The sequence below is a fragment of the Osmerus eperlanus genome, chromosome 19 (assembly GCF_963692335.1).
Source record: "Osmerus eperlanus chromosome 19, fOsmEpe2.1, whole genome shotgun sequence".
Classification (NCBI taxonomy): domain Eukaryota; kingdom Metazoa; phylum Chordata; class Actinopteri; order Osmeriformes; family Osmeridae; genus Osmerus; species Osmerus eperlanus.
The window spans coordinates 5,355,752-5,497,204 of NC_085036.1; the positions used below are offsets into that span (position 1 = coordinate 5,355,752).

Consider the following 141,453-nt stretch of genomic DNA (forward strand, 5'->3'; position numbering starts at 1 on the left):
GTTAGGGGACACAAAACGCCAAGATCATACTACAACATCAATTGGCACATTTTTTGTTGATGTACATGACTACACCACACAGTGTTACAGGCTATGCACCGGCTGAACTTTTTCTAAAGAGACATTTGAGGACAAGATTCAGCCTGCTGAAACATAATGAAGTGGAATAATATCACACTGCTGTAATTATGAAAGATAGAGAATGAGTATGGATTATATTATTGAAGTATGCCTTTTAATCACCTTTGTAATTTTATACTTTTATATGTTACACTACTGGAAAAGCCTGATTTACATTTACATTTAGTCATTTAGCAGACACTCTTATCCAGAGCGACTTACAGTAAATACAGGGACATTCCCCCGAGGCAAGCAGGGTGAAGTGCCTTGCCCAAGGACACAACGTCAGTTGGCATGACCAGGAATCGAACTGGCAACCTTCGGATTACTAGCCCGATTCCCTCACCGCTCAGCCACCTGACTCCCTCCCTGATGCAAAGCCACTTTGATTGTTTAGTATTTCCCCTAAGATATAGAAGGAAAATTAAGCCCCAAAAGTGTTATTTTTGATGATTGGAGCTGGGTGTGAAAGAAGGCTACAAGATTAGGTTCCCACCATAGTAAACAACAAGACGCCCAGTGTGTCTGGCCATCAAGGTCAGAGCAAGTCTAAAAAAATAGGGGATTTCTCTTTGCACCTGTAACTTGAAGCCTCTAGAGAGAGAGACCAATAGAGTGTAAAATGAATTATGCATTTGTGACAAACAATATTGTACCAATAGCAAATATACAGAACTGATAAGGTTTTGATATAAAAGGTAATGTCCGGAGAATATTTCTCAGTCTGATTCTGCAGAATTTGGCTCACGTTTGAAAGGAATCCCTCTGTTTGTATTGGATTCTGATTAAACACGTTGCATCAAACACTGGAAGTTCTTGTGCTGTTTTCAAACTTAGAAAAATTAACCCAAGGACTTAGTACTTTGATTTTCTTCATCAATAACCTGGCCGGATTGGTTGAAGACAAACAGAAGTAACAGAAACAAAATCATGACAAGTTTTCTACCAAGCTCCGACGTCTGGCAGTGGGGGTAGACACAGTCCATGTCTACGGGGAGTCAGATGGCTGAGCGGTGAGGGAGTCGGGCTAGTAATCTGAAGGTTGCCAGTTTGATTCCCGGCCGTGTCAATTGACGTTGTGTCCTTAGGCAAGGCACTTCACCCTACTTGCTTCGGGGGGAATGTCCCTGTACTTACTGTAAGTCGCTCTGGATAAGAGCGTCTGCTAAATGACTAAATGTAAATGTACAATTTCCGTGACGGAAAGGAAAAGTGGAAAAAGGCAAAAGTCATGAAGCGACTGGGGCCAGTTACTTACCTGATATTTGAGAGAGAACGGGAACTTTTTCGACCACATTCTTCATTCAAGTGAAGAGTTTGAGGGTTCTACAGAGGAGAGCAGCCAGGAAACAACACCAGAGTTCACTATGCCACCTGAACGTAGTTTTAAGGATGGATACAAAGAAGCCAACGATTCCATTACAGGAATAACACATGCTCCGAAGACACCAGCAAAAGAGCCATTAACGATTCCTATGCCCAGTCCGGGTAATGGTGGAATACCTGTTACACCGGGGGTTACAGAAACAACAGCCGAACTTCCAGAATCGGCGGTACGTCTGTACCCTCAAAGGATACGAGTACCACCACAACATTTTGACATGTAGTTTGGACACAAGTCAGCAAGGTTAAGGTAGTCTAAGCCTTCCTTGTTTAGTTAGTACTGAAAATTAAAGAAGAAAAAAATAAGAAATATACTATTGACATAAATATAATGTAAAAGAGTTCCAGAGGAAGAAAAATAAAAGATATTGAGTTTTCTTTATTGTTGATATTGTTAGGCTTTATGTTATTAAAAGTAACTAAAGTAATTGTTGAGAACAGTTAAATTATTTGGGGGTTTTGTAGAGAACAAAACATGTAAAAGGGGAGGAGTGTAGTATCTTGGTATTAGCTGTGTTATAGAATAGAATATCTTTATTTGTCATTGCACAAGTACAACGAAATTGAAGTAGCAGCTCTGTCTCAGACTTCAATGCAGTTGAAGAGTATAAAACAAAAACAATAAAAAAATATAGACTGAACTATACAGATTTACACTATAAATACTCAGCTTAAGTAAAAACAAGTAAAAACACAAGACGTATTACACAACAGAGAGACAAATACAGGTCCGTTTTTTGCATTGTTAAGTGCTATAATAGCTCTGGGATAGAAGCTGTTTCTCAGCCTCTGTTTTTGCTTTGATGGTTCTAAAGCGCCTCCCTGAGGTCAACAGTTCAAATAAGTGGTGACCAGGGTGAGTTGAGTCTCTGAGGATGCTGTGGGCTTTCCTGAGGCAGCGTATTTTATAGATGGGTATAGTGGGTGGGCGTGCAGTCATGGGTATAGATGGTGTAGAGTAGGGGGCTCAACACGCAGCCGTGTGGGGAGCCGGCACTGATGCTGAGAGCTGAGGAGAGATGTTATGTGAGTTCAGCATAGGCGCCATCTACTGTTAGGATGAGGTAATACCAGAAGCGGAAGTGGGCTGGTTAGCTGTTTGTTCTACCTGAAAGGTACCTTGGAAAAAGCCAGTAAAGCAATTAAAATTAAACACATTTAAAACACATTCATTGGACATACATCCTAAAATACCATTACATCGACACAGTGCTGAGATATTACTATGGGGATGACATCCTAAAAACAATTAACTCAGCGGAGGAAGCTGTGTCATTGTACAATGATTTTAAACCCACATGTGGAAAGGGAGGGTTTTGACTCACAAAATGGGTAAGCAATGGCAGGGCAGTGCTGTCTGTCATCCCCTAAGAGGGAAGAGCCAAGGAGATCTGGATACGGGCGTCTGCTAAATGACTAAATGTTATGTAGAATGAACCTAACCTATATACTTAAACGTCACCTTAAGTTCTTCCCTTCTACAGTAGTGATATTTTCAAACATTTAGCCCACTTATATTGCATTAATTCATTAAGAACCCTTTGAAACAAGCTGAACCCCCTTTGAAACAAGCTATTCTAAGTAACAATGTTGTCACCGGCAGTATTATTAGCCAGATGGAATCGCGATTGAAACAGTACCATCTGCTAACTGAAAATATGCCCCCAAAAAACGTAAATAAGCTTGACATTTATATTTAGTCATTTAGCAGAAGCTCTTATCCAGAGCGACTTACAGTAAGTACAGGGACATTCACCCGAGGCAAGTAGGGTGAAGTGCCTTGCAGGACACAACGTCAGTTGGCATGACCGGGAATCGAACTGGCAACCTTCGGATTACTAGCCAGATTCCCTCACCACTCAGCCACCTGATTCCCACCTGATTTAGGGGGAAATGGCTAATTCAAAAGAAGTTTGCTGGAAGCGATCATTGTCAGTAACAATGCCAAATACGACCATTTGATCTTAGACTAGAGCCCTGCACGGTGGAGAAGATGACCTCGGCAAATTGTGCTATGAGCAAGCTAGCCTAGCTGCTGTTGGTAGCCAAACTTAAGGGGATTGTTTGAATGCGCCGGAAATGAAAAACGTTTCTTTTTACATCAAGTTTAGGCTGTGGCATTGAAGACAGCGACACACCACACAAGCTTGAGTTTAAATACATTATTTAATGTGAAATTAGTTACTGTACATGCAAGTCTTGAATTACTTAAATGTATGATGCTGCCAGTACTGTGCGCACAGTCTTACTACATCTATGCACATCGTATTTATGCGTCGGCGACAAAAGGCACTTTTCGCCACAAAAACTTAATTTCAACTTAAACCGTGCAACGGAACGTAAATAAAAATACAAGCAACGCAATCGCAAACAACACAAACCTTTTGACACTGGCGTTGCCTATGTAGCGCAAATATTGAGGGATCCTTATGGGTGGGAAAAGAACAAAAATAATAATAATGTAATACATGTAATCGTAACATTGTGATGTCTCTCTTTTGGAGTATCGCTGCCAACAGAAAGTGGGTGGACCACGACTTGCCTAGCATCGCACACGCCTATTGCCAAGCCCCCGGCTCCTCCAATGGGTGACCAGAGTTCCGGAATTGCTTCTCCAATGGACAATTGACGCCAATGAAGGACAAGCCCCTTAAAAGGGGCATGTGGGCATTTGTACTGGGAAGAGCTGGGCGAACAGCGTGACGAATAATTTGGACTGGTGAAGTTGCGATCCTTGTTCTTATTTGTATTTTTTAACTTTTGTATTATTGTTGGTTTTAACCGTGGATGTACGATCGGTGTCCTAAGCAGTGTTGTACCTAAAGCTAGCTATACGTAGACCTCTTAATTGCCGTGAAACCTCTCACTGCCGTTTGAAGTGCGTGTGCCTGTGTTGTGTGCGCTTGCTCACCTAGTGTATCGTGCTAACACTGATGTGTGTAATTGCAGTGCTTATTTCACCGTGGTGTATGTGAACTGGTTTATGGAGCGTATGCTGTATTGGGGTACCAGACCTACGATCTGCTGTTGTTTTAGCTGTACATAATAAATTCATGGTACTTAATATTGTAAAGTCTACCGGTTGTCACTGAAGCCCCATTCCAGATCCCTAGTTTAGAGCTTAAGAAGTGAACCATTACAATAATATATATGTGAGAGAACAATTGTTGTGCTCGCCGAAGGCGTGAGCACACCCAATAATCAAAGCACAATTGTCGGAGAAATTAAGAATGTAACATGATATACGGTAAAATACTGGTGCTTGGCATTCCTTGTCAGTAGAGAGTAGGGCTGAACGATTAACTGCATTTGCAATTAATATCGCAATGGGACAGAACGCGATTTTGTAATCGCAAAGGCTGCGATTTTACTTTGGTCACGTGACACGCGAGAGTAACGCAGTTTGCAGACGAAGGATCAACTTTACACGCTACACTGTACCTTGACCTGTACGATCATGGCCTCAGGCTCGACAGAACCTGAGACTACAGTCACTTTGCCAATTTTGCCTTTAAAAAAAAGATGCTGCGCAGTGTCAAGTATTGTGCAAAACCTGCCTGGCTAACGTTTCTACCTCATGGGGCAACACCACCAACCTAATTCGGCCCTAAAAAAATACCACAAGCCATGTACGATGCATAGCTAAAATTCTGAACACCAGTGTGTCAAATAAGCCAAATAACACCCGACAGGATCACTGATCGAAATGTTTCAAAGCCTAACTCAATGTAGCCAACTACAAAATTACTCAAGCAGTAAGCGTTCATCACAAAATATATGATACCCCTCGGTGATAAACATACAGTAGGATCACTATGGCTGACGGTGCCATACTGTTTCTGTTAGGTTAGCCTACTGACTGGATAAGAAATGTTCAGACAGTTTTCTTTTAAGATATAACCTTTAGATGCGTGAGTTGTAAATATTTCCGATAGTCTCCACAGCGCAAGTTATTTTTCCGAAACGCTAGCTAGCTTTAGTTAAGAAAGTGCAACTAAAGTTTACGTTTCTAGTTTAGCTTTGATTTACCAAAATATTTTCGATGAGGTAGGCTACAGGCGGTATGTTCTCCTCAGTTTTTCTGAACTTTGTGTTTTTATGTTGCTTACTGGAGATCAGTAGGCTAGTATAAATCAATATTAATAATACATCATAATAATCGCATATTGAATCGCAATTGCAAATTAATCGTGATTATCTTATTTTCCGAAATCGTTCAGCCCTAGTAGAGAGCTCTCTCCCCATATGACCTATAGATAACACTAGGCTGACGTAAACAAACTGACCTATGCATACTAGAGGTGCAATAAATGTGTTAATCTTATCTGTGTTGAGTGAATCATTTGGTCAAGCCTAGGGACAGAGAAGTTTCCAAGTCCACTCGCACTCTCTGGGATCGATCATATTGACAGTTGATATGCAGGGGAGGGGACTTCTCACCAATAAATAGTCTTACCTGAAGACTGGGGAGCTAGACAAACTTTGTAGCACAATGGCGTGTGATGTTTTGTCTCCTTGCGGCCGCAAGCAATAAAGCTTTCTTAACTTGTTCATGAACTGACTATGCAATGCTTGATAGATTAATATTTCTGACAACAATGCCATCCTGTCCAAGGATATCTGTGTGGCAGAGCTTATCCTCAAAGAGATCCACCAAAATGTGGGTCACAGCGATGGCAACCTTATGTTATCCAAGTAGCGACTCAAGTAATGGGTAAATGGTGCCAAAGCAGCGATTACATTTATTCATTTAGCAGACGCTTTTATCCAAAGCGACTTCCAAGAGAGAGCTTTACAAAGTGCATAGGTCACTGATCATAACAACAAGATAGCCACAAAAACATTGCGAGTAGCCAAAACATGAAGCACACATTGTGAACAACCAAAGTAAGTGCCAAAGGGAAGAACCATAAGAGCATGTAGTTAAACAAGTTAACAACATGAACCGCTATAAGTGCAAGTGTACCTGTGGAAAAAACAAGCAACAATAATAAAAACAATATATAGGGCTTGGATTGCAGGATTCTTCTAATATGCCTCTTCCCAGTGGGACGTGCCCAGAACACCTCACCAGGGAGGCGTCCAGGTGGCATCCTTATCAGATGCCCGAGCCACCTCAACTGGCCCCTCTCGACGCGGAGGAGCAGCGGTTCTACTCTGAGCCCCTTCCGGATGACCGAGCTTCTCACCCTATCTCTAAGGGAGAGCCCGGACACCCTGCGGAGAAAACTCATTTCGGCCGCTTGTATTCGCGATCTCGTTCTTTCAGTCACTACCCACAGTTCGTGACCATAGGTGAGGGTAGGAACGTAGATCGACTGGTAAATACAGAGCTTTGCCTTTCGACTCAGCTCCTTCTTCACCACGACGGACCGATGCAGAGCCCGCATCACTGCGGACGCCGCACCGATCCGCCTGTCGATCTCATGCTCCATCCTTCCCTCACTCGTGAACAAGACCCCGAGATACTTGAACTCCTCCGCTTGGGACAAGATCTCCTCCCCGACCCGGAGATTGCACTCCACCCTTTTCCGGTCGATAACCATAGCCTCAGATTTGGAGGTGCTGATTCCCATCCCAGCCGCTTCGCATTCGGTTGCGAACCGCTCCAGTGAGAGCTGAAAGTCACGGACCGATGAAGCCAACAGGACCACATCATCTGCAAAAAGCAGCGACCCGATCCTGAGGTCACCAAACCGGACCCCCTCAACGCCCTGGCTGCGCCTAGAATTCTGTCCATATAAGTTATGAACAGAATCGGTGACAAAGGGCAGCCCTGGCGGAGTCCAACCCTCACCGGGAATAAGTTCGACTAACTACCGGCAATGCGGACCAAACTCTGGCACCGGTCGTACAGGGACCGAACAGCCCCGATCAGGGAGTCCGGTACCCCGTACTCCCGGAGCACCCCCCGCATGAGCCCCCGAGGGACACGGTCGAACGCCTTTTCCAAATCCACAAAACATGTGTAGACTGGTTGGGCGAACTCCCATGCACCCTCCAGAACCCTGCCGAGGGTGTAGAGCTGGTCCACAGTTCCACGGCCAGGACGAAAACTACATTGCTCCTCCTGAATCCGAGGTTCGACAATCCGACGGACCCTCCTCTCCAGAACCCCTGAATAAACTTTCCCAGGGAGCCTGAGGAGTGTGATCCCCCTAAAGTTGGAGCACACCCTCCGATCCCCCTTTTTAAAGAGGGGAACCACCACCCCGGTCTGCCAGTCCAGAGGCACTGTCCCCGATGTCCACGCGATGTTGCAGAGTCGTGTCAACCAAGACAACCCTACAACATCCAGAGCCTTAAGGAACTCCGGGCGGACCTCATCCACCCCAGGGGCCCTGCCACCGCGGAGCTTTTCAACCACCTCGGCGACCTCAGCCCCAGAGATAGAAGTGCCCCCCCCAATGTCCCCAGACTCTGCCTCCATGTTGGAATGTGTGTTGGTGGGATTAAGGAGGTCTTCAAAGTATTCCTTCCACCAATCCAGGACGTCCCCCATCGAGGTCAGCAGCGCACCATCCCCACCATATAAAGCGTTGACAGTGCACTGCTTCCCCCTCCTGAGTCGCCGGATGGTGGTCCAGAACCTTTTCGAAGCCGTTCGGAAGTCATTCTCCATGGCCTCGCCGAACTCCTCCCACGCCCGGGTTTTTGCCTCCGCGGCCGCCAAAGCCGCATTCCGCTTGGCCTGCCGGTACACATCAGCTGCCTCTGGAGTCCTACCAGCCAACAAAGTCCGATAGGCCTCCTTCTTCAGCTTGACGGCTTCCCTCACCTCCGGCGTCCACCACCAGGTCCAAGGGTTACCGCCGCGACATGCACCGACCGCCTTGCGTCCGCAGCTCCGGTCAGCCGCCTCAACAATGGAGGCCCGGAACATGGCCCATTCAGACTCAATGTCCCCGGCCTCCCCCGAGACATGATCGAAGCTCTCCCGGAGGTGGGAGTTGAAGCTCCTTCTGACAGGGGATTCTGCCAGCCGTTCCCAGCAGACCCTCACATTACGTTTGGGCCTGCCAGGCCTGACCGGCGTCTTCCCCCACCATCGTAGCCAACTCACCACCAGATGGTGATCAGTTGACAGGTCCGCCCCTCTCCTCACCCGAGTGTCCAAGACATTCGGCCTCAGATCCGGCGACACGACTACAAAGTCTATCATCAAACTGAGACCTCGGGTGTCCTGGTGCCAAGTGCACATATGGACACCCTTATGCTTGAACATGGTGTTCGTTATGGACAAGCCGTGTCTAGCACAGAAGTCCAACAACAAAACACCGCTCGGGTTCAGATCGGGGGGGGCGTTCCTCCCAATCACGCCCCTCCAGGTCTCACTGTCATTGCCCACATGAGCATTGAAGTCCCCCAGGAGGACGAGGGCATCTCCGGGAGGAGCGCTTTCCAGCACCCCTCCCAGAGACTCCAAAAAGGGTGGGTACTCTGCGCTGCCGTTTGGTGCGTAAGCACAAACAACAGTGAGGACCCGTCCCCCCACCCGAAGGCGGAGGGAGGCTACCCTCTCGTCCACCGGGGTGAACCCCAACGTACAGGCGCCAAACCGAGGGGAAACAAATATTCCCACCCCAGCTCGACGCCTCTCACCGAGGGCAACTCCAGAGTGGAAGAGAGTCCAGCCCCTCTCAAGGAGACCGGTTCCTGAGCCGATGCTGTGCGTTGAGGCGAGGCCGATTATATCTAGCCGGAACTTCTCTACCTCGCGCACCAGCTCCGGCTCCTTTCCCGCCAGCGAGGTGAAGTTCCACGTCCCTAGAGCTAGCTTCTGCAGCCGAGGATCGGACCGCCAAGGCCCCCGCCTTCGGCCGCCGCCCGTCTCACACTGCACCCGACCTCCATGACCCCTCCTGCGGATGGTGAGCCCACTGGAAGGGGGTCCCACGTTGTCTCTTCGGGCTGTGCCCGACCGGGCCCCATGGGAAAAGGCCCGGCCATTAGGCCGGGCGGACGGAGCTGCAGTGTGAACGCACCGTTATGCGTTCAGTCTTGACTTTCCACCCTATGGTTTATCAGAAATGGTTAACTATCTTGAATGGGAAGGACGTGGATGGAATGAAAAAGGTCACTAACAGAAAGGTGATTAACAATACAAGTTCCAACTATTATGTGTTATCAAACATGTTGTGTAAACATTCAAGTAAAGTAAACCGCTAGCTTTTTAAAAGCTTCAGCCCAAAAATGTTTAATTACAGTTAAATCATGGTGGAATCTATTGTTAAACCTATTGATAGTGAATGCTTCTCATTCAGATTTTTTTAATTGTCATTTACATAATGGAAACGTTAAAAGGGAGGGCAAGTTTGTGCTCACAAACCTCTCTGGGGCAAAGTCGGAGTAATGCAAGGAGTTTGCCAAGTGATGACATTTCCTCCAAACAAAAGCCAAAACACATGTCCTTTCATTTAGTCAAAGACAGTGAATTACTTGTACCCTATTTCAAGAGAGATCTCTCCGAAAACTTTCCTTCTAGATGGATTTCACCCTCACATAAAGGACGTCCAGAACTTGTTTTGTAGGGAGGAGGGATCACAAGTTTTATTATTGACCAAGATCCAATAAAAAACAAATTATAGAACTGTCTTGTCTGTGGTCCAATCAATGTCCATAGTTCCAAAGTCAAACCCATTGACCCTTGTTCATGGCATTGACAAGATGAATCAGTCTGAACAATAAGGCCAAAAACACACTGTTAACACCCATACTGTTTTCATGTTACATAGATTTTCCCTAAAGTAATTTCCTCATCTCTTTACCATTTCTAACCAATATCAGTAGTTTCCTTTTATGCTTGCATGTTACTCCAAAGAATAATTTCATCAAAATGTTTAAAAAGCCATGTCCCAGCAGCACACACACACACACAGATAGACTAGATGTTTTCGAGTTTGTGTTAAAGCTATGAAAACTGTGACTTTGCCCTCCATGGTGGTCTTGCTGCATGGCATGTGATGCTCTCAAACTGATAAGATCCATGTCTAAGTGGGCATAACTGGGCATATAGACAGACGAAGCTGTGAAAAATGAATGACTGACAAGCGCTGGAGCCTTGGAGATGGAGATGGTTATCTGGCAGTCCTGAATCGCTGTACTATATGCCATGCTCAGATCTTAACCAACACTTTTGTTGGCGCAATTCTCTCTGATTTAGCAAAGACCATAAAACGAAGGAGTTCAGCCTCTTGCCTCCAGTCCATCCAAGGAAGGAAGAGAAGACTCAAACTGAAACAGAGGGTTCTTAAGTAGGGCTCCTGAACATTTGACAACTATTAGCTTGATATGCAGAACAGCACTTGATGAAATAGGAGGCTTGGAGTTCTGAAAAAATACTTTCCTAGACAGCACTTACCTTACAGCGTCAGACTTAATCAAACCTGATCTTTGCTTTCTTGGAGTGCAACTGGTATGATTTCAGTTTGCTATTAACTTTGAGTTGAGTGAGTGATGTGATTGGTCCTTGCAAATTGTTGCTCAGAAAGAAGAACTGTCTGATTTCTATGATTATAACAGCAGAATTTCTGTCTTCTTATATACCTTCATTAAGTGCTTTGAGAGAGAGGATAAGGAATAAAATTAAGAAATTATAAATATTTCATGTATGTACTCTGTGACAGTAATGTCAATTTAAACATAATTTTTTCAGTTGACATGCTAGTTAACTAGCTCTGTTTTGTGTGACCTTAATACAAGAGTTTTGTTAAAACTAGTAATTTACAGAGACCTATCAAATTCCATATTCACAGAACTGGTCCTGTCAATGCTTTGCCTGGGTTTCACCGGGTCTAACCCCTCACATATGCCGCTAACCATATGGATGATAAGATGCTCTGGGGAGGATAGGATGCTTTGGGAATGATATGATGCTCTAATCCTGTAAAAGCCTGTGTGCGGCCTCAGCCCCCTTTACTCTCCCTGTGTGGGGCTCCAGGAGTACCAGTCAAAGTTGAGAGATCAGAGTGAACAGGTGGTGGCTCGTAGCCCCACTGATTATAGAGACCGGAGATGTGCTGACGGAAGACGTACCGACACAAAGCCTGAAAAGTAGCCAGACAATCCCGGGGCCCATGGACCCTCGGTCCGGGGCTTTGCATCGGCCAGGGAGAAAGAGACAGCTCAGTCAGCGAGCCAGGGCCACTCCGCAGGAGCGATGAAAAGATAATTCCCCCAGCACGGACCTCATGCGGCGTCAAACCGTTTATGAGCGGTGACAGAGGCATATCGGGCCGAAAGGATATGAGTGGGAAACTTCAAAACCTGCTCATATTTCTGTGGCCATGAAAGGATTTGTATAACACATTCAGATGTGATGGACTTTCCCATGTTCGTTCGGACAGCCCTTTTTTGTTGACGTGTTCAAATAATGAATCTCTTATGTGCGGTACCCTTTCCCCCCCCTGGTCCAAGTCGTGTTTCTAGTTGTTGTGTAGGAATGCTGTACAGACCATTCCATCACATGCGGCAGTCCCAAGCATATGGAGAACCGCTGACTCGCCGACTTCCAGGGACCAGGGTGAGTAGCGGTTGTGCTAGCATTAGCACCACAGATTTTTTTTATCTCAAGGATTTCACTTGTTTTTAGCTTTGGAAACTAAACTGGCACTTACCAGGGCACCTCATCCACTCTGAATGTTCTTGATCCTCCTCAATGGCAACCCTTGTCTGGTAATTATAAGATGCAAGTATTTTGATATCAGAAATGGATAGAAAATGTGTATTATGCAGAACGATGAGATACAAAACATACATGCTTTTAAAGTATGTAATGGTGACAGTTCGCACTACAATGTACAGTACCGAATACACACTACTTGAGGCCAAGTGAGACTAGTGCACTAAATCGCATGCAAAATAAAGAAAATCTTACTGTATGTATGATAATACTGTAGATAAGGTACCTTACATTGATGTCATTTCTTAGGTACCTTAGACAGTCTATGTTAGTTGATAATGATGTCCTTCGATTTACTTCTCAATTCTCTAAAATATTAATGTACATTCATAAGAAAAACACTTATGCATTTCTTTTTTCCACCAGGTGCTGAAATGGAACAAATATGTTTAATCATTTTGCTTATAAGTAAGGTACTGTCAGTAGGATCACAATTCAATGGATACAACTGTGACCCAAACTTCCACAGTCGCTTCCCTGGTGAGAAAACCAAAGACATCTTTTAGTATCAATTATAAGACATTTACAGACACAGGCTGGAAATAGATTACACAAACTTTTCCCTTTAGCTTGAACTGTAAGTAGTAGGTGTTGAACCCCAGCCTTAATGCATGGTGAGCAGTATCATCTGCTCTTTAGAAACTGGCTTGGTGCAGTCATCTATTGTAGTTTCCAGCAGTACAGAGTACTGTGGCTGCAAAAGCTCTAAAGTATTGGTCAACGATTTGTTAGAAAATATCTGTGATGCTTATTCAGTGGCTACTCCCTTTGCAGAACAATGTGAATATAACAGGATAATTCATGCACTTGTGGTGTGTGTTCTCTGTGACAGCGGAAAGGGACATTAGTGTGTACTGTGGAGTACAGACGATCACCCTCAAGATCAACTTTTGCCCCGTTCTCTTCTCTGGCTACATTGACACTGATTTGGCCCTCAACGGTCGCCATGGAGATGCCCACTGCCGTGGTTTTATCAACAACAATACCTTCCCCACTGTGGTCCTTTTCAGCATCAGCTTAGCCACGTTGGAGACCTGTGGGAATGCCCTTGTGGTAAGAGGACTACATTACAACTCATTTTTTCAGAATAAATAATACAGCTTTCATCAAAACTCAAAGGCATCCTTGAAATGTACTTTTCAATCCATAGGTGCACCTAAATTATATTTGAAAAAACCTGATATGCTTGGTGGGTGTCTGAACCTTTTAGGAAATGAGGTATCTGTTACAATAATAACCACAAAGAAGACTTGGTTTATCCTTGAAAAGAAAACCTAATGAAGAAAAAGGTTCAAGCATCTGAACAGTTCTCACTGTCAAGATTATATCTGTATCCTCAGAAAGTTAATTGTTTCTTCCAGGAAAGAGACTTTTAAATAGAGAGATTGGAGAGGATCCTTTGCTATGGTGGCTTTCTTTTCCTGCTTTGTTGATGGACAAGTCAGGCTGTAGGGGGGTTCCTGGACAGCTGATGTTTCTGTGATAAGGGGGGATCAAATTGGGGATTAGCAATATGCAGGTGCATTAGCTTAATAGTATGGGTGATGTTATCACCTGTAGTCTGCTAAAGGGAACTTAACTGTGATGATGGTGGGTACACTGGAAGGTGGCAAGTACTTATCATTGATTCACTTTGCAGGTTTCCACGGCTCAGGGACCTAATGCTTATGGGAACCTGTCACTGGTCCAGATTGGCAATATATCAGGGTACATCGATACGCCAGATCCTCCGACCATCATTAGCTACCTGCCAGGACTGCTATACAAGTTCAGTTGCAGCTACCCTCTGGAGTACCTGGTCAACAACACTCAGCTGGCTTCGTAAGTTGTTTGGGATGACTGGCATTCACGATAAATTTGATCAATGTTCTGTCAGGAATGTTGACGAAGTTAGCATGATAATCCATATACTCCATGTTTTTCACTTATTTGATACACTAAACATTCTTTTTGCAGTATAGTTATGTCTAGGCATACATTTATGTGGTTAGCTTCAGGGTTAAGTGTGACACTTGTGGGCATAGGGTTAAACTTGCTCCAACTAAAGCAGAAAAACAAAAAGGGGTGTGAGAATAGTAGGTGTTTTTAATGATAAACTGATCTGGATAATATCATGATCCGATAATGGCATGTTTCGATATTCCAGCCAGCACACACACACACAGACTTTTGTCCTCCAAGTTACTCCAATGCCATGAAATGTTTGGTCAATGTTAAAGGAAAATGCAAATATTGTTTCCCTTTCCAAATTGAGACAGAAACTAAATGAGTGAATATTTTAACAACTAATGTTGTGATGAAGATGACAGATGATTTCAACTACACTATAAGGAATACAAAAACAACAAAAACAGAATCAAAAGGTATTGAGAGAAGCATTCAGATCAAATGAATATGCAAAGGTTTTTTCAAAATGACGACTTGTCCTCCATCAATAAATCGAAGAATAAAACAGTACATTGAACATTTAAGAAAAAAAGAAAGAATGCAAAATGTTATTTTAATGTTTGATATAAACTAGGTCATAAACTATGTTTAGCTACTTTCATTACCTTGTTCATTGAAGGTCAGCAGCTGCAATCTCAGTGAAAGACAGCAATGGTACATTTGTCAGCACACTGAGCCTACTGCTGTACAATGTGAGTATGTTTACATCGACAATGGTCACAAAATGTGTTCAGTCATGTATTTCCATTGATTGTTTGTATACGTTTTTCTGTTTTTGGGTTGTTCTTGATCGTTCCAGGCTATTGACTCTACAAAACCTGCTTAGCAATGTTATCTTTTTACCATAAAAGCATACCATACAACAACATACCATCCCAGTATACCATATAACATAAAGATCTTACTGTACTATAAAAGCTTAGAGAGCATTATAGGAAAGATGACACACGGATATACATTAAAAGATAGATACTGAACACCTACTCTACAGTTGTGCATACACACAGGGATGCCATTGTTGTAACTGTTACTTGCAATTAAGTAATCAAGGAACCTTTGAGCCCAGATTACAAATGTTAATTCATAAACTGAAATGAAATGCACACAATCCACATATATATGACTACAGAAGCTATGAAATGGCTCACTTATTTTTTCTTTTATTATAAAGGACTCAACGTACATTCAACAGCTGTCCATCCCCATGGCAGGACTGACACTGAAGACACGTGTATTTGCAGCTGTGAAAGCCACCAACCTGGACAGGAGGTATAGTACTGAGAAAGCCTACCACACTGGAACAAAACAATGACCACATCAGACCACAATGAAAACAGCTGTGCTTAAATTTTTGCAGTTTTACAGACAGTTTGGTCTTGTTTGTTGTATGGGTAACGTCTAGTCATCCCGCTATTTAATGTGTTAATTATTTTACAATGATTTTACTATGTTTGCAGATATGCTGCAGATTGCAAATAAATATAAAGTAATGTACTGTATGTGAAATAAATGTAATACACCTAAATAGGTCAGCATAGATCAAGCTTAACAAAGCTACAGGAATATTAACGACGCCCCACCTGAGTCTAATATTTATTAGTGAGTAAAACAACACTCACCAGGACAGTAAGATGACACATCCAGTCCACTGCATGGGAATCATGGTCACCAGTGGCCTACATTAAGTCTACAGTTAGCCATGTAGCCAAACTATACCCTAAATAATTATGATGTTTAGATTAATAGAAAACAATGACACAATGACTTACAGTTATTGACAATTAATGAATATTTAGTGTATTGTAGTATCGTATTAGTCTCTTTACCTAAGACGCACCCTTGTGTATCTGACCCCTGATACATTGTAGGCACCATAACAACCAATGAAAATGGTACACAGCAAGCAGTAGCATACAGCAGTGCTGTCTGTGTTTAAAATGTGACATTAAAATACACATTGTTCATGCTGTTGTCCTTAAAATATGTTGTTTCCTGATCATAAACTATGTTCTTTCTTACTTCCTGACAAAAATAGATGGAATGTTCTTATGGACTACTGTTACACCACTCCTTCTGGAAATCCAAATGATGACCTTCGCTATGACCTTTTCTTTAGGTTATTCTGCACTTCAAAGAATTTATTTAAAAAAAGATTGCATCTTATTTTTTGTAGTTCGTTATCAAATGATCTTTCTCTTCTGTCTGAGACAGTTGTGAAAAAGACCCCCAGACCACTGTTTTTGAGAACGGAAAGAGTCAAATGGGCAGGTTCGCCTTTGAAGTATTCCGCTTCGTCAAGCACAAGAACCAGAAAATGTCCACTGTCTTCTTGCACTGTGTCACAAAGCTGTGTCGAGCTGACGACTGCCCTATGCTCATGCCGGTGAGTTATAGGAGACAAAGAGTAACTGCAGTTGGTCAAAAAGGCGATTGTTATAATCTGCCGTCAAGCCAAAAAACGACAGTAGGCCTAAATAACTAATGGGGTCTAGTGATGGATCTCAATGATTTATCTACACTTTATATCATATTTTAACCAACTTTACAGATCTGTGGAAGCAGAAAGAAGAGAGATGTCTCTGAGATCACCGAATCAACCTCTGCTTCTGGAAACGCTGTCATTACTGCTGGACCTATCATCACCCGGAGTGGTACTGCTCACAGTTCTCCTACCCCTCCCCCATCTAAGTTTTCTCTTTTCCCTTTTGTCTAAATGATCAGAATGCAGTGATCATTTTTGCAACCCTAGTACCACCTGTTGTCTCACAATGTTCCCATTAGAAAGAAGGTAGAATGTTACCTGGTGACACATATGCTGTTGCAAAGCCTTAGGACTTCCTGTTGACTCACGCATAGCAACTGTCCAGTATATCCTTTCAAACAACCTTGTTATGTTTTGCAGATGAAACTCCAACCAACAATTCACAACTTGGTAAGCCACCGATTCCCCTACCCCTATCTATCAAGAGTTTAAAATTCAAGTGCAGGTACTCACTGTACCCTGACCCTAACCAGTTGCATGTCAGGAAATATGCAATTGACATTCTCTTTACAGTGTCTTATTAGCTTGAACTGCAATCCATTGTCCTTATTCAGCTGTGAAAATCAGAAGAGTATCTCTGTCAAGATGAAAGTTGATTTGTGGATAATATTGTATTCAGAACTGGTGCTACTGATAGACAACAGGCCCAAAACGGTTGCAAATGTATCACATTTGTGGCTTTGTGTTGTTGTTGATTATAGCCAAGCTAAACAGCCCGGTCTTTCGGATGAACACAGTGACCAGCGCACTCATTTCAGGCATCATCATCCTAGGAGTAATGAGCCTCTGCTTCTTCATCTTCTCCCTCACCCTCCTCAAAGGCAAGAGAGCCCCGTCCACCGTCATGTCTGGTGTCCGAAACCCTGCCTTCAACTGACAACCTGATCTATGCTGCCTAGCAAAAACTCCAAATTCATGAGTTTATGAGTGAAAGTGCCTGTATTGTAGTTTACTCTGTTACTACACTTAACAACACTATCATTAGTGTAAGCATAATTGTAAGAGGGTGAATATTTCAGGATGTCCTTTGTTTTTATTGTGATTTTGTTTCAACCTCATTACAGACAGATTATTTGTTTTAGCTGGTGTTAAGTTATAATGAGGATTTGGCCCACACACAGTCCTGTAGCTGGGTCAGATGCAACTTTAATTCAATACCTCAGCTACTTTTTTCTGTTGCAAAATGCAGGATTAATTACAAGAAATACATGTAGTGTATACTGTCTTACTCCCATTTCTTATTGAATGGATGAAATATAAGTGGTGTCCCTCCCAAAGAAACATGACAAAAGAGCTCTTGAAATTGATGGACCTTCATACAATGTTCAATACTATAATTGGCTTAGATAAAGCAACCCATAAAAGACTGGGGTTATATTTCATCAATTTCGGAATAGTTAGAGACCAGTTAACATATGGGTTGTATTAGAATAAAAGCTAACTTAAAACATGATAGTTTGATTCTAGTTTAAATTAAATTAAATTAATAATTTATGAATGTTTACTAGGCATAGTATGGTGTTTAATAAATTCATAGATAATTTAATATGCTTCCTAAAAACTCTAATCTAACAAAATAGTAGTAATGTATGCACTGTGGGATTGTTAATCAAATTGTATATTTACCCCACCATGGTATCATTCTGTCTATGTACACCATATACAATGTCAGAATAATATGTTCTGCCTCCACCTCATGTAATAATGTGTCATTTAAGGGTAAAATGTTTTTATGTACTATTCTTCCATTCCATGTGTGCAGTGTGCATTTAGCAAATATTGCACATTCCCTTAATTGAAGTGTGCACAGTGCTGTATTTCTAAATAAACACTAAATCAATTTATGTTCTTTTTAAACTTCCCTGTAGGATTCTAGTGCATTTTTGTGTAGGTGCCAGTTTTCATTCCAATTTGAGGTGTACGGCTATGTTATATTTACATGCCTTATGGTACACTGTAGGATTGGGGTTAGGATTAGAAAATAGGAAAACATTAAATGAACAGTCATATTGGCATTTACAAAGGAAAACCAGACGTTCTTCTACAACTTTCCAGTTCCCCAACTTACTTAGAAGTAAGAATGGCTTTGTAATTCAGAACTGCATTAAGGTGATGCTGACATAAAACATGATCATTCTTTTTCAAGATAATTAAATGGTATAATAATGCCTTCAAGAGTGGTCACCATTAATGAGGAATTGTTATAGAATATTAGAACTTAAAATGTCACAAGTATTGGCAGGCAAAATATATTTTTGAGTTGAAGCAATCTATTTTAAATACAAGTACGGTAAACAGGTGTAACCTAAGGTGATCATTTGGTAATACCGAAGTGGATTTGTGGACTGGGGAAAACACAACCCTGCTAATTATCTGAAGCAAATCATCTTTCCAAAATGCCTTGTTATCTAGACAGCTGTCATAGGAGTGAATCATGAGGGAGCGTTGCCAATATCATTCTGAGATCTGATCCTCTAGTTCCAAGATGATAAGGAACCTGCTTCGGCTTATGAAAGAAAGTGTATGTGCTTTTGCTCTCAACACGTGCCTGACAAAGCACTTGAGTGTAGAAAAGCTATAGTTTATGTAGGAAGATAATTCAGTCACTCTGTTTGTGAGGACTTGACACAGCTCACGTCACCTGCGGGTTGGAACTGAGAAAAGAATCAAAACACATAAGGCAATTAGTGTACAAATTACATCAGATCTCCCTAATCACAATCCCTAATCAAAATCTGGTGCTATTTCTGTTTCATTTACATGGCCTTTATTATTTTATTACATCCTAGGGCTAGCATCATTTGAGTCCGCTGACGCCTCTGACTGTAACATCTCAAACTGGACACAGTCATTTCCATCCCTGCCTTCAAAAAAACATTTCACTCATCCTCACCGATTTCTGTAAATGCTCTCTCACCTGTTAACCCCTCCCCTTATTATTTGTTGTCCTATTCATCCCCATGGTCTGTCTGTATGATCTGCTGCCAACTGTCTAGTTTAGTCCTACTGTTGCACCAATGTTGCCTTGTCTGTTTCTCACCTGCCTGTATCCTCTGTTCATTCCTGCCAGTCAGTCTATGTCTTGATTGTGGTTGTTGTCTGGTGTAAATAGTCTGTGTCTTGCTTTGTGTTCTTGTGCTTTTACATTTTTTTATCCTCTCTGATTCCCTATGTACAAATGCCCTGCTTGTTTTTCTTCTGTATGTTGTACTGCTGTGGTCGTGTGCCGTTATGCTTTTAACCAGATTTTATTCCATAGCCCCCTTCCCCTCTCCCTCAAAAAGCTTTTGCTTTTTGCCAGTCCATCTTTGAAAATAAGAATTTGTTCTTAAATGATTCTGCCTGGTTAAATAAAGGTTAAATAATAAAAAATGATTATTGATAGCACCTTTATAAAGCATAGACAAATTTACAAAGTGCAAGAAAAGGTATTGTTGATATGTACAGAAGCTCACCTTTATTTCCCATGTTTTGTTAAGTGAGGGATAGATAAAGGTTTTTTAAATTATGTTGTGAAAATATATCTCCAAACATTTGAGGGTGGAATAGAGTCTTCCTGTCATGTTTTTGAAGAAGGTGTGGGGATTTTTGCAATTAGTCTATTCACAAATTTAGGTTTTAAAACAATAATGCTGAGTGTGAAACAGAGGCACACAATTGTTCTGGTATTTTTGTCTGAAAGGTCACAGATGTCAGTGTGTCCATCAAGCCGCAATGTCTTATAAAGAAAAAAAAGAACTACACCTTAATAATGAGTGCGCTCAACAAGTGAATCCTCTGGGTCACGCATGCTCTCATTGGATCATCTTTAGATCATAATAAAGCCCATGTGGTTGGGACTGAAACGCTCCCAAAAGCCACCAAAGTATAGTGCATGTTCCCCAGAGATTCCACACATACTTCATTTATTCTCATATGTGCACACCAAGCGAATACATGTTTTCTGAGGGAATTACAAAGGCACCAGGACGTTGTTTCGATTCCCTCTCCAAAGACTTATGATGCGTTGGGTTTCATACCAAAAGATCATTCTGATCTTTGGCACCAGGGGCGTCGTTAGACCCTTTTTACTGGGGAACGTGCCCCAGTATACATCTGCTGTGCCCCAGTAAAATCTAAAGTTTAAGTTTTAACAATTTACTTTGTTAGTCATTAGTGCATTCATTTAGATTGATAATCCCAGAAAAAATAAACGCAGTATCCCAATCAACGCTTGTAAAATCAAAGCAGTTTAACCGAAAACACAAACCGATGCCCGCAGAATTCCATGTTGCGCTCTTCTGAGCTTGACAAATAGCCACTGCAGCATGCACACAGAAGTCCAGGTGTCGGACTCGGCACACAAGTCAGAATTGAGGTAGGCTAAGAAAACATGACAAAACTAAAGAAAGTTTCTGAATGATAGGCCTACCGATCATCTTATTTTGATTAAAACATAAAAACAATATTACATGAAGCTCACAAAACGTATTTGCGCTCAAATGAATGCAGAAAAATGTTTGCGCGCTCGCATTAACTATTGATGTCCCTGCCAAAGCTTACATCAAACTTGCGTCCCTGAACTCTTGTATATTGGGTTAAGCAAGTGGAGTTTCTATAGCCTAGTAGTGCATTATGCGCAGCAAGCTTGAAAGCAAAAAAAGGGATATGAATAGGGGCCTGTGCCCCAGTAGAGTTTTATGTCTAAAAACGCCTCTGTTTGGCACCCCCAACACAATGCAATTGTTCCAATATCGTCAACCAAAGGGAGACACCCCAAACTTCAATGACCTACTTTCTGTCCAATCCCAAGCAGGAGGTCTGTGTATAAAAAGCATTTCAGCAAATAACTGAAAGACCAAAGACAAAAAAAAGTGGGATTGCCAAGGTGGGTACCTGTCTGAGAAGCACAGATTTTCAAACAAACATCTTCAGGATGCACACTCAAACTTCACTGAAGTATTTTTTATTTTGCTTGACCCTTTCACACTATTTGCATTTTGTAGACTGTAAATCTACACCAAAATGCAGGATCTTGGCTTTTTCGTCCTGGCCTGCTTGGTGGCCAGAAGCTGCCAATTGGATTGTGGATCGACCTCAAGACGCCCAGGTATTTACAGCAAATCATTTTGCTTGCCTGCATGCATTTTGGGAGAAATCTAATGTTTCATGCGATGCTGAAATGTTCTGGTGGTTTTGATGGTTCATAAATGCACCAGATGTAATTTTAGTCATAATTTAAATGATTGGAGATTCATGTGAATAGCTTGATGGAAGCTAAACTTACATATTGTGTGTTGTTAAGTATACTACATTTCTTGTACGGTTTCTACACTTCATCATGCCATGTAGAATTTCTCGACACAAACGTGACATGATGCACAACTTGGCTTAGGTTTAGTTAACTGAACTTTCAAATCTGGTAACCCCCCTTTGCACTTGTAGCCTACACTGACATCTCAGTGGAATGCGGGACAGATTATATGGGCCTGTCCATCCTCATCTGCCCTGCTATCTACAACGAGTCTCTGCTCATCCTCAACAACATGTTCAACAACCCAGCTTGCAAAGGAACCATCAGCACAAATGTGACTCCACCTGTCGTGAAGTACAGATTTCCCCTTAACATGACAAACGCTTGTGGTAGTGTCTTCATGGTAAGTGGACAATAAAACACACATTCTATGCATGTTCTGTGCTTGAACAACATTCTGCAGCTCTTTAGTAAATACTAGTGCTGTCAAACGATTAAAATATTTAATCGCGATTAATCTCGCTATTAATCGCACATTTTAATCTATTCTAAATGTCCCTTGATTTCTTTTTGTCCCATATTTCTCATTTGAATGCTCTTATCAACATGGGAAAGTGGATCGGTTTGCTTAGTGCAAATGTTTTTTTAAATTGATAACAATAGGTGCGTTCGACATGAACTGACTTCATGCAGCGCTGCAGCCGGCTGACTTGAAACTGTGAATTCTGGTTAGACTTTTTGTCCGACTTGAGACGGCGCCGAGGCTCGGTCACTGTGACGTAGCCATCAAAGTACCGTGAGATCGATTCGAGAACTGCCGGCTGTGTAGCCGAGCGCATTTTCTCGTGCTAATGACAACACAGCTATTTCATGATTGGCCAGACTCACACACGACAACTTTGACGCGTGTTTTGTAATTATTCTGACACCTTCAGTTTCGCCAATGCTCAAATTCGGACCAAACTTTTTAATTGAATTACAAATGTGTTAAAGAAAGGGTTTTAGTCCGCCTCTTCACTAACGGAAAGACTAAGTTTAATTATAAATAAAGTAAAGTAAGCAAACAGCGCTTGATCGGCCATGACTGACGTCAACGCAGCAAACCACGAGAAGCTGGAATGTCCGACTTCACAGAGCCATTTTCAACTCCTCCCCGACTGCAAGCGGCTACTCTCGCCGGTCGTTTCATGCAGCCGCAGTCCATGTCGAATGCACCTATTGCAATCGCCTGGCTTTGACGAGGGGGCGGAGACTTTACATCAGCTGTGTGCTTGGCCATCAAGTGGTATTTCAGACTGGACGTGCTGCGATGATAGCTAAGTTCACAACGACAAAACACACAGATCACATTAGTCTTGTCAATGGAACCATTTTGTACGGTGGCCCTGAAGTGCAAATCACACCCACTAACATGAGTGCATCCCCCAAATGAAAACACTCCCCCCAAATACGAGTCAACTCCCCCCAAATAGGATGACTTGCTCACCTCCCCCCAATACAAGGACACGCTCCCCCAAATGGGAAACGACATTACATTAACTCAAAAACACATTACATTAACTCAAAACGGAAAGGGTTGGTACTACACTTCGTTGCTGAATGGATGCAGTCAGTGGCACCTTAATGCACGGGCTTACCTGGGCTTAAGCCCGGGGCCTCGACCAATCAGGGGCCTCTTAATAATAATACAAAATAATAATGATGATAAACGTCCGTATTCGCGGTGTCTTTATGCTCTACAGTGGCATCTGGTGGTTGATGTGGTGGTGGAGGGAGGCCCCCACCCCTCCCCCTTATCTAAACAAAATGTAACAAAAAGGGTACAATTTCTGGGGAAATTGTAGGGTGTGCTTGCTTGCGTCGGTTGCAGATGATGTCCATTTAATATGAAACAAGCTGAACCCCCTTTGAGACAAGCTATTCTAACATCGTTGTCACCGGCAGTATTTTTCAGATGGAATCGCGATTCAAACAGTACCATCTGCTAACTGAAAATATGCCCCCAAACGCGACTTTTTGGTCTCCTGCGTGGAGAAGCTGAATTGTGCTACGAGCAAGCTAGCCTACAGTAGCTGCTGTTGCTAGCCAAACTACACTGAGGGGATTGTTTGAATGCGCCGGAAATTAAAAACGTTTCTTTTGACATAAAGTTTAGGCTGTGGCATTGAAGACAGCGACGCACCACACAAGCTTGAGTTTAAATACATTATTTAATGTGACATTACTTACTGTACATGCAAGTCTTGAATTGCTTAAATGTATAATGCTGCTAGTACACCATGGCACGATACGATACTTGCTGTGCAACAGCAATGCACGTTGTATCCATGCGTCGTTGCTGACGTGTGCTGACGTTGTGACGTAGCTAGCACTGAGTTCCCTTCGTTGACACAAGGCACTTTTTGCCACAAAAACTTTCAGCCTAAACCGTGCAACGGAACATAAATAAAAATACAAGCAACTCAATCGCTACCAAGACGAAACTTGTCGGTGTCAAAAGTCGTTGTGTTTTGTCTATTTGCATGTGTTTTCTTAATTTGCAGCGAGTTTGCACATTCGGCCACCGTAGTTTAGGGTGTAAAAGAGTTTAGTGAACTAAATCTCAACAAAGTATAAGATTTTAGTTTGGATCTAATCTGTAACTAAATAAAATCGTAACCCTAACTAAACTACACAGGTGAAATTCTAAGGCTCATCTGTTGTCAAAATTATTTCAATGAGACTTGTGATCATTTGGTACTGCATTATGAGGGGGTAATAGTTTGTCTTTGAAAAGGGAAAACCGTGATACATACTAAAGCATTAAACAATTCATGGAATAATCTGTTTAATGTATCAAAACATAAACTTCATGAAAGACATGACTAGTCACTTTAGGATCTAGATCTGCCATTCCAGATATATTTTGGGGGGATTATCACCCCTTCAGATGAATCATGACATGATGCTTTAGGAGATATGTGTTATACTGCCAAAATCCAGTATTTTGAGTGTACTGATTTGACCCCAATATCAGGCCCTCTCTTTTAAATTTAACAATGTGTACAAAATCAGCTACTGAAAGTTGTTTTATATCTCACTGTTCTCTGTTACTGCTTCCCTTTTCTCAACCCTCAGGTCAGCATCCTCCATTGCTGTGAAAGACAACAATGGAAGTTTCATCAGTACTTTGAACAGGGCTCTCTATGCAGTAAGTCAGTTGTTGTGACTCATGCATCTCTGGTTAATTGGTAGATCTGGGTTGGACAAATAAAATAAATGCGTTTATCAAATCATGTTGATGACAGTGGTTCCATGCTTAGCTGGTTTTCAGACATTTTAGCTGGCACATTTGGACCAGTTATGTCATTTCTCTTCTCTCCTCAGGATTCTAACTATACCTCCCCACTGGTCATTCCCCCTCTGGGCATTGAGCTTACAACTAAGGTCTACGTTCAGGTCCAGGCCATTAACCTGACCGCACAGTAAGACTCTTTTACTATACTTACTATCCAACCGTTTGATTGATAGAATTTTAGCATTTGAAATAGTAATAGACTACTTTACTGCCTATTGCCTCTAATCTCATAAATTATAATCAAGCCTTTCTTTCCCAACAGGTACTATGTGCTCCTTGACAGATGCTATGCCTCCACATCTCCTCATCCTACCAACTCAACTTACTTAAACCTGTTTATCTCGTAGGTCCTCCTCACTCCTTGTGAAACGTTCATTCGGAAAAAAAAGAGCGCAAAAATAATTGTTTAAACTAACTGCTATATAAATTCATTTGAGATAGAAAGTGGTTTAGGCAAGATACAACAGCAAATCTGTATTGAGATTATATCCAGCCAGTTTGAGTAGATGACACAATTCTTAAGAAGTGTCTGTCACTTTGTCTGAAACTGACATTAGTCATTTGGCTATTTTCAAATTCCACAAGGGTATTAAGATAGACGCAGAACTAAGCAAGTGTTATTGAGATTATTAGCATTATTTGAACATTTACCATGGAAAGTGTGAATATATTCCATCATCCGACTGGCTACAGGGTTGTGCATACATTTCTTATTCCTGCACACTTTCAAAGAACAGTAACTGTGGATTCTGGTATATGTCACATAGTTCATGTAGGATCTGAAAACCTCTATAAAGGTTCACTGTCTGTAACTGTACCCAGGTAGGTGTCCAGACCTGTGTTCAAAAGGTCCATTCACTTTCATCTAGCTGACAAGCTTTGTTTCAGTTCGTCTCAAGACAATAGGATGGAATTTCCTTTTCAGTCAAGCTGAAAAGCTCCATCAAAATTCAAAGGGTGGCGCTGTCGACGGGTCGCTCAGTTTCTGGTGGGTAGAGAGTGGATGGGTGGCTGTTGAAGGAGTGGAAGGAGGTATGAGAGTAAAGTGGGAGAAAGGCTTTGAACCTGCCAGCAGGAGTGCACCACTGCCAAAAAGTGGCCGGCCTCACACTTAACTCAGAGAGGGAGAGAGGGAGAAAGAAACAGAGACAGATAGAGAGAAAGAAATATATGTAGAGCTGAGCTATAACAACGTTTCTGGGGGATTTTTTAAGATTAAAGTAACTCTAAAGTTAACTGTATAATTACTGGTTATATCTCTAGTGAAAATTATAACAATAGAAAAATATACACTGCATGATACATGATAAAGATCTAGGAATCAAACATGAAACATACAGAACAACCCAAGTAATAAGCAGGTGTTTCATCTGTGGTACTTGATTTATTAATCCAAACTAGTCTTTTAGTAACCCAAAATTAACAGTAGCAGAATCATAGAACATATATAGATAACATTTGTCAACTTTGTTTTGGTGTTCGGATTCAGATTCTTCACAGGCTGGGTCAACTTGTTAGCACGTAGAGCAAAGTGAAGCATTTTCTTTTAACCGTTGGGCTGTCTCAGACCCCCCACATTGCGAAGGTTAAAAGAAAATTATTTTTATTTGTTTTTGTATTGGGTAAAATTGGGTAAACACAATGATGGTTCGTTATGAACCTTTGGGTCATGTGACCCGAAGGCAGCACGAGGGTTAAACGGATAAATCATGTGGATGGGAGTTAGATAAACAACCAGTAGAGGGCAGTCCAATTATTCCATTCAGAGAACATCCAGGGCTAGGTCAATACTATTGTGGCATTTCCCAAACATTTACAAATAGGCCTACTGGTATTTAAAAACAGATGTTTGTTTTCACCAGTTAAACCAAGCATTAAACCATGTCTTACCAAAGCCTTGTCATGCAAGATTTTGAGTTTTGACTTTCAAAAGAAGTGTTTTAATCTACAACAAAAAAAAGAATACAAAAAGAATCATGTTGATAAGTACCAGCTGAATTTGCGTCAATGGTCTGTATTCATAAGATTCAATCGTGTGTGACCGCCATTGACCCTGCATTCCCTATCCATTGATGTTTCACCTCTGCTGAATGCCACTGAGTAGCATTCCATCTTGAGCCCGGACAGCGTAAGTGTAGCCCCTCTGCGAAAGTTATCTTCTATCTTCTTTTTCTCCCCTGTCTGAGGCAGAGATCTCTGACCTCATTCTCTCTCATCGCCCCACCTCCTGTCCCCTTGATCCTATCCCCTCCCCTCTCTTTCAAACCATCTCCGCCTCCATCATAACTTTTCTTCTCCATGTCCTAAACTCCTCTCTTACCTCTGGCACCTTCCCCTCTGCCTTCAAACAGGCTAGAGTTACCCCTCTACTCAAAAAACCCTCCCTTAACCCTGCCGTCCTCCAGAACTACAGACCGGTATCACTGTTACCCTTCCTTTCAAAAACAATTGAACGTGCTGTATCTAACCAACTGTCTAACTTTCTCTCTCAGAACAACCTGCTTGACCCCAACCAATCGGGCTTCAAGACTGGCCACTCCACAGAGACTGCCCTCCTTTCAGTCACCACTGCCCTCCAGTCTGCCAGAGCAGCTTCCAGGTCATCCGTCATCATTCTGCTGGACCTTTCTGCAGCGTTTGATACGGTTAACCACCAGATCCTGCTCGCCAGACTTTCTGAGATGGGCATCACTGGCACTGCACTCCAGTGGATCTCATCCTACCTGTCGGGAAGATCCTACCAGGTTTCCTGGGGAGGCAAACTGTCAGGCCCTCACCAGCTCTCCACTGGTGTCCCACAGGGCTCCGTCCTTGGACCCCTCCTCTTCTCTCTATACACCACCTCACTTGGACCAATCATCACCTCCCATGGCTTCTCCTACCACTGCTACACTGACGACACGCAGCTGTACCTGTCGTTCCCCCCGACCGATCCGGGGATCTCAGCTAGGATTGAGGCCTGCCTCACAGACATCTCCGCCTGGATGACCGAGCACCACCTCCAGCTGAACCTCGCCAAAACAGAACTTCTCATCATCCTGGCTAAACCCTCCATCTCCCACGATCTCTCAATCACCCTGGGATCTGCGACGGTGACCCCTTCATCCTCTGCCAGGAACCTTGGGGTTACCATGGACGACGAGCTCTCCCTCACGGCCCACATTGCTGCGGTCTCCCGGTCGTGTAGATTCACCCTCTACAACATCCGGAAGATCAGGAGATACCCGTCTGAGCACTCCACCCAGCTGCTAGTCCAAGCACTTGTCCTCTCCAAGTTGGACTATTGCAACTCGCTGGTCTCCCAGCATGTGCAACCCGCCCTCTTCAGAGGATTCAGAACGCAGCGGCCCGCCTGGTCTACAATCTACCCAGACACTCCCATGTTACCCCGCTCCTCATCTCTCTCCACTGGCTACCTATCATGGCCCGTATCAGATTCAAGACCCTGGTATTGACCTTCCGAGCAGTGAACGGGACTGCACCCGTCTACATCAAGTCTCTCCTGCAGCCTTACACCCCCACCCGTCACCTACGGTCTTCTTCAGACAACCGCCTGGTGGTCCCACCGCTCAAGACCGCCCGGTCCCAACACAAGCTCTTCTCCTGTCTGGCCCCCCAGTGGTGGAATCAACTCCCCACCTCCATCAGAGACACTGACTGTCTCTCCACCTTCAAGAAAAGGCTCAAGACGCACTTGTTCCGGGAGTACAACGGTACTTAGGAATGGTTCGCTTGACCCGATGTTAGTTTCCTCAAGGATCACAATGACTCTTGCTCAGAGACTTGTTGCTCTTGTGGTTAGTGGTAACTGATTTAAATTTTTTGTACTCGCTGTGATATATTGTTTTTATTATTGTTGCTTGTTTTTTTCCACAGGTACACTTGCACGTATAGCGGTTCATGTTGTTTAATTGTAACTTGTTTAACTACATGCTCTTATGGTTCTTCCCTTTGGCACTTACTTTGGTTGTTCACAATGTGTGCTTCATGTTTTGGCTACTCGCAATGTTTTGTGGCTATCTTGTTGTTATGATCAGTGACCTATGCACTTTGTAAAGCTCTCTCTTGGAAGTCGCTTTGGATAAAAGCGTCTGCTAAATGAATAAATGTAAATGTCTGCTAAATGAATAAATGTAAATGTGTAGTCTCAACCAGGGCCAGGTTAAGGTCATCTGGGGCCCGGGGCAGATGCCTCCCCGAGGCCCCCCCCCCCCCCCCATTGAAAATAGAAGGAGCGTCAAGGCCATTTCTAGGAGGCCTATCTAAAGGCGTAAACAAAAGCTATCTAGACTAGCATGCAGCATCTTCTTTCTGTGCTTGCAAAGCTATGTTGATTGGTATCCCCCGACGTTTCTTGTGAGAGTAAAACCCCCCATATTGTGATACTTTTTAACTGCCCTGATTCCTGTATTCTTGGTCCAGTCCTCTAAGATGCTCAACTTGAGACAGACAACTGCACCTTATAGTTCTATAATAAATACAGTGATTTTGTCTTGAACTGGTACTTGGTGATTCACTTCATTGACTTGGTACTTTCAAAGCAATTGGTTACTATCTAATATGTCTTCAGTATTAACCCAGACTGCAGACAAACTTTAAGTTTGTCTGCAGTTGTAATTCAATGGTATAGAATCATGTGTTGAAGCTTAATATTATGAGCAATATCAATAGGCTAGTGACAAATAAACTTTTGTATCATGTTCTAACAGTCTGCTGGTTTCTGTTAGTGTAGCGTCCACACAAAAAATGGAAACCACTGATGGTCTGAAGATGTTTAATTTGCTGTCTTGCACTTCTACACCAGTGCTTAACAGAGAAGTGTAGTCAGAAGGCAAAATTATTAATTAAAACTCCCATTAGCAAGGCTACATTCATTAGTAACTCATTAGCACCACCAAGTTAGCAAACACATCAAATAAACTCAATACAATTACATTACACTGTTGCCACATGTTGGGAAATAACCAAATACAAGCAATATAAAAAATGTAATGAAGGCAAACTTTACAAGCATGAAACACTATTGTGGTCACCTACGTAGTCCTAGGTTATGGTTCAGTGAAAGGATGGCTTCTTCAGTAGGCTATAATTGTTAAATCCTACTTGAGAAAGGATACAGTTCACAGCTGTATGAGTCAATAGGAAATTACCATTACCTGAATGACTTGTAGTGATCGGGAGGTTATGCCTGTTCTGATGATGGCATAAACCATGTTAGATTGTTGGCTCTATGTGCATTGTTTGATTCTCCTTTCCCTGTCTGTTTCTGTCTTTGTTTCTGTTGCAGGATGGCAGGCAGCGTTAAATCAACACTGTTAAAATTAACACTTTTTCGGGGTTTATATAGGTCCACACTAAATAGAGTTAAACCAACACTTTAAATAGTGTTACTTTTTTTACACTTGCTTAGTGTAAAAACAACACTGTAAGTGTTCACCGTTAACACCATTAGTGTTTTACCCCCTCATTTAAACCAAGTTAGTGTTGAAATTACACTAGGTGTGTCAGTATCTCAACACCAAGAGATTTATTTCCGCACTTATAGTGCTCATACAAACCCTGATTAAGGTAATTAAGTGTAATTGGTATTTTGACTAAAAATACATGTGTGCAATGTGCATTCAATTAAATAAGTCAAAACGCTGTATCAGTTTGAAATTTTATTTTCAACAACACAGTTGAAACAATTACACCAACACAAAGGAAGGTACAATATACTCCCCATCATCTGACCCATATGTACACTGCAGATCAAAAGATGTAGAACTTCAAGCTGTTGGCTTTTACAAGTTCACCCAACTCACAGTATCTCTCTACTAGATGTCCTCTTCCACATTGGTGTCGGTGTCATCAAAGACTTGAAGAGCTGCAGTTCTGGCTAAGCCAAATTTGCCCTTAACTGAAAAGTAATTTTAACAGCATAAAAAAAATATAAATAAGTTTTGTTAGTCACCATGCACTAAGAATAAACAATAGCCTACTTTTGTTAATGGCACTTGTTAATGTTCATAAAAAAAGTAAACTTTTCTAATACATTATAAAAATCAAAAGTTGTAGGCCTATCTGTTAACATAAATGCACTATGAACTTAAAAAAAGGTTATATTTTTCTTAACTAATACAAAAGTTAGTTAATGGTAAAGAAACACATGAAATTCCATGCTTTTTGGCGTAAACGTCATACCCAAATTAAAAGTGGTACAGCTCCCATATACTTTGACACTCTGGGGTGTTCCTGACATCATTGGAAAGGTAACATTCTAAAATGTTTTCACAAAAGTGTCAGGGTGACTCTAGGACTTACTGACAGAGAAACAGAGGCTAGAATGGCTAGAATAACTTTATAACAGTTGTATGCCTGCTATAAACCATATTATGCTTTGTGAGTGGGCTTAGTTTAATCATGAGTGTCTGAGCTTTCATTTGATGTGTGGCATGAGCATATATTTAGAAGATTTAATGCTTTAAAGTTAAAAAAACGTTTATAAGTGGAGGTAAAAATCAACGTTACAGGGGACAAAGTGTGCCGTACACAGTACAGTGATTTTTAATGTTTCAACAAATTAGACCATATTGTAAAGTGTTAACATACACAAGCCCTGTGTACTTGAGTTGGCTTATACTTCAAGCATATTTCTATATGATTAAGTACATTTCTAAGCTTCTTACCTTCATTGAGAAAATCTTGGAACTTAGAATCGCTGAGATATTTCACAAATTTCTTTACACCTTGATACTGAACTTTAACCAGCATGATGAAAGCTGTTGGTCAAGAAAAAAAAAACTGATTATGACGTTAATATTAAAGAAGTTCCCGCGAGCACCCCACAAATGTTACATTAAAGTGAAATTAGAGCAAATTAATTCGTATCTACTATCATGTAATTGTAGTAGCCTATAACGTTCAGTTATACTAAAATATTGTATTGAATACGCCTTATTTTAGCAGCACAAACAACGTGAGCCCCGAGAAGGGGATGTGGATGCTGTTATTTGCCTCATTAACCTGTTCATTAATTAGCGTCACACATGTGATCGTTCGAAAGCGGGCCCCAGAGTACCGTCACACGTGTGATTCTGAACATTCCAACCGACTATTTTCCGATAGACAAAAACTATATGACAAACGCTATATTATGGCTTTAAAATTTACAATTAGGAGGCTAACAAGTAGCACTAGCAGGTAGTAGCATAGCTACGAGTATTATGCTAGGTTGCTAGGTAACGGAAGAAGCTAACTAAAGCTAGCTAGCTTCCGTTTTGCAAAAATAACTCTGGTGGAAGCGTCGGAAATATTTAGAACTCACTCGTTAAGAGGTTAAACAGTTAACATTAAGCTAAATCACAGACTTTATCCTGTTATCTATCACAGATTCAAAGATATAAGAAAACTTAAGTTCAAAACAGCTAACTAAAATAAACCATGCAACTCTTACCTCAGTTTGCCAGCGAACTGGCAAAACGGCCTCGAGATCCTATAGATGGTCTGTCGTCGTACATGAAAGGAAATAAAGTTAGCATTCGGACAATGTAGAGAAACGTACTACTAACGCTAATATTATTCTGAATTGTGAGAAACGTAAATGAAACATGAAAATTGGTAAAAACTTAAGTGGTTATCAAATATTATACCTGTTTGAACTGTCCTCTCCTCGTGGTCGCGTCCGCCATTAATCAAAAAGGAAACGATGTGCAAGAACCGGAAATCAGATCAACTCATCACCAGTGTCAATTATGTCAACTCGCTGTAATTACGCTGACTCCGACCACTGATTCACTCTGTAAGTGTTGATGCCATTCAAATCAACACCAGAATCAACACTTTTTAACTCTGAAAAATTAACACCATAAAAACAACTAAACTACACTGGATATTTTTCTGTGTAGAGGAGCTGTGATTGCTGCAAGGGTACCTGTGATCTGTGCCTCGGTTCTTAATAAGCTGTGCCCTAACAAGCTGGGTCTCTTACTAGCAGGAACATCATCACTGTTTGCTTTATAGTTTGTAATGATCCTCTACACACTCTACACTTGCACTGATCCCACATCCACTCCCTACACTACTAATTTACATGACCCTCACATCCAACCGTTTCTTTGTAAGCACTTTTTATTGAATAAATACACTGTTATCCTTATTTCTGTGGCTTGTCACTTCCTGAAGTGTATCCATCTTCATATGAACCAGGTTATGACAGCTTTACACAAGTACTGGTTGGCTACACCTCATGCCGGGCTTATACAGATGTGTGTATTGGCACTTTGAAAGGTTTGAATTATTATATCCACATATCAATGTATATTTGTTCAATCCACTGCAACAATAGGACAAAGGAACACCAACAAAATGTGAATAGCCTACAAACAATGAGCATCCCAGGCGATTCTAGGTTTTAAAACTGGGGGTGCAAAAACATGCTCGAAATTAATACTAGATCTTAAAATGTATAATTAATCATTAGAGTACAACAAACCATGATAGAACATTTAACTCTGACATCACTTTAACGTGTTCTAATAACATTTCTTTGTATTTTTACATTAATTTGAAAATGTAATGTTTTCATCCCAACAGTAGAGGGTGCAAAAGCACTCCCTGCACCTGCGGTAAAATCCACTATGCTACAGGCTGTGCACAGTTGGCTACTATAGTTCTCAATAAAGACATTTTAACTTATGAAACATGTAGCCTAATACACGACTTGATTTCACTCAATAAGTTTTGAAAAAACAAGTCAGTGACGGCGGCGACGTAGCTACTTAGTAGGTGTGTTGTTTGGCGACGACGTGTGTCTCACACGGCTTAATGGCGACGTACTTATCTCTAGTGATTAGGGATGCGTATTGATAAGATTTTAACGATTCCGACTCCTTATCAATTCCTGCTTATCGATTCGATTCCTTATCGATTCTCTTATCGATGTTCCCCGCAGCCAACTAGGTCTGTGCGTCCTGCACCCCCCCACACACACACTCGTTCTAAACGAATTTCTCAAACTGGCTTTGACTGGCTCTGAAATTAGCTAATACCTACCACCTCTAGGCCTCTTCAGGCCTCTGTTTTCAAAACAAAATCTAGTCGGAGATAGAAACTTTCAGTTTCCTTGTGTTCAAGCTTCTATTACTCAACACCAGTAGGACTTACATGGGTCCTAACAACAGGGGAAATAACTTCAGTGTCACCTTTCAAAAGAGACCATTTACATGCATGTACTCCAAATGGTTCAACAACAGCTTTCAATGTACTTTGGGTATGTTGTTTAGGCGTTTTCAGGCACATTTAACAGGACTATTAAAAGGTTAAACAATTAAAATGCTAAGTTTAATAATGGATTAAAAATCGATATGCTCAGTTTAATAATGCGACACGCGAACGTTTGCTGATAACACTCGCCGCCCCAATAACGTGAAATGATCAGTAAGATCAATATTAATGGGAGACAAATGCCGGAGCTAAAATGTATGCTTCAAACGACGGGACAGAAGATAACTAGATCGACTACACACAATAAAGGCAAATTGCTTCACACAGTAACAAGTGGTTGTAATCACTTTTGAGCAGTTTAGCTCTATCTTAGATAGTTAGAGATGAAGCGCGAACGTTAGCTGCGCTGCTGCATGCATCGAACACATTACGTTCCACTTCATTCCATGCTGTGTGTTCAAATGCTTCTTCAAATTTGTATTATTTCCTCCCTTCGACGAAATAGACTTTTTACACGCGTTACAGGCGTTGTTTTTTGTCATTTTGTCGTGTGAAATACAACCAAACTTTAGAACGCTTCTTCCTAGTTGCCATGTTTGCTGCAGTCTGTCTTCGCGCATGCGTGCGCAAACTTTTATAGTTTATTCAGACAGACATTCGCGTGTCCCATTATTAAACTGAGCATATCGATTTTTAATCCATTATTAAACTTAGCATTTTAATTGTTTAATGGCACAGAGAATCGTTAACAGAATCGTTAAGGAATTTTGCTAACGATTCCAAGGAATCGATTCACTGGGAACCGGTTCTAAACAAGAACCGGTTCTTGATACCCATCCCTACTAGTGATGTGTCGTTCGTGAACGATTCGTTCATTTTGAACGAATCCTTACAAGGACTCGGGAGTAACGAGTCCTCTCAAAGAGTGATTAGTTCATTTTCTCGTGGCCGCGCATCGGGACTGTTGCATAGGCTCGTCCAAGTAAACATAAATGATTCGTTCATTTCCCGACTCGGTCTTCGGGTACGAGTATTTGGATCATTTTTCACGTGACCTGCATAGGCTCTGTAGTGGTAGCTAGAGGAAACGAACGATTCGTTCATTTCCCGACACGGTCTTTCTACGAGTCTTTGGATCATTTTTCACGTGACCTGCATAGGCTCTGTAGTGGTAGCTAGAGGAAACGAACGATTCGTTCATTTCCCGACTCGGTCTTTCTACGAGTCTTTGGATAATTTTTCACGTGACCTGCATAGGGTCTGTACTGGAGGAAACGAACGATTCGTTCATTTCCCGACTCGGTCTTTCTACAAGTCTTTGGATCCTTTTTTCACGTGACCTGCATTGTATTTTTTAGTAGAGGAAACAGTTTCCTCATTCCCTTTCGCGTGGCTGCTGTTTTAGTAAGACGTGAATGATATTCGCTCCAGTCATCATACTGACTGGTTTTGTTATTTTCACTTTACATTTACACTTACAGTTTAGTGCAGTGTAATTGTTTGCCGTGATAATGAAATGCTAGTGTGATAATAAATGACCAAATCATACAAACTGTCATGATACATTATTTTAATGCAGGAATTTCTTTTAAAATAGTATCTGCTGGTGCACATGTCATGCACTAACCTACATGAGAATATGATACGTGTTTGCAGTGGACGGATAGCCCCCCCCCCCCCCCCCCCCGTTGAAATGAACGAATGACTCGAAAAAATATTCGTTCATTTTACTGAACGAGATTCAAAGAACCGAATCAGTAAAATGATCGAACTTCCCATCACTACTTATCTCAGACGTACTTAGTAGGCGTACGTTTTTTTAATACTTTCGAACATGCGTCGTCGCGACGTCGCCGCAGGTAGACTTTCCTTACATGCCGTCTCGTTTGCAGTCCCATTAGTCCCATTCAAAAATCCACACGGTCAGGCGGCGACGTATGGCTGCTCCTTATCCTTGTCCTGGTAAGCCTAGGAATGTCCCTTTCCGCCCCCTATACACGTCATACAATGTTTACAAAACTAGCGTCGCCGCTACGTCGCCGCTATCAAAGTTCCCTCAGAGCCTGTTTAATGCCTATATTAGACAATGGCTGTTTATCAATCTGAAGAACGCTGAGAACGCAAGTACATTCTTTTGAAGAACGTTCTTGCAAGCGTCCTTGCGAGAATGGTCTTGCAAGTAAAGAATATATTGTGCTTATTAAAGTTATGCATTGTGCTTATTAAAGTTATGAACTTAGAAGTGTGCTCAGGCTTAAACATTGGGTCTCACACTGAGTGTGGGAAGCAGGCTGTTCTTTGTGTCTCTATCTCTTCATTTTCAGAAACAACCTTGAAACTGGGTGGAGATGGCACCCGAGCAGGTGGGACGCGTAGGCAAGAACAACTCCCTGATGCACGAGAGAACAAGCTCAACCCTTTTTAGATACTTGTGTTTTCAATTGCATTGTATATGATATGCTGGTGCAGGGAAAGATAGCCAGTTGGACTTCGTGAACCAGCCCAAACTCTGTTGCGGGTAGGGAAACGTAGACAACCCCAGAGCTCTGTACTTGTTGATTTCCAACTGCTGCATTAAAGCTGATATTATCGGACCTCTGCGACTCCAGACCACTCTTTCTGGAACACAGATTTGTGTCATTGAATACCATCATTACATATTGGAATAGACATAAAGATTTTGAATCCTTCACAAGTCCGCAAGGACTTCTGGGAAATCAGAAGCGTTCTCGCTGGTCAAATCACCATCCGATGCATCCTCGATAAAAGGGGCGGATCAGGAACATTTCCGGGTATTTTTGGCGTTCTTGGTGACTTGTGTTCTTTGGATTGGAACTGTACTTGGGCAATGAAAGATGACGTCAAATGAGTTCGCAAGAACACAAGAACGGAAAAAAACGTGGATTGATAAACAGCCATTCTCTGGTTCCCTTACTACGTCGCCGCCATCACCCCCATTGGGAACCAATGATAAAAAGGCTGAGACGACACGCGCATTGTGGGCAAAGCATACAGTGTATGCTGTTCGGGCGTGCGAGAGCACTTGTCACCCCCCATAGGTTGCTAGCTTTGTTAACATCGCATGGCACTAATCACCCCCCATATGTTTATACCAGGGGTGGGGAACCTTTTTTTCTGCCAAGGGCCATTTGGATATTTATAAAATCATTTGGGGGCCGTACAGAATTATCAACATAAAAATGTGCCTGCTATATTTGGTCAAACATTTAATTAACTCACCCCTAATGTGATGGCTGGAACTGCTTCTCTTTGGTGAGGTTTGTGATGTTAGCTGGCACGGATGCAACCTGCTTTGACTAGGGGTGCATCGAACATTTCTTGGGGGGTATCATGATTACGGTAAGGGATCGTATTATTTTTTATATTGCTACCATTTTTGAGACTGCTTATCGATCTGAGTGTTAATCAGGCGCGGAGCCAGACGTTGTAAACATTCGGGGTTTAGCCCAAACCAACAACGTATTCTGGGGTTGATTTGTTAGAAAGGAATTCCACACTTAATGCGAGCGCGCAGAGCGCCCGAGCGAAATGTTTTGGTACATTGGTATGCAACGCTGCGCGCCTCCACGGTCCTCTTCCACATATTAAAATAGTGCTGCTGCCAACGAATAATGCACCTAATAATATGGTTCCTGCAGTGCCATGGCGGGCCGGACCAAATGATTTCGCCGGACGTTCCCCACCCCTGGTTTATACTGTAATGAAATGATGTTGTGTTGGTAATGGTTTGACGTGATTATTGTAGGGGGGGAGGGATCTAAGGGAAGAGCTGGGGGTGTTAATTAATGAGCGACACCTGGTCAGTGATAATCAGCGAGTGAACAGGGATAAAGGACCAGGACAGCGACAGGTGAGCGGTCTGGGAAGCGGCACTAGATTGCTCTCGTCGAGCTGCACTCAAGGAGACAGGGTGGGTGCCGTTCGCACGCTGTTTAGAGCTGCTGGCGGTGAAGATAGGCTAGTGGGGTGACTGGTAGCTAAGGCGGGGAAAATAGGAGTGCATTGGCTGCTTCTCAGCTAGAGATTTACCGCTGACGTCACTCGCGGGGACCTACGAGCGCTGGATCGGTGGCTGCGGTCTCTCCCCTTACCGGCCAGTGCCCGAACTCAGACCCCGGGGGAGAGTCTTGTCACTCGGGCGAGTTACGTTTTTAACCCTTACTTCTGTGTGTGTGTGTTTTTAACCGAACGGCAGTACCAGTTTATGATCCGGGGTGGGAGGGTGAACGAGGGACGGTGGCTTCAGTTGTAGCCCGGCTGGCGTCTTGTGTGCCTATTGCAGTGCCGTGAGAGTGTGTGCGGTGCCCTACGGGGGTGGTGTGTGGAACCTTTATTGGTTGCGGTGGTTTGCAGTGTTGTGTGACCTGCCTGAGTTCAACGGGGCCTTGGGGGTAGTCGGTTAGTTGGGTGGCATATCGAAGCTTTCTGGGGCCTTTAGTAGTCTGTCCTTATCCGTCATAATTGGTAGTAGCCGCATGAATTTAAATACTTGTGTAAACCCTAAATAAAGACTGAACCTTTTCCAAAGTCCGTGGTGCAGCTTCGTTTTGTATGCATTCTCCTTGCCGAAATGATCTGGCTACATTCTAGGTTTATTACACTGGTGGCAGCGGTGGGATTCTCTGAATTTCCATAATTGAATTGACCTAGACACTGTTGTAAAAATGTCAGTCGGGGAAGAGAATGCGCAAAATAAGGAGCCTAGAGCTACTGCTAGGCCAGTGTTCATGCCAGAGACATTTACTGGCGTAGGCCGTGAGTGGTCTGACTGGTCAGAACAGTTAGATCTGCGGCAGATGTCAATAATTGGGATGAGCCCTTGAAGTAAAAATGTATGTCTCTGCTACTTTCTGGGCGTGCCAGAGACATTTATAGTGGTTTGCCTAGTGATGCCAAAGAGAACTATGCATTGTTGAAAGCAGCTATGGCGAGATGCTTTGAGCCCTGTGACAGTAATGACTGGAGTAGGGCTAGCTTCACGGCCTGACGCCGTATGCATAACGAGACAGCTAGAGAATTTGGCAATGCTCTACGGCGTCTTGCCACTAAAGCTTACCCCACAGCCGATAACCATACCCAGGATATGTTGGCGAGAGATCAGTTCCTTACCCATTTTGCTACTGGTGACTTTCGTATTAGCCTGCGCAGTGCAAAACCTACAACGTTAGAAAATGCTATTGATCTTGCCTCTGAAATGGAGCTCTTAGGAATCTGGAGCAAACCCATCTGATGCCCGATGCTAAAGTTAGGGGAGTGGCGGAGCACAAACCGAAAAATGAGGAACAAATGGAAGTGCTGCTAGGGGTGGTGGAACAATTGAGGCAGGAAGTAAAACATCTTCGTACAGCAGTGACTAATCTCCAACAGTCTAGTAAAAATTCCACTTCAACTATGTTTTCTAGGGAGTCAGGACGCGATTCCCGGAACAATGTTGAACCACAAGGTCCCTTTACTCAAGCAAGGGGGGCGGGGGATGGCTGTTGGGAGAGTGGGTGTACCAGACACATAAAACGAAACTGCCCATATTTGCAGGGAAACGACAGGGGGCAGGTATCGTAGGCCCACTGCCTGCCCCCAGGCACATCAGTACATATGCGGCCTCTGCAAGCGACAATGGTGGCTCCGGATACATCACAGCGAGAATAGGTGCGTCAGACTCCCTTCTTTTGGTAGATAGTGGAGCTACATTATCCGTCATCCCAAAACAACTTTGGCTCAAAATCACTAAGGGGGGTCAGAACTGTCTGGACATCATGGCGATGTTGCTGCGGCTAATGGGGGGAGGATGAGGATCTTGGGGAAATGGCAAACAGTCTGCCAGTTTGATTCATTGGCATTAGTTGCTGAGTTTTTGGTGGCTGATGTGCCTTCCGAGGATATTCTCTTGGGTTTTGACTTTTTGAGTAAATATGGGATGATAGTGGATTTTGGTAAAAATTATTGCCGAATAATGGGTAAAATGTTGCCCCTGATCGTCCCGGCAGATATGGATAAGCCCCGGACCGTGATCATCCCCGAGGACACAGTAATTCCTCCACGTAGTGAGACAATCATTGCGGGCAAGGTGGATAAATCCTTCGGGCCCAGCTGTGAGGGTATGTTGGAACCATCGGACACATTCTCAAACCAATGTGACGTAATGGTAGCTCGGGTGGTCTGTAGAGTGGAAATGGGGAGGCTGCCAATTAGAGTGATTAATGTAACCAAGGATGCCATTACATTGAAGGGGGGTATGAGGGTGGGCACTTTGCATACTGACATCGAGGTGGGCTGTAAGGGGGAACATTTAGGTATGGGAGAGGATGAGGATTGCTCAAATGAGCCATGGACTGTGGACAAGCTCATAACGCATTTTGGGTTGCACCAGAAAAGTTTAGCTCCATCTGACTTAACAGATATCCGTGACTTGTTACAGAGGAATATGCCTGTGTTTAGTGAGGGGGAGGGTGACTTGGGGAGGACTCACCTTACGCTACACCAGATTGATACAGGGGATGCAAAGCCTGTGAAGTTGCCGCCCCGTCGTGTTCACATCCATCTACAGCAAGAGGTGGCTGACCATTTAAAACAAATGTTGGCAAATGACATTATTCAGCCCTCTCATAGTCCGTGGGCCGCACCAGTGGTTCTGGTATGCAAGCGCGGGGGCGGCCTCCGGTTTTGTGTTGATTATCGCAAACTAAATGATTTGACCTGGAAGGATGCGTATCCATTGCCACGTATTGACGATGCCCTTGACAGTTTGAATAAAGCGTGCTGGTTCTCTACACTTGATTTAGCCAGTGGTTACTGGCAAGTAGAGATGGATCCGAAAGATAAACCGCAGACCGCATTTACCACCCAGCAAGGTTTGTTTGAATTTAATGTCCTCAGTTTTGGCCTTTGTAATAGTCCTAGTACATTTCAGCGACTAATGGATCTGGTGCTGGCAGACCTTCAGTGGACCACCTGTCTGGTGTACCTGGACGATATTATTATTTTTGGGCGTACATTTCAGGAGCACTTAGGCCGCCTGGACGTGGTTTTAACCAAGCTACGCCAGGCTAACCTTAAAGTTAAGCCCACCAAGTGTAAATTGTTTGCAAGTCAGGTACAGTACTTGGGGCATATAATTTCATCCAAGGGTGTGAAAGCAGATCCGGAAAAAGTAGAGGCGGTGCGTCAGTGGCCGGTGCCGAAAAATCAGACAGAGGTGAGGAGCTTTGTGGGCTTGGCCTCTTATTATAGGAGGTTCGTGAAGGGGTTTGCGGAGATTGCTCGCCCTCTGCACCAGCTCACTGAGAAAGGCAGGCGTTTTAAATGGACAGAGGTGTGCCAAACAGCCTTTGAACAACTGAAACTGAGTTTGATGTCAGCCCCGGTTCTCGCATACCCAGATCCCTCCAAAACATTTGTTCTGGATACTGATGCTAGCGATGCAGGTATTGGGGCTGTGTTGTCACAAGAAGAGGGGGGGTTTGAACATGTGATTGAATACGCCAGTAGGGCTCTAACAAAACAGGAGAGAAAATATGCAACAACAAAGAAGAAGTTGTTGAGTATGGTTACTTTCATCAAGCACTTTAAACACTATTTGCTGGGTAAGGAGTTTGTCCTGCGGACAGATCATAAGTCCTTGAGGTGGCTGCATAATTTCCAAGGGCTGGAGGGACAATTAGCCAGGTGGGTGGAGCAGCTTGCTAGCTTCCAGTATAAAATTGTACACCGTCCTGGACGAGGGCATACCAATGCGGATGCCCTCTCTAGGCTGCCTGCTTACCTGTCAACTTCAGTGGTCTCTCAGCCAGTCGTACAGACACAAGGGGGGCCAGTGATAGCGGCGGTACAAAACATAACTCCTAATGCAAACACGGGGTGGGAAGGGGATGAATTGGGTCAGGCTCAGAGAGAGGATGCCGAGCTACAGAAGATCATTGCTGTAAAGTCTGAGGGAACAAATTGTTTGCAACCACCGGCTGATCTGCAGAAGTATGCACCTGTGTGGGCTCAGATACAAATGCAGGGACCCCGATTGGTGAGGTTTCCCCCATCAAATTCAGATGCCGCAAACCAGGTCCAGATTGTTATTCCCAGCCCTATGGTGCCAAAAGTCTTAAAACAGTTGCATAACGATGCTACTGGTGGGCACCTGGGAATACAAAAATTACAAGCAAAAGTAAAGGACCGTTTCTATTGGCCGGGTTGGTTTGGGGATGTGAAACAGTGGTGTCGGGAGTGTAGGGACTGGGGGTCACGAAAAGCTGCGGGAAAACAGTGGCGTGCACCGCTTCAAGCGGTGGTAACGTCTAGGCCGTATGAGCGTGTAGCATTGGACATCTTAGGACCCCTCCCTGGAACCCCCAGAGAAAACAAATACATTGTAGTTATTGGGGACTACTTCTCAAAATGGACTGAGGCGTTTCCTATTCCTAATCAGGAAGCTGAAACGGTGGCGAAATTGTTGGTCGAACAGTGGGTGTGCCGCTTTGGAGCCCCCCGCACCATTCATACTGATCAGGGCCGTAACCTAGATTCGGCCGTAACCGAATCTAGGTTGTTTAAAGAAGTGTGCCTGTTGCTGAGCATTCATAAGACCAGGACTTCACCTTATCACCCTCAATCGGACGGAATGATTGAGAGGTTTAACAGAACACTGGGGTCAATGTTGTCTCTCTTTGTAGATAATAACCAATCTAACTGGGATATCCTGTTGCCTTATGTGATGATGGCTTATAGGAGCAGCGTTCACTCGAGTACAGGGTTTACACCATACAAAGTTGTTTTTGGGAAAGAGATAGTCCTGCCGGTGGACGTTATGCTTGACCTTGGCAATGGGGAAAAATGCTCTTCGGCGTCAGAATATGTGGTTAGATTGTTGGGGACACTGTCTACAGTGGTAGATGCGGTAAAAACCCATCAGTTAAGAGCCTCCAGGAAGCAGAAGGAAGATTATGATTTTAGAGCACAGTTCCAGTATTATTCCGAAGGGGAATTGGTATGGGTCGGTGGGACAGATAGGAAAAAGGGGCTTTGTCCAAAATTACAACGAAGGTTTAAAGGTCCTTATAAGATCATGGAAAGGATAACGGAGGTTCTGTATAGACTAACGCCAGTGGAGGGGGGGGCAGAAACGGTGGTGCACTTCAACAGACTCAAACCATGTCTTTCTTCTGTGACAGAGGCTACCAACCAAGGGTGTGCAGCGAGACCACTGACAGCTGCCATAACACCTAATGAGACCTGTCCGCGATCTGCATCCTCTACGACTGGTCGAGAGGGCGAGCTGGTAGTGCCAGGAGCCAGAGCCGGGGTGCCCCCAGCCAGACCTACAGAGGGGTCAAGCAGTGGTGCGGGAAGCTGCGCTGTCTCAGTTGAATTACAACGGCAAGGGGACCGGCACGCTTAAGCTACACAGGACCAAGGTGATCAAGAACCTTTACACACAGGGACCATGCAGACACCCACGACTAACCAGACTGCGACGGAGGAGACACGCCAAGGCGTACCTCTACTCGAAGCGACACGCCATGTGCGACCAAGGAGGCCGCCAGGATGGTCTCAGGACTATGAGATGTTTTGATTGAGACTCGAGGGCGAGTCTGCTTTATGGACGGGGGGAGTGTAATGAAATTATGTTGTGTTGGTAATGGTTTGACGTGATTATTGTAGGGGGGGAGGGATCTAAGGGAAGAGCTGGGGGTGTTAATTAATGAGCGACACCTGGTCAGTGATAATCAGCGAGTGAACAGGGATAAAGGACCAGGACAGCGACAGGTGAGCGGTCTGGGAAGCGGCGCTAGATTGCTCACGTCGAGCTGCACTCAAGGAGATGGGGTGGGTGCCGTTCGCACGCTGTTTAGAGCTGCCGGCGGTGAAGATGCTAGCTAGGCTAGTGGGGTGACTGGTAGCTAAGGCGGGGGAAATAGGAGTGCATTGGCTGCTTCTCAGCTAGAGGTTTCCCGCTGACGTCACTCGCGCTGGATCGTGGCTGCGGTCTCTCCCCTTACCGGCCAGTGCCCGAACTCAGACCCCGGGGGAGAGTCTTGTCACTCGGGCGAGTTACGTTTTTAACCCTTACTTCTGTGTGTGTGTGTTTTTAACCGAACGGCAGTACCAGTTTATGATCCGGGGTGGGAGGGTGAACGAGGGACGGTGGCTTCAGTTGTAGCCCGGCTGGCGTCTTGTGTGCCTATTGCAGTGCCGTGAGAGTGTGTGCGGTGCCCTACGGGGGTGGTGTGTGGAACCTTATTGGTTGCGGTGGTTTGCAGTGTTGTGTGACCTGCCTGAGTTCAACGGGGCCTTGGGGGTAGTCGGTTAGTTGGGTGGCATAGGGTTAATAAAGTTTATGGTTTTTACACTTACATCCATCACCTGGTGGAGATCTGGTTACATCTTTTTTGCTGCAAGGCTTTCACGGTGGAGAAAACAGTGTGTCCGTTTAGCTTCTGGTGCACGATCAAGTATCTGTCTAATGACACCATGATGCTTGCCAGTCATTGATGCTGCACCATCACTGCACACCCCGACACAGTTCTGCCAGTCCAGGCCGTTCTCAGTGAAGTAGTTATCCATGCAGCGGAAACATTCTTGAGCCGTAGTTCGTGTTGGTAGCTCTCCACAAAACAGTATGTCTTCGTGCAAACTACTGTCCCAGCGATAGCGAACAAAAACTAGCAGCAGTGCAGCATTTGTGACATCTGTGGACTCGTCTAATTGCAAAGAAAAAAAAGGGCTACTTTTTATTCTTTCTGTAAGTTGATGCTGTATGTCTGAGGCCATCTCCGCGATACGGTGACTCACAGTGTCGTTTGAGAGTGGGATGGTCAGCAGCTTTTTTGCAGCGGCCTCTCCGATTAGCTCACGGCACATATCAACAGCGGCAGGCAGAATCAACTCCTCCGCTATGGTGAATGCTTTCTTACTCTGTGCCACACGTCTGGCTACGAGGTAGCTGGCTTTCAATGCACATTTAGAGTTGCTTGTCAGTGACACGACAGACCTTTTCTGCATCTGCAGCCCACTTTTCTTCCTTTTAAAATATTCCACAGGCTTTCCCACGAGCATCGGGTGCTTGGTCTCTAGATGCCGCTGTAGTTTTGAGGGCTTCGTTGGACAACATTAGCCCACACTCCACACACTGGGCTTTTGGCACTGCCTCTGTTCCTCCATTTACGAAACCGTATTTAATGAAGTCGAGATTGTATTTCCGCAAAAACTTTGTCTTTTGGGTGGGGGAGTCGGCAGGACGTTCGTCTTCATTTTTTCTTTTTAAAAACTTCTCAATTTCTTCTCTGTGTATTGGCGCTTATTAAACAACTGATTGCTTTACCGCCTCCACATGGTCGAAAACTGCACGCAGTCTCGCGGCCCTTGCGGCCCACAGGTGCAAAACTGAAAGTTTTTTGCGGCCCTCTAGGGGGCGCTGGCGGCCCAAGTTTGGTTAAGAATCACTGCCTTAAACACTTTCAAACTTTCTCCTTTGTTGTTCGCGTGGAAGTACACAGAGCAGCGCGCAGCTAAACTGTTTGAGATCCTGGGCCAGAACACCAGAGGGCTGGTCTGTATGTAAATTCTGGGGCGTGACAAAGGGGATGCTATATTTGTGATGTCACAAATACAGCTTTTTCAAAACCGATCGTTTTACAGCTGAAGTTTCAAGTTGTGAGATTTAGATAGGAAAGAGGTGTCAATGGACTTTGAGGTTCACTGAATGTCCATTTTACCCACCGAACTGTCGTTATTCAACTATGACGAGGTAAAATCGGTTTTGCAATCAATGACCCCTTTAATGAATTCTGCAATATGAGTAGGCTAAATGCTTGAAAATATTACTAGAAGGGAAAAACTGGGACAGACCGACCTGCAGCCGACGCAAGCAAGCACACCCTACAATTTCCGAATTTGAGGAAATTGTATCCTCTCTAGTTGTGTTAGTCTAAACAAATTCCAACGCTTCACTGCATGTCCTTGGGTCCTCTGAGCAATACATCTATCATATTTCAACTTTGTACAGTGCCTGGTTTGCGAGATGATCGAGCCACACAGACATATATTTCTGGCATTATAATATGAATTGATACTTGATTGATCCCATAGCGATTTATAAAGTGCATGTGGACTGGTGACCTTTATTTTGAAATTATTTAATGACGTCAACCGGAAATGATTGTCTTGCAGGGACCATCCTGCTGTGAATTGCTAGCATGATTTTTTGTCTCGTCTTTCGGCAATTCTGATGTAACATTTTTTTTATCTTTATAAGTTAATCGTTTTAAATTCTATTTCTGTTTGTTATTGGTTAGCTAGCAAGCTAGTACTATGTCGGTTTTGTGTTACAACAAAGGATGCGGGCAACGCTTTGACCTAGACAAGAACCCTGATGGTGAGCTAACTAACTTAGTCTAGCTACCTTGCTATCTTTCCCGTCTGTACTAGTAGCCATTCGTTTGTGCAGGTCTAGAAATGTCTATCTACCTCGTAGGAATGGTTAGCTAACTAGCTAGCTGCATTTTTCTGTGATTGACAAAAACTTGGCTAGTTGGTTCTAGAGGTTTTGTCTATGCTGTGTAGTACAATGATGTACATGTAGCTACATGATAGTTCAAATCGTGTAGTAGCACATGATCTTGGGGGATCTTCTTTAAAATTCCCTTGCTTGCTGCTAGTGTTGCAACTTGCTTGCTTGTTCAAAAAAGTAGTAGCTAGTAAGTTACTTTGTTAGTTTTCAAAAGCTTACGCCAGCATAGTTGGCTACAAAAAGCTAGTTAGGTAATGCAAACGAGAGCATAAGTTGTGTTTGTCAGCAGAGGTCATCAACCAGAGGTATGTTAAATTATACACATTTGTCTCGTTCCCAGATGCATGTACCTATCATCCAGGAGTGCCGGTATTTCATGATGCTTTGAAGGTAAATGAAAATGGCAACTTTTAAAAGTGGTTCAGTACGTAAGTGTAATTGTCAGTCTGACTAATTTTTCAAAGTAAGTTACCGGTCATTTTTTCTCCAGGGTTGGTCGTGTTGTAAAAGACGGACGACAGATTTCTCAGACTTTCTCAACATAGTGGTACGTAAAGGCTGTTGCCATCCTGCAGAGCCATGCACATTTACTCAACATATAGGATGTGTTGTTGAAATTGTTGCCCTTCAAACAATGTTTTTCTTTCCAGTTTACCTGTCGTGTCCTCTCTTTTGGTACCTTATCATATAATGTATTGTGATGTCTTATCCTAGGGCTGTACGAAAGGCCCACACAACAAGGAGAAACCCCCGGAACCAGTAAAGCCAGAGGTGAAAACATCAGTCGACAAGAATCACGCTGATGACCTGAAACCAAAATTCAATGAGTTTATCATTTCTGCACCTAAGCCTCTGGAGTCCATATGCAGACCAAGGTAGATTTGTTTTTCTTGGCTGCGTTAAATAAATTCAAATGTCAGATACTGCAGACTTGTGGAAAACCAGAAACAGTTCTTTGCTAATGTATACAGAAACACATTGGTGGTAGAATGGTCGTGCATAAAGGCTTGTGAAGGCTTGTTTTGTTGTCTTACTTAAACTGGGTGGGCCATTCCCTTTGCTTTCTTACAGTATGTTGTGTTTGTTACCTGGTGAGGAGTTTTTGACTGTGTGGTTAATGTTGATTCATGTACTGTCCTGTGTTCTTCGGCTGTTCCAGTGCAAATGAGCCGGTGGTGAGAATGCAACAGAAGATCTCTGCCTCCCTCAAGCAAGCTCTGGAGAAACTGAAGCTATCTGAGAATAATGCCACTGAGATGAAAGGTGACAGTACACACACACACACACCTCCCCACCACACACACCCCTTCATCACACACACCCCTTCATAGTCATGATTTTCTTTCAGTCTAAATATATATTTAAATCTCTTTTTTTTTTCCCTCAGAGGAGGATGGAGATGAAGTCAAGATTGGAACATCCTGTAAAAATGGAGGTTGTACCAAGGTACTGTCACAAGACGCTGATGTTGTGCTTGTGAGTGTAGCTCGACTGCTGCTTTGTGGGTAACCATACATTCGGGATTGCGTTTGCTTCTCAGAACTTTGACGGTCCCGCCAGCAACGAAGAGGTCTGCATGTACCATGCTGGAGTTCCCATCTTCCACGAAGGGTCAGTGTTAGCTCTATATCAGCCTCTTAGGACTGACGTTCCCTCAGAGACGTGGACGAGAGCTGAAAGTCCAAATTATTCATGTGTATACCCCCCCTCCTCCACCACCCTAGGATGAAATATTGGAGTTGCTGTAAGAGGAAAACCTCAGACTTCAACACCTTCCTCTCCCAGGAAGGCTGCACTAAGGGAACACATATCTGGAAGAAGGAAGACACGGTGTGTGTGTTCTGTCAAATATTCTGGATAAAGATGCATGTCCTCATTCAGCTGTGTAACTGTCTAATGCTTACTACTGCTTATTTTGCAGCCAAATATTATAGAGAAAATATTGCTGGATGACTTACTATACACGTAAGCGGAGAGGTCTTTGCTCATGTAGTGTTTGTCTGCCCCCCCCCCCCCCCCCCCCCCCCCAATTCAGGGTAAGACGGCGGTTCCCTGCCGGTTTGACTGGCACCAGACAGGAGGTCAGGTCATCATCTCCATCTACGCCAAGAACTCCATCCCAGAGATGAGCTACGTGGAGGCAAACAGCACCATGGTGAGGGCACTACACTGCGACCGAAATGGTCGCATTTGCAACCTTTTGAAATGCCATTGCGACCGTAATTTTTAATGGGTCGCAAATGTATCACTGATTATTTTTGTTCTCACCTTAGGTTTTAGGCAATATGCTATGATTTATTATGAGCATTTGTTAAAACAGTAATGTGTATTTTTAAGAATATGTTTTAAAACGTGCTCTGAGCATTCAACACATCAAGTTGGCTTTAGCCCCGCAACCCCCTGCCCCCCTCCCGGAAAAAAGAAAATCAACCTCTCGTCAAGACGCATGCAGCAATCGCATAGGCTACTCAATCTGACGTGTTAAAATGAAGCGGACAATTCGCCATGTACGGATCATGTGAGTGAGAATGATACGGACATATGAATTTCGACACCAGTGGCTCGAAGAATACCAGTGGTCATGGGTGCCATCACCAGAGTATAAGTAGTATTGCCAAACTTTTTCGCCGGCGCAACGTGTAGCCTATTGAAAAGTCTAATGTTTTGTATCGCTTCAGATTCCTAACTACATCAAATGTGGTTGTCATTACAGTTTACTTAAGTCTTCTAAATTAAATAAATCTCATAAGGTCTGCGAAAAAGTAGTATTGCTAGGCAAATGAGGCAATACTTGTTTCAAATGTAGTATTGCCATGGCAATACTGGCAATACTGGCAATACTGACGGTGGCGGCAATGGTTAATGTACCAAGATGGAGCAATGCACTGTGTGTACTTTAAATTCTGTGGGCCTTTAATTGCAGGACTGTCCAAATTTGTAACAGCGTCAAAACAATTCAAACATGAAACATTGAAGCTTCACAATGACGGTATGAAGCACGTGAAGTGTAGACACAGGTAGGCCTACATATCCCGTAACGCAGCAGCACTCCCGACTGCATTTCCTTAAGAGTTCAGGAGTCTGCCCATCTGTGCCCCAACCATAGTATGTTGAAATCTACAATAAATTCATTTTGCACTTCATAATGCAAACTTCATGGATGCTTTTATATAGGCCTTAGTGGTCCCCTAATACTCTATATGAAGTCTCATTCCCGAAATTCAGCCTTGGTGCAGAATTACAGCCACTACGAGCAGTACCACAATGAGCTTTCCTCAGGACGTGCCATTTCTGTGTCTGTAGCTTTAAATGCTATGAGGAGGAGAGCGGGTCTAACTGCCGTTGCAAGCCATGATGTCTCTCGAAGAAAAAACAATATCGCGCTTGCACGGTCGTAGCTCGTTTTCTCATTGGTGGGCCAAATTCTCTGTGCGAGCAAAGCAGAGAAAGGGGAGGTAACCTTTCCCCTTATGACGACATAAGGGGAAGATTTTCAGATCGGAGCATTTGAGCTTTAATTTTCTCAAAGGCAGAGAAAAATACCCAGGGCTTGGTTTACACCTATCGAAATTTCTAGCCACAGTGGGACCAAAGGCAGGCTAGGGGAACTCATTAATGTTAAATAACCTCATAAAGTGACATTTTCATGCCATGGGACCTTTAAAGTACATTAAAGCACATCTGTATGCAATACAGGTTAATTGTTGTTCATTATTATCCAGAGTGGCTTACTATAAATAATTTGTGCGACCAAATCATGTTTTGCGCCATTAACTGAAAAAGTTAGTAGCGCAAGTGCCACCAGTGGAAAAGGTTAGTGTACAGCCCTGAACCAGGTTTACATGAGGAGACCACAAGGAGAAGAGCTCTCTTCCTCATTTGCTTGCTATTTCTGAAGGCTACAATAGGAACCTAGCAAGAATTTTCCAGTTTTGGAATCTTAAAAAAAATCTACAGCATTGTTTTGAGAACCTAGGTGGTGTTTGAGAATCATCTTTTGGAGAAACTGTTCTAGCAGATTATGATGTTGATGATTGTCGCTGTTTACAACTAAAACAGTTTGTCTTTTCCAGCTCAACATCCACATTATGTTTGAGGGTGAGAAGGAGTTTGAGAAGAACATTAGTTTATGGGGGGTGAGTAGCAACTGAAATACCTTCCCATACAGTATTGAATTATGAAAACTATTGGTATACATTGTTTGTTGCAACAGACAAATATATAAGGAAATATAGTGTATATTGTAGTAGTTTGAATGCTGACCTCCATATTTCTGGTTCCCAAAGGCATTCTCAGTGTCTCATTCTCTGTTGTTTTGTTCATAAGTATGTCTTCTCTTCTCCGCCTCCCCATTCCCTAGGTGATTGATGTGAGCAAGAGCATAGTCAACATGATGGCGGCTAAGGTTGAGATAACCATGAAAAAATCCGAGCCAATGACCTGGGGCCGCCTTGACCTACCTCCCCCCCGCAGCCCCCCCAAGGAGAAGGAGAGGGAAGAGAGCGAGGACGAGGAGGAGTGCGACGATGAATAACAACAATGCACATTAACAAATATGTACTGTATCTACCGTGTTTGACTTGTCACTTTAAACCCCCCAGCTCTACAAGAATGTTTTTCTGACGTCTCTCTCTCTCTGTTTCTCACTGCAGTGATGTCCTAGCTTTGTCAGACTCTCCTGTAGAATATCCATATTGACGTCTTAGTCCATATTTTCTGGATACTAGTATACATCTGTATCATGGGGTAAAGCGGGGGCTGTAATTAAAATTCCAATCAGATCTAGTCTTGAGTGGTTGGCGCTGAGGTTGACATCTCTGAATTAGGACTTCTCTGTAGTCTACCCCTACTTCTGGATCACGTCCACACCATCCCCAATGGACCAATCGCATCAACTCTTAACATGGAAGCAAAAACCATCTGCTATGTGCTGTAGTTAGAACCGCAGGTGTTAAGGATACCCTTGGCACCTTGAGTTTGAGCTGCTTCATTCTTTCCAATAAGTCATTTTCCATTCCACCGTTTTATGTTCCATATGTTTTCCAGTTCTTTCGTTTGCATGAATTGTTGTGACAACTGAATAGCTGTTGTATAACAGTAGATTGATGCAGCTCCCATGTGTCATTTCTAATCACCATTCACAAATGCCTAGGATGCCTGTGTTCAGACGGTGTCAAAAAACACCTTTTGTCAAAGCATGGACAAGGTAAAAACTTGGTTGTGCATATTCATACCTTCCAATGGGATTAACGTGGCATTCCAACTGCACTTCAAATACATGTCCTTGAAGGACTTTGTCAGCATGGTTTAATTCTTGTGAATTACATTTGCATTGATTGTCCATTTTAATGTATGTGCTTGGAATGTGTGCGCGCTGTTTCCCACCAGCTGAATTAAAAAAAATATGGGAGACGACAAGGCTGTAATTAGTCAGGAAACATTCTCTACCAAAAATAAAATTTTTACAAGTCATGTGTTTTGATGTTTACATTTTGAAAATGATTGTATAGTTTTTCCCCCAAACCCTCTTCTGCTGTGGACTTTTATTTTTCCATTACTACACTTTTTTCTCAGTTCATCGCTAAATATTTTATTTAGTACATGGTCGAAAGTTCAATGAGAACACACAGTTTCAGAGACAAATGTTTAATTACGACACAGTATCATCCAAAATTCATTGTAAGGGACATTGAGAAATTCCTCTGCCTTTCACTGTAGACCATCAACCCAATACAAAGAATACCTCTTATCTAGCCTAGTTTTGGCTTCCTTCTGTGATGGTCAGGAGTTTGAGGATTGTATTAACAGCGGGGTGTCTGGAAGAGCCTATTAGTTATTGACTGCTTGGAATGAGAACTAGTCCATGCTCCTCCAGATGTGCTCTGGCAGCCTACATAGTGGCAGAGAAGTGTTTCATCCTCTTATATTTTCTCCTAACCTTTTCATCAGGATAGAAAGTAAGTCAGGTGGCTGAGCGGTTAGGGAATCGTGCTAGTAATCTGAAGGTTGCCAGTTTGATTCCCGGCCGTGCCATATGACGTTGTGTCCTTGGGCAAGGCACTTCACCCTACTTGCCTTGGGGGGAATGTCCCTGTACTTACTGTAAGTCGCTCTGGATAAGAGCGTCTGCTAAATAACTAAATGTAAATGTAATAAAATGAAGTGGTGGTTGAAATAATACTGCAGACTATTTGAAATGACAGTGCAGCACTGGAAATCGTAATTTGTTCAGTTGGGGCTGGTAAGGAGGTGAGGGTGATATGTACCGTGGTTAAGGACCTTTGTGTCCAAGAGTGTCCCCAAGTTTCCCACCAACAGTTGGAGTGCTGTTGTCTTCACATTGCAGTCCTGTAATTTTGGTAGGTAGAACTCTCTGAGTCAGAGCTGATGATGAGGGGTTGTCTCTCAGGGAGGGGGAACATTCTCCAGCTCTTCCCTTCACGTTGCCTAAACAAACCATGACATAACCTAGCCGCAGTCAAGGTCACCGCAGCCACGGTCATGGCAATAAGGGCCCCTAGAAGCCCAGCCCCAAACATCCAGGGCCACGCTTCTCGAACCTGCTCCAGATAGGGGCCCATGGACTCCACAAGTCGCTGGTCTGTGAAGGAGTGAAAGGAAAAATGAGGAGATGGGGAGGGCAGAGGCCAGAAGATGACAGGGAAAAGTCGGCTCTTATTTTGAAGTATTTGTTGTGGGCATGAGCCATTTAAACCATACTCACTGGAACCCAGCAGGTAGGAATATTCGTAGCCCAGGTCCTTGCTGGAGATGAAGAAGTCTCTGTTCCTGTGGAGAGGCAGGAAGGGTACCATGTGGTACTCTCTGTTGTGGCCAATCGGAGTGTTGAACTCCGGGTAATGGATCGGATTTGGACGATGCCTCCTCAGCCAACGCTCATAGATACTGAGGACATCAGAGATGGGAGTCTTAGTATGTGTGAGTGTGGTTAAAATGAGAAGTAGTGTGTGTGTGTGCATGCACATGGCCCCTACCTGTCTACAAAAGCATGGTGCAGCAAGAATATGGGGTCATTGGCAGAGCCCTGCACAGAAGACATGGATCCGTTCATGAAGACATGGAGGGAAGCATGCATGCCCATGCGAACACTGCCTGCCACACCTGTCTGAGGGTTCCCAAAACCTGCAAAACCATTGGAGGAGTTTTAAATCAAACACACCTAAAAGAACACACTAAACGGCAATGCTTTTCCTGTGGAAAATCATCTAGTTTGGTCATTTCCTACATGGGGCAGATGTAGTATTGCGAAGTTCAGGGGTTCCAGTACCTTCCAGGGTGTTTCTGAAACTCATGTTGGCGGTGCGGTCCATTGCTCCCGTGTCATAATCTGGTAGGTTGACCGTGAACTCCACCTCTGCCGTGGTCGGTAAACGCTCGACGATGTTTCGGTTGTGGTTCCCAGGGTTTCGAAGCAGTGGCCCCTCCACAGTGCCGTCACACAGCACCCCCCTGCTATTGTAGTCTGCTGCTCGAGAACACAACACCTGCAGACCAGCCCACACACGCATCCTTACTTCCTGGGGATGTCTTGGTGTCATGGCCAGAAAATGTTCTTATGTTTTTTATGAATTTGTGTGTGTGTGTGTGAGAGAGAGAGAGAGAGAGAGAGAGAGAGAGAGAGAGAGAGAGAGAGAGAGAGAGAGAGAGAGAGAGAGAGAGAGAGAGAGAGAGAGAGAGAGAGAGAGAGAGAGAGAGAGAGAGAGAGAGAGAGAGAGAGAGAGAGAGAGAGAGAGAGAGAGAGAGAGAGAGAGCACGCGTGTATATTGATATATTGAATGAGTAATAGGCTACTTGTAAAGGTAAGAAATTAGCACACATGTTTTACCTTCCAGGAGGAGAAGACAGATGCTGGGCTAAGAAGGTTTGGGTCTCGTGGACTCCGGTCGCCCATCAAGTCATTGGTGCATACATCGCAGCCGCGCGCATCTCTCCAATCCCAGTACGGAATAGAGAAACTCGAGTCTCCGGTCAGTTTCCTGATGTCGTGCTCCCAATGGAGCAGGTAAACACGGTGCCAAGGGAGAAATCCAGGGGCCCAGTGGGCAAAATCTACATTGGTCCACACATTACCAGGACCCATCAACATGTTCCTCGAAACATAGTAATGCATCCACACAAACACATCATACACCGACACGTCGGCAAACATAGGGTTAGAGCCGTTGGCCATGTCTTGGTAAGTGCCCGTGAGGATCACGTAATCCGTACTGTTGGTGTTCTTGGCCAGGTTAAGATAAGATATTAATTTCTGCTTCTCGGCCGCCGACAGATGAAAAATGTTCCTTCTTAGCGACTCCCTTCTCTCGTTGCAATTAACACCAAAATAACCAAACGTGCAGTCCCCGCAATTAAACCCCATGAAATTACTTGCACACTGGCAGGTCCGGTTGTAGAAGACCAAAGGCCACTTCTCCCTGTCGTCCAGCCCTGAGAAGGGATACTGCGGCCCATTGGGCAGGTCTGAGACCTCAACGTCTTGACAGAACCCGCGGCCAGAGCTGGCTCCACAAGCCGAGCCGTCTCCCTCCCAGACGGGGCAACACTCCTTTGAGCGCAGGGCCTCCTGTGTGGCGCACAACCGGGGAAACTGCTGAAAGGAAGGCCCAAGATGTAAGATGAAGATGATCAGTATCAAAGGCCACATAGTCACCAAAGGCCACCAACAGCCTTGTGCACGACTAGTAACAGACTTGCGTTGAAAGTTTTCCTCAGACCCTGTTTCCTCTAAGTTTTACTTTTCTTCCTCCCCCAGTCACCCTCCCTCCACTGGCTAGTCACATGTCTCATAACCCCGGGGTGAAGCTTATTTTATGGCTGGCTGGTTCAGAAAACTAACTGAAATTGGTCGTGCATCCTATCAATCCTGTCAAATTACACTCTGGTTTTTAGTGTTGGACACGCTATTTGTTTAGTTTATTCTCGTGCGCAGATCATGGCACAACGAGGAATCCGATTGGCGTATAATATGAATTTTCTGCGACTTCAGAACAAACAATGAATGATCAGTTCAACTTTAGTTATTCTAGAAAGGATGGGGGCATGTAAATGTCATCCCTGTTTGACTTATGTGGGAATACAACCCCTTTGGAATCAATACTATCAAGTATTAGCGCATTAATTCTAATTATACAATGTAATATATTTTAGTTTGAAGATTTTAAATCATTATGTTTGAGGACTAAGATCACCTCGTGCAGGGACCTTTAAAATAACTTCGTATGCCTACAGGCCTGCAGTAGGCCTATATGTCACGATGTGGTATGTGGATTAAAGCGCGGCAGACTGCATGCCTAGCCTTGGGAATGCACGTCACAGGATCCCTCTGGATTGCCGACCGCACTGGATCTTTTGTTCTCCAAGTGCGTTATCTACTACCACATGTTTAGAACAAAAAGGACACTTTGTTGGCCTCGATAGCCTATGAAATAACAATTACATTTAGTTCAACTACAAAAGTTTGTTACACAGATTTTCAAGCTTGTCGTTTAAAACACAAATGCCCCCAAGCATTTGCTGTAGGCTATTTGGTCAAACCATAAGGTGGTGCTACAATCAAGCTATCAAGAAGATTTGGAGCGCGTTATCGTGTATATAAGCGCCTGCAGCTATCGCGTGTTCAACCCCCTCAATCTCCCCGTTGTTGCCATGGTAAAACGTGGATTAACCATGGGTCGTGATATTCGCATCATCTCTCTATAATCGTTGAGGTGGGGATATAGGCAATAGGCAACCTCTATAATTTTCTCAAAATTCTAAACCAACGTGAAACGGTTTCACTTTCACCTCAAGATTCTATGAATTCGTAAATAGGCTACCCTGATTTCAAGATTAGGCTACACATCGACTTTCTTTTGCATATTGGACAGACTATCGTTGAACTCGGCACAGGTCAGTGTTACATTTTGAGAGAAGCCTGGAGTATCAACTTTCTGGGTTTTGGCTACTAAGTTATAACCTTACGGAGACACCGACAGAGGATATCACGGCTCTCCATGCAGTGCGTAAAACGGTTCCAAGCGTTCATGTGGGTTTAATACTTGTAACTGCGTCAGATATCAGTCATCCCATAAGAAAACAGGCTCCATCAACTCTCAACAGAAAAGCTTTAATTATCCCTGCAGCCGTTTGTCGATGGATTAGGTGTAACTTCATCCAATCATTTCAAGAAAAGAATAGTTTTTGAAAGGTACCACGCGAAGGGGTTAACAAAGCGATCGTTTTAATCCAGTGGGAGAAGCAATATAATACGGAAATGGTAAAGTTTACTAATTTTCCTCAGTACAACAGGTAATAAATGCTATTATTGTCAGAGATCTCTTGAAGTATCTTTTAAAACTCGTGCACACCATTGTTATGACGGATGCTTAGATCTTGGGGTTTCTGCTATTATTAAAATAGGACAGCTGTTAAAATAAAATGATAAAGTTTATAATGATTAACGTGTCCACATTCATATTACCGAGGAGTGGTTACTGAGGTAAGCTACATCTGCAGCTTTTATCTTTCAAAACCATGGGCAGCGAGTATCGTTAAATGTCCGTCTTTATAGAAAGTCTCTACGGTGTTTTTCTTATTCGTTTAACGTCCAGGCCAGTTATCTGTCGTAATCTTAGAATCTCTGAAAACAATCTATCAGTTACTAATTCACGTTGTATTCTTCTGTGATGAAAGTCATTTGTATTTACGTTCCAGATGACATTGGGGGAGCTGACAGAAGATTTTGGTTTCGCTATGTTTTGTCTTTGGTAATTGAGGACTATTTGGATGAGTCATATTCTACAACAATAGATACGTTTGGTTCATGTCACTATATAATATGGCTTAAGTTTAGAGTTGGGCTAACTAAATGTTTCCCTGTCTTCTCCCAGATACATGAAGCAATCTGTGACCCAACACACTCCCAGGTTTTGACAGCGCCTACATTAGAAAGTGTGCCTCTCACACATTATTGTTGTTCCTCAGCACAACAGAAGTCTTTTTAGAGACCTCCACTTGTGTATCTAGATCTCTGGAAACTGAACCCACAACTCTGGCTTTGACAGAATCATGCCTCAATCGACCGATCCATCCCAGTCACATCCCTGAGCAGAAGGAGAATGGGAGAGGGCAGGAGGAGGGATGGGGGGATAGGAAGAGGAGGAGGGTGGTGTGTGTGGGTGCTGCAGGCATTTGTGTTACTAGGAGCATATCTGAACTTGCTCCAAGACAGAGGTGGTGTTTGGGTCAAAGCCCAGTCCAATGAGAGAAGAGTTCTGGCTCACATCCCTGGTGACATCATCATAGGTGCTCTGTTCTCGGTCCACCACCAGCCCCCTGCCGACAAGGTAAGGTGCAGCACCGTCTGTGTGTATGTGTTTACATCAGTGTAATCAAGGCATTTGAGTAAGAAAGGGGGAGATAGTCAGAGAGAGAGGGTGAAAGAATGCTTTTGTGCATGCATATAGCTGTGTGTGTGTATGTGTTTGTATCAATGTAAGCACATTCATTTGTGAGGGAGGGAGAGAGGGAGAAAGATTGCACATGCAGATGTGTACAAGTGTGTGTTTACATCAGTGTAAGCAATACACTTGTGCAAGAAAGGGAGAGAGAAAGTAATAACGAGAAAGATTGCTTGTGCAGATGTATACACTGTGTGTGTGTCCTAGGTCCACGAGCGGAAATGCGGTGCCGTGCGTGAGCAGTACGGCATCCAGAGGGTGGAGGCCATGATGCACACCCTGGACCTCATCAACGCTGACCCTCACATCCTCCCCAACATCACCCTGGGCTGTGAGATCAGGTACACAGCTGCCCTCCTCCCCACTCAGTGTTTCCTCTATGTTGATTTTGCTGTGGCGGCACACCACGGCAAAATTTCTGAGAAATAGGGCTGTACAAAAGGCAGTCTATCAGCAGTGATTGTTAGAGTGCATGTCGGAGAATAGACATGCAATAGGCACGCGCCACTGTGCGTCCTTGAGAACTGTAAGTCGTATAACTTATGTTGTCAGTTCATTTAAGCCTGTTATTGTATTAGTCTATAGTTCTTGCAAATTTAAATTAAGTTAACTGGTGATTTTCGTTGTTTGTATTCTTCACCTGCTAGCTAAATTGCACGTCTGTTGATTCAATAGCGATTGCTGAACGCCCTTGCTCACGTTTGTATTTTAGGTGCATTATTATGCTGAAGTAGTTACACTGCATTAAGATAATGTAATTAATAGTGGGTTTATTGTTATTATTTGTTACAGAATGCTTAGCCTATATGTCAAGATCAAATTAAGCAGACAGTGTACATGTGCTTTAGAGTGGCCTACCTTAATCGATAGGCTAGGCTACTGACCATTTACAATAAGTTGTTACGGCAATTATTAATTGGCTGCATTTATGCCATTTAGAACATACTTTATGAGTGGAAGGGTGTCTTTAAGTAGCCTAACTTTATTGCTTTAGGGGAAATGAGACGAAAATATGTGCAATATTACATTAGCTATTAGACTATTACATTAACCTGCTCCGAAATATAGTGAACTTCGTTACGCCTGGGGGGCGGGTTGTTGTTGTTGTTCGGACAGACCTGCCCCCACTGCTAAAAAATGGCTGGGTGTAAATGGCTGTTGTTGTTTTGGCCAGGGACTCTTGTTGGCACTCAGCTGTGGCCCTGGAGCAGAGCATCGAGTTCATCCGGGACACTCTGGTGTCTAACGAGGAGGAGGAGAGCCTGGGGAAGTGCACAGGGGAGGATGGCCAGTCGCTGGTCCGGGGGAAGAAGCCCATCGTGGGGCTGATTGGACCAGGGTCCAGCTCAGTGGCCATTCAGGTCCAGAACCTTCTCCAGCTGTTCAATATCCCCCAGATAGCCTACTCTGCCACCAGCATGGACCTCAGTGATAAGGTGGGGCTTAGACCACTGTAGACACACACACATACACACTTATGTACAGTCATACATACACAGTGGCGGCCGGGACTTTGCAGAGACCCCCCCCCCCCCCTGCAAAGTCGGAACCCTAGGCCCCTCCCCTAAATCCACTCAGGGGAGTCAGGTGGCTGAGCGGTGAGGGAATCGGGCTAGTAATCCGAAGGTTGCCAGTTTGATTCCCGGTCATGCCAACTGACGTTGTGTCCTTGGGCAAGGCACTTCACCCTACTTGCCTCGGGGGAATGTCCCTGTACTTACTGTAAGTCGCTCTGGATAAGAGCGTCTGCTAAATGACTAAAATGTAAATGTAAATGCACTCAAAATGTATCTCCATCCTATCTTATACATTGCTGTCTACCTTTAAATATAACCTATGTCCTATTTTTAAACTTTTTTTTAAATAACAAAAGCACAATAACAGCCTATTTGTGTGGCGTCCTGCGGAAACCCGTCGGATGTCGCGGCCGCTCATTGTTGGCTATAAGCCATAAAAGATCGACAATTGTTTTCTGTCAAAATTTAGATTTTTGATGTTTTCTATAGTAAACACCCTAAACTTCATTGTAATGTACAAAAAGTATTGTTGCTTCTGAAAAACTGTTAATTTCAACGTTTTTCGGACATGTCAGCTAGCAAGATTTCCAAGCCATTTCAAATCAAATGCTCAGTTTGCTTGCTCTTTTGAGTGCTGCAGCAGCCCCAAACAACTGATCAATGAAGTCAGGCTGTTAAACTTAAAAATAACTTGCTGAGAAGTTATTAATGTAGCCTATACTTAAACTGACATTTACATTCACAACGTGATTACGAACAAATGGATTTGCTTTCCATATTCGCCACAGAATTAGAATGAAACGGAGTGGAATGCAATTTTCTCGCTTATCACTTTATTGACACAGGTCAACTTTAAAATTATGTAACTTCAGTTGTGATAAAGATATCTGAGTGATTTAAACAGATTTGTATTCAGGATAGTTTGTAGTTTCCAAAAATGTATAATACCTAGAAAGACCCAAATGTTCACGATGTGAAGGGTTTCCGCAGGCCGCCACACATTTGTCATTGTTCAAAACCAAATACAACACTAGCCTTCTGATAGTTAAGCACCAAGGATAGCATCGCCGAAATAACACAATCAATGGAGGAAAGGAAAACATTTATTCTTGCCAATAAGTAGGCTAAGCAAGTATATTTATTGTTGGTTGCTGGTGAGACGTGCTGCTGCTACTATACCTACCTGCGGCTGCGGTAGTGTTTCGTGTTGATAATATTCCTCTCTGGCTGGTCTAAATAAGTGTGTAATCTTCGGGTGTTTTGCTCGAGCTTGTTCAGACAATATTCTGCTGCGCTTTTGAGCACCGCGTGCATATTTTCTTTTACTCATGCCTCTACCGTCATCTAGCAGAACGTAGCCTAATGATTAGCATTTTTTAAATGTGCGCGTTCAATAGGCGTAATGGCGCAAAAGGCACGTAAGATACGCAAAAGCCATTGTTGCCAGATTCAGGGATTTTGAGACGATTGAGCCTATTTAGATCTGTTACGTTGCCTACATTACGGAATTCCTTTACCTGGCAGTTGAAACTTGGGGCTCTCAAGGAGCGCCCTCAAAGTGTTTTCCTTGTTTTTTTAAATATATTTTTTTTATATAGGCCTAGTCTGTTTTTTGATATGCAGGACGGGGCCCTTAGGGCATGGGGGGCCCCCGCCTTGCGGGGACTTCCCAGCCGCCACTGTACATACATATAACCACACACACAAACACCTACACACAGACAGATGTACATACAATATTACATACAGAAAACCACATACACACACATGTACGCATACACACACACACAGACATACACATATACATTTACACACACAGACATACAATCATACATACATATAACCACATACACAAACACACACACCTACACACAGACAGATGTACATACAATCTTACATACATAAAACCACATACACACATATACGCATACACACACAGACATATATACAATCATACATACATATAACCACACACACCAACACACACACCTACACACAAACAGATACAGATACAATGTTACATACACGCACCAAGAGAGATGTACAGGCACGCAGGCAGACACGCCTTCACATGTGTTTCAGTTCCTGTGTTTCTGTACTATAGAGCCTGTATAAGTACTTCATGCGGGTGGTGCCCTCGGACGCCCAGCAGGCCAGAGCCATGGTGGACATCGTGAAGAGGTACAACTGGAGCTACGTGTCTGCCATCCACACCGAGGGTGAGAGCACTACTTCTTCTCCTCCCTGTCACCACGCAGGAGTAGGCTGTTTTCCTCAGAGTGTGAGTGTGTCGTGTGTGTTAGTGGGTGTATATGTGTGTGCGTGTGTCTGACTGTGTTGTGTGTGTGTCTGTGTGTGTCTGGCTGTGTTGTATGAGTCTCGGTGTGTGTGTGTCAGGCTGTGTGTGTGTGTCTGGGTGTGTTGTGTGGGTGTGTGTGTATATGGGTGTGTGTGTGTGTGTATGTCTCTGCAACTCTCTCTGCCTCAGCATGAAAACAGGTGCCACGGTTTGTTCCCTGCTTCTGGAATGAAATGTTGCCACCAACACACAAAGATATCCAACAGAGTTTTCCGGTGTTCTGCTATTTTTAGCTATCCAACAGTAACACATATCTCCTCTATATTGGCAGTTCACAACGATGTTAGGTACTACAGTAGTACCCTAGCAGTGCATAGCAATTATGCACCAGTATGTATATTTATGTTGTGTCACAATGGAGACCAGATTCTATCATTAGAAATGGAAAAAAGCATTAGAGATTGAAATCTTGCATGTTTGTGTGTATGATCTAGTTCTCACATTAGCATTGTGTGGACAAGGAAAATTGATATGAGACTGACAATCTTTAAGGCTGTATGTTGTGTGTTAAACTGTTTCCACATGTATGTGTGTGTGTGTGTGTGCCCACATCCCTTGGAAATCTGATAATCCACAGCTCTCAAAAAAACGTCATATAGAAAGTCAATTTCATCTACACTGTCCATGTACCAGAACCCCTCACACACATTTTATATTCCCTTCAATGTACAGTATGTGAATATTATGTTATGCGCAGAGTGACAAGCTGTCTGTAACACTGACATCCATTTTTGTGGCATTTTGACTTCATACACACACACACACACACACACACAGGCACACACACACAGGCACACACACACAGGCAAACACACTTACACACTGCTGGCACAGTGGCCTAATGACATACTGCTCACAGACCTACACAATGACACACACACACAGACACACACACTGCACAGTAAAAATGAGGACAAGTGCACCAGATAGAGAACTGAGGTGAGAAGAGGTATTTAGGGTTGAGGATAAGGACTCAGTAACTGGTCACTGTCTGCCTTGTTTATCAGGCTGTTCAATAGAGAGAGTGTTTAAGGTTTTTGTTTCCTGAACAGGCTTTCAGGTAGAAAGCAGAGACTTTTCTTACTTTTTTTGTACATCTCTGTCTCTCTCTCTGTCTCTGTCTGTCTCTCTCTCACACACACACTCCCCAGTAAGTGATCAATGGAGAAAAGATAATTAAATCCCATGGTAGGTGATATAGTGCTCAAAGGAAAGGCATTTACAGTAATTAACAGGCGCCTGCACACTATAACTGTGAACCAAATTCAGGCGGGGGGAAATAACATTGTTATGTATTTGAATTGGATTTTCAAGATCAGACGATTGTCACTCTGACAGAAATTAACAGTCTGGTTTAAACAGGATTAAGAACAAGACTAGGAACACGCTGGGTAATCCCTTCTGTATTGCTACAACGTTCTGGGGATGGACGTAGTGGGTTTTGACCCTCTGACCCTCTTGGTAGGTAACTTGTGACCACCTCAGGTGTGTCACAAGGGTGGCTGTTCTAGGCAGGATTGTTTCATCCCCAGCAACAGGGATGTGTTTGTTGAACACATGACTAAAATGCCAATGTTAGCATCTTCTCAGAAAAGCTTTTTACAAGAAAATAAAGACAAGGCTTTTTTTCTCCTCCCGTGGGTGCTTGTGCGAATACATACGCATGTCACACGCACCCACACACACCTGCATGCACACACATACACACACACACACAGAGAGAGCTTGGTTCATTGTATTCCTGGGATTTTGTAACCCTTTAAGGCCGTTTAAATTTGGTCTGTAGTACTTGTAAGTCCCTCTCCAGCGGGATAAGAGTGTAATCCTGTTTGGGTGATAATTCCTTTTTTTTATTTCTTTTTTTTTTATTGATGCTTAGTAACAATACAGAAATGCAAATGACAGCATACAATATACTTGTACAGCAGTACACTAAAGTATATACAGAGAATACAACAGAAAATACATAGAAATAAATAATAAACACGATAATTCCTTTTTCCAAGCAGGAAGGCTAAGCGTTATGACATCATGGATGACAGACTGCCAGTTCACAACAGTGGATGTAACACTGAGCTTTTGTAGTTTGATGTAGTGTGTGTGCTCGCACACACACTACATACACACTACAAACACAATGAGGCGTAAGTAGTGTAACTATAAGGGATATAACCTTGTATCTTTCAACTGAGACACTGAAACCCAATCATGCCCCCAGAGTGAGGATGGATTTCCAACAGAAACGAGGTGACCTGGTTTTCATGGAAACTGGGGAGTCTACCCCTGACAGTTTAGTGAATAGGGACACCACATATTCTGGGGAAAAGTGTTGGCATTCCACCAGTGTGTTTACATGCGCACGTGTATGTATTAGCGTACATGCACCTGCATTTCCAAGCATGCGTGTTGTCTAATGTAATCAGTGATCTGATATGTGAACAAAACATATAATTAAATGTGAACGTACAACCTTAAAATATGTGATCACCAATCAAAACCTCTTGCTCAGTTCATCAATCAATCTGTCTCTTGCTGAGCAGTGAGGACATTTGTTGGTGAATCGAATAATCAACAATTGGCCTTAGAAAGAAGACTTCTCATACTAAACAGTAGTGTATGCCAATCAGTATAACCTGGCTTTTTCTCGTGTGTGCCTCTGTCTCCCTGTCTGTATGTCTGTATGTGTGTGTGTGTGTATGTATGCATTTCTGCTTGTCTGTCAGTTTTTTTCTGTTTTTATGTCTGTCTGTCCCCCCTCCCCCTTCCCCCCCACCTCCCCAGGTAACTACGGGGAGAGCGGCATGGAGGCCTTCAAGGACATGGCGGCCCGGGAGGGCATCTGCATCGCCCACTCAGACAAGATTTACAGCAACGCGGGCGAGCAGGGCTTCGACAGGCTGCTGGAAAAGCTGCGCGGCCACCTGCCCAAGGCACGCGTGGTGGCCTGCTTCTGTGAGGGCATGACCGTCCGAGGCATCCTGATGGCCATGAGACGCCGCCACCTGGTTGGAGAGTTCTTGCTCGTGGGAAGGTGGGTGGAAGAACGTAGGCGCGCATGCACACGTACAGGCACGGGCGGAGGTGTCTACACACACACACACTCACACAGACATACAAGCATGGGCTGAGGTGGATACATAGGCACCCGTGCATGGAAACACACCGATGTGGCGTTCACCCTCACATGCTTTCGGAGACGCATACAGACAGGCACGCTTGCAAATTGTTTATGCTTTCACATGCACGCACACACACACAACCAGGACATATGCTGTGTGTTTTACCGTGTACAGAACCAACTGGTTCTTTCACCTCCGGGCTTTCACCATTCAACCTTCTCCACATCTCCAGCACCATCAAACAGGCTGTATCCATGGTTACCGACCCCATCTTCAACATCACCTTCATGTTCACCATCTTCATCCTCACCCGGTCCTCGTCTCGTCAGCCTTCATCGCCCTCCGTCTCATCTGCAGCAGAGGTCTTCCTGTCAGGTAATTGTTGAAGTTTTCATCTCTCTTTAGAAAACTGTCACACTTTGCGGTGGAACCATCGTCATGACAACTAGCTGAATTGGGTCACGTGACCTTTCCTTACCAGGTTGTCTAGCAGACACACGTTTGATGTAGATTTGTTGTTGGCAGATATGTACGGCAATGTGTCTGGTTAGCTAGGTCAGCCACTATAAAACAATTTATTGACAAAGCACTTGTGTTTGACATTGCAGTGTCTGTCCTTTAAATTATGCAAAATTAATGTGTCATACTCACTCTTAGCTGTGCGTATGTTGTCTCTGTGTCCGAAAAACAATATTATGATGAAAATGGAAATTATGAAGATAATTATGATACTGAAGGATTAATACTGCACCATCCCTAAAAATACCCCTTTGTGGAAAATTACCGATTCCTTAAGAGCAGAGAGAGAATTTTTCCTCAAGGCGATTGTCACCATTAGAAATGACATACTATTCATAGGATACCTTCATTTGGAGTGAAGGATGGTTTGAGGGGGGTTGGAAGGGGGAGATGGAGGGAGGGAGAGAGAGAGAGAAAGAGAAAAAAATTAGAGGAAGAAAAAATGAATTAAAGACATTGGAGGGAGACAGAGTTGTCTTGTGCGTTTCAATCTCAGACAGTATGGCACGCTTTATTTTAAGGTCTCCAGTTTGGTCGTTTCCCTGGAGCTCTCTAAAAGTCTCTTCTCATTAGGAAACACATATGTAGGCTGTCTTTCATCTCTCAAATGTGACAGCAGAGACCATGGAGTGACCTTGAACTAAATTCAAGATACTGTATAACCAACCCCAGCCAGCCTATCCAACACTAACCGTATGGCTACAAGCTCAGATACTGCAGGTCTGGACTTATGCTGCGTTGACCAGGTTAACAAATGGTTGACTGCTATGAAGACCATTGTTGATATACCAAGCATGTATTTGGCTCTTTGATTAATAAATGTCTATATACTGTTCTGATGTTGAGAGAATTGGAGGAGAGAGACTTTGTTCTTTGTGAGTGTGTGTGTGTGCTTGTGTATCATTGTGTTGAGTGTGTGAGAGGAGAGAGGAGACCTGTTCCTTCGGGAGATTGAGTTCTGTTTATCTATGCCAGTTCTGAATATTTAAAGGCTGTCTATTTAAGAAAATGGTGTCAGGGTCTCAGTACCCTGCTGTTAGCAAGTGTGTATGTGTATGTGTGTGTGTGTACTCGCACAAACCGAAACTTGTGTATTTGTGTATACAAGCCAAACAAGTGCATAGCAGTGGATCGGATTCTGAAAAATGCTGAATGAAACAATCTGCATAGACACACACACATTTACGATCCATACTAGTGTCGTCTAACTTGATAACACTTGTTGCTATTATTAAGTGAGACAGAGCTAACGTGCCATGCTCAACCTCTCAGCCCCCCCAAATCATTCACACAGGTCTGCAATTATCTCTCTCTAAAACCACACAGTAGCACCAGAGTTAATGACTGTTTTCACTAGCCCTTGTTTCCTACTGTACGTACCATGTTCCTGAACCAGAGTGATTCATGCTGAGCGCTCAAATCCTGTTTACCTGGAATTACCTCAAATCCTTCCTTCCTTTCTTCATTTCTTCCTTCCTGTCTTCCATCCTTCCTTCCTGCCTCCTTTCCTTCCCTCCATGCCTCCTTCTTAACCCTCCCCTTTTATATTTTAATGGAAGTTGCTTAGAGCACAGAGCCTCTGTCCTACAGTACCTGTGGAACAAGAACGATAGATAGGGAGGTATCATGGCAGGTCCGAGTCAGACGAGTCAGCCACTGAGGATTACAGCTCCTCTGTGATCACCACCTATCTTCCATCTCCCACCCAATGATTGACCAGATCAAACATTCCTTAATGTAACTTCTGAGGAAAAAACGCTTTAATTGACATTGATCAGTGTAGCAATGATTTACAATGCTTGCTCTGCAGTACAAGCACTTTTATGTCCAGAGGCAAGGTGGTATCCTGATGCACATTGCTGTATGGTATGTCTGCTTTCCTATGACAACATTTCCCTAAATAGTTTCTGGTCTATTCCATAATAACTACCCTTATCCCTGTTTCCTCATATAGTGCACTTCACAGCTCTCCACTCCCCTCTTAGAGCAGCGAGCTGCCCTTCTCAGGTCAGTGTGTGGGCTCTGCGGCTCTCCTACGCGCCGACAAGTGATTCAACCGATCCACCACCACGGCTCCTCTCTCTCTCTCTCTCTCTCTCTCTCTCTCTCTCTCTCTCTCTCTCTCTCTCTCTCTCTCTCTCTCTCTCTCTCTCTCTCTCTCTCTCTCTCTCTCTCTCTCTCTCTCTCTCTCTCTCTCTCTCTCTCTCCCTCCATCTCTCCTTCTCCCTGTTTCTCCCTCTCTCTTCCAGTGTCTTTCTTTCTCTCCTTCTCTCTCTCTCCCTCTTTAAATTTCTCTGTCTCCTTCTCTCCCTCTCTCTCTCTGTCTCCTTCTCTCCCTCCCTCTCTCTCTCCCTCTTCCTCTCTCTTGTTTTTCACATCCATCTCTTTTCATTCCCATTCCTCCCCCCGCACTCCCCCTGAAAAGATGTGTTACGAAAGCCTCTCCTCTCCCTCACCCAGGGGGATGGAGCCTCACACAAAGCCCACCCACACAGGCTGTTGTGTAACGCGAGCTCTGCTGGGTTATCTAAGTTCCCTGACAGGCTGGTACTGTACACGCCGCCGTCATGTTGACGTCCGACGCAGGAAGCTGTGGGGGGGGGGGGGGCGCATCCAGACGCATGTGGAGATAATTGTCACTGTCTGGTCTCCTAACAGAGGAACAGCTCAATGTCTAGACCCCGACGTCTCTCTTGAGAGCACCAGAAATGCAGTGTGGGTCGCTTTGAGAGTATTTTAAATTGACAAGTGAATGTTCTGTAATCCTAGATTTGAGAGCACAACTATCCACAAGATTGTTTGGATTTTGGTTGTTAGACACCTGCCTGTAGGTGTCTGTGTGCATCATTACATTTACATTTTACATTTATTCATTTAGCAGACACTTTTATCCAAAGCGACTTCCAAGAGAGCTTTACAAAAGAGCATAGGTCACTGATCATAACAACGAGATAGCCCCAAACATTGCGAGCAGCCAAAACATGAAGCATACATTGTGGAAAACCAAATAAGTGCCAAAGGGAAGAACCATAAGAGCATGCAGTTAAACACGTTACAATTGAACAACATGAAACTCCCCACAAGAGTGCAAGAGTGTACCTGTAGAAAACACAATCAACAGTAAAATATTTCACAGCGAGTACAAGAATTTGAAACCGTTACAACTAACCAACAAGAGCAACAAGTCTCTCAATACGAGTCATTGTGATCCTGGAGGAAACTAACATCAGGTCCAGCCAAGCATTCCTAAGTGCCGTTGTACTCCCGCGTCTTGAGCCTTTTCTTGAAGGTGGGGAGACAGTCAGTGTCCCTGATGGAGGTGGGGAGTTGATTCCACCATGGGGGCCAGACAGGAGAAGAGCTTGTGTTGGGACCGGGCGCTCTTGAGCGGTGGGACCACCAGACGGTTGTCAGAAGAAGACCGTAGGTGGCGGGGGGGGGGGGGGGGTGTAAGGCTGGAGGAGAGACTTGATGTAGTCGGGTGCAGTCCCGTTCACCGCTCGGAAGGTCAGTACCAGAGTCTTGAATCTGATACGGGCCGTGATGGGAAGCCAGTGGAGGGAGATGAGGAGCGGGGTAACATGGGAGCGTCTGGGTAGATTGAAGACCATACGGGCCGCCGCGTTCTGAATCCTCTGGAGAGGTCGGGTTGCGCATGCTGGGAGACCGGCGAGCAGTGAGTTGCAGTAGTCCAACTTTGAGAGGACAAGTGCTTGGACTAGCAGCTGGGTGGAATGCTCAGACAGGTATCTCCTGATCTTCCGGATGTTGTAGAGGGTGAATCTACACGACTGGGAGACCGCAGCAATGTGGGCTGTGAGGGAGAGCTCGTCATCCATGGTCACCCCGAGGTTCCTGGCAGAGGATGAAGGGGTCACCGTCGCCGATCCCAGGGTGATTGAGAGATCGTGGGAGATGGAGGGTTTGGCCGGGATGATGAGGAGTTCTGTTTTGGCGAGGTTCAGCTGGAGGTGGTGCTCGGTCATCCAGGCGGAGATGTCTGTGAGGCAGGCCTCGATCCTAGCTGAGATCCCCGGATAAGTCGGGGGGAACGACAGGTACAGCTGCGTGTCGTCAGCATAGCAGTGGTAGGAGAAGCCATGTGAGGTGATGATTGGTCCAAGCGAGGTGGTGTAGAGGGAGAAGAGGAGGGGTCCAAGGACGGAGCCCTGTGGGACACCAGTGGAGAGCTGGCGGGGGCCTGACACTTTGCCTCCCCAGGAGATCTGGTAGGATCTTCCCGACAGGTAGGATGAGATCCACTGAAGTGCAGTGCCAGTGATGCCCATCTCAGAACGTCTGGCCAGCAGGATTTGATGGTTAACCGTATCAAACGCTGCAGAAAGGTCCAGCAGAATGATGACGGATGACCTCAAAGCCGCTCTGGCAGACTGGAGGGCAGTGGTGACTGACAGGAGGGCAGTTTCTGTGGAGTGGCCAGTCTTGAAGCCCGATTGGTTGGGGTCAAGCAGGTTGTTCTGAGAGAGGAAGTTTGACAGTTGGTTAGATACAGCGCGTTCAATTGTTTTAGAAAAGAAGGGTAGTAGTGATACTGGTCTGTAGTTCTGGAGGACGGCTGGGTTAAGGGAGGGTTTTTTGAGTAGAGGGCTAACTCTGGCCTGTTTGAAGGCAGAGGGGAAAGTGCCGGAAGTGAGAGAAGAGTTAAGGACATGGAGAAGAAAAGTTATGATTGAGGGAGAGATGGTTTGAAAGAGAGGGGAGGGGACTCTCTGCCTCGGACAGGGGAGAGAAAGAGTTTAGACATTTAGTTGGGTTAGTCATAGAGGGTGAGTGGGTAGGAAAGGTGGGTTCAGGGAACCGACTGCTAATGTCAGCAACTTTTTTCTCAAAGAAGGAGGAGAAGTCGTCTGCTGTCAGGGTGGAGGGGGAGGGTGGGGGAGGTGGGTTAAGCAGGGTGGAGAAGGTAGAGAAAAGTTTGTGAGGGTTTGAGGCGGAGTTAATTTTGTTCAGGAAGTAGTGGGTTTTAACATCAGTTATGCGGGCAGAGAAGGATTTGAGGAGGGAGTGATACTTATTGAGGTCCAGACCATCTTTGGACTTGCGCCATCTCCTCTCAGCTGCCTGAAGGATGGACCATTCTTCACGAATCACATCCGTGAGCCACGGGCAGGAAGGAGAAGATCGCGCAGGCCTGGTTGACAGGGGACAGTGTCGAGTGATGCAGTTAGTGTGGATAACAGGGTGTTGGTGGCAGTGTCAGTGGGGTGGGACATAAACTCGTCAATGGGAGGGAGGATGTTACACTGGAGGAAAAATGGGAGGGGGATAGGGAGCGGAGGTTGCGGTAGAAGGTTACGAGGGGAGGGGAGGTAGGAGGAGTTGGAGGGAGAGAGACAGAGAATTGGATGAAGGAGTGATCAGAAATGTGTAGTTGGGTTACAGAGGTTAAGTCAGTGATACAGTTACGTGTCAGGATGAGGTCGAGCTGTTTTCCTGCCTTGTGGGTCGCCGGTGTGTTCAGCAGCTTCAGGTCGAAGGAAGTCAGAAGAGACTTGAAGTCGACGGCCTGCGTTCCTTCGAGGTGGATGTTTAAGTCTCCAAGGAGTATCATACTGGCTTTCTCGGTCTCCTCCCCCTATTGATGTTTTTTTGGGGGACTTTAGCCAAAGTCAACCTAAAAAAATAAGTATGTGTTTATTTATGGGTTGAAAAAATGTTTAAAGGTTAACGTTAGAAAGAGCAACACAATGTAGTTTAGCTTGACTGCTCTGAACTATCACTTCCTGTCTCTGTCTCTCCCTTTCTCTCTTTCTCTGTCTCTTTGTGTTTCTGTCTCTATTTCTGACTACCATTCATGTCTCTCTCTCCATCCCTCATTTCTCCTCCTCTCCTTCTCCCACTCCCACCTTCCTTCCCCCCCTCCCTCACCCACTCCCCTCCTCCCTCCCACTTCCTCCCTCCCCTCCACAGTGACGGCTGGGCAGACAGATATGATGTGACAGACGGCTACCAGCGCGAGGCCGCGGGGGGGATCACCATCAAGCTCAAGTCGGCCTACGTGACCTGGTTCGACAACTACTATCTCAACTTGACGCCGGAGGTGAACGTACGCAACCCCTGGTTCCCGGAGTTCTGGCAGCATCGCTTCCAGTGCCGACTGAAGGGACACCCTCAGGAGAGCAGCAAGTTCAACCGTACCTGCAACAGTGAGTCCACACACACACACACAAACACACACATATACACACACAGTTGGTACACCAATGCATACACTCAGACTCCCTTTCACTGTCATGTTATAAATTATAAACACTCTTCTGTAAAGAGTTTTGTGTGTGTGTGTGTGTGTGCACAGAAATTGAGTCTTTACGTCACCAGTATGCCCAGGACACTAAGATGGGTTTCGTCATCAATGCGATCTACTCTATGGCATATGGACTTCATACCATGCAGCAAGCACTCTGCCCTGGGTACAAGGTCGGTGCCACCTTGAGTGTAGTGTTTGTGAGAGTGTGAGTGTGTGTGTTTACTCTGCTCTCTCCCCGGCCCCAGGGTCTGTGTGAAGCCATGCGGCCCATCGACGGACGTAAGCTGCTGGACTTCCTGATGAGCACCAACTTCACCGGTGTGTCAGGAGAGATCATCCACTTTGACCAGAATGGAGACTCACCTGGCAGGTGAAGGATACACACACAGATAGACAGAATGACCGACAAAATGACAGACAGACACACAGACGAACAGACAGACAGAATGACAGATAGAATGACAGACAGACAGGCAGACAAACAGACAGAATGACAAACAGACAGACAGAATGACAGACAAACAGACAGACTGATGGACAGACAGACATACATACTAACAGACAGATAAGTGCAATTGTTGACAGGTTAAGGCATGTGAAATTGGGATGCTCACTGTGCTACAATGATGAACCATTGTCACACTGTTAGAACTGTGCATTCCTTGATTATCTGCTGCCCCTACTTACATACACTTTAGTATGTCCCTTTAGGTAAAAGCGCCTGCTAAATGAATACATGTAGATGATGTGTATGTGTGGGTGTGGATGTTCACGCGGATGTCTGCAGGTATGAGATCATGAACTTCAAGCACATGGGAGAGGAGCAATACAGTTACATCCACGTGGGTAGCTGGGACCAGGGAGGCCTCAGGATGGACGACGAGGAGATCTGGACCAACAACAACACCATCATCCAGTCAGTCTGCTCTGAACCCTGTCTGAAGGCTCAGATCAAGGTCAGGAGACCACCAGAGACCAATCATGATCACGGCCTAACAGGAGGAGGGATTATGACCGTGTGTGTGTGTTGCCTAGGTGATCCGTAAGGGCGAGGTGAGCTGCTGTTGGACATGCACGCCGTGCAAGGAGAACGAGTACGTGTTTGACGAGTACACGTGTCGCGCCTGTGACCTGGGCGCCTGGCCGACAGATGACCTGACGGGTGCGCGGTGCCACTCTCCTTGTCTCTCCTCTTGTTTCTCTCTCTCTGCCCTCCTCTCTCTCTCTCTCTCTCTTTCTCTCTCTCTCACTCATCCATCGGTCAGTCTCCTTTCCTATTCTACTCTCTTTCTCACCATCCCCCCAAAACTTCTCTCTCTTTGTTTGGCTCCTTCTCTCTTTCTCCCTCTTCAACCAACATCTCTCTCTCTCTCTCTCTCTCTCTCTCTCTCTCTCTCTCTCTCTCTCTCTCTCTCTCTCCCTGTCTCCATAACTCCCTTTCTCTATCTGTATCTCTCTCTCCATAACTCCCTTTCTCTATCTATATCCCTCTCGCTTCCTCCCCCCCCAAAAAATTGCTTTTCCCCTCTCTCTCTCTTACCTTTAATTTCTGTGAGGTTATCACTATGGAACATGAGTCGGAATGTGGGTCAGAAAGGCAGAGAAGGACAATGTGGCACAGAACACACCAGGGGTTTATCCAAACACACTGACACACACACACACACACTAAAACACAGCCACACACTGAGATACAATCACACACACAAACATTCAATGCAGTTTTGATGATAAAAACAGCACTAATTTAACATTTGCCACCTCCTCTCCTCTCATCTCTCCCTTTTCTCCCTTTCTTTTTTCTCTCTCTTGGCTCCTTCTCTTGGCTCTTGGCTCTCTCTATCCTCCCTTGCCCCCCTCAGGTTGTGAGCCTATCCCGGTACAGTATGTGCGCTGGGGGGACCCAGAGCCAATCGCTGCGGTGGTCTTTGCGTGTCTGGGCCTCATGGCAACACTCTTCGTCACCTCCATCTTCATCAAGTAACCCCGCCCTCTGTTCTTCAGTCACGTGTCCTTATTTGTTCATTCAAATATATGTATGGATGTACAGAAGTCTTGTGCATGTCTAGACATAAATGTGCGTTGGTTTACACGTGTGTCATGTGTGTGTGTGTGTTTCTACACCTGTATGCATCTCATGACATGTCATATTTAGTGTAATTACTATAACTGTAAATAGTATGCATTTACATATCTTGATATACAGTGTAAACTAAACATAATAACGTAATGAAATTAGGCAATTTAAGTCAAACAAGTGTCAACTAGAGAGGGTACAATTTCTGGGGAAACTGAGGTGTGCTTGCGTCGGTTGCTGAGGGGTCCGTTTTGTTCCTTAAATTTTACCACTGATATTTCAGTATATTTTAAATAGGTGTGCACACTTATTATTTATGAAGATGGAATAGATTAAAAAGCATACATTTGTTGCTGCTCATTTACACTTGAAAATGCTAAGATTGAAGTGTAGAATGAAAAAGGGTTCTCTTGTAATTTCCCTTAGTGCAAGAGGGAATGGTGATAGGCTATGTTGCAGCCTCATGTCACACTGGTGACACGGTTTAAATTGCAGGTTCTGACCTTTGGGCTACAGTCACACCAGTCAAGAGACAGAGGACACAGAAAAATATGCTTTAATAAATCCAACCTGATAAAATTTACAACAGTAAAAACTTAGTCTTTCTGTCCTTTAAAAACCTAGGAGGGGTGTCTTTCGTAGTGGTCCTTTGGCGTATGCCAACTCTATTAATCGCCGCTGCCGGTTCCGTATAATACCGCTCCGTTCCGTCGTAGCCCACCTCTTGCGACGCGTGGAGCGAGCCCCCTTTACGCCTGGGACACACTGGCTGCGAAGCGCCTGGACGCGCCGCGCAGCGCCACGATCGGCTACGACTGAGCAAAAGCTGTTCACACCAGACGCGCATCTCTCCGCGGCGGTCACTAAGCCTTTCAGCTACTCTGAGCTTTCCTTTACGCTGACATGGTACATAAACATGGCATTGGCTATATCCCAGCATTGATCCTTATCTACGTTGTCCTTGTAAAATTGTTGCTGACATACAACAACTCCCTGTGCTTTTCAACTTTGAGAATTCATTTGATGCTGATTTTAGAAATCTACTTGGGGGTTCTCTCTCGGTAGGCTATGTCTGCTTGTGTGTTGTGTGCAACGCGTGACAACTCGTTTCTCTCAAACAAACAAAACAACTACGGGCATGCTAGCTCAACGGATCTATCCGTTTATTTTCATTCGTTTTCATCAGGGTAACCACATGTAAAGGACGTTCGTTACCAACATTGTGTAATTATAAAGTCTACAACTTTACACTGGCTGCGATCGCAGGCGATCGCAGCCAGTGTGGTCGGTCCCATTTGATAACATGGGCGCCGAAAGAAAAAAGGAGGTGCTTCCAGGCGCGTCGCAGCAGATCACAGCCGATCGCAGGCAGTGTGTCCCAGGCGTTAGGCGTCAGCAGTCGAGCCGTAGATGCATCCTAGATTCTGGGTGCAGTGGGTTCGTCAGACAGCCAAGCCGCGGTTGTGACCCAGGAGTCTAGTTGCGGGCAGCGGAATCCAGCTGGTCGCTTCCATAGATATATGGTCGCTTCGTCCTGGGCCTAGTTGCGGGCAGCGGAACCCAGCTGGTCCCTTCGTCCGATCGATTCTGGGTGCAGTAGGTTCTTCGGACAGCCAAGCCGCGGTTGTGACCCAGGAGTCTAGTTGCGGGCAGCGGAATCCAGCTGGTCGCTTCCATAGATATATGGTCGCTTCCTCCTGGGCCTAGTTGCGGGCAGCGGAAACCAGCTGGTCCCTTCGTCCGGTCGTAAACGTGTTCTTTTTTTTTTATGAAGCTCCGCCCCTTCCATTTAGTCCACAATCCTTTTTAAAGGAGCCCCTGCTATTGGCCAACCAATCAGTGGAAGACGTAATTAGGAGTGATAGGCTGTGTCACTGTCAACTGGGGGGTTCGCTCCCCCCATCCTTGTTGTCTCCAAACACTGCATTGCACATATCATAATACAACAGCACACAAATGATACCATGCAATAGTCACAGCAAACAATATGAAATCACCAACGCAAACAAAAACATCTCAAATCATAATCAAACCCAACTAATGTTAACTCACTGATGTTTTCAAAACAAAGAAATTGGGCAATCCTGTGTAAAAAGAGTCCTAACCCTATATCTAACAACGTTGTCACTGGCAGGATCTCAGATGGAATTGCTATTCAAACAACCATCTGCAAACTGAAAATATGCCCAAAAAACGTAAATAAGCTTGAAATGTAATTATGGAAAACTGGCTATATACTGGCTGCCTAGCCTATAACAAGTTTACTAGAAGCGATCATTGTCAGTAACAAAGTCCCTGTCTGAAGAGACTCGGGTCTCATTTGACCGGCTAGAGTATCCGCGTGCAAAATAGTGATGGGTCGTTTGCGAACAAGTCAGCTCAAAGAGCCGGTTTTGAACGATGTGAGCTGGCTCGCATATTACATTACATTTAGTCATTTAGCAGACGCTCTTATCCAGAGCGACTTACAGTAAGTACAGGGACATTCCCCCGAGGCAAGTAGGGTGAAGTCCGCGGAGTTCGCTTATACCATGGTCACTTGCCAACATTTTTTTTTACAAACATTAATTTATGTTTTCATGCGTTTGCAAAAAAAAATCTAACGTTTTTTAACGTTAGCCAATTCAGATATTTCTAGTCCGATCAACTCATAGAACCAACACTGGCTTTCCTTTGGATGAGCCATTAGCCCGAAAGCTAACGTTATGCTAGCAAGATTAAAAGGCAATAACGTGTGTACTGTTGACAAACAGTAAATATAATTTTACAGTATGTTTGACAAAAAGATTTGCTAGCTAACCAGCCACGTCACTGTCCCAAAATCAATATCAAGATTTTCACGAACAATTAAAGTATCGGCCATATACTAGTAGCCTACTAGGCTACTGTACGGCCGCAGCCTGTGGAGCGAGTTGAATAGAAAATGGATGTGAGATGACCGCATCAAAGTAATTATAATTTGACAGTATGTTTAACAACAAGATTAGCCAGCTATCGAGCCCTGTCATTGTCCCCAAATAAAATCAAGATTTTTAAGAACAAAATAATCGGCCATGTGTTGCTAGAGTTGCCGCTACTGTCCTGTTGGCCACAGCCTGTCTGAAGTAGATTGACTAGCAAGGTGAATAGCGAATGGGATGTGAGATGAGCGGTTACGTGACACTGTCACACTACATTCAGAAAAGTAACATTTTTCAAATAGGTTAAAATTAGTGCTGTCAAACGATTAAAATATTTAATCGCGATTGATCGCATTAATGTCATAGTTAACTCGCGATTAATCGCACATTTTTATCTATTCTAAATGTCCCTTGATTTCTTTTTGTCCCATTTTTTCCTCTCATTTTAATGCTCTTAACAACATGGAAAAGTGGATTGGATTGCTTAGTTAGTGAAAAAATTTTTTTTTTTTTTTTTTATTGAAAACAACATTGCAACATTGCCTGGCTTTGACGAGGGGGCGGAGAATTCGCATCAGCTGTGTGCTTGGCCATCAAGTAGTATTTCAGACGTGCAGCGATGATAGCTCAGTTCACAACGACAAAACACACAGATGGATTTGGTCTCGTCAATGGAACCATTTGGCAGCTTTTCAAAAGTAACCTTTCCATTCAGAATCTTATTGGCATCCATTTCGGCGTATCGCGCTCGCTATCCATCAAAACGTAACGTTAGCCTACTACTCTTTAGCCGGCTCGCAAGCCCAAACAAGTGTGTGCGGCATGCCTGTTGTTTTGTTTCCGGTCTAGCTAGATCCGGTGTGGTGTTGTCGTTTTTCTAACGTCAGTAGTCGTTGCAACAGCATGTGAAAAAACGGCAAAGTTTGCTAGGCCAAAAAGAACGTTAATCTCGCGATAAAACAATTAACGCAGTTAAAATGGGTTTGCGTTAACGCCGTTAATAACGCGTTTAACTGACAGCACTAGTTAAAAAAAATATTGAAGTCACTCATTGTTGTAAATACAAGTTAGCTTGTTAAAGTCTTTCAAAATTGTAAACGGAGGCTTTGACTGCGTCCCTGTTGTTATGGTTACTTATTTCAGACACTTTGTACCATAGACATATATACGTCTATGTATATATGTCTATTCTATGGCTCTCTCTCTAATTTTTTGTTTAGTAATTTGAATTCTGAATTCGAAAGGGGAGACAAAAAAAATACACACTGCTGGCTGTTAGATTTTTTTAAAGTCGCCTTTCTGTTCTAAAAAGCCTTTGAAAATGTCATTGACGTCATACACATGGCACGACCAGAGCTACTGCTTTACGGCAAGCTCTGGTCACTTCCTTTTTTCTCTCAAGGCATCGACAACACAGCTGACAGGTTAGGCTCTCCCTGTCAATACACATGCTAGAAAGAGTTTTGGCTTGCTAATGTTGTTGCTAATGTTGCTGATGCTCTGACATTCTGATTCCGCTTCGTATGCCATCAAGCGGGAGCTCTGGTCGTAGTCAGTCCTTCACTAACCAATCAGCATTCATTAGCATAATGCTAGCGTGTTATGGGAAACAACGACTCACCCTGTAACAAATCAAAAGGACATAAGTACTCGTTCATTCAACTTTCGACCTATAATCCATGTTGAACATGCAAAAACTACAATCAAATCGGAGATTTCTCAACGACAATCAGGCGAAAGAGACTAATTTAGCCGTTTAGCTCCATAGACTCCCATTCAACATGCACTCGCTCGCGATCACTCCCAGTGGAACTCTGGTGGAACTGCAGCCAAATTCTGTACAATGGGGCTTAATAGGAAGTGGCAAGGCTCTCCTTAAACAGGCTCTGGTGGCAGTCCTATATTAGACATGCTCTGCTGTTTATCAATCCACGTTTTTCTCCGTTCTTGTGTTCTTGCGAACTCGGTTGACGTCATCTTTCATTGCCCAAGTACGGTTCCAATCTAAAGAACACAAGTCACCAAGAACGCCAAAAATACCCGGAAATGTTCTTGATCCGCCCCTTTTATCGAGGATGCATAGGATGGTGACTTGGCCAGCGAGAACGCACATGATTTCCCAGAAGTCATTGCAAGATGTCAGGAGAGGTGGACAAACTTCATAACTTTAAATTTTTACTATTCATATTTCAGCTAAACGGTACGTGAAAATCAGCATCTGAATTCAAATGTGACGAAAAATGGCCAGTGTATTCGCTGAAAATGTGTTTATTTTATTGATGAAACGGCTACTTTGTAAATTTGCTCCGACTTTTAGATAACCTAGCGAGTCCAGGGTATTGCGCAATAGCCAAGAAAACCTAGCCTGGCTCTGCCCTCCTACGTACTTTCGCTCAATTTTGATTTTGCTTCTGTACTAGGTGTGGCCATGAGGTAAGTAAGTCAGATGTCTCCGGTTAATTTTCTACCGGCCAATCAGCGAACAGAGGGAGTGGCTGAGAACAATTACGTTGATGTCGTGCACTAGTTTGTGTTGTAGTTCCGTAATGGCGGCGGAGAAAGATGCGAGCGAAGCCATTCGGTCCGTTGTGGCAATGCTGCCGAATATCCATAAGCTAAAGCCAGAGCAAGAACAAGTTTTGCTGAGTTTTGTTGGTGGCCATGATGTTGTGGCCCTCCTCCCCACGGGGTTCGGTAACAGTTTGATTTTCCAGCTACGGCAGCTAGCTCTGTTACAGTAGTGGTGAAGGAATTGGCGAACGCTAGCGATTGGTTATGGCAGATAAGAGTGGCTCTGGGCAGATCCAATAGTTTTAAACTTCAACAGAGAGTCTGGTTAGGACCAGGCTAAAGAAAACCCGCATATCAATTCATTCTCCGTCCTTGCGGTCTTGCAAGACCATTCTCGCATGGACGCTTGCAAGAACGTTCTTCAAAAGATTGTACTTGCGTTCTTAGCGTTCTTCGGATTGATAAACAGCCATTCTCTGGGTCTACTGTGGAAATGATTATGGGTGCATTGCGGTTTGCTATACGTTAGTCCCAGCCAGCCGTTAACAGTGATTGTTTCTAAAGTAATTTCAACTATAATTTAACTAAAACTGGTTTGTGTTTAAACATATGTTGTTATTTATATTGTTATTATTATTGTTATAAAATGTAACTGCGGAGCTCTGGTACCTGTTGCGCTGTTCGTGGCTTACTAACAACCAGACTAACCAGACTACATTTACATTTACATTTATTCATTTAGCAGACGCTTTTATCCAAAGCGACTTCCAAGAGAGAGATTTACAAAGTGCATAGGTCACTGATAATAACAACAAGATAGCCACAAAAACATTGCGAGTAGCCAAAACATGAAGAACACATTGTGAACAACCAAAGTAAGTGCCAAAGGGAAGAACCATAAGAGCATGTAGTTAAACAAGTTACAATTAAACAACATGAACCGCTATAAGTGCAAGTGTACCTGTAGAAAAAAACAAGCAACAATAATAAAAACAATATATCACAGCGAGTACAAAAATTTAAATCAGTTACCACTAACCACAAGAGCAACAAGTCTCTAAGCAAGAGTCATTGTGATCCTTGATGAAACTAACATCGGGTCAAGCGAACCATTCCTAGGTACCGTTGTACTCCCGGAACAAGTGCGTCTTGAGCCTTTTCTTGAAGGTGGAGAGACAGTCAGTGTCTCTGATGGAGGTGGGGAGTTGATTCCACCACTGGGGGGCCAGACAGGAGAAGAGCTTGTGTTGGGACCGGGCGGTCTTGAGCGGTGGGACCACCAGGCGGTTGTCTGAAGAAGACCGTAGGTGACGGGTGGGGGTGTAAGGCTGCAGGAGAGACTTGATGTAGACGGGTGCAGTCCCGTTCACTGCTCGGAAGGTCAGTACCAGGGTCTTGAATCTGATATGGGCCATGATAGGTAGCCAGTGGAGAGAGATGAGGAGCGGGGTAACATGGGAGCGTCTGGGTAGATTGTAGACCAGCGTTCTGAATCCTCTGAAGAGGGCGGGTTGCACATGCTGGGAGACCAGCGAGCAGCGAGTTGCAGTAGTCCAACTTGGAGAGGACAAGTGCTTGGACTAGCAGCTGGGTGGAGTGCTCAGACAGGTATCTCCTGATCTTCCGGATGTTGTAGAGGGTGAATCTACACGACCGGGAGACTGCAGCAATGTGGGCCGTGAGGGAGAGCTCGTCGTCCATGGTAACCCCAAGGTTCCTGGCAGAGGATGAAGGGGTCACCATCGCAGATCCCAGGCTAGCTTCTGTGGCTTCAACGACAGTGTGTTGAACACACACCCACAACAAAAAGGGATTGTTCTTGTGACATACGGTACAGTTTCCATCGCCTGCCAACAGATGAGGAATACAAAATAATGTAGCTGAAAAACCTAGCCTTGAAGAGACCACCCAAAACACTGTATCGTATGTGTACTCATTTCATTTTGTGGACAAAAAGCTGACGGAGGAAATGCGCATCCTACTTTGTGTTTGGGCTACGAAAGACCTCCACAGATTTAGTTGCAGTACTGCCAGTAAAGGTGGGATGCAAGTGTTGCAATGCAATTTTTGTGGGTTAGTAGTGCCCTGGTCCAGCAACACATGATCACCCAGCCGTTTGTATTTCACCTGACGATGAAACTTAAACCCAGGACCGGTGATGTGGACTTTAAGGCTCTGACTAGGCTCTATGTCTGCTTTAAGGTAGACAAGGTTGTGTCCCACCTCCTTTATTAAAACGTGACCGACTTCATTACTGTGGAGGTACTGATAAGACTCAGATCTTTTCAGGTTATTCATCGCTTCACCGTCCGTAGCAACCGAGTTAATAAAGTAGCTAAATATGCTCTATATATCTACGTTATCTGATGCCACTTTTTCAAGTCGTCCTCCCATCCCTCGATAGTAAAAGGCAGAGGTATAATCACATTGTCCCGTTTGAGGTGTACGTGTTCCCACATGTTTTATTTCCCAAGCGCTGAAAGAGAATTAGTGGGATTGTTTATGACCGTTATTATGGCAATCGCCGGCTCCGGAAGTCGCGCCCATAATTCAGGCAATGGATCATGGGAGCTAGGAATAAGGTGGATAAGGAAAAATAATTGACCACAGAACGTTGGGAAGCCTCATTCAAGTGAATGGAGCATTTTACAGCATTAAGAAGAGCCGTGTAATAAAAATATATAAATACAGTGGTTAAGGTAGAGTATGATTTAATCCATTTAATAAGTAGGCCTACTGTTTTAACACCAATAGTAGTCAAACTATCGCAAACTGAATTATTGAAAATAATTAAGAGCCATTTGGAAGCCAACAGAGCCAGGTGTTTTTGGTGAGCTGAGCCGAACAAGCCGGCTCACTGAAAAGAGCCAGAATGCCCATCACTAGTTGTAAGTAGGGAAAAGCACATTCAACTTTGTCGGCTTCTCTTTCAAATAAAGGCTATTCAGGCTTTTTAAATTAAGCCTAAAACCATGCCAAAGGCAAGCACACCCAAATAAATATATATGAGAGAGAATATAGGTTTTGCCTTGCCAAGGGCACAAACACCCAATAATACATTTGTTTACACATCTTCAGAATCAGGGTTATGGCCAAGTAGGTTTTCACGGCTGGTGTGTGTGCGCGCCCGTGGGTGCTGTGTGTATGTCTAGGTTCTGGGACACTCCGGTGGTGAAGTCGTCCAGCCGGGAGCTGTGCTACATCATCCTGGCTGGGATCTGTCTGGGCTACTTGTGCACCTTCAGCCTGATCGCAAAGCCCCACGTGGTCCACTGCTACCTGCAGCGTCTGGGCATTGGCCTCTCCCCAGCCATGAGCTACTCTGCCCTGGTCACCAAGGTAAGGGGCCTAGGAGGTGCTAATGTCTCAGGAAAAAGAAGGTTCTAGATGGATTCTTCCTGAGGGGGAAGACATCCTGATTAATTCTTTATGAAGTTTTTGTATTTCAGAGAGTGTAGGATATAGGGAGCAGTCGAGTCCCCCATTAATCATTAATAATTATTAATCTGGAAATTGAGATGAATGCTACAGGATTTTGACCGTAAGCCTGCCCATGGATGTCGGTGGGCAAAAGATGCCCCAAACAGAATGTCCAGTATTCTTCAGATCGACTCTCAACAATCGCAATATCTGGGTTTTCTATAGTGTAAGTGTCCTCCAACAACTGTTAAAGATGTTGTTGGAGACTTGTGGATAACTTCCTTGTTGTTGGACCCAGACCAACCGTATAGCACGTATCCTGGCCGGCAGCAAGAAGAAGATCTGCACCAAGAAGCCCCGCTTCATGTCGGCCGCAGCCCAGCTGGTCATTGCCTTCCTGCTCATCCTGCTGCAGCTGGGCATCATTGTGGCTCTCTTTATCATGGAACCGCCACAGGTAAGGAATGTGTGTGTGATGGTGTAAAAGTGTGTGAAGGTGTGACCCACCTGAGTGTGCGTTTGTGCATGGGATTGTTTGTCCGTCTTTGTCTGTGCCCCGTATTGGTTGTTTGCTTGTGTGTGTGAAGTAGGACTGGATCTCTAGGGATCTCTGTGGGGATAGAGGGCCATTCCTAGTACATGCTCCCTTTCCCTCCAGGTAATCTATGACTACCCCTGTATCCGAGAGGTGCACCTGATCTGTAACATGACCACGCTGGGGGTGGTAGCTCCTCTGGGCTACAACGGCCTGCTGATCCTCAGCTGCACCTTCTACGCCTTCAAGGTGCTCCGCTGCACTACACCCACACACACACACACACACCACAGACTGTCACAGTGAATAATACACTGCGCTGGGATAGCATTCCTCCTGCTGTCAGCACATTCTATCTCTTCTTATTCCATTCTCTCTCTCTCTCTTTCTTTTTCTGTGACGTTTTACTGCTCTCTTCTCTCAAACTCACTTTTCAGTCTTTTTCAGTGTTTTTTCCCCTTTTTCTCTTGCCAGTTTCTCGTGCTCTCTTCATTACTCCTCTTTTCTCTCTTCCTCTTTGCCCACCCTGTATTTTTCACAGACTCGAAACGTGCCCGCCAACTTCAACGAGGCCAAGTACATTGCCTTCACCATGTACACCACCTGCATCATCTGGCTGGCATTCGTGCCCATCTACTTCGGCTCCAACTACAAGATCATCACCATGTGCTTCAGTGTCAGCCTGAGTGCCACCGTGGCCCTGTGCTGCATGTTCGCCCCCAAGGTTAGCCATCAGCACCGTCGTCATCATCGTTCGTTCTGACCATCACCATTGCCTTCGACATCATCCTGTGAATGTTGACGTGTTGGTCATTCTTTTTGTTGTGGTTGTCGTCACCATAACGCCAGCCTCATCTTTGCGCCACTTCAGTCTTTCTCATCAATCTCCTCATCATCCTCACAACAGTTACCAACATCGGTATCTTCATCATCAGCATCACCACAGCCGTCATCTTCACCATAATCCTCCTCTCCATCATTATCATCCCCATCATAGGGTCTGTGCTGTGGTTGCATAGAAACAGGGTCTTGCTGTTTTCTGTCTGATTGCAGGTGTACATCATGCTGGCCAAACCGGAGAAGAACGTGCGCAGTGCCTTCACCACCTCCACCGTGGTGCGCATGCACGTGGGCGACTCCAAGAACGCCACCAACGTCGCCAAGCCCAAGGCCACCAGCAGCATGGCCAACTTCTTCAAGCGACGGGGCTCTGGGCAGGACATCAGGTAGGGCTTGTGAAGGTGATGGGATGCACTGTGGCACAGAGACTTGGGGTGGTGCTGGGTGGAGTCCAGCAGATGGACTTTCCAGCAGGCAGGCTGGGATGTGAGTGCATTGGTTTGTCAGTCTGTGCTGCACATCTCACAGTACGATTTCCCATTGAAACTTCACTCGACTTTCTAGTCCATTATACCGGCCAATCAACTGACTCAAAAGAATTTAATAAGGAATTTAGACCAGAGTCCTGACATAGACAGATGCTATTCTAGAGCACATTAGCATGGCTATTAAGACTACCTCAGAGAGTGCCCACAGCGGAATCCATTAGCTGACGGAGCAGGTGAAGCTAGCAGTATGCAGACTTTCCCCAGAGCTGAGAGCAGGCTTTTGGATTTGGGTTGACTGTTCCCTCGGGAGACTAAGGCCCTTGAAGTGGTGCTCTGAGAATTCTCTTTCCAGGGAAGGAGGGAGAGAGATGGAGAGAGTATATAGAGAGAAAGAGAGCGAGAGAGAAAGAGAGAGAGAGAGAAAGGAAGAGGCCACGGATTGAGGGAGAGGGATGGGAGCGGTAAGAAGGAGAGGAGTGGAAGAGGAGATTTGAGGGAGAACAACCGGGGGAGGTAATAATTAGGTCCCTGAACCCCTGGACGAATGGGCGGGATTTCCCAGCTGTCAGTCACCCATTGTTGTGTCTGTTTGATGTGTGGGTAGAGAAACATCGTAATTCTGCGCTTTGATATGTATATAGCTCTGGTCCTTTCTTCTCCAGTGGAAAATCTCCTCACAAAGGGTATTTGAAATGCAGCTACCAAAATGTGGTGTCAAAATCGTTAATTGTTGTCTTTATATGTCTTGTGGTCTCTGTGGTTAATTGAGCATAATAAGATATGTCTGTTTTATGGATAGGTACAATCAGTTGTAAAGACACCACAGTGGTGTCTCGATTGATGAGAACCAACTTGAGAAATACCTCTGAGAACCTTTTAGAATCCTTGAAGAACCCTTTTGGGTCCAGGTACATGACCTAAAACCCTTTTGTGACCCTGTTTGTATACAGCCTAACTGACCTGTAGACAGGGTGTAGCGATGAGGCTTTGCTCTCCACCTACTTTCTCCCCGTTTACATTTTCTGTCCGTCAGCTCCAATGGGAAGTCAGTGACGTGGGCCCAGAACGAGCGTGGCTACAGGCCCAACCTGTGGAAGAGGATCTCTATCCACATCAAGAAGAAGGAGGAGGTCAACCAGACAGCCATAATCAAGCCCTTCTCCAAGGGAGCCGACGTCCCGCCTGACACTGGGGTCAAGGTGGAGTACGAGGAGGCACAGCAGGGGGCGGAGAGCTACCCCCCTGCTGGCTACAACACCAGCACCTCCCCCGTTGTCAACCTGCCCACCGTCAGCCAGCGGGTGAGGGGTCCCGGGGGTAGCCAGATTGGGGGTGAGGGGGAGGATGCACTGAAGCACCCTCCCTATTTGTCAGAGCTCTCGCAGCGCGCTGGCAGTAGGGGAGCTGGAATGACGGGAGTTGGGTCTCTTAGCCGTGGGGTTGGTGTGGGAGCGGGGGCTGTTAGCCGTGGGATGAGTGTGGGAGCTGGCGGTGCTATGAACGTGGGGGAGATGGCTGTTGGGGTCGGTGTCATCGGGAACCAGCCGCAGGGCTCCACCATCATGGACCAGATCAGCTGTGTGGTTAACCGTTTTACTGCCAACATCAGCGAGCTCAACAATATGATGCTGCCGGGTTCTCCACCAGGGGGCGCCTCTGTCGCCCCTGCTCCTGGCCCCACTTCCCTGCCCCCTGGAGGTGGTCCTGCCTCCTCCCGCTCCCCTCCCTACTGCCTGCCCAAGCCTGGCCGCCCTCTGCCCTCCACCATCACCACCTACGCTGAGGTAGCCACCGTCAATGCTTCCTGTGGAAACCGCTTGGTGGGCGGAGTTTACGAACATGTGGGCGGAGCCAACGGGAGTAGCAGGGCATCGCCGGGTGGTCTGACGGACAGCATCGGGGGAATGTCCCGTTTCTCGGCCATGAGGACCGCAGATCTGCTGGAGGAGCTGGCCGCCCTGAGTCCCCCGTCCCCGTTTAGAGACTCGTCCATGGGTTCCACCAACGGCTCTCCCCCCTCCCTCTCCCTGGCCACTGAGGCAACCATGTGTGAGCCCTGCGACAACAAGTACGATCGGCTGGTACTCAGACACTACAGCCAGAGCTCATCTTCTCTGTAGACTCTCCCTCTCTTCGTTCTGTTCACGGTTTCTATCTCTCACGTCTCCAGTTCCTTCTCCCTGAACACTGAAAAACGATGCCTTCTAAATGGACTCAATAGGGAGAATATATTATAGGCCATTTGTCAACATGAAGATGGATTGTGTTAGCTAAGTGTATTTTTTTTTATTTTGACCTCTAGTTGTGTTGTTGAAGACAGAGGGTGGAGCGATTTGACTACTCATGCTGTACTTGGAAATAGACTTTTAAAATACTTTGGATATATAGGGAAATCTCCAATTCTACCCAGTAGGTCAAACCCCAAAACTTACTGCCAAACTCCCTCTTCACCAATGAGAACTCTCCTTACTCACTGCCTCAAACACTGCTAGGAAGAGTGAGGGTCACTGGGGGTTGGAGGTCAAAGGTGAGCCATATCTGGTGTTTTTCACTACAAAGCCGTATTGTTAAAACACCACAGACAGACTTTATGCAATCTACCTTTCCTTGTTAACCTTTTACACTAACACAACATTGATGCTTGAGTTTCAACAAGGCTCATTCTTTTTGTCACCCATGAGTGTGATGTGTACAGAATGACACCAGTCACTCTTCAGAACTTGTTAATGTTGGTTGGTTCTGCTTGGAGGTTGATGTGATGGTACTAGTGTAGTAGGCTTTGTGGTGTCCTGGGTTAACTTCGCCCAAGACAGTGGCGCATGCCCCACACAGACTGTGGTAGACCCCATCATGCCTCTTCTCTCTTTCTTTTTGATGTGACTTACTCAATTCAGTAGCTGAATGTACAGTTATCTAATCACTTTGAAACCACACAGACCAAAACAACCTTCCATCTCAGGATGAGTTCTTGACCAAAATACTCAGACGTAAACTGCTTTGAATTACTGATTTTGTGTGCTACTAAATGCTGGCAAAACGTTATCCTGACTTGCATGATTGTAAGGCCTTTTTGGAGTTAAGTGTTATTTGTTATATTCTTCGCTTTTTAAACAGATATTCAGATTAGTTTCTATAACCAATATTCGATTTTTAAAGGAACAGATAGGTACAGGCTGTGTTTGTGTGCAGATTTTATTAAATGTTTTCTATTTAGTGACTCTTAACCCTTGGAATAACCTTGCCAGTTTGTAATATTATGAGAAACCTCAACTAAAAAACGTATGTGAACTTTTTGCAAACTGTGAATTTTGAAAGGAAAAAGAATATCATGATGTGCCAATGAGAGATATGCTCAAAGTCTCCTTTTTTGCTAAAAATCTCTTTTTACTAAAAGTACTTTCTAATCCAGATGTTCATTTTTAAATATTAAGTATGATTGAAAAGCATTGAGAGCAATACAACACAGACATTTCTCTTCAAGGGGCCAAATTATCAAACACAAGTGGCCAAGCTTGCCTTTTAAGACACACTTTTGTTGCTCCTGATGGATTACTGTCTGTCTTCATGGCTGAGGCAGTGTTTGCATCACCTATTCTGTGCAATATTTGTATTGGATAGGAGTGAAACGTTAGTTCCATATTTGCATGCATTTCAGTGCCAATAGCAGATATCTAAGTGCATATATTCAGTCAATATCTTTTGAAGGTCTAATCTATCCATCTTTCTATTTATCTGCCTTTCTGACCAACAGAGATTAGAATATAGCTAGTCAAAGCTGTCATGTTTGATGTTGTATTTTTTTTACTACATATTTATTTCTATAAGGCAAAATGGTATTTGTAAAATCAATATTGGATTATGTGCAGTGCAGTAACATGTTGGTTAACTGGAAGGCTATTTACACTTGTGTTCTTATTATGAAAATGACGTGTCATGATTTTACTGCACAAGGCTTAATAAATGTAATTTTAAAAGTGTCCGGGCAAGTAGTTATACCTCAGAGTGTGAAGTGACTCTATTTCTCTCTCTTCTTTCATTCTTTTTTCTCTTTCTTTCTTTCTTTCTTTCTCTCTCTCTCTCTCTCTCTCTCTCTCTCTCTCTCTCTCTCTCTCTCTCTCTCTCTCTCTCTCTCTCTTTCTCTCTCTCTCTCTCTCTCTCTCTCTCTCTCTCTCTCTCTCTCTCTCTCTCTCTGTATGTGTGTGTATGTCCATCCTCCAGGACATGCTCTGACCTGAGAGCTCCAATCACATCTTCATAATTACATGAGCCCACAAGTTTAATTATCTTCATCAAATGTAATTCTCAGAGTTTTTACCAACCAGATATACCTTTAACATAGCCTCATAATGTGTGCACATAATGCTATAGCAACTCAATGTCTTTCCGTTATGCGTTGGAGTGTTTTGGAAAGGTGGTTGTCTGTAGGCTACATAACTGTATTCTATAAATAATTCATAAATGCACCTGACATATGGCTGTGTGGGTCTTTGATGCCTCATCCCTCTAATACCATTTAGTGCCAGAATCCATCACAAGGATCTGTTATTTTCAGAAATTGCTCTAATTTAATAGGGAGACGTTGAGGTTTGATTAAAATAGGCTTTCTAGCCTAGATCCCATGGGAGGATATTATGAGCTGGAATTACTAGTTAAACATGAATTCCTATATTTCCACTTCATAGTAGTGTAGCCTATATTACTATTTGTGTGTCTGTGTGGTCAATATGAAACATTACACTATCCAATGTTTTAATTCGATTCCATATGGCTGTGGTGACAATGCTCTCTTGTAGCAGTGAATATCAAACCAAGTTGCGTTTTACTTTGAGACATTTAAGCATGAATCACTACATGCGTGTTATGCAAGACAAGTCTAGATTTGCAAGTAACAACAAGCAGCTCATTGTTCCAGCGACCAGATGATGCTTGTAACTGTCCCTCGTGACAAAGCTGTCTGGTCGTTCTGAAAGTGGAAGTCCTGCGTCCCAGTTTTGTTGCCGAGACTGGTGACTGGGTGAGTCAATGGGTCACAAGTTCCCTGCACGCCCTTAGACAGACTCGAAGGCAGGGCGTTCCCCCCAATGTGGACGTCGCGGAAAGCAGACAGGTCAAGAAACCGCTCCCTTTTATTTGACACATACTCTTAAGCCAGTCCTCTTTATTATCTACACGCACACATTCTCGATTCTATTTTTTTAATTCAATTCAAGCATCCTATTATTTTTCACGACTTTTTGGAAAACCGAGATGTAAGCGGACAGGTCGTTCCGTTCCACCGCCGCTATGCAGAGCCCCAGGAAGGAACACCTGTATAAGGTTCTGGTTATCGGAGACCTCGGGGTCGGTAAGACTTCCATCATAAAGCGTTATGTCCACCAAACTTACTCAACCAACTACCGCGCTACCATCGGGGTGGACTTTGCTCTTAAGGTGCTCAACTGGGATTCTGAGACCGTCCGTCTTCAGCTATGGGACATTGCAGGTAAGACTGTAATGTCATCATCTTTATGGAGGTTGTCTGGCCTACCATTCTTTTAATTAATTAATCAATTAATTGTGAGACTCATTATTTGTCGTCAAAAACTTATGGCTGTGAAAAATAAATATACATAAAGAAATAGCCATAATAGATAAGATATTGAGAATTGTATCAAACTTCTGGGGCCAACAGTTTGGGCTACTTGCGAGATGTTGTGTAATATAATATTGTCAGACACAGCCTATTTGGATGTCCTCAGCTACATTGGATCTCTGTTAATGCTGCTCCACCACAAACCTTCCATTATAAAATGCTGATTTAACTGCCTCACGTGCAGTAATTTAACTGTGTATTCTTGACACACACAGATATACACTCAAACATTTTCCTACATTCTCTCTCTCTCTCTCTCTCTCTCTCTCTCTCTCTCTCTCTCTCTCTCTTTCTCTCTCTCTCTGTCTGTCTGTCTCTCTCTCTCTCTCTCTCTCTCTCTCTCTCTCTCTCTCTCTCTTATTCCTCTCAGGACCAACACGCACACTCCCTCGTGGAGGCTATGTATCATGTGAGAGTCCACGTGTGGGAGATTTAAGACCTAGTCACAGGAGAGTTATTGTAACGTAAATGCAAACAAACAACATCAAGATACATGGCCACACGTCCATAACTTACAGTGTAGGCCACTGAGTGCAACCTGGTGGCCATGCAATTCCACTTACTGCACTGGCCCAGTGTCACTACACAATGGTCACATTGGCCTACCCAATTTAGTCGTTCCTCTGGCGAAACCGTTTTAGTAATTGTACTTCCCCACAATCCAACAAACATAATCCAGAGCATACTTTTCACCAGTCAAACAGACAGTTGTCATGTGTAGGAACCATTTACAGTAAGATTATCTCGTGTACATGCTTTCTTTGCACAATCCTAGAATGGAAAGTCTTTCTTCCTCCTTTTGTTTATTTCCATTTCCTCTTCTTCACAAGTCAAAGAGATGTGTTGATTGAGCTCAGAGGTTTCTTACTGTCACCCTCTCCAACTGTCAGCATGTACTTCTCTAGTTGAAGTAAACTATTTACAGTATGATAGCCGAGCCACACACTGTGGGTATGTGGGAGACCCCACCCCCCTCACTCATGTTCACCCACACACACTAAACATCTGCACATACACAACATGTATGTGTGCACAAACACATACACACAACAATATCAAACAGCACATGTACAAATTTAAGAAGAAAATGTTGGATGATATGGGTTTGAAATACTGGCAAAAATAAATGGTAGATTTCATGCATATATGTAATACATAAATAGCTAGAAAACTTTATGAAGTTCTTGACAACATGACAAAATAAACCCATAAAGAGTTAAGCCTCCTCTTATTTCTAACACAGTACAACTCTACTGGGACACACTCATTTTTATGGGTAAGCATTATTGTCCCAGCAGCATAGAGGTATTCTCTGGATGAACAGGAGAGGTCTGTGACACTGCAGGCATGTGCTGTTTGTCATTTTCTGTATTATGACAGTGAATGTGGACACTGGTACCTTCGTTTGGAGCGTTTTTTTTTTTAGAAAGCCAGCAGATTTTGCCAACAGAACTAGGGATGCCACAAGGATGTACATGAAAACCCTGCAGTTTCTATGACGACAGAAGTGTGGTGTTTATTACGTTGTGTTGTTTTTGTGTGTGTGTGCTCAGGCCAGGAGCGGTTTGGCAACATGACGCGCGTGTACTACCGCGAGGCCATGGGGGCATTCATTGTGTTTGACGTGACGCGGCCCACCACGTTCGAGGCAGTTGCCAAGTGGAAAGAGGACCTAGACTCCAAGCTGATGCTGGCCAATGGACAGAGCATCGCAACGGTGCTGCTGGCCAACAAGTGTGACCATGGCAGGGATGTGCTCACAAACAACGCCATCAAGATGGACCAGTTCTGCAAGGACCATGGTTTTGTGGGCTGGTTCGAGACCTCTGCCAAGGTGCAATCTCATAATATACCGTATGCACATTATTTCTTTCTTTCTTTTTACAGTTTTTTTCATCCAGTTTTTGAAAAGTAATCATAAACCGAAGAATTTAATAAGCGAACACAACAGGACAGTGACTCAATATCTAAATGAGAAGTCAAGCCTATAACTTGTACTGGTTTTGCACAGTAAGAGTCCTAAACGGGCCCAGACTGACAGTAACTAGTGGTTCATCCTGAAGTCCTCTCAGACCCAAGTCACAGGTTAGCCTCTAAACCCCCCCACAGATCCAACTGGAATTTTATATCTGCATGGAAAGTGAGCCATGAGTATAAGTTTAAAGAGGGAGGCCAAAAGCAGGTTAAATGTGGTGGTGGGAAAAATAAAACCTCCTGTACTTCTTGCAGTGTTGGTATCAGTGTTTCTTTCTGCAGAATTACTGTATAATTTCTGTACAGTACTTGATTAAGTCTGTGCCAGGGATATGACTTGTAACATTTGAACTGCACACATACAGAGATTTCTCTGGACATTGATCTGCTCTTAGTTAACACCTCTCTCTGGTGCCAAGACACAACATTCTAGCAGGTCAAGGGTCTTGAGTCAAGCAACATGTTCAGAAGTATCTGAACATGGATTTAATTAGGTCAGTGCCACTTACAAGATCTTGTTCCGGAAATATGTTAATTTTAATGTAATTGGCTGTCTTTTGTTGTACTTGGGGAGAAAGTCCTTTTTGCACTTAGTACATCCATACACACTTTTCTACTACATGCAACTTCAGTTCCTAACCAGCAGTAACTGGTTCTGCATAACACATATTTGTTTTGTTTGGAGCAAATGGCAGTTACACTGTGTCAAATTACGTCACATCACAGCATGTCTCCTTCCCCATCCTGCAGGAGAACGTCCATATCAACGAAGCAGCCAACTTCTTGGTGAAGCACATCATGTCCACCGAAAACGACATCCTGAAGTCGGTGGTCCCAGACACAATCTCCCCACAGCTCAACTCCACCAAGCAAGTCAACTGCTCTGCCTGCTTCAAACCCTAGAGGGTACTGACAGCTGGGGTTGGCGAGATGGGGTCAGGGGTGAGAAACAAAACCCAGAAACACTTTGTGTTCAATACAATGGCGGAACCCTGGACTGCTCGGAACATTTCCTTTCTGAGGAGACAAATGGACTGGTCTTTTTACGAAACTTTAAATTAATTCATAATTCTTGTTACTATTGTCACGTGAGAATGTTGCACAAAGGAGTTTTTTATGTTTTTAAAATATATTTGTCTAGCAGTACTAGGATCTGTGGTTGTGGTCAACACTGTGGTTGGAGGATATGGGATTATCTGTATGGTCCATGCTATGAAGCAGAGAGGCTGAAGTTCTAAATCAATTAATTAATTATTCAAGTTCCCTGAATCAATTCATATTAAATCATCCCCAATAACAATAGATTCCATTCTACCAAAACAAAGAAAACGCTTTTTGGCAATTTCCTTAAGAGGTCATTTAGTGAGTCAAGCCCTTTCTGTAGTAAGTACTTTGGTATCCATGGTGACAGATTTAAATCTTGTGATGGCTTTTTTTCCTGTCTGCTGAGGTAGAACACAGCGTTCAATGTGCAGTACATTTTGTAAAATGTTTACACAGGCTGTACACACAGACACATTCCCGCACACCTTCACACACACACAGATATGCCATCACACACAAACACACACTTTCATGACATTGAGGGGGTGTGAGCCTGTGGATAGCGAAAGCTAACAGGAGACGAAACACCGCCTCTTACATGGAACCATCCATGTCTCTCTTTCCCTCTTCTCTCTCCAATAAACACACCCTTTTCCCTCCTCTGACCAATCTCTCTCCTCATGAACATTAAATATATATACACACACACATATATAGATATACCTATACATGTATACATATATACATACATTATCTTATAGAAAATGCCTATGTAATATAGACTACATACATTATATTACATAAACCCAGCTCCCCCCTCCCCGGCTCTCCAACTCATGCTAATGTGTTTGTTGATCCTCCTCGTCTCAAAACAGGTCGCTAGTGCATGTCAGAGAAGACTTTTTACTTCGTCTGTTTCTTTCTTTTTGTGGCAATTTCTTTTTTCTATGCTGACTTTTTTTTGTGTGTGTATTTAACTGGTTAGGGTTTAGGTTAGGGTTTATTCAATTTCTTGAATATGTAAAGATAATATATATTAAAAAGAAAGCAGTATGGTTCATTTTGTTGGTCTGTGCAAGCCGTTATAGCCTCAACTTAGTCAAAGAGATAAGGTCCTATGAGACTAATGAACAGAAAGAACAAAACCAATTTCATGTTGCTGAAATTAATTCGTTTCAAGTAATTGTTATTTTTGTATTGCCAAGATTGTTGGACCCATGAGTTGCACAATTTACCGTATGTCTGAATGAATGGTAAAAAGGTTTGTCCTCATGACCATAATGTGAGTGTTTTATTGTGTCAGCCCAGTCAGGCTGGTAAAGTGTTATACCATGTGCTTGTGTTTTTTTCCCCATGTATAAAATTTGACATGCGCTTGCACTCCTCCTGACAATATGTGTCTGTCTAGGCCAGCTCTGACGAACGGAGCGAGAGTGAGGGAGAGCAGAGCGTTTCACATTTCTAGTCAGGTACACACACACACACTTGGTCTGTCTTTTTCTTTGTCTTCCACTCCCCCCCCCCCCCCCCGACTCCACACACACACCATTTCCCCCTCTCTCCCTGTGGTGTTTGAAGTGGCACAGCAGAATTTGAATGCTTGTGACACATTCATTTTCCTAACGATGCCATGACAATTTCTTGTAGAATCCTACTTATCTTAAAGATCCTGTAAAGTGGACCTGAAAACTAGTTTTAAGTTCGCCACACCACAGAATAATGTGTTATTAACTACCCATCCAAATTCGAATGAAAAAATAACACCGACAAGTATGTTAAATTAGGCTTTGAAATCATGAAAAAATCATCAGTCTTCTCTGCTTGAGACTGGGGGGGGGCGTGTCGCCTGAAGGAGCTGAAGCTCCGCCCCTCGCTGCCTACCTACGACTCAGATAATGGACGCTACGTCAAGCCGAACAAAACCGTATAGATTTAGGATTTATTTGTTCAATGAGTGAAACATACAGATGCATATAAATGAAATGTTCCCCTGAGCTAGCAGTAAAGATGGACACCAGAGACAGCAGACAGTGAGCTCTCCAACTAGGCTACTTCTAACAAATTAGCTACCATTTCACCAAAATACCATCATTCTACACCAGGGGTGGGGAACCTTTTTTCTGCCAAGGGCCATTTGGATATTTATAAAATCATTCGGGGGCCGTACAGAATTATCAACTTCAAAATGTGCCTGCTATATTTGGTCAAACATTTAATTAACTCACCCCTAATATGATGGCTGGAACTGCTTCTCTTTGGTGAGGTTTGTGATGTTAGCTGGCACGGATGCAGCCTGCTTTGACTAGGGGTGCATCGAACATTTATTGGGGGGTATCATGATTACGGAAAGGGATCGTATTATTTTTTATCTTGCTACCATTTTTGAGACTGCTTATCGATCTGAGTGTTAATCAGGCGCGGAGCCATACGTTGTAAACATTCGTGGCTTTGCTCAAACCAAAAACGTTTTTTGGTACATTGGTACGCAACGCTGCGCGCCTCCACAGTCCTCTTCCACATATTAAAATAGTGCTGCTGCCAACGAATAATGCACCTAATAGGTGTGTTCGACTTCATGCAGCACCGGCGGCGCCGACAGCCAATGCCATTGGCTGCTTCAAGTCAGCCGGGCTGCAGGCGGCTGCAGGCGACGCCGGCGCTGTATGAAGTCGAACGCACCTAATAATATGGTCCCTGCAGTGCCATGGCGGGCCTGACCAAATGATTTCGCGGGCCGCATACGGACGTTCCCCACCCCTGTTCTACACCGAGTAGCCTAATATCAATTTAGCAGTTTGCAGTAACTCATAGCAGAGATACCTCTAGAAAAGTTATCTAGTATAATTATAACAAGCACACAGAAGAGACATCCTGAAGCTAGCTAGCTAGCTAGGTGATGTAGGCTACAATAACAGTACAGCAGTCAGTGATCTGAAGTAGATGGGTCGAAATGACGTAGATGGGTAACTTTTTGGCCCCGCCCATTAAAACCTGTTCTGAAAACGGAAGAGAAACTGTTCTACGGTCTAACTACACATTTCGGTGCGACAAAGTTTTAGCGCTTTGCACATGCTTTCAGGAACTCATTTCACACGTATATAATGTACTGAGAAGCAAATCATGGAATCGACTTTACAGGATCTTTAACACAATAAGAATAGTTACTAAAGTCTTGCTGAAACACAGTTTTGGACCACTCAGGTTTTGAAACATCAGTAACTAACGATTATGTGCCCATTAACACACTTTCATGATGTCATACATGAGGTGATGATAGTGGAATGTGATTGGTAGATATGGAAGCCGGACGTCTTATAACGTATTCTATTGAGGATAATGGCCAGAGGGAGTTTGGAAGGTGTGTGTTTTGGGTATGTTAGTGGTCTGTCTGAAATGAAGCTCCGAGTGTCTCATTAGTGCAACTGACCACATGACTGGGGGATTCTCTCCCCAGGGATTAGATTTGGTCGTCTGGCTCGCCTCGGGTCATCAGTCCCTTCAGCCTTTCTCTCCCACACATGCGAGCACACTCACATGCACACACAGACACACACACACAAGTTCACACAATTATTCAGAAACACAGTCACTTTTACTCTCTATTTCAATTTGGGGAGGAGACAGAAACACACACGCCACACACATGCGAACACACACCCAATCTCACCTCTTCTCCTCTTTCCATCTCCATTCAAACTCTTTTTTGGGTCTTGTGTAGATTTCCACACTCTCAACTTCTTTTAAATGTTCTCTGTGTATCTCTCATTGTAAGCTTCTCTCAGGAGTTCTTATGAAAGCCTGGTCAGAGAGTGCCTCCCACACAAAACACCCACATGCTCTGGCACACGCACACACACTTTCTCTCCCTGTCTCATCTACACACATGCACAGACATGTACATACACATATGTACCCATACAAACACACAGGAACTCCCACATCCCTATAGTCAGTGACTCATCTAATCAATGTGATTTCATGCCCTGGTTTTCAGATGAGGACCAGTGCTTCTCTCAGATTAGTCCAGTAATTGGATCAAGGCAACATGTTAGATCAAAACAGATTATACTATATTAGATTGTAACCAACTCCACCATTTTAATCACTCCCGATCCAGGTCCCTTGTGCAAGTTACATAATACATCTCCAAGTACACAGCTGATGCTGGACTTGTAACCTGGCTGGATCACATCACATGCAACAATGCCCATGTGGCGCCATCTACATTTACATTTAGTCATTTAGCAGACGCTCTTATCCAGAGCGACTTACAGTAAGTACAGGGACATTCCCCCGAGGCAAGTAGGGTGAAGTGCCTTGCCCAAGGACACAACGTCAGTTGGCATGACCGGGAATCAAACTGGCAACCTTCGGGTTACTAGCCCGATTCCCTCCCCGCTCAGCCACCTGACTCCTCCTCTATTGTCCAATGTATCACACTGCATGTGTTCTTGTTCATTCCGGTGAAGGAACTTTCTCACAGGGTTACACCCCAGAATACATCAATGCCGGTATTTAAAATGTTTTGTTTTATAGGCTTTGGGCATGACTGTACATCTGTCATGGAAAGATGCATCAAGGAGGTTGAGTCTAATGGATCCAATTACAGCCTGTTGAATCGCTCAGCCTGTCTCAGGGCCTACAACTGCGGGAAAGGGACTCAACCAGGAGATTAACACACCCACTTCACACCCAGACACACACATTAATCTCCATACGCACACACACACACACACACAGCTCTTACCCATTAGATCACAGCTATAGTCATATGTCAGAAGATTCTGTGTGTTTGTCAGTCAGACACAAAAAGGAGTCTGGAGAGATGAGAGAGAGAGAAAGTGGTGACCGTAGGGTCAATTGCCTAAAGCTGGCTGGAGTTATAAGAGTGTGAAATCCAAATAGTTTTTAACTAGGCGATTTACCTTTTTCCCACCATAATTAGCCAGAGCAGTGTAGTGGATGTGACCTTTGCCTTCTAACATTGAGACCTCTGTTCTCTCATCTCTCCAGTCCTATGAGAGATGTTAGAAATCACCAGGACATGCTAATGACTTTTAAGTGAGCAATGTGTCACTTAAGATGTGATTACTTAGGTCAGCAGGGGTTTTGATCTTTTTCCTCACGTAAAATATTTCCATCAAGAATATTGTCATATTATTGTGCACTCTCTGGAGTCAGATGATGAGGGGACTGTGATTGAAATGACAATCGGCGATGGCGTGCCGCCGTGTGTAGGCGTTATAAGTCTGCTTTGTGGATGTGCCAGATCTTACAGATGCAGCTTCCATATTGAGTTTCTCATTCATCATTGCTCATACTAAACCAACTCATTCAGTAGTTAAATTTATGAAGGGTCAATCATTTAATTGTTGGTGTGAGCTATCTTGTAGTGATATTGCAGTGTTGACACTAACCTCTGCAAAATGATTTAAATGTACATACACTGGATTAAAAAAAAATTGCCTTCTTTTAGTAGGGATATTTTATTGCCAACACTAATTGAATTCAATAATTACTACTTTAATTAGATCGTTTTGAATTTGAAATGTTAAACTGAATATTGAATGCTACATTTTAAATTGTATTTCACAGACTCAAATAGAATATAAATATTATTGCAATCAAATTGTATTAGGTCTATTTTAATTTCGGTGGAGTTCCAAATTCAGTTAGAAATTTCAGTTTTCAAATTCGGTTTCTCAAAATTAAGTTTCACCTCAGAGGCACTCATCCAGGAACTCCAGACTAGGTATAACTGAAGAGCATTGATTCACTTTCTAGTGCACATGCTTGAATATATCCTTGCGTAGGTCCAATGATAGACAGTCATCAATATGTGTGGGAGTAGGAGCGGAGCACCTAGAGACCCAAAGCAGAAATGAGACACGAGAGACAGTCGAACCAGCGCTGTTTGGCGTTGCTGGCCATGGGACTGGTATAGGTGGTCAGACACATGCACTCCAGTAGCCTGGTCATCAGAGCTCTCATTTCAGACACACTGGTCTTCAATTTGAGGTACACACACACACTCCTCCACCAGTTCTACAATGTAGCATCACCTAGGAACACATCTCATTATTTTTTTGGAGCAACTAGGCCACGACCAGATGCTCTCTGCTCGGGTGCGGTTTCTCTTTTTGTCAAAAATTACAAAGAATTTGTACAGTCCTTTTTTACAAGCAATGTCACAGAGGTCTTTAGAACTGCACCTGAACCAGCCTAAACTCACAAGGAAGACAAAGAAAAACTCCCAGGAACACTGATAAAGATCAAATGGAAGAAACCTGGGGTGGGGCAATTCATTGAGGGATCCCCTCTTCCAGAGATGGCCTCTTCCAGATGACACAGACAGCTGATCATATGCTGAACATAGTCATTCAACAAAAGTAGGGTCAGAAATGTGCAAACGGATGTTGAAACACAGATATCCATAGTTCCAAATCAGTGCCCCGATTTGCCGCATGTCAGTTTCGGCAGTTATCCGTAGTAGTCCCCTTTTCCCTGTCTTCCTTATGCAAGACTGAGAAAGTATATTACATTTTTACATTTTTAGTCATTTAGCAGACGCTCTTATCCAGAGCGACTTACAGTAAGTACAGGGACATTCTCCCCGAGGCAAGTAGGGTGAAGTGCCTTGCCCAAGGACACAACGTCATTTGGCACGGCCGGGAATCAAACTGGCAACCTTCAGATTACTAGCCCGCTTCCCTCACCGCTCAGCCACCTGACTCCCCAAATTTAGACATGTCACACGTACAGACACAGTATTAACAGTAATTCACTCTCGTCCACCGTCCAGTATGTTAATGTTGGATCAAAGCTATTTAGGTGTTATTCTTTCCTATTTTTTGTTATTAACATCTAATGTTAACATCTTCAGACAGTCTGTCTGAAGGATGACCAGGCTGATCAAGAGAGTATTGTGACCATGGACTTCTCCAACTCACTGCACCTGGAACTGCATATGTTAATACAGTGCAATTTGTAGAAAATCAGTCAGACATTCAATAATATTACAAAGCACAAAAATAACCACAGATTTTTTTTTGCACATTAGCACAGCAAATATCGAGTTTCCTTAACATTTCTCTGTATTTTGGGAGGTTGACCTCAGGGGCATTGCTGAGACTGTCCACTAGGGATGGGGAAATAAGCCTGGGGAAGGTTTGGTGCTGTCTCCCTGATTGTCACCTCCATCTTCTCCCTCACTTATCCAGTCTTATGAGATATTTCAGGAACAACCAGGACCTGCTTATGTCTGTTAAGTGAGCAATATGTTACCTAACATGAGATTACTTTGGTCAAAAAAGGGTTTTGATATTTTTCCTCACATAATACATTGTGTCAAACATTTATATTACCATGCACTCTCTGGAGTCTTATCATGAGGGAGAAATATGATTGGAATGACAGTCGGCGATGGTGTGCCGCCGTGTTGTGTAGGTGTTTTTTTGTCTGCCTCGTGGATGTGCCAGATCTGACAGATGCTGCTTCCATATGGAGTTGCTCATTCATCGTTCATTCTAAACTGAAACCTTTTCAAGCCTGTATCTGCTGGTAGATTGTAACAGACCGTATATGTTCTGGAAGCTGGGTCAGGCATTGTTAACTTGACCATCAGAGCTGTGGAAGGCATCCCTGGGGTCGAGGACCGACTCTATAGTGCTATCTTCTGGACATTTGAATGAGACGTGGGTGTCGCTGTGTCAGTCAACATAACTACTAGGCTGCTTAATAAAGACACTATAACACTCACACCATGCCATGCTCTTTTATTATCATGTATAAAAAGGTAAACAAGATCATGGGCTACATATTTAGTTTTCAATTTCATGAACCACTATAAATATAGAACTACTTGAGAGTAATGAAACAGCAAAATAAGTATACAGCTTTAAATCTTACTGTAGGTCCCGTTCTGCAGAAAGCAGTCTATCCCTCATACTAAACCTACTCAGTAAACTATGAAACTTGACATACAAAATGTTTTTAAAAAACCCCACATGTTGTGTAGATGTGACATACAAAAATATAGGTGCTTTTTTTAACAGAAAAATATTCAATATAAAGCTGGGCACAATCAAAAGACACTAAATATCATTACAAAGGTTAGTTGCACATAATTGCTTACATAAAGTCTTCAAGATTCTATGTAGGGATGACTATAATGGCCTCTCCTTGTCAGTAACATTTAGTGTTAGTTCATCAATCATTTTTGGCCTTGTGTATGTATGATTTTAAATGTCAGACACGGTTAGAGAGTGACGTCTACACTTACAATAATGTTTGTACAATGTTAGTTTGAAGTTTGGTACTGTGGCGTTTGGTCATAGTTCTTCTAAGGCCAGTCCTGCACCACAAGAAACGACTGAAGAGAATCAGTCATGTAGCAGCTGTGGAAGTTACACACACGCAAAACTTGTCTTATTATAAGCTCTAGCAGAGGACAGATAAACGTCCTAACCAGCCTTGTCTTGTACTACAGAACACAATCATAAATGACACGTAATGTGCATGTAATGTGACACATTAGAAGGATAATTTCCTTGACACACAGACATGAACAGACACACACACAGACACAGTGTAACAGCACCACTGCCGTTGGGGGGGGGGGGGGGTACTTGTCCCACACAAACAGACGGCGAGTGTGGTTTCAGTTGGACTTGGGTTTGACGTTGTCGAGGGCGCTGTGTGTCCAGCTGCCCAGTGTATGTGTGAGGCGGCGGGCTCGGTGTGTGAGGGCAGAGCGGCTGATGCTGCCGCTGGGGTCCAACCTTCTCATCATCACCCCTCCGTAACGCTCCGCTGCACAGGACCTGGGGGAGAGTAATGGAGAGAGGAATGAAGAGGAAGGGAGAAGGGTATAGAGTAGAAGAGAAAGAGAGGACAAGAGAGAGAGTTGACGAGAGAGAAAAAGGAGGAACGGAGAGGGACAGGGGAATGGAGCCAGGGAGAGAGGAATGGAGACGGAGAGCGACAGAAAAGGGGACAGAAAGACAGTGAGGCCAAAGAGGAAAAAAAGGGCGAGAATAAAGAGAGGGGAGAGAGACCGAGAGAGGTAATGAGGGCAGATGGCAAAGAACTGTGAGCGAACTGGTAGCAAGGTCATCATTTCAGAGCTTCCTTTGTGTTGGATGAACAACGACAACAATTGACATGGTTAAAATCTGACGTAACAGCGGCAGTCATGTCTCCATGACTTGCGGACTTGTGTTCTGGCATCTGGTAGTCAGGACAGTGCGGTCAGTCTGTCTGGTGGACTGTCCTGAGGGCCTGGCCATGCAATATAAACGCAGCGTCATGCAACCCCCGGCCCAGCCATGCAACTCTGAGTTAGCAGTTCATAGTTTGGGCAGGCTCATACACAATATAAACATATTCAAATGTGAGTGAACAAACACTCATGCAACTTCCTATGCTGGGTTGGTTTTAGGCAGTTTGCGTGTGTCTCAGGGAGTGGGACTTTACCTTTGTCTCTACTCTGCCATTATGGAGTAGCTGAACTGTCGGCTTGAAGAAAAAGGGGGGAAACAAGTCAGGTTAGGGTTTCTAATGAGAGGTCTTTCTGTTTTATGTTAGACACCATGAGCACATATGCTTCATAATCCTTCCCTGCCACCTCCTCTTTCCCTCTCTCTCCCCTCCCCTTCCCTTCCTACCTCCCTCACTGCAAGTTCACACTGATGTAATAAGGCATGAAGGATCAGAACTAAGCAGGATTTGGAGAAGTCTTGTTCTGTTCAGAGCAGAGTTGGCACTACCTTGAGAAACAAGGGATTCGTTTTTGGACTCAGGAGTACATCCAATCAAAGAGCAGCTTCAGAGAAGAAGCAAAAGACAACCATCGTACATCCTCACTGCCATTCTTCTATCTCTTTCCTTTCTGACACAATATCCCCTCCCCAAGGACAAACATGGTTTTTAGCATTGGCGGGTCAGTTCATGTTTCAATCCCGTTCAACACATTTCAAATGTCAAGAAAAACAGTGCCAAAGGCGAAAACCTCTTGAATATTTACCCCATAACCCCCAGCCTTCCCAATCTGGCCTCTATTTCCAAGGCCTCCCCTCTACTCACCCCAACCGTTCTCCCTCCTCCTTCTACAAATACCACAACAAGACGGGGGCCCCGTTTTGAAACTCTACGCAGGCAGGAATGTGTGTTTGTGTGTGGGGCTCTGAAGACAGAGCAGCTGCTTAGAGCAGACTGACATATTTGTGTGTGTGTGTGTGGGGAGGGGGAGAGGAGGTTAAGGGGAGGGGTCAGTCAACCGTTAAAACATCATCTGGCTTCTCCTCAAGTTAAGAAAGAAACGCCCTCCTACAGTATCTGAGCAGGAAGGAACAGGAAGTGAGACACACACACACATGCCTCTGTTCTGCTTTCCAACCCAAATCCAGCTCCCTCTCACAGACATTTTTGCCCTTACACAAAACTTGGACAAGTAAAAACCTTGATTCTAAAATCTATGCCCACAGCACAAATGTTAAAAACAGCTGTTTATCTCAAATATATGACTGCCGTTACACTATAAAACATTTAGTATTGTGATCTATCTCGTTGTGGGCCAATAAAGTAGGCTGGACTAAATCTATCTATCTGTCAACACTGATTCATGTTTGATCACTAAGAAACAACAGTGTTTTGAACTCAGTTATTGCTGTTTCTGCTTTGGTAGCATCCCAGTGTTCTCTGCTGTATCGGAAGTAAAGTTCTCTGACAGTTCTCACCGGTCATCTCTGCCAATTACATTATTGAAAGCATGGGAGAGGTTCTTCAGCTTCCTGAGACCGCTGGATACACATTCCAGGTCCCGGTCAAACTTCCTGTCAGAGGGGAGAGAGATAAGATGTCAAACCAAGGAAACCTGTGTGGCATGGAGGTGAGACAGGCCCACCAGAACCAATACTAGTTAGTGGTTTTCTTTTGTAGGTGGATTTATATGTGTGTGTGGCTCACCGCCTCTGGTTCTGAGTGTTAGGAGAGGCAAAGGGACTCCGAAGAGCTGCCATACGGACTAGCTGTCTCCTGCCCCCGCCAATCCTCACACCCCTCACCCCAGCCTCAGGGGTCCCTCGCCCCCCGGGGGTGCGCCTAGATGCTGGGGTGCGTTTGGGTGTGGCTGCTGCCTTCGGGGTGCGCTTGGGTGTTGCAATGGCTACGAAGGCGGTTTGTCTGCTTGGGGTTCTTCTGGGGGTATGGGAGGGTGCTCCAACGCTCTCCCCTTCTTCACATATCCGTCCCGGTGTGGCCACCAGACACTCCTCACGAACAGACTCTCTGTTCCTCTGTAGCCTCTGAAGAGATATATAGGAAATAAGGAAGGAAATATTATTATTAATAATAATAATAATAGGAACATTTGGTGCATTGTTGTCAAATTGCATGTCATTACAGGTGACTCTCAAAAATGTAATCTTTAATTCCCTAGCTCGCTAGCTGCCATACCTGGTACAGTCCTCCGATGGAATTCCGAGCACTGCGTGTGAGTTGGCGGACGGTGCTGGTCTTCTGTGCTGCCTCAACGCTCTCCCAGGTTGGATTCTCTGGGAGAGAGTTTGCCTGGACAGACCGCAGGGGAAGCCTTTTCCTCAATGACATTCTCAGAGAGTTGAGAGAGGACGAGGAGCGCAGTTTTCGAAAGCGGTCTTCGGGTGAGCTCTCTACTCCGTCAGATTCATCCAAAACCGTGTGTGCCCGCCACACCCCTGCGACAGCCGTGCTTACCGAGGAAGTCATGCTGAGCCGGATAAAATACGGCGGGGGGAGGGAAACACATTTTAGAAAGATTATTTGAAAGAAGCGGCATGGGATCCTTAAGCTCCACTAGAGTAGTGAGACAATGGTGCTAGCCATTTAGCTAAGCTATTCTGCAAACTTTCTATTTAAAAAAGCCGTGAACACAATACCTTCAGTCATCTTAGTTAGTGGGCCTATGAAAGCTATCATATATAGACATCTAGGTAGAAAATAATTGGCAAAAGTTAGAGCCATTTGATATGCTAAACAAAGGAATTTACAACTTAAAGCAACATACCACCAGGGACACTAGCCTGACGTCTACAATGGAAAGTGAGCACTGTTGTTAGCATCCTCGCTAGCATCAGCTTAGGTAGTGCTAGCCAGTCTGGATACAAGAGATAACAAGCTAAATTAATTTAAATCAAATATAATTTGATAGTTCGCACGTATAGTACCTTATAGTTGGTCAAATAGTCTGCAGTGCCTTCCGTTGAAGATAACAGGTCTGCACTTGATCCGGTGGCTTTTCTTTCTCGGTTTGAATTTGGCGGTGGAGGCTGGAGAGTCTGGGTGGCGGTGCCGGTTTGAGACCACTCCCCAGCTGGTGCTGTCAGACCCTCAGAAGGACGTTATTGGTCGGACAGGGGTATCGTTGGAACGCACTCGGAGCAGTTCCATTCCCGACTACACACACTATCTCCAGTCCAAGTTTCAACAGATTAAGGATTTATATACTTTTTTATATTCATGTAGTTGCTTTGCACGGTATTTCTCATTACTTATCAAATGATACCCTATTCGTATTTCTAAACACTTATACATTAGTATCAGGGTTCTAAATTAACTTTTTTGATCACCAGCCAATCAGAATTTCCACTAGCCAATTTTTTTCCGGTGAAAATAAGAACAATTATGAGTTTCACTGAATGCATTTGATCATTTTATTAACATTGTTGGCATTAAAAACACAGAAAAATGAAGTAAAATGAAGCACAGAAGTATGATGCAAGGGTATGTGAAATCACTAACACGTGACTAAGTAAGGACACGATTTATTGTAAATGGCTAAAACGTCCATTCGCGTCATGATGAGATTGACTCCTGCCCATGCATTTACAGTAACGTTTTGTCCTAAGCAGGCATTAATTAAACTGACCTAATATACTCTTTATTAAGAACAGTGTATTTACATTACACTAGACTGTGTCAGTAAGCAACATCATTTTTCTTATGCGTAGACTACATGCGGCAATCCTTACAAAACATGACAACATTTTCATTGTCAAACACAAGCCATTCCCGACCCGTCAGCCATTTGGCATTACATTTTATTTTGTTCGTTTCTCTAGTGCTATCAATATCCTCATGCCCTACCTCGTTCTTCTCCTCGCCCCCAGAAGTTTGTCCTAACCACCGCTGCATTAAGTTAACTTTTTACTTTTCTACTCTAGCTAGCTCTTATTACCTCCTATGATCCGCTATGCTTCTTTTGACTTCTTCCTTGTGTTTTCTGGTGGACTCTCCGTTCGTTTCCACGGATTCTCGCGCCGGTTTCACTTCAACTGCGCGCAGCCAATGGGCGTATAAAACGTTATCACGTAGCATTACGGCACAGTGTTCATGGGAAACTTAGGAAGTACTGCCAGGGGGATAAATGACCGAGAACCATGCGGAGAACAGAGCCTTATGTATCTAATGCCTCATGTATAACCGGCCAAACTGGCTAGTGAGTTTTTATTAACACCCGCCAAAATGAATTTTAACCCGCATTTGGCGGGTTGGCGGGTGTTAATTTAGAACCCTGATTAGTATGTATTCTTGAGCCGGTTATGGTAGGAATCATGAGTTTTACGTTCCATGTTGTATCACTTTATTAAGCCCATGTCAAACACCATTTTCTGTCTAATGTATTAGAGGCTACAACATTTCAGAATCTAAATAGTTGATTCAAATTCAAAGCCTATTAAATTGTTTACTACAGAAGGAACTGTAATAAGGAAGTGATAAGGATTTATTACCGTTCACTGTATATGTATTGTGTATGTATTGTCAACTTTTCGAAACCAATATGTGTTCGCACTGAGTTTATGTGTAAAACTTGTGTAATTAAAGTGTGTGTGACGGCTTATCAACACCAATAACCTTTGCACTTGTTGGAACAGCTTTTTATTGTTTTGGTCACAAAATATTCTCTGTTTTATGTGTACCAGTTAAAGATGTTTTTTATTGGATTATGATACTGAGGATATTATCCTTGACCTTGAGCCTAGCAATAGCATACCAAGAACTGCATAAATGTCTGTGTGTGTGTGTGTGCATGCGTGTGTTTGTGTGTGTGTGTGTGTGTGTGTAGGTCTGTGTGCAAGTGTTTGCTGGCATGTGTGTGCTGGCGTGTCAATGTCCCTTGCCTCTGTCTCGGTGACAGTAAATGTGTAACAAAATCATGAGCCTTGCTCAATTCCTTATTGTTACTAAATGTAGGTAATCATGCCACCCTTTGCACACACATCATTCGATTCTTTGACCCCATACCTTTTCCATAGTATCCCCAAACTAACTCTAAGATAAATTGTTCTACCTATAGGACCTTTTTCTACAATAATATTGTTGATATATAGAACCATTTGAACTAGTAGACTAGCTGAAGAAATAAATACAAAGGTCGTATATAAAATTAACAACACCAACAAACATATGAAATGGTCAAGCACGTCAAGGTAGAGACTAGGAAGTACATCCTTCTCTCATCAAGTATTTAATGACAATGCCAGATGTAATCAATTACAAAGAGACACAGTACGTATGGTACAGTCCAGATAATCTGTGGATACTTAGGTACTAGATACGAGCTCCTGTCAAACAGCAAACACCAAACCATGTCCCCAATGTTGATTGGACAGGGTCAGAGACCTGGACAGGTCAAAGGGTAACTTCTCTACTTGCAGCACTGTAAACACGAAAAGAATCCTTAGAAAATGCACATGCACTGTATATAACCCATATCTGTACTGGGTAATGTAAGTCTAACAGGTTTAAATATTAATGTTAATAGTTTAGTTGATTAGCAACTTGCAAGTTTTTGTGCGCAGTCTGACATCTGTTTGTTTGTATGTTTACATGTGTATATGTACAGTTAGGTCCATAAATATTTGGACATTGACACAATTTTCATCATTTTGGCTCTGTATACCACCACAATGGATTTGAAATGAAACAATCAAGATGTGCTTTAAGTGCAGACTTTCAGCTTTAATTTCAGGGTATTTACATCCAAATCAGGTGAACGGTGTAGGAATTACAATACATTTTATATGTGGCCCCCCCTTTTTTAAGGGACCAAAAGTAATTGGACAATTGGCTGCTCAGCTGTTCCATGGCCAGGTGTATGTTATTCCCTCATGGGAGTTCGTTATTTCATTGACAAGGAGCAGATAAAAGGTCTAGAGTTCATTTCAAGTATGGTATTTGTGTTTGGAATCTGTTGCTGTCAACTCTCAATATGAAGTCCAAAGAGCTGTCACCATCAGTGAAGCAAGCCATCGTTAGGCTGAAAAATCAAAACAAACCTATCAGAGAGATAGCAAAAACATTAGGTGTGGCTCAATCAACTGTTTGGTACATTCTTAAAAAGAAAGAACGCACTGGTGAGCTCAGCAACACCAAAAGACCCGGAAGACCACGGAAAACAACTGTGGTGGATGACAGAAGAATTCTTTCCCTGGTGAAGAAAAACCCCTTCACAACAGTTGGCCAGATCAAGAACACTCTCCAGGAGGTAGGCGTATCTGTGTCAAAGTCAAAAATTAAGAGAAGACTTCACCAGAGTAAATACAGAGGGTTCACCACAAGATGTAAACCATTGGTGAGTCTCAAAAACAGGAAGACCAGATTAGAGTTTGCCAAAAAACATCTAAAAGAGCCTGTACAGTTCTGGAACAACATCCTATGGACAGATGAGACCAAGATCAACTTGTACCAGAATGATGGGAAGAGAAGAGTATGGAGAAGGGAAGGAACTGCTCATGATCCAAAGCATACCACCTCATCAGTGAAGCATGGTGGAGGTAATGTTATGGCGTGGGCATGTATGGCTGCCAATGGAACTGGTTCCCTTGTATTTATCGATGATACTGGTTCCCTTGTATTTATCGATGACTGCTGACAAAAGCAGTAGGATGAATTCTGAAGTGTTTCTGGCAATATTATCTGCTCAGATTCAGCCAAATGCTTCAGAACTCATAGAACGGCGCTTCACAGTGCAGATGGACAATGACCCGAAGCATACTGCGAAAGCAACCAAAGAGTTTTTTAAGGCAAAGAAGTGGAATGTTCTACAATGGCCAAGTCAATCACCTGACCTAAATCCAATTGAGCATGCATTTCACTTGCTAAAGACAAAACTGAAGGGAAAATGCCCCAAGAACAAGCAGGAACTGAAGACAGTTGCAGTAGAGGCCTGGCAGAGCATCACCAGGGACGAAACCCAGCGTCTGGTGATGTCTATGGGTTCCAGACTTCAGGCTGTCATTGACTGCAAAGGATTTGCAACCAAGTATTAAAAGTGACAATTAGATTCATGATTATGTTAGTTTGTCCAATTATTTTTGGTCCCTTAAAAAGGGGGGGGCCACATATAAAATGTGTTGTAATTCCTACACCGTTCACCTGATTTGGATGTAAATACCCTGAAATTAAAGCTGAAAGTCTGCACTTAAAGCACATCTTGATTGTTTCATTTCAAATCCATTGTGGTGGTATACAGAGCCAAAATGATGAAAATTAATGATAAAATATTTATGGACCTAACTGTATCTGTGTGTGTCTGTGTATTATGCCTGTGTGTTTGTAGGCCTATGTATTTTTTTCCCGTGTGTGTGCCTGTATGTGCATGCACCAGCATTTATGTGTTTTTGAAGGTGGGCATATATGGTTTTGTGCAACTGTGTGTACACCTGATTGTGTGAATGTACAGTCTGCTTGTGTGTACACATGGTCTGCTACCTGTGTGATCTTCTTCCAACGGGACACCACAGCAAGCAGGATGGTGCAGAACACCACCACCAGCCCTGCTATCATTGGCATCAGAGGAAACTTTGTCGTCTTCTCTAAAGACAAGAGGCAGAAATGAAAGGAATGGTTGAAAAGATGGATAGAAGGAAAGAAGAAGTCAAAGAGATAGAATGACAGATTTTGAGAAGACACCTGAAACTTTAACACATACAGTATGTTATCTTAGGAGAGGAGAGACACCTTGACTTGTATGTTTTTCAACTTGAGCATCATGGGAGCTGTGGCTTGGCTCTGACCTGTGACGGTGGCATTGAAGGTCTTGCTCTGGGTTCCGTGGACGTCGGATGATGTCACACATTCATAGGTGCCCTGGTGCATACTTCTGTCCACTCGGAGCACGGTTAGACGGGACTTGTAGCCATCATTGGTCACCACAAATTTGCCTTCTGATAGGTCGAGTGCTTTTCCATGCTGTTGCCATGACACAGAGACAAAGGGATTGGCATGGACATCGCACTCCAGTGCAAGCTCCGCCTCCTCTTCCACGGACACCTCTTCCAACCCGGAAAGCACTGGGGCATCTGAGGATGTTTGATTTACTTTAAAGTTTTCTCTTTTAGGACTGTTACATCGGTCTAACTATCCATGGTAACTAAATCAAACACACCCATGGTACAGTATTTGACCTAGGACTACTCCTACTTGGGGACTCACATGTGATATCCAGAGTGACTGAGGCATTGACACTGGCATCGCCCTTCAGCTGGCAGGTAAAGATGGCTGCATGGTCTTCCAGGGTGACAGGGCTGACACAGAGGCTGCTGCGACCCAACTTGTTACCCTCCGCCAGGCTCACCTGCACCCCGTTCCTTAGCCACTCTAGCTCCGTAGTGGCTTCTTCCCTGGCCGCCGACTCACAGGTCAGAGACACAATCTCCTTCAGTTTGGTCTTAACCATGTCCCCCCCAATCACCGGTGGCACTGACTGAACCACGAGCCCTGAGTCATAGAGGAGGGGATGGTGGGGAGAGGAGGGAGGGATGAAGCAGGGGAGAGCGGAGGGCGAGAAGGAGGGCGAGGAGGAACAAATTAACATTAAAGACGCGACAAACTTCAAGGTTATTTGATGATAGGAGAAAGCCGTGGAGGGGAGAATATTCAGACAACAAATGTTGCCAGGTGCCAAATTGGACTCACCACTGGTCTGGGCTGCAGTGTAGACCACCAGCTGGAACAGACAGACTGAAACCACCCAGAACATTTTATCCATAGTTCTGCAATCACTGTGGACAGTGGGGATACAACAGGTAGTGGTTGGAAAGAACAAGTTTTTAATTCAAGTTAAGGGGAATTGCTGTTTGTCCCTTGTAATGTACCTAGAGACCAAGAGGAAGGAGGATAGAAGGAGATTAAAAAAGAGACGATTTGTTATGTCAGTTACAGTATTTTCATTGAAACGCTGCTGACACCATCATGGGCAAGGCTGTCATCCATTAGCGTAAGATTACTTTTTAACTGACAAAACAATGTACTGTGAGATTTCCCTCTGGGAAAAATAAATTTTTCATTTTGGTTGATTGTTGTCACAATTACTGTAAAAGAGAGATGTATACCATACTCACATTAACTCTGTGTGAAAAGTTTCCAGTAGTTATTCCAATGATGTTTGGGTGATTTGTGAGGAGTCAATAAAGTTAGACAGTTCTGTGTAGGTTTCCTTGCAGCTTGTAAAGATTGGTCTGAGCCTTGAACAGCCCTTATATACTCCTCACCTCCTCTCAGTTTAGGACACCGTTTATACTTACCAGCATTCTCCTCTCTCTCTCTCTCTCTCTCTCTCTCTCTCTCTCTCTCTCTCTCTCTCTCTCTCTCTCTCGCTCTCTCTCTCTCTCTCTCTCTCTCTCTCTCTCTCTCTCTCTCTCTAATCCCTATGTTCTTCTTTTTCCCCTCCCTCCCGCCCCTCCCTCCCGCCCCTCCCTGCCTCCCTCCCCTCCGTACACACCTGTCTTGCCTTCCTCAGCTGGTTTATAGTGACACTTTGAGTTATGTAAATGTGGGCAGAGAAAGACATTCCCTGTCTTAATGTGTCTTGTTATTGTGACACAAAAAATTACTTCATTTGAGTTTGTTTTTATTGCAGGGGAAATGAATAATGAACTTTGTGTTAAGCTTACTTTATATTTTCAGTACTAAATGTTCATAAATAAATAAAAATGGGGCAAATTTGTTTTGTTTTATGTTTTTGGGGGGTGATTATCTATGAATTTGTGTTCATGACAGCGTTTGTCAGAGAGGATGTTGAAGTTGGGAGAGTCTGTTAGAAGCAGTAAAAGGAGAGATTGTAACAGTAGACAAGGTCAGGGTCTGTGACGGAGATCCTCTCCGTTTCCATAAATATAACGTGCTTGATATATTTGTTATTTTATGTATTTGTTACGTATGTATCTGTTGATATTATTTGGCTCCCTGTGATGGGGCTGTGTGATTGTCTGCACCTTGGTTGTTCTAGCGCTTGATTACACGTGGGCTCTAGATAAGGGGTAGGCTGTGTTTGAGGGGGGAGCTGGGTGTGCAAATAAAGACCAAACCTCTGCATGATTTGGAGCTCGGAAGTCTTGTCTCTTTAATTCAACCCCCAGATCATGGGTTCTGTCTGACAGGGTCACAGGGTGGGGTTAGGCGGCAACATCTACTGTACAGGTTGTGTGTGTCTGCATGAGTGTGCCTGGCTTTGTTAGTGTTGGTTAGTGTGTGTCAAGGTACTGCATGTATTTCAGATTCCTCAAGCATACACTACATCTGTTTTCCGTTAGAGGGCAGCATTGGTGCAGCTACAGTACCTGCCGGTATTGATGCCCTTTGGCCCACTGCTCGCAAGCTGGCAGCCAGACAACCAGGGACTTTCAGAGAATCTAGGCTTCCACAACCATCACATCACATCTACGTACCATGAAGACATCCCAGAAAATTATGATCCAAAACCCTCTATACCAGGGGTCCCCAAACTACGGCCAGCGGGCCGAATATGGCCCGCCCACACATTTGGACCGGCCCTCTGAACAATGCTAGAAACATATTTTGTATTTTAAATAGGCCTATATGTTTTAATCATATCATATCTGTATTTGATAATGAAGGTTTGGTTTTCAAACAAAAATTTCCCTTAGTAATTACCTATTAAAATCTCCCTCAGTTATTAACTATAATTATTAACGTAAACAAATTATTTGTTGGATTCACCCACCAAGAGAATGGTACATTCAATATAACGTTCCATCGTGATCGAGCAGGTGCACGCGAGCCAGCAAGAAAATTCAAACAGACAACAAGTCCACAGTGGACAATGATTAATATGCATAAGTGAGTAAATGTTTTGATTTAAATAGCAATGAATATGAAAAAAGGTCATTACAATAGTAACTAGAAAGTGCATTTCCTGCAGAAAATGCGTTGGAATGCTGAAAGCAGAAAAAAATAAAAAATAAAATTGCTGAAAATACAGAAATGAGAAAATACCCGCAAGCTGAAATGAATTTCAAAAATGTGTGAGTCACACAAAACATCATCTAACAATGTTAAGAGCTGAAATACAATGCGGTAAAAGCTTAACTGTAGAAGTAGTAGAAGTAGAATATTCGTTTTAGTAGCTGAAATTATAGTGCTCTTAGTCTTTGAATGAGACGAGTTGACTGAACACTAGCACTCTAGGCTCTCACATACACACCCATGTAAATCTCAGAAACGGTTTGAAAAACTCATGAAACATAATCAGTGATATTAAAAAAAGTTGAATAGATATCAAAAAGCTGAATTTCAAAAAAATAATTGTTTAGGGTTTCTTCAACATTTGAAAGTTTAAATGGTGTCTGTAGCTGAAGGATTGAGGAAGAAGAAGGATGTGAAAGTTGAACAAGTTTAAGAGGATTGAGAGGATTTGAAAACAAAAATCCATTGGAAAACCATGTTAAAAACATTATGAATATTGATTTATATTAATTCAAGCATAAGAGGTACAAAGCTGAAAAGTCATAGCACCCATGGCCTGAAACTGCAGAATTTTTTGATAGCAGAACGGTTTTAATAGCTGAAGATTTGAAGGCGCTGAAAGGTGTCGCGGAAGAAATAGAATAATATTAATATGAAGAAGTTGAATAAAGATTCAAAGAACAATACTTGGAATGCTGAAGCAGCATTCCAACAATAATGCTCTTTTAATAGGCTATATATCCCTTGATATGTACGGTGCATAACAAAATAATAAACTAATCTAGCATAATAAATACATTTACAATCATAATAAAATCTCCACAATAATACTGGTAGTCACTCCGGCCCATATAATTTTCTGTTACAGACCGACCCAGCCCCACATTAAAGAAAGGAAAAATGATTTGGCCCTTGCAGAAAAAAGTTTTGGGACCCCTGCTCTTCACCGATCCTGTACGTAACAACCTAAACAGTGTGCTAATCACTCTACAATCTTGAGAACTCTGTGATCCTGAAATGTATGAACTTGAAGACTCAAAATTGACACAATTGTGAAAACTACATTGTTCTGAAACACTCAACAACCCTGAACATCCTCTTAGATATACTCAGTATGTCTTCTAGTCTTTAACTGTCATTGAATAGTTGTGTGAGCTTGAGGCTTTTTTTCAGTCTTATTATTTATATTTTTACTCTCTCACAAGTATCCCCCCAATCACGTGCATTTGCGTGATAACACACACAAATGGGACCAAAGGTTAGTTGTGGTTGCCATACACTTGGGGAGAAGAATTATAAGATAGGACACCTCACTCACTCTCACTCACTCTCACTCACTCACCCACCCACTTTTGCCCCCCCCCCCTTCAAATCAATAGCTTTTGTTGCACAAGAATTCAGTTTGACCGTATGTACGTCTGTACGTATGTCATGTCGGTAGGGGGTAAGGTGTAGTATAGACAATGCTATCGCAGGTAGGGCATATTGAGTACAGCACAACAAAGCACAGTCTAAAGTGGAATGTCTGCACATCAATATAGTTATGTATAGTATATAGTATGGTGCAGTTTAAAATGCTGTTCAGTCTTAATAGAAGTGACCAGGTATTTGATGTAATTGGATAGATTTGCCCATGTAGGAAGACAGAGATATGAAAGAGGACATTTCTTGTCACACTTAAGTTAATGGTGCACGCTGCCTCTCCAGAGTTTTAATTGGATCATTGGTTTCACCTGTTGCTTGTCATTTCCTTTTGTCTACCCATGCTATTTAAATCCCTGTGTTACTTTGTTTTTTGTCTGGCTCTTTTCTTAGTTCAGTCTGAGGGTTTGTACGCTATAGTCTAGTCCGTCTGTGTTTTTCGACCTTATGCCTGATCCTCCTGACTGTTTTTGGTTAACCTACACAGCCCTTTTGCCTGTAATTACCACCATTGTCTGTAACATTGACTATGCTTTTGGATTATCTATATTGCCTTGTCTGCTTGGTTACTGATCTCTATTTGGACCTTGACTGCACTGTGATCAAATAAACCCTCTCGGAGTCTGTTTTTGTTACACCACTGGTGTTGGTTCCGGCCTGAAAGATAAATCCCTGAGGCCTGTTCCATAAAACGAGTTTACCAAATAAGCCAGGTTTATGTCAGTTAGTCAGACTCATTTATAGGGCCCAGTTGTTCAAAAAGTTTAATCCTGATCAGAATGATCTGGATTTTGAGATCCCATGTTTTGTCTGCCATTGCCTTGTTGCCGACCTTTGCTTGCCCCTCGACGACCATATCGCTTTGGTGAAAATAAATCAGCCTACTGCAAAGTCCCCGGCATCCTGTCCGCACTTGGGTCCACTATCCTGCCTTGTGTCATTAGTGGGCATACAGTGCATCCAGAAATTATTCACAATGCTTCACTTTTTCCAAATTTTGTTTCCGTTACAGCCTTATTCCAAAATGGATTAAATTATTTTTTTCCCTCAAAAACTTCTACACACAATACCTCATAATGACGAAGTGAAAAAAGTTGTTCAATCTTTTATAGATTTGCAAAAATTTAAGAAGGAAAATATAACATGTCAAAGTATTCACAGCCTTTGCTCAATACTTTGTTGAAGCACCTTTGGCATCAATTACAGCTTCAAGTCTTTGAGTATGATGCTACAAGCTTGGCACACCTATTTTTGGGCAGTTTCTCCCATTCTTTGCAGGACCTCTCAAGCTCCATCAGGTTGGATGGGGATCGTCGGTGCACAGCCATTTTCAGAGTGCTCTCCAGACATGTTCAATCAGGATCAAGTCTGGGCCAGAGCTGGGCCAATCAAGGACATTCAGAGTTGACCTGAAGCCACTACTTTGTCATCTTGGCTGTGTGCTTAGGGTAATTGTCCTGTTGGAGGATTAACCTTTGCCCCAAAGCGCTCTGGAGCAGGTTTTCATCAAGGATGTCTCTGTACATTGCTGCTTTCCTTCGATCCTGACTAGTCTCCCAGTTCCTGCCGCTGAAAAACATCCCCACAGCATGATGCTGCCACCACCATGCTTCACTGTAGCGATGGTATTGGCCAGGTGATGAGAGGTGCCTGGTTTCCTTCAGACATGACGCTTGGCATTCAGGCCAAATAGTTCAATCTTTGTTTCATCAGACCAGAGAATTTTGTTTCTCATGGTCTGAGTCATTCATGTGCCTTTTGGCAAACTCCAGGTGGGCTGTCATGTGCCTTTTACTGAGGAGTGGCTTCTGTCTGGCTTCTCTCTACCATGCAGGCCTGATTGGTGGAGTGCTGCAGAGATGGTTGTCCTTCTGGAAGGTTATCCTCTCTTCACAGAGCAACACTGGAGGTCTGTCAGAGTGACCATCGGGTTCTTGGTCACCTCCCTGACTAAGGCCCTTCTCCGCCGATCGCTCAGTTTGGCCGGGCGGAAAAATTTCTTCCATTTACAGAGGATGGAGGCCACTGTGTTTATTGCGACCTTCAATGCTGCAGAATTCTTTCTGTACCCTTTCCCAGATCTGTGCCTCAATACAATCCTGTCTCAGAGGTCTAGAGACAATTTCTTGTGTGTGCCTTTCCAAATCATGTCCAATCATCTGAATTTACTACAGGTGGACTCCAATCAAGTTGTAGAAACATCTCAAGGATGATCAGTGGAAACAGGATGCAGCTGAGCTCAATATTGTGTGTTTAAGCTGTGAATAAGCTGTGAATACTTATGTACTTATGTTTTTTTTATAGATTTGCAAAATAAAAAAGGACAGTATCATTATGGGGTATTGTGTGTAGAATTTAGAGGAAATGTAATCCATTTTGAAATAGGCCTGTAACATAACGTGGAAAAAGGGAAGTGCTGTGAATACTTTACAGATGCACTGTATGGTTGTGGTAACCAATGAAGTAAAGGTCTATAAAAAAGGACCCAACCTACGTAGCCTATTGTTTAGGTCAATCATGACATGTCATTTTATTTTGGTGAAGTGGTGGATGAGGGAGCTGTCCTCATAAGGGGTTTAAAAAGAAAGTTATTTTGGTGAGAAGACACATGGCCATGAACATTGTGTTTTGCAATGGTGAATCTATATGATCCATGTTCAATCTCTCGGGCTGCATAAGAATATAATGCACCCGCAATTATCTTGACTATCTGACTCGAATTAATCGGATTGCGTGAACTAGAATTGGCCTTAATGGAACCGCTTTAGCCCCGACTGACTTGTTAGGTTAATTCAAGTTAGGTTTGGGACTTCAATCACAGCTTTTTTGAGCGGCCTTTATGGAACAGGTTATCTGTTGATATCTGGTTGTGTTTGTGTGTGCATTTGTGTTTGTGTGTGTGTCTGGTTTTGTCAGGCATTCTTCATTCATTCATTCTAGACTTGATATGATAGAAACATGCAGGTTGTGCAAGTGTCTCCAAAATTATGGCCTTTGTGAGCCCAAAGGTCAAAGTGCACTGGGGTGAAGGGTAGGCCCTGAATATTTAACACACACGCACACACACACACACACACAAGGCACATATACACAAACACACAGCAGCGACACAAATACACTTAAACACACTTATAAACACACATACTGTAAGTCTGCAATGTTTCTAGTCAGTTATTAACTATCCTCACACTGTTCCGAGTTTGTGTGTGTATTCACAAGCATTCCTCATCAGATTACAGTGAAACAGCAAGTCACTTTAATAAATATACACACACACAAACGTAGCGCACACACATCCACGCACACACACAGAGGAACACTTGTTCAACAAACAACGTAATGTGCTGAATACAAAAAGAGAGAGACGCCTGCTTGGCCTCTCTCAGCACTGGTCAGCCCTGCTCTGTCCCTTAAAGTGACAAATACAGAGCCTGGTTGCCCCCCTACAAACTCCCTCTCTCCTTCTCTTTTCTTTTCTCCCTCTCCTTTATTCGCCCTGTCGCCAACTCCCTCCTCTGGGAGTTTGTAAGCTCTTTAATCATTAATTCACAGGAGGTGTGTTTTCCTTGTTTTCCCTAAGCCTGCCTCTATGAACTGGTTGTCCCATGCTAGGGCATAATCCGTCTTTCTCTCTCTCTCCCTCTGTCCCCTCTCCCTCTCTCTCTCTCTGTCTTTTTCTCTCTCTCTCTCTCTCTCTCTCTGCTGAATGGAAAAGTCGGGGGTCTCGGAGCCCACGGGCCCGTTGCTGGGTGCCGGGCAAGTTGCCGTGGGGGCGGTTGGCAGGTCGGCCGGAGCTGAAGGAGAGGACGGAGAGGTGGCGGCTGTGAGCTCCAAACTTTTCTGCTGCGCGTGTTTGAGACGCTGGATCCCCCTGGCCTACAGAGAGGAGCTCTACCATGTCCTGAGACTCACAGGCCCACTGGTGAGGGGAGCAGGGGGGGGGGGGGAGAAGGGGGGGGGGGTGCTGGAGGGAGAGACGGAGAGACAGTGAGGGAAAAATGTAGAGGAAGGAGAGAGGGAGATTATCAGAGAGACAACAAAAGAGAAAGAGAGACAGAGAGAAAGAGCTGAGTCAGAGCCAAATGTAGAGTGATGGAAGGGAACAGCACTGGATGGGGGGGGGGCGAGAGGAAGAGAGAGTCTGTGCAGGGTAAGCAAGCAGAGTCAATCAAGGTGATGAGCAAAGCAACTGCTAGTACTGTCATTGTACAGTAAATGTGGAAGCCTTACCTCTGTCCCAATGTTTTACAGACCTTTCAGATTAAGAATACCAGAGAGCTACACTGCATGCTATGCTGAATGCTCAGTGTGCACATGCGGTAGAGTGTAATGTGACAGGGCCAGGATAGAGTGGTTCGTTTTCACAGATGTATCTCTGTTATCATTTACATTCCTCCAGTCGAGTTGGTCACAATAGAAGTGGCGGGGGTGAGTCCGAAGGCTGTGAGTTCATGATGAAGAAGTTAAACGTGTTGTCATTTGAGCCTTTGTCTTTGTACCTGTGTGTTGACGTGAGTCTGTTCGTTTGTCTCCCTTTCTGTGTCTGTCTACCTATATGTCTGTCTGCCTGCCTTCCCATGTGTCTGTCTGCCTGTCTGTCTGTCTGCCTTCCTGTCTGTCTTCCTGTATGTCTTCCTGTCTGTCTTCCTGTCTGCCTTCCTGTCTGCCTTCCTGTCTGCCTTCCTGTCTGTCTTCCTGTCTGTCTTCCTGTCTGTCTGTCTTCCTGTCTGTCTTCCTTCCTTCCTGCCTGCCTGCCTGCCTTCCTTCCTTCCTTCCTTCCTTCCTTCCTTCCTTCCTGTCTGTCCCCATAGCTGGTGTCTCGGATCTTAAACCTCCTCTTGCCGTTTGTCATCACCATATTCTGTGGTCACCTCGGCAACGCAGAGCTTGCCGGCTATGCTCTGGCCTCCACGGTACGTACCACTCCCAATTATGTGCAGTGATGCTCCCGCTCTGAATAGAGATGATCAATCCAGGCCCACTGTTCTTTACTGTCGGCTTGAACTGACAATTTGGGGCTGTTTTGGGTTTGTCTTCTTTCAGATCATCGGTGTTACCACGACAGCGACCGGTTATGGCCTGTCCTTGGCTTGTGACACGTTGATCTCTCAGGTGTGTGGTCACGCACGTGTGTCCATCCGTGCAAGTATTTCAATTGTACACGTGGTGTGTGTTGTAGTTGTAGTCTATAGCTTGTGTGTGTGTGTTGTTAGACCTTCGGCAGCAAGAACCTGAAGCGCGTGGGGGTGATCCTCCAGAGGGGGGTTCTGATTCTGCTGCTCTTCTGTCTGCCATGCTGGGCTCTGCTCATCAACACGAACAACCTCCTGCTGCTCCTAAAACAGGAGGAGGAGGTGGCCAGGTAGGGGCACCCCAGCTCCAACAACAAAAGCAAAAACAACTGCAACAATGACAACAGTAATAACAGCAACAGCAGTAACAACAACTACAATTGTCTCTTTGTCTTAGGGTAGCCCATCTCTATGTGACGGCGTTCCTACCTGCCGTTCCGGTGAGTAAAGACTCCTCAAAACGGTGTCCTCATGGACAAAACCCATGTATGGGTTTTGTCCATAGTATCAGTATTCTGTCTGACTTGTCAATGTTTTGCCTGAAACCCTGAATATTCAGTCTGGATCTTGACAATCGCGCCTGCATGTTATTTCTGAATATAGTCTGAATTCTGTCTACGGCAGTGTTTCACAACTCTGGTCCTGGGAGGCCCGCCTTCCCTGCATGTTTTAGATGTTTCCCTGCTCTAACACACCTGATTCAAATGAATGGGTTGTTATCAAGCTCAGCAGAAGCCTGATAATGACCCATTCATTTGAATCAGGTGTGTTGGAGCAGGGTAACATCTAAAACATGCAGATGAGGGAGTCAAGAGTCTGACTGTTATTTCTTTCTGTATAGAGGACCCCTTAGGGTAGATGCACAGTCAGTGAGTCCTGCCTTGCCCTCCAGTCCTGACTAATGTGCTCACAACCCCCCCCCCCTCCACTGTCTCTTTGTGTCCCAGGCTATGTTCCTTCACCAGCTCCAGTCATCCTACCTCCAGAGCCAGGTATCTATTCGCACATAACCTGCCTGTGTGTGGCATGTTCTGTCACGTGAAACGGATGGGTGGTTCTCGGTTGCTCTGTGAAGGTGCCTGATGTTTGTTGTGTGTCTGGTTGTGTTCCAGGGGATCATCCTGCCCCAGATGTACACAGCGGCCATAGCCAACGTCATCAACGTGGGCGTCAACTACGTCTTGATATTCAACCTGGAGATGGGAGTCCTGTAGGTGTGCTCTCCTGCTCCTATTTCATCTGTCCATACTGAAACTGTCATACCACAATACTGAAACTGTAGTACCATAGTACTGTAATTGTAATACCATAGTAGTACTATCTTACTGTAACTGAAGAACCATATTACTGTAACTGTAACGTAGTAGTGTATCTGTAGTACCATAGCACTCTATCTGTATTACCATAGTACTGGGAATATTGACACTGAATGGTTTAACAGGGGAAAAAACATGTATTTACAATTCACAAATGTAGAATGATACTATTATATAAATAAGAAAGAACCTGGGAATATGGCATTGTTACAGTGTACTCACACTTTACTTTTTTGTAGGGGCTCAGCCATAGCCAATAGCTTGTCTCAGATCTACATCTGTCTTCTACTGTATGCCTACATCTGCTGGAGAGGGCTGCACAGGAACACATGGGGAGGTGAGACACACACACACACATACCATTCTAACCAAACACCCTTTCAATCTACCCATACAGTGTACTGGTGAAATAGAACTTTGTCTCCCTCTACAGATGAGTTGTGAGTATCGTGATGCTTTTAAATCAAAGGATGCAACTTTTTACATGTGTGTGTTTAACTCTGGGTGTCCCCATAGGCTGGTCCACTGACAGTTTGCAGGAATGGGGCTCCTACATGCAGCTGGCTATTCCCAGCACACTTATGGTCTGCTTTGAATGGTGGGTCTGGGAGATTGGAAGTTTCCTTGCCGGTTAGTATCTGTGTGTGTTTGTGTGTGTGTTTATGTGTGTGTCTGCAAGCAATTACTTGTTTATTTTTCACCATACACCTTGAAACAATGAACCCTCACCACGCCTGGCTTCTCTTTCCTGCTTTTTGTCTCCATCACCTTCCACCTCGCTCCTCCCGCCCCCCATCCCCATCTCCTGTTTCCCTCTGCAGGGATATTAGGGGAGGTGGATCTCGCTGCCCAGCACGTCTTCATGGAGCTGGCAGCTCTCACCTACATGGTGAGACAATGACCTGCCTCTATTTTTCCCTATCTTGCTGCCCCCCCCTGCTTTTCTCCCACACAGTACCTGCTGTGGCTCAGCGCTAACAGAGGTCTTTTGTTCCGAACAGTTCCCTTTGGGCGTCCACGCGGCCACCTGCGTGCGAGTGGGAAACGCCCTGGGTGCGGGGGACACATCCAGCGCCATCATCACATGCAAGGTGGCGTTGGCTCTGTCAGGTCAGACGCTAACACATGCAAATGCATATGAACACACTACACACATACTACATACAAGTAGACACATAATACACACACATACACCCCCATGCAAACAAGTTCACATACTGTGACATCCCCGGAGAGTCTTAAGCACATGAAGAACGTGTTGTACTATGGAAAGCAACTCAAGCAGACTCACGGCCAGATCATGGACGATGTATTCAGATGCTCCATTTACTTGCTTTCTCGCAAGAGCAGCACTGCTGGAGCTGGTCAGATAATCTGCACAGTGATCTAAAAAAAACAAGCCAACAAGGCTCAAAGAAGCGAACGATGCGAATCAACAAGATGGTGAGTCCACATGTAATCATTAATGTAACACATTCTGCTCCATGCCCTACAAACATAAACAAGCAACTATTCCACTTTCAGTGTGGCTCATCAAAGGAAGAAGACTTCTGTTTTTTTCATCAAGGGCTTACCACTGCTTTATGCCTCAAATTCTCCTTGTGTGCGTCTCAGCCCCAAGACTATCTGTGGTTGTCACAATTGGTGAAAAATGTGGGCACTATGAAACCACTACCTGACACACAAACTATGTTGCTCCCGGCTCAGGCCCAACAGGCCCAGGGAGTGGTGGCGATCACACGGCTGACAACCCAACTTTCCTGACCTGACCTGAGAACTGTGCCCGCAATGCTTCTGACGAAGACAAACCCCGAGCAAGGCCATGTCCTCGCACCCTTCCTGACTGGGGGAGCACAGCAAGGAACAGCTGAGGCAGCCGCGAAAACCGCCATCCTCACCCAGTATGGAAACAGCCTGCCAGTTCAAGGGCAACGGTTACACGCCTGGGAGTTCGACCCTCGCGGACAAGTCCGCAGTCAAATTACTCAGCTTGTCTGCCTGACTTGGAGCTGGCAGATGTCGGAAGAGGGACCAACAGCCCTCAACTACATTGTATAGGACCGAAGCATCCATTTAGCCTCTTCCAAGCGTCAGGCTGCCCAGAATCACACCACCTCTGTTGAGGGGCTAATCAGGATTCTTGAGGGGAGTAATTAAAGAGATGATGGCTAAACCTGTACCCAGCTGATGTCGTCAGGAGGGACCCACAGACCGACCCTTCTGGGGCCGGGCTTCCAGGGCTGCGTCACTGCCTCTGTCGACCCCAAACCCCAAGCCACCTGATGATTGGAGGTGCTTCAATTGCGGACAAAAGGGTCCTCTCGCCAGACGATGCCCCCCCCCACCTCCCTCGTCCAGGACGTCCATATGCTCCCCGCAAGAAAAGGGGAAGGTTGACCTTCAGGACACTGCCTGCTCACCACGTTCTGGGCTCATAAAGCCCCTTCCAACCTTCATCTGGTCATCCAAGTGGGTCGCCATTACAGCCACGCTCTCATGGATTTTGGGCGCGTCATCACCTTCGTCCTCCCTGAACTGGCTTTGGGAGACAGACGCCCCAGCATTACAGTATTCTGCATCCATAGGGACACGAAGACATACCCAACCAGGCAAGTCAAGGTATCCATTCCCCCAGAGACACTTCTCAATTCATGCCGGCCTGGTACCGCATTGGCACCACTGCTCATTGGAGCAATCTTCAAATCTGTCAAACGGGTACTGGCAGGTGTCCCTCACATCCAGGGCCAAAGATGGCTTTTCCAAGACCAGATGGATTGTACCGGTACCCATGTCCCAGACACCCATAGGTACAAGCTGGGGATAGAGGACACCCCTTACCCTGGGTATAAGATTTTCCAAGGGTCATAGCCTTTAACTTTCAGGTGAAACATCAGCCTGGCAGGGAACATGCCAACGTGCATGCACTGTCCAGACGGGACACCTGCTGCGGGGTCATATTGGGAGTTCTTCTTGGTATGGGGAAGTGAGACATCCCCAGAGAGTTTAAGAACATGAAGAAGAAGTAGACTCTAGTAGAACAACCCTATTCTACAAGACACTACGGAAAGCAACACAATCCACCTCACAGGCATTCATGGATGGTATATTCAGATGCTTTCCCGACAAGCAGCACAATTGGAGCTGGGTTCACCGAAGAGAAGCTTCAAAGAAAAAATACTTCAATCTTCAAAAGAAGAAGACTTCTGTTGTTTTTATAGATATAATTTTTCCTTCGTCACCTTTGTCAATTAAAGTGATGGCAAGAGATTAAAACTGCTTTCTGCCAACAATTCTCCAAAAGTGTGTGCATCTCAGCCCCTTGACTCTTCGGGGTTGTCACAATACATCACACACACACAACGTATACAAGTAGATACACATGAGACAAACACATTCATGCAGCATTTAAACAGCATACAATCACATACACTAACATAGTAGCATGTTTCTACTGCAGGTTTGCTGGCCCTGTTCCAGGGGGTGGGGATCTTTGGCTCCAAGTCAGTGCTGGGCTGCATCTTTACCTCCGATCAGTGAGTAACACCATCACTGTGATAGACCAGCGTGTAATTCTGAATCCCGTTGGTAACAAAAAAACACCTCTTAATTTGTTGTCTTCTTGCCGTGTACTCTGCAGGAACATTGTGGAGTTGGTGTCCAAAAACCTCACCCTCTACACGTTCACACAATTCTTTGATGCTATCGTGGTGAGCTGCCTTGAGAGGAAACATTTGAGCTGGGACCTTGTTTTGACTGGCAGGATAGTCTGTATCTGAGACTGAAAAAGCAACTCGGCGTCTTACTTGGTGTGTTTGTCAGTGTGTGTGCACAGGGATCCTGGTGGGGGCTGGGAAACAGAAGATAGCTGCCTTAACGAACCTGGTGACGTACTACTGTATAGGCCTACCTGTGGGGACTGCCCTGATGTTTGCTGCCAAGCTCAGGATAATCGGTGAGGATCCCCTGTGCCATCCCTCCATCTTCTCTGTTCTCTCCCTCGGTCTCTCTTTCTTGGGTTTGAGTAGAATGGAGTATATATTTCTCTCTCTCCCTCTCCTTCTCTGTCTCCATGTTTTTTTCCCCCTCTCAGGGTTTTGGGGAGGATTGTCCATCTGCATTGTGATCCAGATGACGTTTTTCATCATCCTCATCTTCAAACTCAACTGGCAAAAAGTCACAGAGGAGGTACAGTACAGAGTGGGTAGTGAAGATGCTCACTGCCAAGTGCACGCAATCCTGTCACACTCTCACCTAGTCATACAAGAATGTTTAACCGTGCAGAAATCAAATATTAATCGTGACAGAACTCCAGAACAGGACAGTACACTTTGGGTAAAACGCATGACACAGTCATTGTGCGTTTGGTGGGGTGGAGCGGGGGCTCTGGTACTTAAGACAGCCCTGATTTAATCATGAGTTACATGATATCTCTGCAGGCCCAAGTGCGAGCTGGAAAGGGTAGGCCTGTCACAATTGTGCCGTCAAAGGCTCCTATTGGACATCCTGTGATTGACACATTGATTCCAGAGGGGTCCGAATATCCACGGCCCACTTTCAACTCTGACATGGTAAATGTGTACATCGAGAGTTGCGTGAGAGTGAGAATGTGTTTGTGTGTGTGTATTTTACAATTACGTGTTTATGTTTGATAGTGGTGGACAAAACCGTGGTGGTGTTCATACCACACTAAAGGCTAGCTCTTGCTGGATTGTTGTTTGTGTCTCTCCTTGCAGATCCAGTCAGATAATGAGGCTCTCAAAGCAGCTGGGCACACCCCAGTCAGCACCCAGGAACAGGGTACAGGGGAGAAGCAGGGACTGAGGGCCGGAGGCATCAGCAAAGGGCCAGGGGTATGCGCTGGCGAGGCCGAGGGAGGGGGCGTGGCCCCTGAAAGCCAGACTGAAACGGAGCTGTCCATGTCTCAGCTGGTGCTGCGGAGAGGCCTCACCCTGCTGGTGTTGCTGGTTATCCTGGCCACAGGGGTCGCTGTCCACCTGGCTTGCCCCCCTCCCAAGCCTTCCATACAGAGCCGGAGTAACCTGACCTTACTGGACTGGGCCAACTACTCCTCCACCCCGACACCAGCCCCCTGGCTCGACCTGACCTTGCCCCACCTAACCCTCTGAGGTACCGCACTGCAACCGGGGAGTGGGGGGAGGGATAGGTGGAGACAAGACTAGTGGAGGAACTGGTGGAGGAACAACAGACTTTGGAAGACTGCAGAGTTGCCTTCTCATTTAAACTCCCATATTACTCATTTGTGATTGGTTACTCACTGTTGCATTACATTTTCCCTGCTGCTGTCTTGGGGCGGGAGTACAGTATCAGTCTGGTTCACGCTTCCGAACATTCTTGTTTCTTTCTCCTCCATCATGATTCTTTATCACAAACTAAGTTTAGCTTGAAACAAAACATTGATCTAATGAACTGTAAATGTCTCATGCAAGAATGAGTTTTGTATTTTACAAACTCGACATGTCAAATATGAATTTGTACTTTGTAATACTGAGTGCACAGCTCTAGGTATAGCACTACTTTTAGGTGTACTCACAAAAAGGCGAGGGCTGACTTACTCCAACCTCAAATGTGAAAAATAAGAGATTTTCCTAAACTGACCTAGATTATGAAGTCCAATGGTACAGTATGAATCAATAATTTTTTATATATTCATTTTGACCTAAGTGTTTATTTGCATGTTCAATAGGCAAGGTTTATAAAGTAAGTAAGAAGTTCAACAGACAGTGACAGTCTACGTAGAAGGAACACTGCTCATATTGAACATCAATGCTTGTGTTCACAGTTTAATCCAGGCCTTAATAATGATGATGATGTTGCCACATACGCGCACATGTACTGAATTCAACAATTGTGTTTATTAAATGAATACATTTCTCACATCAGAGAACCAGCTCCACGTCTATATTCGTTTCACATTCGTCCCTCTCTAAAGTGGCTTTAGTGTGTAGGAAACCAGGGATAATAGGGTGCTTCATTGTTTGCACTGGTCCACAGCCAGACAAATTCAGTGGAAGGATATGATGAACACTGAAACATCTATCCATTTTCTATTTCCCTTCTCAGTAATTTTACTTCACAGCAATGAGAAAAAAGCTATGACACCTTCTTAGCTATGACATCTCATCAGGCTAAAATTGTGGTTTGGCACAAAACATCTTAAAAGACATGATTCGGCAATGCCAGCGTTTGTGGTGATTCATTTACAATATGATTCTTTTTATTACCATAATATTATTATTATTATTCATTTTGGCAGTGCTGAGATGGCAGATCTGACAACAGGGCCTGGGATACACCCCAAATCCACAAGTTTTACAGTTACATTGTTAGCATCTTATCTCACTGATAACAATGAGTGATCAGTGTCCAGAGTTTGCACGATTATACATGTCAGAACTGCACTTGACATCTTTAGTTTGAGCTCCAGTCCATGATTGTGTGTAGATAATTACAGAAGATAAAGATAATGTATGATTATACATAGCCAAAGTGCATTGAGATCTTTGGTTTGAACTACAGTACATCAGTGTATAGAGATAATCATCTAATTAAAAATAAATACATTAATCTTTGCCAATAACTGACTATTAAGCCACACAGGGTGGTGTCAAGCAATCTGGACGTATCTTACGACTATTCTTTTGTGGTGATTATGATGATAATAATGATAAGGCTGACGATCCTAGTTGGCGGACCTTGTGAAGTCCAGCCAGAACCAGTTTGGGCAGAGCCAGGTACCGGAGAATCAGGGGTGAGGTGGGGATGTTTGGTGGGTGGGGGTTAGCGATGGGGAGCCTCAGGGGTCAGCCGAGAAGCCTGGTGAGCACCTCGCTGACGGTGATCCCAGCGGCGAGGATGAGGAGCATGAGAAACACGGCCAGGCCGCGCCGTAGAACCAGCTGCCTGACCGATAGCACCACCCCCACGTTTGTGACGACCTTCTCCCCCCACTCGGAGACCAAGTCCTCCGCGTTCTCCTCAACTGAGACCGGGTCGCCTGGGCCGGGGTGGAGAGAACTGGATGAGACTGGAGAGGGGAGGGTGGGGGGGTTGTGAAAAAGGAGAACTTTGCAATGAACAAATGACAGCACAGTTTGACAGCACAGATCTTCTAAAAACAATCATTTCCAGGTTTGTGGGGTTTGAGGTATGAACTTTGTCTTTGTGGTTACTTTATGACGTTGAAATGGGTTCCCGTCTGTAACAATCTTTCAGGAGATACTTCGACTGTACAAATAGTTCTAAACTGCATTAAAAGTAGCGTTGCCAGAACTCTAATGCTGGAACTTTGGAACACATGAATTTCACCTTTCTTTTCCGTAGCAAATGAATCTTCTTTCTTCTCGGACACATCAACTCCTGCCCTCACCAAAGCCTAGACACAGACACACACAAAAGAACAGTTAAGAAAACTACTAGTGGGAGCTGATTACCAAGCACCCATTGAACTTAGTCAGTTTCTCCACTGCTAATATTGTCAACATTTGTATGCTTCAAGTGATAGTTTAACATCCAGTGTGTTGTCCAACACTTAGGCCCTAGGTCTTGAATTATGTAGTTGATGTCAATTTAGTTTGCTAAGCTGATGCTATCAGATGGACAATTAGCCGTGGGGCCTACCTCATTAGTGGCCTTCTTCCAGTCGAGTTTCCATATGAGTATAAGGAAGAACGTGCTCTGCATGATCACACAAACGAACAGGCCCGACCACAAGCCTACAAGAGGCAGAAAAAGAGACATGGTAAAGGGAAAAAAACTCCGCCCAACACCTAACAACTCTCTGAAGAGTTTTGCTCACCTAAGATGCCCATTCTGTTGGCAAACATCAGGGACACCCCAATGGGAAGGCCTATGAAGTAGTAGCCCACCAAGTTGCACAAGGCCCCAATACTCTGCTTCCCTGCTCCCCTCACAATGCCGCCTGTGACACCCTACAGACACAAGAACACAGATTAACACCAGTAAAAAAAGAACAACAACACACATGCATGCACACACATTCCTCACCGCTAAGGCATCGCCGAGATGAAAGAAGGCGTACAGCAACATGATGTCGGCAACCCTGTTAACAATTTCTCTGGAAGAAAACAAAAAGAAAGAGTACATAAATAATATTATAGATTCATATGATAGACAGAATCTTACACCTAAGGACAGCATATTGATCAGGTTCCATACATGATGGCTGGTGGAGGAGATCCATCCAGGCTCAGTGTTTCCTCTATATTGATTTAACCCGCCACGGCTAAATTTCTGCCGCCACGGTATCAGAAATCGGTCTGTACAAAATTTTAGGCCTTCTATCAGCAGTGATTGTTAGAGTGCATGTCGGAGAATTGCACGGACACGCGCTTCACACTGCAGTTGAGATTGCGTGTGTGCGTCCTTGAGAACTGTAAGTCGTATAACTGATGTTGTCAGTTCATTTAAGCCTGTTATTGTATTAGTCTATAGTTCTTGCAAATTTAAATTAAGTTAACTGGTGATTTTCGTTGTTTGTATTCTTCTCTGCTAGCTAAATTGCACATGTCTGTTGATTCGATAGCGATTGCTGCCCTTGCTCACGTCTGTATTTTAGGTGCATTATTATGCTGAAGTAGTTTTAATTAATAAATAGTGGGTTTATTGTTATTATTTGCTACAGAATGCTTAGCCTATCAATGACAGACCTGCCCCCACTGCAAAAACAAATCCTAGAGGAAACACTGAGGCTAGTCCATTGAAAACACATTTTGGTTATAGTGATAGCAGGAGTAGTAGGGAAAGAGCAATCTTTTCAAAATTAAGCAATTATTGATCATTATTAACATGATCAATAATTGTGTGTTGGACTAGAGCAGGGGTGCACAATTGGGGGACCTCGGTCCGTGTCCGGACCGAGTGAAGGTTCTGTCTGGACCACGACACATTTCTCAAAAATAGTTGTTCAATTAAATACTGATGAAGCAGACGTTATTTACAATGAACACATTCTGCGCTGGCTCACCGTCCCAGACAGCGCTCCATACTACGATGTGTTTCCAATCACGTGCGTTATTGGGTGTGCTCAAGCCTTCGGCGAGAGCACAACCTTTGTTCTGTCACATATATATTATTATTATTATTATTATTTCTTTTTGCCCCCCTAAAACTCAGTCAATATTTGGCCTACATAGACAACGTAGGTGTCAAAAGTTTCGTCTTGGTAGCGATTGAGTTGCTTCTATTGGAATTTACGTTCCGTTGTATGGTTTAAGTGGAAATTACGTTTTTGTGGCGAAAAGTGAAGCTAACGGTGGCTAATTTGCTAGCCACAGTCACTGACGTTACTAACGTCACTACGTCACTAACGTCACGAAAACACGCGTGACTACCTTTGGAAGAACATTCGTTTCGCATCTGTTAACTTGGGAGATAGCTAGGATAACTATAGCTTTACTGGAAGGCAGCTGCAGAAACGCCACAAGCAAAGAGGCCAGGGTGATAACTATTTATTACTTTGTGATATGACACACAATTGTGATGTGTAATGTACAGTATAAGCTGATATTATTAAGGAAGTACATCTACTTTCGGAAACAGTAGTCTACTATTTCACTGACGTATTAGCATCATGACATTAGCCTGTGTTGCCCAGGCAACACATACTACAGTAGTCTATGATGTAGCGTTATCTGTTTTCAATCGTTAAAATAAACATTCCTCACATATATATTTTCGTTGTAGGATTTATTCTGACATTAGTAAACGATTTGTTGGTGAAATTACCATTACCTGTGGTTTCAAACCAGTGTTGCTTACTGCAACGCTGTAGCCTACGCGAGACACACTACAAAAACATCTACAGTACACAGCTGTTTAGGAAATCAAACGGCGACAGAACATGTTCGGCACTCCCCTTACTTAAATCAAAAGTCTCTGACCACTAACCTGAACTTCATTGCCACAGCCTAAACTTTGTCAATCTGTTCATGAAAATAATTAATTTCAGCCTAAACCTTACAACGGAACGTTAAATGGAATTCAACCAACGCAATCGCTACCAAGACAAACACAGTAGTCTAGTACTGTACCGTAGTAGAATTTACCGGGGCAGCTTCTCCACACAGGGCTATATCGCATTTTGCGTTGTTACTGACAATGATCGCTACCAGTGAGCTTTTTATGAATGAGCGATTTTCCACTAAATAAATGTCAAGCTTATTTACGTTTTTGAGGGCATTTTTTCAGTTAGCAGATGGTAATGTTTGAATCGCGATTCCATCTTCTACTGCCGGTAACGTCGTAGAATAATCTTCAAAGGGGGTTCTTTATTCATGAATGAATGCAATATGAGTAGGCTAAATGCCTGAAAATATCATGAGAAGGGAAAACTTAAAAGGACGTTTAAGTCATAGAGATTAGGTCAATTTTTACACCGGTCTGCCAAATGTATTCGTTGATTCAGCTATGAGGCTGCCTCTTGCAGGGGAAATGAGAAGACATCATATTTCATTCTACACTTAACTCGTATTTTGAGTTGTAAATGAGCAGCAAAAAAAAGATGCTTTTAAATCTATGTAATCTTTATAAATAATAAGTAGGCCCTATGCATTTTTTGATAAAATATACAGAAATATCAGTTGTAAAAATGTCATAAAAAAACGGACCCCTGTGCAACCGACGCAAGCAAGCACACCCTACAATTTCCCCAGAAATTGTACCCTCTCTAGTTTAAATCACTTCACGAAACTCAGACAATCACAGCGAAAGTGTTGATACAGAAAAAAGAGAAGTGGACAGACAAATATGCCTTTATCCTTCCCGCAGCGAGTGTCAGTACTTTGTTTATTAGCTATAGGGCCTACATATACAAGAATTACGCCCCAAATCATACCACACGTTAGACACAGGGCTCTCAAGTGTCATGCATTCACCGTGAGACTCATGCATTTCAACCAGTTCACATCTCACATGCCACACCTTGTATTTCTCACGCTGAGAAGGGATAACTTGTCCCGTTATATAAAATTTATGTACGAGGCGCAGGCATACGGAGGGAATTTTTCTGCAGAGTTAATAGCTGTCTCAAGTAATACAGAGTTAAATACAACCTCCCATTCAATCAGAAACACCAGCACCCGGATTTTTGGTAATGGTTTGGGCCTTTTGGGGGAGAAAATGTTAGTCAATGGACCAGTTTGAATTGTAAATGTACACCCCTGGACTAGAGGATGGACTAGAGGTGTGTGTGTATGTGTGTGGGTACACCCCACTGGTCACAGAGGTCATGGTCCAGTGTCTGATCCAGGCTGGTTAATTCATGATGGATTCATGTCTATTATGCAAGCAGGACTCAATGTCCAAGAGCTAGCAAGTTGATGAGTTATTTCCCTCTTACAGTGGTGATCCAGCTGCTGAAACTGTACTCACAGGTCTGTGGTGAAGACGTATGCTATCACATCTTTCATCCCTCCAAGAATGGCTCCCACAAAGAGGGAAACGATAACTTGATAGGGTAGAGGAAACAATTTCAGTCATTCAGGTATAGTTAGGAAAGAACATTAACATTATTACCGGTATACGATAGTTTGGCAGAGTTGAGGTTGAACCTCTTCAAACTCCACCTGGGCTAACAACTTATCACTCGACTCAAAGTCACCTTAAACTACACTTAACTGCATATTTCTTATTACTAGTTGTATTTGACCATGACTGATCTTTTTCAATGTTTGATGTTGAATTATTGTCTTGTTAACACAGTGCACCTACAAACAATGTTGCACTTGATATTTTGTTGCACTGTCCTATCATCAGAATAATGCTATATTGCAGTTGATCGCTATTGTTGCACGTGTCAGACAAAATTACAGACTACTCCTTGGCACTAACCAATACTGCAAAATACCGACTGTGCACCTCTCTTCCAAGAATATTTGCTGTACTTAGTATACTGACTGTTTGTCGCTTTGGATAAAAGCATCTGGTGAATGAGTAAGTTTAAGTTTAAAATGTACATATTAACCAGCTCTACAACTGTGTAGGTTCTATGGGCACCATGCACCAAGTGCTTTAAATTTCAGCTATGACTTGTCTCCTCAGCCAAATTCACAGAACATATAGGGTGTCCATTTTAGAAATTTGGGGAAATAGGGGGAGGAGCAGGACAGCTACTAGTCAGCATCCAGGGTGGGAGTTGAAGTTTGGGGGTGGTGAGGCTGGGGGGGGGTTGGTTTCGTACATGCACAGATGATGGACACCTTGCCGGACAGCTTAGCCTGCTCCATGTCCCCGGCTCCTAGAGCATTGCCCACTCTCACACTGGCAGCCACGGAGAAGCCCAGGGGGAACTAAGGGAGGCAGGTTAGGCAAGATCGTTACTAAAAGATCATTAGACGCAAGACGAAACAGACTGTCAAGGTTGTGATTAGCGAACGTGATCCACTGCTGGCGAGATGGTGTGCCTATCTGAAGGGTCTTACCATGTACGCGATGACGGCCAGTTCGTACACGACCGACTGTGCCCCAAGCTCGACCTCGCTGATCAGCCCTGAGGAAAACGAAGAAGAATTCAGCATTTCAACTCGTTCCTTTCCAGGTGTGCTTCCTGTAGGGACTTCAGTGGATAGTCATGGATGGATGTGATTGGCGTAAGAGGAAAACCTGACCTGCTAGGAAGCCTCCGATCTCATAGGTCCACCACTCCAGACAGAGCATGAGCATACTGGGTATGGCCAGCAGGATGAAGGCATCCCACTCCTGCAGACAGTCACGTGACCAGCCTAGTGCGCAGAAACACAACACGTGTTATGTGGTAACAATACGATGACATGGTAACAAGGGTCGTTATTGGAATTCCGGACCTGTTTTGCCCAGGCCCAATTGTGCTGAATTCAACATGAATTTGTACAGTCTAGAGTTCTAGACATGAGCTCCCAACATTGTGGTACACTTTAGTGTGTGAATTGAGGAAAAAAAGAAATGCTGTGTCATTTCCTCCTTGGTAAGCTCTCCTCAACACCTGTGTTACACAATTATCCAGTAAAACATCGTCAGTCAAATATTACTCACTAGGACAGTGGGTAGGGTAACTGGACCCCAGGAATGTACTGACCAGTACTGTGAAGTACAACGCAAGCCGTAACTTAACCTTAACCGTAACCGAAAGACAGGACAGGAGGGACGAGAGCAGAGTGCAAACTGTGTTCAACCAAAATATCTCAAAATAGACCACTTAAAGGGATATTCACTCAAAATGACTTCTCCAACTCCTCCTGACTTGTTAATAAATCTAAAAAAGAATTTGCTAAATTCTCATGATCATTCAGATGTGTGGTACATGCTACAATGTCAGCAACTAGCAAGGGCCCATAACTGTTTGAGAAATAGAATAGTTAACAGCCATTTTAGAATGAAGCAAAACGATTAAACTCATATCCTACTCAAACGCCTCCCCCTCCCTAAGAAAGAACTCACCATCCCAGGTGGGCTTGTGCAGCCCTTTACAGACGATGTATACAAAGAGGAGCACCGCTAGGGAGTACTGGGAGATGGAGTTTGCAGCTGCAGATCCACTGTAGTCAGGAGGCAGGAGGTAATGGAGCAGAGAGACAGTTAATGCTCATGTTTAGTGTGAAAAATGACCGTCTGTGAGTTTAGCTTACATGCAATAGAACATATCGTAGACAGTATAGTCTATATCAGTGGTTGTCCACTGGTCTAACCTCAGGACCCATATTTGTCCTTGGTCATTAAGTCACAACCCCAAAATAATTTAATTTCCAAACCATTATAATTTATTTCACAAAACAATTTGTGCGGTATTCCAACATGTCTATCACACTATGAGGTGTGAGCCTACCCACTTTTCAAAATGAAAACTTAGCCTACCATCGGAAGTTTGGTAACTTCTAAAAATAAAAGTTATAATTTTTGACAAGCACACGTCGGCGACCCTCTCCACACCAAGCTTGCGACCCACTTTTGGGTCGGGACCCACCAGTTGAGAAACACGGGTCTAGATGATACACTTTTCTCATTCACAATATTAAATAAAACTTGGAATGTATGGAGATTTCCCTTCTCCAATTACACTGTTTATGGATTAATTTTGTCTACAATGTTTTTGTAACCACGTAAGGTGGATGAGACAATTTCTTCAAGAATGGGACTTGACACTGACCTGGCACTACAGAGTGGGCCATCTGGATAAACTGTATCAAGGCTGTCTAACTCTGTTCCTGTTAAGCTACCGTTCTATATCCTGACAGTTTTCACTCCAAGCTTGACTTCGAACTAATATACTTTAGCCAGCACAGTATTAGAATCAGGTGTGTTAGATTAGATTTGGAGCAAGACTTCCAACATGAAAAATGTTTAGGCAGGAACAAAGTTATACAGGGCCTGTACTACACTAACAGTATTGTGTGTGACTCTTGCCACAGTGATCTACATTTACATTTAGTCATTTAGCAGACGCTCTTATCCAGAGCGACTTACAGTAAGTACAGGGACATTCCCCCTGAGGCAAGCAGGGTGAAGTGCCTTGCCCAAGGACACAACGTCATTTGGCACAGCGGGGAATCGAACCGGTAACCTTCAGATTACTAGCCCGACTCCCTAACCGCTCAGCCACCTGACTCCCTGATCTAAAGATGACGATCGTGCGCTCACTCACGCCACGCCCAGGTCCAGCTGGAACAGGAAGACGTAATTGATGAGAGCGTTGAGAATGTTGCCCACCGCTCCGGTTATGACCTGTGGCCAAATGATACCCTGCAAGGTCAAAGAACAGCACTGTCAAAGGTTGTTAAAAGGACCCCACCCCTACCAACAGACATTGTTCAACGATCACCGCTTTAAAATATCCCCCCCAAAAAGGCTTAGGAGACTGTACCTGATTCTGTAGGTACCTGCCTTGTAGCTGGTACATGAAGGCAGCCTGCAGCACAGATATGACAACTTGAGCGGATGGATTAAAACAACAAAAACATTCCAAATTCTCAATGTTATACAGTTAGGTCCATAAATATTTGGACATTGACACAATTTTCATCATTTTGGCTCTGTATACCACCACAATGGATTTGAAATGAAACAATCAAGATGTGCTTTAAGTGCAGACTTTCAGCTTTAATTTCAGGGTATTTACATCCAAATCAGGTGAACGGTGTAGGAATTAAAACACATTTTATATGTGCCCCCCCCTTTTTAAAGGACCAAAAATAATTGGACAAACTAACATAATCATAAATCTAATTGTCACTTTTAATACTTGGTTGCAAATCCTTTGCAGTCAATGACAGCCTGAAGTCTGGAACCCATAGACATCACCAGACGCTGGGTTTCGTCCCTGGTGATGCTCTGCCAGGCCTCTACTGCAACTGTCTTCAGTTCCTGCTTGTTCTTGGGGCATTTTCCCTTCAGTTTTGTCTTTAGCAAGTGAAATGCATGCTCAATTGGATTTAGGTCAGGTGATTGACTTGGCCATTGCAGAACATTCCACTTCTTTGCCTTAAAAAACTCTTTGGTTGCTTTCGCAGTATGCTTCGGGTCATTGTCCATCTGCACTGTGAAGCGCCGTCCTATGAGTTCTGAAGCATTTGGCTGAATCTGAGCAGATAATATTGCCAGAAACACTTCAGAATTCATCCTACTGCTTTTGTCAGCAGTCACATCATCGATAAATACAAGGGAACCAGTTCCATTGGCAGCCATACATGCCCACGCCATAACACTACCTCCACCATGCTTCACTGATGAGGTGGTATGCTTTGGATCATGAGCAGTTCCTTCCCTTCTCCATACTCTTCTCTTCCCATCATTCTGGTACAAGTTGATCTTGGTCTCATCTGTCCATAGGATGTTGTTCCAGAACTGTACAGGCTCTTTTAGATGTTTTTTGGCAAACTCTAATCTGGTCTTCCTGTTTTTGAGACTCACCAATGGTTTACATCTTGTGGTGAACCCTCTGTATTTACTCTGGTGAAGTCTTCTCTTAATTTTTGACTTTGACACAGATACGCCTACCTCCTGGAGAGTGTTCTTGATCTGGCCAACTGTTGTGAAGGGGTTTTTCTTCACCAGGGAAAGAATTCTTCTGTCATCCACCACAGTTGTTTTCCGTGGTCTTCCGGGTCTTTTGGTGTTGCTGAGCTCACCAGTGCGTTCTTTCTTTTTAAGAATGTACCAAACAGTTGATTGAGCCACACCTAATGTTTTTGCTATCTCTCTGATAGGTTTGTTTTGATTTTTCAGCCTAACGATGGCTTGCTTCACTGATGGTGACAGCTCTTTGGACTTCATATTGAGAGTTGACAGCAACAGATTCCAAACACAAATACCATACTTGAAATGAACTCTAGACCTTTTATCTGCTCCTTGTCAATGAAATAACGAACTCCCATGAGGGAATAACATACACCTGGCCATGGAACAGCTGAGCAGCCAATTGTCCAATTACTTTTGGTCCCTTAAAAAGGGGGGGGGGGGGCACATATAAAATGTATTGTAATTCCTACACCGTTCACCTGATTTGGATGTAAATACCCTGAAATTAAAGCTGAAAGTCTGCACTTAAAGCACATCTTGATTGTTTCATTTCAAATCCATTGTGGTGGTATACAGAGCTAAAATGATGAAAATTGTGTCACTGTCCAAATATTTATGGACCTAACTGTATCTACAGAGAACTCACTGGAAGAGCGGGCATGAAGATTTTCACGTAAAGTTGGGAGAGCCTGAGGGCACAAAGTTGGACAACACACACACACACACACACACAAAGACATACAAGACACACACAATGAAGGTTCTGTGTGATCAGAGAGAGAGATGTGATAGTGTGTGTGTGTGATTGTGTGTGTTACCTGGCCACCTCTGGGCTCTGTCGGACAGCCAGCAGAATTGGTTCAGTGTTGATGAGCAGAGCCCAGCAGGGGAAACAGGCCAGCATCAGGATCAGAACCCCCCTCTGAAGAATCACTCCCACACGCTTCAGGTTACCACCCCCAAACGTCTGGAGAACCACACACACACAAACACTTTTAGTCAGGTACACACACTACATATTTGCTCAGCATGTTTCATAGTTGTGTGTCCTATTTTATGTTTGTATATTAGCATTTTTTTTACTATTACATTGTTGCGAACAAGTTCCCCTAAGGAGGTCATTAGTAGTTATTAAAACATTCCTTCCAGCCAATTAGTGCCCTTACAGCCCCATGGGTAATCACTGACCTGAGATATGAGTGTATCACAGGCTGAAGCCAGGCCAGAACCAATAGAGATGCCTGTGACATTGATCACCTGGAGAAGCAAGACAAATGGCTTTAGGGAATGGGAAGGGAATTGCCTGCAAGTGGACAGAACAATTCCGATTGGTATCTAGGCTACAGTACCGCGGTTGATATGACCTTTAACGTTTTAGTGTGGGACCACAAGACATCACGTGATAAATCAGTCACAATGAAAGAATCCCTACTACCGACTCATTTAACGTCGGTTGACACCGGATTGATTGACCAACAGGTAAACCGAGTAGGCTATTGAAATGTCAGCTCACCGCTATTGCTAATGCAACTCCAGCCAGCTCCGTTTTGCCCATGTGCCCACAAAACACCGTGCTGACGAAACTTATAAGAAAGATCATCAACTGCGAAATAAACTACAAGAAGAAAGGACAACGTGAACGGTGAATTAAAGCCAAAACACATGTAAAAGAAGCAGCCTTATTTACTGGTCACCAAAAAATACATATGTTGCGCAAAAATAAGTAAGAGGCTACATACCACAGGTCCAGCAAGTTGTAAAAGTTGGACTGTTTCATTTCTGTATTTTTGCGTTATAGTACAACTTTTAGTGTATTTTCGACAACCACCGCAGCATGCATTTGAATCTGTCTTATCGTCAACGTTAAGGTTCACTCTGTTGGTACCGTTAGATTTGATGGCTGATTCTGCCATTGTGCGACCGGGACCCCGAATATGGGCTACGCTAAACGGAGCTGCGAACTAAAGTAAATGCTACTGGTAACCTTGTACATTCGGAACTATCAGGTAAGCTATGTGGTAACCACTTTCAGTGTTAGCGTCGGTGTACACGACACGTGGTCTCCCAAACAGTTAGGTCTGTCAATACAATGCTGAACTCCGCCTATTTCATTTGACCCCCACGGTGATGACGCGATGGGAGGCCGAAAAGTGAGAGGAAAAGTAAACTGCAGAAAAAAGTAAACGGCACGAACGAAAAGATGAACTGCAGTAGCCGTGTCGGGCGTGGTCTATAACCTGTTTATTACAGCTCGAGATGAATAGGGGTCATCTTTAGTTGTGGAAAGAACTTCCAATGGTGAAGTGGACATTGTATTTATGTTGTCAATAAAAGTATTATTGCACCAAGGCTATGCGTTGTAGCTGTCCTTTTATTCAATGTATTTATTGTAGGTCAACTGTAGCTATATTTCTATATTTTTCTATCATTTGGTGTAGGTCCTGTCATGTCTGAAATCTATCTAACCTCAAGAGATGGCAGAGGGCACCTTTCGATTTTGGGCGTTTTTAACAAGTTCCAATTAGTAACCAAGTAAATGTAACCTGCAAACGTAAACTGGAAACATCCAAATACGCGTGCATCATAGCCTTCCCCTTTCGGCCACATCAATATGGTTTATGCTGAGTGATTGTAAGCGAAACGCGCAGCAGTGTGCCTAGGCTACCACTAACCTCTGAAATGCCACAGCGCTGCGCGACGAGGCAACTTCACTCAAGACACTAGTCTACAGTCACCCCCTTCGTCCGCAGGTAAGAATAAGTACATTATCTGTCTCTAAGGTAGACAGGAACGTGGGTTACGCAGAATGTGTGCTTTGTTCAAAACGAAAGATGCGTCCTGATACTGCGGCCAGATGATAAACAAGTTCATAGGTGAAATGGAAACGAACCTTTCCTGATTATATCCTATTACAAGAGAATGTGATTCTTCGAGTTTGGATCATCCTAGTATCTAATGTCACGTGGATAAATAGAAAAGGACTACATGGGTGCATAAAGTTGTGCTTTATTATAAAGCTGAAATGCATGTAATGGAAAGTTTACCACTCGGTATTTGCACATTTTTCATTTAATCTGTATAGCCTCGCCCATATTGTTTGGTCACTTAAAGAGTAGCGTGCTATATGCCCCATTGCTCCTAATACTGTGTGTGGAATTGATGGCAGAATAGTGTACTAGTCACCCAGTGGCGCGTCCCACAACTTTATAAGAACGTCGATGCATGGTTCACATGAGAAAAAATCACAGCAGATGTGCAGCATTGTTGGTTAAGTGATATAGGCTATTTGTTTTCCCTTGGCAACACGTAAAATCAATTCTGAATTATTTGTAGCTACAGATCAGCTACGTTTATTTTCACTGCTGTATAGTACTATGTAGCCCTGTTATTTGCATGCACATTTTTGTTTTTTATTTAGGGACACATTTTGATCTGTAATGTGCCATTCTGGAAAACAAATTGATGATGTACTGGAGTTTTCCATAGTTGACATTGTTGTCATCAAAAAGGCACAATGTTCTTTGTTGCCATGTTAATCTAATTGAAATGCTAGGTGTATTTATATTTTATAAAGTTTAATGTATAGTATGATGGCTTCATCGGCCGTGACCTTCAGCTCTCACTGGAGCGGTTAGCAACCGAATGCGAAGCGGCTGGGATGGGAATCAACAAATCGAAGGCCATCGACCGGTAAAGGGTGGAGTGCAATCTCCGGGTCGGGGAGGAGATCTTGACCCAAGCGGAGGA

At 44.0% G+C, this 141,453-nt stretch overlaps 9 protein-coding genes across 11 annotated transcripts; 5 read left to right on the top strand and 4 right to left on the bottom strand.

The window, feature by feature from the left end:
* Positions 1–12,150: 12,150 nt before the first annotated feature.
* Positions 12,151–18,452, top strand: LOC134039191 (zona pellucida-like domain-containing protein 1). Its single transcript, XM_062484898.1, has 11 exons — positions 12,151–12,177; positions 12,551–12,664; positions 13,017–13,237; positions 13,824–14,005; positions 14,751–14,823; positions 15,303–15,400; positions 16,167–16,247; positions 16,343–16,514; positions 16,680–16,782; positions 17,034–17,063; positions 17,375–18,452. Exons 2-11 carry the CDS (start codon positions 12,559–12,561, stop codon positions 17,548–17,550), a joined length of 1,242 nt encoding a protein of 413 aa, XP_062340882.1. The 5' UTR covers positions 12,151–12,177; positions 12,551–12,558; the 3' UTR covers positions 17,551–18,452.
* A 28,146-nt stretch (positions 18,453–46,598) lies between these two features.
* LOC134039185 (cysteine and histidine-rich domain-containing protein 1-like) lies at positions 46,599–52,436 on the top strand. The gene is made up of 11 exons (XM_062484892.1): positions 46,599–46,829; positions 47,305–47,354; positions 47,455–47,511; positions 47,679–47,839; positions 48,124–48,227; positions 48,352–48,410; positions 48,505–48,575; positions 48,689–48,794; positions 49,000–49,119; positions 51,038–51,100; positions 51,325–52,436. The coding sequence occupies exons 1-11, from the start codon at positions 46,766–46,768 to the stop codon at positions 51,496–51,498; spliced, it is 1,029 nt and encodes a 342-aa protein (XP_062340876.1). The 5' UTR covers positions 46,599–46,765; the 3' UTR covers positions 51,499–52,436.
* Positions 52,437–53,114: 678 nt separating this feature from the next.
* LOC134039181 (tyrosinase-like) lies at positions 53,115–55,684 on the bottom strand. The gene is made up of 5 exons (XM_062484887.1): positions 54,811–55,684; positions 54,253–54,469; positions 53,960–54,107; positions 53,689–53,870; positions 53,115–53,565 (listed from the first exon to the last, which is right to left on the bottom strand). The coding sequence occupies exons 1-5, from the start codon at positions 55,627–55,629 to the stop codon at positions 53,300–53,302; spliced, it is 1,632 nt and encodes a 543-aa protein (XP_062340871.1). The 5' UTR covers positions 55,630–55,684; the 3' UTR covers positions 53,115–53,299.
* Positions 55,685–56,645: 961 nt separating this feature from the next.
* On the top strand, positions 56,646–88,953 carry LOC134039178 (metabotropic glutamate receptor 5-like). 2 transcript variants are annotated; one of them, XM_062484883.1, is made up of 19 exons: positions 56,646–56,873; positions 57,678–57,730; positions 57,854–58,309; positions 58,631–58,764; positions 59,598–59,859; positions 62,045–62,159; positions 65,081–65,330; positions 71,869–72,104; positions 72,254–72,375; positions 72,451–72,575; positions 72,993–73,161; positions 73,241–73,367; positions 74,068–74,185; positions 82,846–83,032; positions 83,412–83,570; positions 83,772–83,897; positions 84,190–84,372; positions 84,702–84,874; positions 86,010–88,953. In XM_062484883.1, the coding sequence occupies exons 3-19, from the start codon at positions 58,082–58,084 to the stop codon at positions 87,094–87,096; spliced, it is 3,801 nt and encodes a 1,266-aa protein (XP_062340867.1). In that variant the 5' UTR covers positions 56,646–56,873; positions 57,678–57,730; positions 57,854–58,081; the 3' UTR covers positions 87,097–88,953. The 2 variants fall into 2 exon arrangements, with proteins under 2 accessions (XP_062340867.1, XP_062340868.1); XM_062484884.1 differs by lacking the exon at positions 56,646–56,873 and adding an exon at positions 56,966–57,272.
* Positions 88,954–90,012: 1,059 nt separating this feature from the next.
* On the top strand, positions 90,013–94,994 carry rab38b (RAB38b, member of RAS oncogene family). Its single transcript, XM_062484897.1, has 3 exons — positions 90,013–90,458; positions 92,162–92,442; positions 93,333–94,994. The coding sequence occupies exons 1-3, from the start codon at positions 90,260–90,262 to the stop codon at positions 93,483–93,485; spliced, it is 633 nt and encodes a 210-aa protein (XP_062340881.1). The 5' UTR covers positions 90,013–90,259; the 3' UTR covers positions 93,486–94,994.
* Positions 94,995–101,386: 6,392 nt separating this feature from the next.
* LOC134039186 (uncharacterized) lies at positions 101,387–106,024 on the bottom strand. 2 transcript variants are annotated; one of them, XM_062484894.1, is made up of 6 exons: positions 105,830–106,021; positions 105,081–105,372; positions 104,592–104,929; positions 104,363–104,458; positions 103,101–103,142; positions 102,310–102,448 (listed from the first exon to the last, which is right to left on the bottom strand). In XM_062484894.1, exons 2-5 carry the CDS (start codon positions 105,369–105,371, stop codon positions 103,109–103,111), a joined length of 759 nt encoding a protein of 252 aa, XP_062340878.1. In that variant the 5' UTR covers position 105,372; positions 105,830–106,021; the 3' UTR covers positions 102,310–102,448; positions 103,101–103,108. The 2 variants fall into 2 exon arrangements, with proteins under 2 accessions (XP_062340877.1, XP_062340878.1); XM_062484893.1 differs by lacking the exon at positions 103,101–103,142 and having other exon boundaries at positions 101,387–102,448; positions 105,830–106,024.
* A 2,047-nt stretch (positions 106,025–108,071) lies between these two features.
* Positions 108,072–112,094, bottom strand: tmigd1 (transmembrane and immunoglobulin domain containing 1). Its single transcript, XM_062484895.1, has 6 exons — positions 112,007–112,094; positions 111,582–111,760; positions 111,099–111,383; positions 110,681–110,965; positions 110,376–110,479; positions 108,072–108,321 (listed from the first exon to the last, which is right to left on the bottom strand). The coding sequence occupies exons 2-6, from the start codon at positions 111,652–111,654 to the stop codon at positions 108,310–108,312; spliced, it is 759 nt and encodes a 252-aa protein (XP_062340879.1). The 5' UTR covers positions 111,655–111,760; positions 112,007–112,094; the 3' UTR covers positions 108,072–108,309.
* Positions 112,095–118,925: 6,831 nt separating this feature from the next.
* Positions 118,926–127,456, top strand: slc47a1 (solute carrier family 47 member 1). Its single transcript, XM_062484885.1, has 17 exons — positions 118,926–119,214; positions 120,104–120,205; positions 120,336–120,404; positions 120,506–120,654; positions 120,762–120,804; positions 121,312–121,356; positions 121,477–121,574; positions 121,920–122,017; positions 122,197–122,310; positions 122,502–122,569; positions 122,682–122,790; positions 125,138–125,213; positions 125,318–125,387; positions 125,500–125,632; positions 125,771–125,865; positions 126,117–126,248; positions 126,414–127,456. The coding sequence occupies exons 1-17, from the start codon at positions 118,999–119,001 to the stop codon at positions 126,804–126,806; spliced, it is 2,010 nt and encodes a 669-aa protein (XP_062340869.1). The 5' UTR covers positions 118,926–118,998; the 3' UTR covers positions 126,807–127,456.
* A 77-nt stretch (positions 127,457–127,533) lies between these two features.
* LOC134039180 (multidrug and toxin extrusion protein 1-like) lies at positions 127,534–139,883 on the bottom strand. The gene is made up of 18 exons (XM_062484886.1): positions 139,739–139,883; positions 139,446–139,685; positions 139,220–139,321; positions 138,895–138,963; positions 138,525–138,673; positions 138,353–138,395; positions 136,553–136,597; positions 136,334–136,431; positions 135,133–135,230; positions 134,325–134,438; positions 134,139–134,206; positions 133,898–134,006; positions 133,090–133,165; positions 129,706–129,775; positions 129,497–129,629; positions 129,319–129,413; positions 129,007–129,073; positions 127,534–128,725 (listed from the first exon to the last, which is right to left on the bottom strand). Exons 2-18 carry the CDS (start codon positions 139,617–139,619, stop codon positions 128,502–128,504), a joined length of 1,734 nt encoding a protein of 577 aa, XP_062340870.1. The 5' UTR covers positions 139,620–139,685; positions 139,739–139,883; the 3' UTR covers positions 127,534–128,501.
* Between the last annotated feature and the right edge of the window lie 1,570 nt (positions 139,884–141,453).

Coding starts and splice junctions, on each gene's coding strand:
- LOC134039191 (XM_062484898.1), top strand. CDS start 12,559: ATGGAACAAATATGTTTAATCATTTTGCTTATAAGTAAGGTACTGTCA. Junction 16,783..17,033: donor ACCTATCATCACCCGGAGTG/GTACTGCTCACA, acceptor TATGTTTTGCAG/ATGAAACTCCAACCAACAAT. Junction 17,064..17,374: donor AACCAACAATTCACAACTTG/GTAAGCCACCGA, acceptor TGTTGATTATAG/CCAAGCTAAACAGCCCGGTC.
- LOC134039185 (XM_062484892.1), top strand. CDS start 46,766: ATGTCGGTTTTGTGTTACAACAAAGGATGCGGGCAACGCTTTGACCTA. Junction 47,512..47,678: donor CAGACTTTCTCAACATAGTG/GTACGTAAAGGC, acceptor GTCTTATCCTAG/GGCTGTACGAAAGGCCCACA. Junction 48,795..48,999: donor TCTGGAAGAAGGAAGACACG/GTGTGTGTGTTC, acceptor CCCCCAATTCAG/GGTAAGACGGCGGTTCCCTG.
- LOC134039181 (XM_062484887.1), bottom strand. CDS start 55,629: ATGTGGCCTTTGATACTGATCATCTTCATCTTACATCTTGGGCCTTCC. Junction 54,108..54,252: donor TTTCAGAAACACCCTGGAAG/GTACTGGAACCC, acceptor ATGGTTTTGCAG/GTTTTGGGAACCCTCAGACA. Junction 53,566..53,688: donor TTCCTACCTGCTGGGTTCCA/GTGAGTATGGTT, acceptor ACTCCTTCACAG/ACCAGCGACTTGTGGAGTCC.
- LOC134039178 (XM_062484883.1), top strand. CDS start 58,082: ATGGGAGAGGGCAGGAGGAGGGATGGGGGGATAGGAAGAGGAGGAGGG. Junction 72,105..72,253: donor GTTCAACCGTACCTGCAACA/GTGAGTCCACAC, acceptor GTGTGTGCACAG/AAATTGAGTCTTTACGTCAC. Junction 83,571..83,771: donor TTATCATGGAACCGCCACAG/GTAAGGAATGTG, acceptor CTTTCCCTCCAG/GTAATCTATGACTACCCCTG.
- rab38b (XM_062484897.1), top strand. CDS start 90,260: ATGCAGAGCCCCAGGAAGGAACACCTGTATAAGGTTCTGGTTATCGGA. Junction 90,459..92,161: donor TCAGCTATGGGACATTGCAG/GTAAGACTGTAA, acceptor GTGTGTGCTCAG/GCCAGGAGCGGTTTGGCAAC. Junction 92,443..93,332: donor GGTTCGAGACCTCTGCCAAG/GTGCAATCTCAT, acceptor CCCATCCTGCAG/GAGAACGTCCATATCAACGA.
- LOC134039186 (XM_062484893.1), bottom strand. CDS start 105,371: ATGACTTCCTCGGTAAGCACGGCTGTCGCAGGGGTGTGGCGGGCACAC. Junction 104,930..105,080: donor CCATCGGAGGACTGTACCAG/GTATGGCAGCTA, acceptor ATATCTCTTCAG/AGGCTACAGAGGAACAGAGA. Junction 104,459..104,591: donor AACACTCAGAACCAGAGGCG/GTGAGCCACACA, acceptor CCCCTCTGACAG/GAAGTTTGACCGGGACCTGG.
- tmigd1 (XM_062484895.1), bottom strand. CDS start 111,654: ATGGATAAAATGTTCTGGGTGGTTTCAGTCTGTCTGTTCCAGCTGGTG. Junction 110,966..111,098: donor AGTCACTCTGGATATCACAT/GTGAGTCCCCAA, acceptor AAACATCCTCAG/ATGCCCCAGTGCTTTCCGGG. Junction 110,480..110,680: donor CTTCAATGCCACCGTCACAG/GTCAGAGCCAAG, acceptor TCTTGTCTTTAG/AGAAGACGACAAAGTTTCCT.
- slc47a1 (XM_062484885.1), top strand. CDS start 118,999: ATGGAAAAGTCGGGGGTCTCGGAGCCCACGGGCCCGTTGCTGGGTGCC. Junction 120,805..121,311: donor CGTTCCTACCTGCCGTTCCG/GTGAGTAAAGAC, acceptor TTTGTGTCCCAG/GCTATGTTCCTTCACCAGCT. Junction 125,388..125,499: donor AATTCTTTGATGCTATCGTG/GTGAGCTGCCTT, acceptor TGTGTTTGTCAG/TGTGTGTGCACAGGGATCCT.
- LOC134039180 (XM_062484886.1), bottom strand. CDS start 139,619: ATGGCAGAATCAGCCATCAAATCTAACGGTACCAACAGAGTGAACCTT. Junction 135,231..136,333: donor CAGCTGGACCTGGGCGTGGC/GTGAGTGAGCGC, acceptor TCCTGACTACAG/TGGATCTGCAGCTGCAAACT. Junction 129,776..133,089: donor TACGTCTTCACCACAGACCT/GTGAGTACAGTT, acceptor GTTTTCTTCCAG/AGAAATTGTTAACAGGGTTG.